The sequence below is a fragment of the Oncorhynchus mykiss genome, chromosome 28, assembly GCF_057628025.1.
Source record: "Oncorhynchus mykiss isolate SJ-2025 chromosome 28, ASM5762802v1, whole genome shotgun sequence".
NCBI classification, from domain to species: domain Eukaryota; kingdom Metazoa; phylum Chordata; class Actinopteri; order Salmoniformes; family Salmonidae; genus Oncorhynchus; species Oncorhynchus mykiss.
Window position 1 is genome coordinate 34,591,347 of NC_143049.1, and position 118,336 is coordinate 34,709,682.

Consider the following 118,336-nt stretch of genomic DNA (forward strand, 5'->3'; position numbering starts at 1 on the left):
GCTGGCCTGCTCTGCACACATAGCAGTAGACCTATAGGCTAGCTGGCCTGCACACAAATGTAAGCATAGAAATGTGCCCATTTGGGGATCTGATCGTTTTTATGATTGGTTTAACACACCACTAATGAGCTGTGGAGCTTCTCAAAGTAAATGTTTTCTTCACCTCAAAACAGCAGGAAAGGAAGTCTGTTTTCACATCCATTGAGAATTACAATAGTTCCTCAATGTCTTTGAAAAATCTTTCCAGCTCTCTCCCTTTTGAGAGCCACTCAGCGTGAAAGGGAAAAAAATGTCATGCTCTGATCCAGGGGAAACGTCATAAAATAGTGAAATCTTATTCCTTGATTACAAAGATGATCCTTGATCAAATAGCCTACAGTGGTGTCTGTCCCAAGCTCACTGGTACCGGAAACTGAGGGGCCAGAATATTTTAAAACTTGTTGCAAGTTGTCTAGTGCAAGCTTTGGCCAGACCCAAGGTAATAGTTGTTATAATGTTTCAAGTTCGTTGCAGACAGGCCACGCATAGCCAAAGTGATTTATAGAATATACATTTTTAATAAGGATATTTTCTCCCTAAGGGCTGCAATGTTTTATTTGTAGGCTTTATAGGCAATTTTTTACATACTTTGCAATGGCAATAGAAGTAACTTTTTAGGTTTGTATCATTTTCATTCAGATTTGGATACAATTTCTATTAACCACATGACAATGGTGTTGAAATACGAAGACGTTATTATAAATAAACCATAACTGGCACACAGATCGGTAGAAATGATAAGATAAATTGGCATTCCACATCAGAAAGGTTACCAACTCCTCGTGTAGCCTATCACCGGCAACTTCAGGAGAGTAACGCCATAATCTGCGAAAGCCAATAGGAGCGGGAGGAGGATGGTCGGGACAGGTTAAGTTTTTTTTCTCCTTCTGGTTCTTGATCTCTGGCTCCCTCGAGTCATTTGTATCATATTTCATCTAACAGTGTGCTTAAAGCATCAGACAAGCTCAATGCATATATATATTTGATTTTATTAAAACACATAGGGAGTGTCTATATAATAAAATACACATTTAAAATGTTTGGCCAATCAATTGTCAAAATAACAGACGACTTGTATTCGACCAAGATTTTTAGTCAGTCAGGGACAGCCTTAGATTGGATCACTTTCAACCAATCAGAAGACAGACTACTCCAAAGCGCAGAGATTGCCTACATGGGATTTTGATGCTAAACCCATCCTTTGTTTCTGAGAGGACACTGATTGGATAGTTTTTTCCCTCTCCATGTAGCTTCAATTGGCTCCAGTTTACATGTTTGATTCAATTGGAGCTGGATGTTAATTTGGGGGCCTTAGGCACCCCACCTGGAAAATAATGTAGGTAGCAGAAACACTGCAGCCATAGTTTTTTATGCTCACCATCAATGATGACAGTGTTAAGACTATAATGCACAGTCAAGGGTTTTGTTCTATAGAGGTGGTCATAAAATAGGCCTACATCCAGCTTTGTGGTGTGTACTAAGGTGTGTGTACTGAGGGTGTGTGTACCGAAGTGTGTGTAGCGAGGTGTGTGTAGCGAGGTGTGTGTAGCGAGTCTCAGATATAAAATCCTGTTTTGCTTTTTCCCCAAGAGAGATCTGTTGTGGGATTCTCTGGGATTCTTTGCCTCTAACCCATTTACAGGGGCTGAGTCACTCTGCCTCTAACCCTATTACAGGGGCTGAGTCACTGGCTTACTGGTGCTCTTTCATGCCGTCCCTAGGAGGGGTGCGTCACTTGAGTGGGTTGAGTCACTGATGTGATCTTCCTGTCTGGGTTGGCGCCCCCCCCCTTGGGTTGTGCAGTGGCAGAGATCTTTGTGGGCTATACTCAGCCTTGTCTCAGGATGGTAAGTTGGTGGTTGAAGATATCCATCTCGTGGTGTGGGGGCTGTGCTTTGGCAAAGTGGGTGGGGTTATATCCTTCCTGTTTGGCCCTGTCCGGGGGTATCATCGGATGGGGCCACAGTGTCTCCTGACCCCCATTTATGCTGCAGTAGTTTTTGTCGGGGGACTAGGGTCAGTTTGTTATATCTGGAGTACTTCTCCTGTCTTATCCGGTGTCCTGTGTGAATTTAAGTATGCTCCCTCTAATTCTCTCTTTCTCTCTTTCTTTCTCTCTCTTGGAGGACCTGAGCCCTAGGACCATGCCTCAGGACTACCGGGCATGATGACTCCTTGCTGTCCCCAGTCCACCTGGCCGTGCTGCTGCTCCAGTTTCAACTGTTCTGCCTGAGGCTATGGAATCCTGACCTGTTCACCGGATGTGGTACCTGTCCCAGACATGCTGTTTTCAACTCTCTAGAGACAGCAGGAGTGGTAGAGATACTCTTGGTGATCGGCTATGAAAAGCCAGCAGACATTTACTCCGGAGGTGCTGACTTGCTGCACCCTCGGCAACTACTGTGATTATTATTATTATTTGACCATGCTGGTCATTTATGAACATTTGAACATCTTGGCCATGTTCTGTTATAATCTCCCCCCGGCACAGCCAGAAGAGGACTGGCCACCCCTCATAGCCTGGTTCCTCTCTAGGTTTCTTCCTAGGTTTTGGCCTTTCTATGGAGTTTTTCCTAGCTTCTACACCTGCATTGCTTGCTGTTTGGGGTTTTAGGCTGGGTTTCTGTACAGCACTTTGAGACATCAGCTGATGTACGAAGGGCTATATAAATCAATTTGATTTGATTTGTTCAAGATGGCAGCCATCTGCAACCTACATCTTCAATACAGCATAACCTTAACTGAACCTGTGCTTCCTTTGGAACGTGCCAATCTTGTCCATTCAACCACATCTGCATCCACGTCAAAAACACAGTTAACATTCCCTCTAAAATCAATGACACTGCAGCAGTCCTGTGCTCTGCTGCCCACCCCCACCCAGATTTAGTTCTCATCTCCCCTCTTGGCTCCTTTCTCCTCTGTCCATCTCCTCCTCCTCCTCCTCCTCCTCTTCTGTTTCCTCCACCACCTCTTCCACCTCCTTGTCTTTTCTTCTCCCATCTTTCTGTTGTGATCAGCATCAGATTGAAGGCGGGGCCCGAACGTGTCCGAACCTATTCTGTAGGAAGGGTACTGGAGGTGCAGGCAGCGAACAAGAGAACGAGCACACACCTTGTGTGTGTGTGTGTGTGTGTGTGTGTGTGTGTTTCCGTTTGGGTGCCTGCCTGCCAGTGTACAATGGCTCTGGGTTTGTCTCAGCTGAGCTTTGATCACAAACCCCCCTAAAGGCATTGGAGGTCAGATACAACACATTAGGAGAGAGACATAAGATCTGACACTACTCTGTCTAATGTTATTAGACTACTACTTCCACTAACACGGTTACTAAAGCTACTACTACTGACACTTACACTAAAACTCTATGTGTATCAATATTTGTACTACCCCTACTATACTGCTGCTAGCCTGTTGCTAGGCTACTACGACTACTACTACTAATACTACCACCACTACTATACTGCTGCTAGCCTGTTTCTTGGCTACTACGACGTCAACTACTACTACCACCACCACCACTACTGCTGCTAGCCTGTTGCTAGGCTACTACGACGACGACTACCACCCCCACTACTATACTGCTGCTAGCCTGTTGCTAGGCTACTACGACGACAACTACCACCACCACCACCACTACTACTATACTGCTGCAAGCTAGTTGTTAGGTTACTACTACAACGACTACTACTAATACTACCACCACCACCACCACCACCACCAATACTATACTGCTGCTAGCTAGTTGCTAGGCTACTACTACTACTACCACCACCACCACCACCACCACCACCACTACTATACTGCTGCTAGCTAGTTGTTGGGTTCCTACTACGACGACTACTACTAATACCACCACCACCACCACCACCACTACTATACTGCTGCTTGCTAGTTGTTGGGTTCCTACTACGACGACTACTACTAATACTACCACCACCACCACCACTACTATACTGCTGCTAGCCTGTTGCTAGGCTACTACGATGACGACTACCACCACCACCATCACCACTACTATACTGCTGCCAACCTGTTGCTAGGCTACTACGACGACGACTACTTCTACCACCACTGCTATATTGCTGCTAGCCTATTGCTAGGCTACTACGACTACTACTAATACTACCACCACCACCACTATACTGCTGCTAGCCTGTTGCTAGGCTACTACGACGACGACCACCACCACCACCACCACCACTACTATACTGCTGCTAGCCTGTTGCTAGGCTACTATGATGACGATTACCACCACCACCACTACTACTATACTGCTGCTAGCCTGTTGCTAGGCTACTACGACGACGACTACCACCACCACCATCACCACTACTATACTGCTGCCAACCTGTTGCTAGGCTACTACGACTACTACTAATACTACCACCACCACCACCACTATACTGCTGCTAGCCTGTTGCTAGGCTACTACGACAACGACCACCACCACCACTACTATACTGCTGCTAACTAGTTGCTAGGCTACTACGACGACGACTACCACCACCACCATCACCACTACTATACTGCTGCTAGTTAGTTGCTAGGCTACTAAGACGACGACTACTACTAATACCACCACCACTACTACTACTACTACACTGCTGCTAGCTAGTTGCTAGGCTACTAAGACGACGACTACTACTAATACCACCACCACCACTACTACTATACTGCTGCTAGCTAGTTGTTAGGTTACTACTACGACGACTACTACTAATACTACCACCACCACCACCACCACTACTACTATACTGCTGCTAGCTAGTTGTTAGGTTACTACTACGACGACGACCACCACCACCACCACCACTACTACTATACTGCTGCTAGCTAGTTGTTAGGTTACTACTACGACTACTACTACCACCACCACCAATACTATACTGCTGCTAGCTAGTTGCTAGGCTACTACTACGACTACTACTAATACTACCACCACCACCAATACTATACTGCTGCTAGCTAGTTGCTAGGCTACTACTACGACGACTACTACTACTACTACTACTACTACCCCCACCACCACCACTACTACTGCTAGCTAGTTGTTAGGTTACTACTACGACGACTACTACCACCACCACCACTACAGCTAAAACTGCTGCTACTACTATTTTTGCTTCAATAGCCACTAGAAAATAGGCTATTAACTCCCCAAACTACTGTAATAAGGGGTGTTATTAAACATTTTGTCAGAACTAACTCTGAAGAAAAGGCCTTTGTTAATCACTACTTAGTTAATCACTACTTATCTCCATCTTGACAGTGTAGCCCGTGAGAATACCATTATGCAATTAATATAGTCACAGCTAGCCAACGTTGGGGCCCCTTATCGCTTTTCCTCTGTCGAGGCCTCCGTCGCCCTTTTGAGGAATGCATTAGCTTTAGCGTTTAAGTCCGGGGACAGGCAAGGCGAGACGCCTCCGTGCCATGGTTGGTGATGGGGCGAGGAGACGTGTGGGCGAACGGTGTGATTTCAGGCCCCGACTGATTTCCATCCCAGCAGAGCGATTGAGCTGAGTAACAGATCCATTCAGCCTTTAACCATTCTTTTCCAGCCCTCTGTGGGAGTCGGTGCCACTTAGCCAGCGTTCCAAATGGCACACTAGTTCCTACATAGTGCACTGCTTTTGACCAAGGCCAATAGGGCTCTGTAGGGAATAGGTTGCCATTTAGAAATGTTATTACTAGAATGGGAAAAGTCCTTCAGACCATGGCACTTTGGAGTGTGGAGCTCAGGTCATCTTTCATTCACCCAAGTGAGTATATGCTCCTAAAAAAACAATGAGGAGATGGGAGAGGCGGGATTTGCAGCGCGTCAAGCGTCACAAATAGAACCAAGCTCTATTTTAGCACCTGGCCACGCAGACGCTCGTTGACGCGTGCTAGCAGTGTGGGTGAAATGACTGAATAACATGCAGCTGTAAATGTATTTTGCTCACACGCAGGGAGGCTTTCGTAGCGATAAGGGAGTGCTTCTGATTCCAAAAGCAGTTATATTTGTAGAAGACAGTAAAAAAAAAAATACAAAAAAATCAACCAATCGCAAAACAAAATCAACCAATCGCAAAACAAAGACAGAACAGTGCAGCCAGTCAGAACATCCATCCCTGAGGTTGTTGCTGTGGATTAACAAGAATGTCAGTTGAGTCAAAAGAAACGGTCATTTCCACCGCAGTGGAGCATCAACGTGAGTCACTAGCAGTGAGCTCTGAGTGAGGAATGGCAAACAGAGTATTTGGTATGTGTGCAAACATCCCCCTTGTGTAGGACCAATCTGACATCCATTCTGGCTGACAGGACCAGCCTGCCTGTATCCCTGGGGTTTAGACTCGGGAGTCCAACAGGCAGTCGCTCTCTACAGCGACTCACCCAGGTCCGTCTGTCTTATCGATCCCAGTCTCTAGCCTTAACTTTGCTGCTCACCCAGCAGACTCCTTCACCCAGTTATCGTTGGAAAAACCTTGAGATATCACATACAACATTGGAAAAACTCTAGAAATAAAAAGGACTGTCTACAGTATCTCTATGGGGAAAACTAATCGGATTTTGATTTCTTAAACATTATAGGCTACAGCACTGTACGCTATAGTCCAGAGGCACACAACAGTTGGGAAAACATCTCTTATCGACTCTAGCTGTAGACCAGAGTGTAATGGAGTTGACTTGTCTACTGGGCCTTTTCCCCAGACTCTGTTCCCAAATATTTTATATAGTCGTGTCCCGTGTGGCTCAGTTGGTACAGCATTAGACTTGCAATGCCAGAGTTGTGGGTTTGATTCCCACAGTGGACCCACCATTGTAAGTCGCTCTGGATAAGAACGTCTGCTAAATTACTTAAATGTAAAACTGTTGTCTCTCTCTCTATGTCTCTCTCTCTCTCTGTCTCTCTCGACTTATCGTTCGGTAAATGTGTCTACTTTCTAGCTGTGCCTCCGAGGGGGATAAATGCCAGCAGCACTTATGGGAATAGGAATCACCAAGGTACATCTGCTACTGTTTCCCCATTGACTGGATAGTGGAATAATATCATTTCCACAACCTTCTGTCAACGCCGAGCTGACGTGACACGTAAACCTCGTGTCGATGTTTTGACAAATGGTTTCGCGCTGCAATAAGAACACAATAAAACAAGGCGGGAGGGCATTACCAACTCGTAGAAAATGAGTTGTGGTCTGATACAAACCGAGAAACAGCCTCTGTCAGCTACGGAACCTTCAACGGCGTCACCTCCGATTCTCAGGCGAAAAAGCCTAATAGACATCACAATTTAACAGGCAAATGACACAAAAAAACTCCCTTTCCTACCAACAATCGCTTGTTTTTAAGTTTTTGATTAGTATTTTTGATGAGTATTTGTGTACTTTAATAATACAAACAGTTGGCTGCTATAACATCTGCTAAACTGTGTTTGAATAAAGTTGGATTTGCTTTTTTTACAAGTGGATGAACAGTGAAAAGGACATCGAGAAAGCCACACTGTGCTAGTGTGTGTGTGTGTTGTTGTTGTGAGTGATGCCTGCCCCCAACACCCCTATTAATCCCGTCTCTCCTCTCTCTGAGCATTCACTAATCTGCCTTCAGTGTCTCACCACATGATGAGTTAAAAACTGGATTTGAGCTGTGGACTCTTAGTGGGAGGACACAGTGGACTCCTTAATGATCCCGTTAGGGGACTGACTGACTCTTAGTGGGAGGACACAGTGGACTCCTTAATGATCCCGTTAGGGGACTGACTGACTCTTAGTGGGAGGACACAGTGGACTCCTTAATGATCCCGTTAGGGGGACTGACTGACTCTTAGTGGGAGGACACAGTGGACTCCTTAATGATCCCGTTAGGGGGACTGACTGACTCTTAGTGGGAGGACACAGTGGACTCCTTAATGATCCCGTTGACTCTCTCGGACTGGAAGGACAGACAGACACAGTGCTGTGTGTAGGCCAGGAGTGAAAACACATACACACTCATGTATGCACGCACAAACACACACATACACGAGAATGTAGCCTACAAACTAGGGTTGGGCGATGTCAACCGTTGTCATATTGTGATTATGTACCCATAAAACATTGTCATATACCATGGTACTGCCCCCTATAGGCCAACCTAAAATACACACACACATTCAAAAGTTTGGGGTCACTTAGAAATGTCCTTGTTTTTGAAAGAACAGGAAACTTGTCCATTAAAATAACATAAAATTGATCAGAAATACAGTGTAGATATTGTTAATGCTGTAAATGACTATTGTAGCTGGAAATGGCTGATTTGTTTAATGGAATATCTACACAGGATATTGTGTTCCAATGGCACGGTGTGTTAGCTAATCCAAGTTTATAGTTTTAAAAGGCTAATTGATCATTAGAAAACCCTTTTGCAATTATGTTAGCACAGCTGAAAACTATTGTTCTGATAAAGACGCAATAAAAACAGACCTTCTTTAGACTAGTTGAGTATCTGGAGCATCAGCATTTGTGGGTTCGATTGCAGGCTCAAAATGGACAGAAACAAAGACCTTTCTTCTGAAACTCATCAGTCTATTCTTGTTCTGAGAAATGAAGGCTATTCCATGTGAGAAATTGCCAAAAAACTGAAGATCTCGTACAACGCTGTGTACTACTCCCTTCACAGAACAGCGCAAACTGTCTCTAACCAGAATAGAAAGAGGAGTGGAAGACCGCGGGTCATTTACAACATTAACAATGTCTATACTGTATTTCTGATCAATTTGATGTTAGTTTCATAGACCCCAAAAATTATTTTCTTTAAAAAACAAGGACATTTCTAAGTGACCCCAAACGTTTGAACGGTAGTGTACATGTGGCCAATAATACTAATTTGGCAAACATCCCTGGTTTATTGATGGCGCTGGCTGTGTGGGTTGGTGGCCTTATGGGTTATCCACCCAATGCATATGGAAGACAGGTACGTTTCTTAAAATTTCCGATACATTTAAACCTTCCTAACGGAAACCGTGAACCACTCACACACACACACACCACACACACACACACAATCGTACCACACCACAGAGAGAAGAATACTCTATAACCACAAGGTTACCTGAAAAAGAACAAAAATTACTCTGCAACTCTGTCACCTGACAAAGATACCACAGGGATTGAACATGTTGTCTGATATGTGTCTGAACAAGTCACTGGGGAGCATAACACAGTTGAATATTAGCGGTATATTGTTGTTTTTCTATAGCGCCAGATAATTGGATACGCCACCTGAACCATTAAATCAACCCACATCAACACCTGTCGCCCATCATGACTCTTGAAAGCTTTACATTTTCGCTTTCAGAAGACAACACTCCCAACGTGGGTTAACCTGAACCACTGAACCGAACACATTCACATCTGTTGTCTGTATCAGGACTCAGGAGAACCAATAGGTAGAGGAGGAAATGCCATTTTGGAAGCTTTACATGTTCAGAACCAACGTGGAACCAATCACATCAATGTCTGTTGTAGTTGATCATGACCACAGGAGGTTGGTGGCACCTTAATTAGGGAGGATGGGCTTGTGGTAATGGCTGGAGTGGGAACAAGTGGAATAGTATCAAATACATCAAACAAATTGTTTCCATGGTTTCCATGTGTTTGATGCCATTCCATTCGCTCCGTTCCAGCCATTATTATGAGCCGTCCTCCCCTCAGCAGCCTCCACTGATCATGACAGGACAGAAGGCAACACAGTGCTGCAGTGCTATCGTGGATAAATAAATACATTCTTTCTCTTCGTCCCCAGAACACAACGGGGAGCGAGCGCTGCACTGGGACACAGCAACACTGCTGCGCCAAAGTCATGGCTAACCTCTGACGCCAATCAAACAAACTGGTTCCCCCACCCAAAATAACATCCTGATATATAAGCGGACTGTGTTGGGGATTGGAGGAAGTGTTTTGACACAGAAGAAGACGACGACACCACATCCAATCAGAGATTTGGTCCCAAGTGGCACCCTAGTAGTGCACCCTATGTAGGATATAAAGTGTCATTTGGAATGCACACTTCGTATGAAGGAATAAACTAAATAAAAAATGTATTTAACCTTTATATAACAAGTCAGTTAAGAACATATTTTTATTTACAACGACAGCCTACGCCGTGGGGGGTCGTAAATGGAACGAGAGAGAGAGTGTTGTAAGCCCATGTCTGGATTCATTTTTAGCTACAATATAGAAATAGAGAAAATAGACTAGAATGTACTGTTGGGTTCTGAGAATAATGAAGTATTCATGTCACTGAGGGAGAGAGGGTAATGTATAACGTTTACATTATGTCAGGATATGTTATTGTTAGTCATCAGGGATCCTCTGGGAGGAGAAGAGACACAGTCTGGTACCAGTCACCATGACAGCCGTGAGTTGGGGAGGAGTGAGCACTTTGGTGTAGAGGTCAGGTCAGATGAAGTGAGGAAGAACAGATATCACTAAGGTTCTGTCTATCAACAGAGATGTATTGGCTGTTCAGATGTGTAGGAGGAGACTCGGCCTAGGAGAAAGTGTTAAATATCAGCGCTTGTGTGAAATGTCTTTGTCTAATGTATTGACCCTCTGGGAAGAATAGACTTGGTTTAAGCTTTCATAGTGTCCTTGAGTTTTTACTCTGAATATTAGAACCTAACAGAACATTAGACAAACTGTTGTTCTTGTCCATCCTTCATTCACACTTGTATTTTCTTATTTATGCTAGCACTGACTGTAATAATTGTGCTGTGGTTGATTTATCTAGCATAGATGAATGTACTGAGTTGTAAGTCACTCTGGATAAGACCGTCTGCTAAAGAACTAAAATGTATAATGTCTGTTCAGAGACAAACAACAGAACTCTTTGAACCTGACATGGACAGACGTTCTCTCCTGGTATAGCTATCAAAACACATCTTTATTTTAAAGGAGTAGACTGTTGTTGAAGGAGTATTAATAATGGATTTAATTTAGCAGACGCTTTTAACCAAAGCCACTTAGAGAGAGTCATGCATGCATTCATTTTTACGTAGGGGTGGTCCCGGGAATCGAACCCACTACACTAAAGCTGCAAGAATAGGCCTAGATCTATAAAATAAGATATCTGAATGACAACCAAATAAAAGGAGGAACGGCCAGTGAGATTTTAAAGGGAACTCTCCAAAAGATGAAATGGGAGAGATACACTTCGCATACCTAATGGCACCCTATTTCCCTTTAGAGTGGGCCTTGGGCAAACGTCATACACTATATAAAGGGAACAGTGTATCATTTGGGAAACAGACGGTATCATTTGTGAGATATTGCTATTAGAGGATATTAGAGGATTATGCCAAAGCACCATGTCAGGGTTGGTACCAATCTGACTCCGGAACACTAGGGAGGATTCCTGTGTAGGATCCACAGTGTGGTCAACTTGTAGACAAGAGAAGAAGAGTGTCTCTGCATTCTAAAATGGAATAACTAAGCTACGTAATAACAAGGAGAGTGTCACAATGGTGTTATGGTATTCTGTGTTGCATAGGAACTCAATTGATTAATGTTTTCATATTTAATACAATACATAATATACATAATTCATAAGCAGAAAAATAAGCTGAGTGTAAAATATGCCACTAAGTGTGTGTGTGTGTGTGTGTGTACATATGCCTGAATGTGTTAGATTATGCATGCGTGTCTGTGTGCTAGCGTCTTCGTCCGTGTGTGAAGGTGTGTGAGGGGGTCGGTCAATGGGGACTACAGGGCTGGGATGGTTGGAGGGATGGGATGGGATGGAGAGACAGTGGGGTGCTTAGGGAGGGCAGAGGGGAGGGGGATGGAGACCTACTGTAGAACAGCCACAGACTAGCATCAGTACCCCGCATCAGTACCCCGCATCAGTACCCCGCATCAGTACCCCGCATCAGTACCCCGCATCAGTACCCCGCATCAGTACCCCGCATCAGTACCCCGCATCAGTACCAAGCATCAGTACCAAGCATCAGTACCCAGCAGAGGTCGACCGATTATGATTTTTCAACGCCGATACCGATTATTGGAGGACAAAAAAAAACGATACTGATTAAATCGGCCAATTTCTTTTTTTAAATGTATTTGTAATAATGACAATTACAACAATACTGAATGAACACTTATTTTAACTTAATATAATACATCAATAAAAAACTATTTAGCCTCAAATAAATAATGAAACATGTTCAATTTGGTTTAAATAATGCAAAAACAAAGTGTTGGAGAAGTAAAAGTGCAATATGTGCCATGTAAGAAAGCTAACGTTTCAGTTCCTTGCTCAGAACATGAGAACATATGAAAGTTGGTGGTTCCTTCAAAACATTAGACTTCAATATTCCCAGGTAAGAGGTTTTAGGCTGTAGTTAATATAGTATTTATAGGACTATTTATATCTATACCATTTGTATTTCATATACCTTTGACTATTGGATGTGCTTATAGGCCCTATAGTATTGCCAGTGTAGCAGTATAGCTTCCGTCCCTCTCCTCGCTCCTACCTGGGCTTGAACCAGGAACACATCGACAACAGCCATCCTCGAAGCATCGTTACCCATGCACAGCAAGGGGAATAACTACTCCAAGTCTCAGAGCGAGTGACGTTTCAAACACTATTAGTGCGCACCCCGCTAACTAGCTAGCCATTTCACATCGGTTACACCAGCCATTAGGTTGATATGCTTGAAGTCATTAACAGCGCTGTGTTTGTGAAGAGCTGCTGGCAAAACGCACGAAAGTGCTGTTTGAATGAATGCTTACGAGCCTGCTGGTGCCTACCATCGCTCAGTCAGACTGCTCTATCAAATCATAGACTTAATTATAACATAATAACACACAGAAATACGAGCCTTTGGTCATTAATATGGTCGAATCCGGAAACTATTATTTAGACAACAAAACGTTTATTATTTCAGTGAAATACGGAACCGTTTGGTATTTTATCTAACGGGTGGCATCCCTAAGTCTAAATATTCTTGTTACATTGCACAACCTTCAATGTCATAATTACGTAACATTCTGGCAAATTAGTTCGCAACGGGCCAGGCTGCCCAAACTGTTGCATTTACCCTGATTCTGCGTGCAATGAACGCAAGAGAAATGACACAATTTCACCTGGTTAATATTGCCTGCTAACCTGGATTTATTTTAGCTAAATATGCAGGTTTAAAAATATATACTTCTGTCTATTGATTTTAAGAAAGGCATTGGTGTATATGGTTAGGTACAGTCGTCCAACTATTGTGCTTTTTTCACAAATGCGCTTTTGTTAAATCATCCCCCAGCGTTGCATCGATTATATGCAACGCAGGACACACTAGATAAACTAGTAATATCATCAACCATGTGTAGTGATAACTAGTGATTATGATTGATTGATTGTTTTATATAAGATAAGTTTAATGCTAGCTAGCAACTTGCCTTTGCATCTACTGCATTTGCGTAACAGGCAGGCTCCTCGTGGAGTGCAATGAGAGGCAGGTGGTTATTGCGTTGGACTAGTTAACTGTAAGGTTGCAAGATTGGTTCCCCCGAGCTGACAAGGTGAAAATCTGTCGTTCTGCCCCTGAACAGGCAGTTAACCCACTGTTCCTAGGCCGTCATTGAAAATAAGAATGTGTTCTTAACTGACTTGCATAGTTAAATAAAGATATTAAAAAAATATACATCTAGATATTTTTTTTTATCCGCAAAATCGGCGCCCAAAAATACAGATTTCCGATTGTTATGAAAACTTGAAATCGGCCCTAATTAAAATTGGCCATTCCGATTAATCGGTCGACCTCTAATACCCAGCATCAGTACCCAGCATCAGTACCCCGCATCAGCACCCGGCATCAGCACCCGGCATCAGCACCCGGCATCAGCACCCGGCATCAGCACCCGGCATCAGCACCCGGCATCAGCACCCGGCATCAGTACCCCGCATCAGCACCCAGCATCAGCACCCAGCATCAGTACCACTATTTTTTATTTAACGAGGCAAGTCAGTTAAGAACTAATTCTTCTTTACAATGACGGCCTACCAAAAGGCAAAGGCTTCCTGCAGGGACGGGGGTCTGGGATTAAAATAAAAAATATATATAAATATAGGAGAAAACACACAACACCACACTACATAAAGAGAGACCTAAGATAACAACATAGCATGGCAGAAACACATGACAACACAGCATGGTAGCAAATTAGCAACATAACATGACAACAACACAACATGGTAGCAGCACAAAACACACAGAAAACAGCACAAAGGGCAAGAAGGTAGAGACAACAATACATCAAGTGAAGCAGCCACAACTGTCAGTAAGAGTGTCCATGATTGAGTCTTTGAATGAAGAGATTGAGATTAAACTGTCCAGTCTGAGTGTTTGTTGAAGCTCGTTCCAGTCACTAGCTGCAGCGAACTGAAAAGAGGAGCGATCCAGGGATGTGTGTGCTTTGGGGAACTTTTAACAGAATGTGACTGGCAGAACGGGTGTTGTATGTGGAGATGTACTGAGGGAGATGCACTGTGTGACAGTGGTTTAAGATGAGCGGTCTAACTACACAAGAGAATGGCCATATTATTCAGACAATCAATGCCATATTCATGCAAGAGGAACGCAGAAGATTCCTTCAAAGGCTTCATACCGTTTGACTCAATCTACAAACACACACACTTTACACAGTATAAATGCACCTGTCAACACACACACACACACACACACACACACACACACACACACAGGTGTGCTGTACAATGTTGGAGTATGCTGTTTTTGCAGTGTGACAGAGTCACATATAGAGACACAGACACAGAGACACATATACAGTGCCTTGCGAAAGTATTCGGCCCCCTTGAACTTTGCAACCTTTTGCCACATTTCAGGCTTCAAACATAAAGATATAAAACTGTATTTTTTTGTGAAGAATCAACAACAAGTGGGACACAATCATGAAGTGGAACGACATTTATTGGATATTTAAAACTTTTTTAACAAATCAAAAACTGAAAAATTGGGCGTGCAAAATTATTCAGCCCCTTTACTTTCAGTGCAGCAAACTCTCTCCAGAAGTTCAGTGAGGATCTCTGAATGATCCAATGTTAACCTAAATGACTAATGATGATAAATACAATCCACCTGTGTGTAATCAAGTCTCCGAATAAATGCACCTGCACTGTGATAGTCTCAGAGGTCCGTTAAAAGCGCAGAGAGCATCATGAAGAACAAGGAACACACCAGGCAGGTCCGAGATACTGTTGTGAAGAAGTTTAAAGCCGGATTTAGATACAAAAAGATTTCCCAAGCTTTAAAACATTCCAAGGAGCACTGTGCAAGCGATAATATTGAAATGGAAGGAGTATCAGACCACTGTAAATCTACCAAGACCTGGCCGTCCCTCTAAACTTTCAGCTCATACAAGGAGAAGACTGATCAGAGATGCAGCCAAGAGGCCCATGATCACTCTGGATGAACTGCAGAGATCTACAGCTGAGGTGGGAGACTCTGTCCATAGGACAACAATCAGTCATATATTGCACAAATCTGGCCTTTATGGAAGAGTGGCAAGAAGAAAGCCATTTCTTAAAGATATCCATAAAAAGTGTTGTTTAAAGTTTGCCACAAGCCACCTGGGAGACACACAAAACATGTGGAAGAAGGTGCTCTGGTCAGATGAAACCAAAATTGAACTTTTTGGCAACAATGCAAAACGTTATGTTTGGCGTAAAAGCAACACAGCTGAACACACCATCCCCACTGTCAAACATGGTGGTGGCAGCATCATGGTTTGGGCCTGCTTTTCTTCAGCAGGGACAGGGAAGATGGTTAAAATTGATGGGAAGATGGATGGAGCCAAATACAAGACCATTCTGGAAGAAAACCTGATGGAGTCTGCAAAAGACCTGAAACTGGGACGGAGATTTGTCTTCCAACAAGACAATGATCCAAAACATAAAGCAAAATCTACAATGGAATGGTTCAAAAATAAACATATCCAGGTGTTAGAATGGCCAAGTCAAAGTCCAGACCTGAATCCAATCGAGAATCTGTGGAAAGAACTGAAAACTGCTGTTCACAAATGCTCTCCATCCAACCTCACTGAGCTCGAGCTGTTTAGCAAGGAGGAATGGGAAAAAATGTCAGTCTCTCGATGTGCAAAACTGATAGAGACATACCCCAAGCGACTTACAGCTGTAATCGCAGCAAAAGGTGGCGCTACAAAGTATTAACTTAAGGGGGCTGAATAATTTTTTACGCCCAATTTTTCAGTTTTTGATTTGTTAAAAAAGTTTGAAATATCCAATAAATGTCGTTCCACTTCATGATTGTGTCCCACTTGTTGTTGATTCTTCACAAAAAAATACAGTTTTATATCTTTATGTTTGAAGCCTGAAATGTGGCAAAAGGTTGCAAAGTTCAAGGGGGCCAAATACTTTCGCAAGGCACTGTATATATATTTTTCGATCATTATTCTACACGGTATTGTGAAGTGTGTACTGACCAGGACAGTAATTGTTCAGAAACCCAATACAGTAATTGTTTAACTAGAGAAACAACAGTAACAATCTCTTCAGACCAAATCACTGGGTTGTACTGGCTTTCTGAACCATCTAGATCCTCCCCATTCTCTCCTCCTGCACAACATCTGTTGGACACGTTCAAACTCCACTGTCACACAGTACATCTCCCTGTGTCTTGTCCTTCTGCATCACACTCCACCGTCACACAGTACATCTCTCTGTGTCTTGTCCTTCTGCATCACACTCCACCGTCACACAGTACATCTCCCTGTGTCTTGTCCTTCTGCATCACACTCCACCGTCACACAGTACATCTCCCTGTGTCTTGTCCTTCTGCATCACACTCCACCGTCACACAGTACATCTCCCTGTGTCTTGTCCTTCATCACATGATACAGTAAACTCTGCTTATGTTCAGCCTCAAAAACACTTTCTACATTCGAATAAACCTCAATAAACTGTGCACTATCTAACCAGTATAGTCCTTTGACATCTGTTCTTGCCTTCTCCGTCACACGATTGGAAACTAAGTTAATTATACAATAGCCTGTGGACATTTTCTCATTCCTCTTTAACATACAGTACTACTAGTACAAGAACTATCCAACTGATATATTAAAATCTAGCCTATATGAAAATGGGGGAAATTCTCCAATATGGCAAGGGTCTTGGCCCATTGACAGCAGGTCAACTGTGTGAGGAGAGGAGGATGCTGGCTGGCGACAATCTGGTTCAGAATAAGGCAATGCACCCGTAGTGTTGCAACCCTACCCTCATGCTGACAAATAAATAGTTGTTTGATCATGTGCAGAGTGTTCTTGCAGCTGAGGCACCCAGTGGGTTGAATGAACTTGGTTTGAGCTTTTTCTAGTCGTCCATTTGTTCAGAACCTAACAATGGCAGGTTGAAATAGTGCAATCATCAAATAGAAGTTGGCTCCTGCTAAAATCATTTTTTAGCAGCGTAACTGTTTAGCTTGCTGATATTTTTGGCCATTCCAAAAGCATTTCTACAGATGACATTTCCAACATGCAACCCACTTACTGAAAACTTAACATTCGGTTGGACAGCAGGGTTGCTTGGAGTCAATTACCTTTTTATTCAGTCAATCCAGAAAGTAAACAAAAAATAAAATTCTCCACATTTCTTCTCTGTGAGAAAAATATGGTTTACCTCCTGGATTGAAATGTAATTGGACCCACTAACCCTGTTGGACATTAATAACGAGCAAACAGGTCCAGCAGACCAATACCTTACATCTACAACATAACAAATGTCCCAGACAGTATCCTGGGGTGTGGAACAGTGACACATTAATCTTTTAGGGAGTCTGAGATCGATGCTCCAAATGACGTGCTTTCACAGTGAGGCCTGACGACTCATCCTGCTGGTGTCACTGTCAGAGACAAGGGGGCCAGGATGTCAAGGAGGCTAGGATGCCAAGGGGGCTAGGATGCCAAGGAGGCTAGGATGCCAAGGAGGCTAGGATGCCAAGGGGGCTAGGATGCCAAGGGGGCTAGGATGTTAAGGGGGCTAGGATGTCAAAGAGGCTAGGATGTCAGGGGCTAGGATGCCAAGAAGGCTAGGATGTCAAGGAGGCTAGGATGTCAGGGGCTAGGATGCCAAGAAGGCTAGGATGTCAAGGAGGCTAGGATGTCAAGGAGGCTAGGATGTCAAGGGGCTAGGATGTCAAGGAGGCTAGGATGTCAAGGGGCTAGGATGTGAAAGAGGCTAGGATGCCAAGGAGGCTAGGATGTCAGAGGCTAGGATAACAAGGGGCTAGGATAACAAGGGGCTAGGATGCCAAGGGGCTAGGATGCCAAAGAGGCTAGGATGTCAAGGGGCTAGGATGTCAAGGGGCTAGGATGCCAAGGGGCTAGGATGCCAAGGAGGCTAGGATGCCAAGGAGGCTAGGATAACAAGGGGCTAGGATGTCAAGGGGCTAAGATGCCAAGGGGCTAGGATGCCAAGGAGGCTAGGATGCCAAGGAGGCTAGGATAACAAGGGGCTAGGATGCCAAGGGGCTAGGATGCCAAGGGGCTAGGATGCCAAGGGGCTAGGATGTCAAGAGGCTAGGATGTCAAGGGGCTAGGATGTCAAAGGGGCTAGGATGCCAAGGGGCTAGGATGTCAAGGGGCTAGGATGCCAAGGAGGCTAGGATGCCAAGGGGCTAGGATGCCAAGGGGCTAGGATGTCAAGGGGCTAGGATGCCAAAGAGGCTAGGATGATAAGGGGCTAGGATGTCAAGGGGCTAGGATGCCAAGGGGCTAGGATGCCAAGGGGCTCAGGCTTTATCGCCATAATACATCTAAATGCTGTACGAAGTCGTTGTGGGTGTGTGAGAGAGAAAAATTGAGATTATGAGAGAGAAAGAGATCTATCTGCATTGTGTCCCGCCACCCACCAACCCCCCTTTACGCTACTGCTGCTCTCTGTTCATCATATATACATAGTCACTTTAACCATATCTACATGTACATACTACCTCGATCAGCCTGACTAACCGGTGTCTGTATGTAGCCTCGCTACTCTATATAGCCTCGCTACTGTATATAGCCTCGCTACTGTATATAGCCTCGCTACTTTTATAGCCTCGCTACTGTTAGTTTTCAGTGTCTTTTTACTGTTGTTTTTATTTCCTTACTTACCTATTATTCACCTAATACCTTTTTTGCACTATTGGTTAGAGCCTGTAAGTAAGCATTTCACTGTAAGGTCCACACCTGTTGTATTCGGTGCACGTGACAAATTAACTTTGATTTGATTTGAAAGAGAGAGAGAGAGAGAGAAAGTGTGTGTGTGGGCGTGTGTGTGGAGGTGTGTGTGGGGGTGTGTGTCTGTGGGGGGGGGTGCGAGGGGGTGTGCGTGGGGGTGTGTGTGTGAGTGTGTATGTGGGTATGTGTGTGGGGGTGTGTGTGTGAGTGTGTATGTGGGTGTGTGTGGAGGTGTGTGTGAGGGTGGGGGGGGGGTGTATGTGGGGGTGGGGGGTGTGTGGGGGTGGGGGTGTAGGCGGGGGGAGGTGTGTGGGGGGGGGGGGGGGGGGGGGCAGTGTGTGTTTGAGTGTACAGAGGGAGTTGCAGGAATTCCTCTTGAGCCACAATAAACCCAAAGAGACAAAAGATCAACGGTTTTCACTTCTGGCTCCAGTTTACCAACGTCTTTGTTTGTGCTGCTCCTGAAAACATAGGACACGGGCTGGGCCTTTCCACTGAAAACATAGGACACGGGCTGGGCCTCTCCACTGAAAACATAGGACACGGGCTGGGCCTCTCCACTGAAAACACAGGACACGGGCTGGGCCTCTCCACTGAAAACATAGGACACGGGCTGGGCCTCTCCACTGAAAACATAGGACACGGGCTGGGCCTCTCCACTGAAAACATAGGACACGGGCTGGGCCTCTCCACTGAAAACATAGGACACGGGCTGGGCCTCTCCACTGAAAACATAGGACACGGGCTGGGCCTCTCCACTGAAAACATAGGACACGGGCTGGGCCTCTCCACTGAAAACATAGGACACGGGCTGGGCCTCTCCACTGAAAACATAGGACACGGGCTGGGCCTCTCCACTGAAAACATAGGACACGGGCTGGGCCTCTCCACTGAAAACGTAGGACACGGGCTGGGCCTCTCCACTGAAAACGTAGGACACGGGCTGGAGATGAGTCTGGCAGCATTCTGGCTAACTATCAAAACTCTATCTATAGGCTTCTATACTGTATACTAGCTGTCAGCCGATTGCACTGTGTGGGTGGGAAGAAATGGGAAAGATGTGCTGTCCAATCATCTTTCACGCCTCCATCACAAATTCTGTCAATTCCCCTAACTCTATCCTCTTGGTGCCTATCCTCCTCGTGCCTATCCTCCTCGTGCCTATCCTCCTCGTGCCTATCCTCCTCGTGCCTATCCTCCTCGTGCCTATCCTCCTCGTGCCTATCCTCCTCGTGCCTATCCACCTGGTTCCTATACTCTTGGTTCCTATACTCTTGGTTCCTATCCTCTTGGTCTTTCAATCACTAGTGGGAAAGCTTTACTTGCAAGGCAGTAGCCACCCGGTTCAAAATAACTACCAAGAGATTCTGCCAGTCAAATAAAAAAGTTACTCTCTTTTAACATTATCTGACAAACGTTTCTGTGATGCAAAGACAGCGAACCACCATAATCTACCAAATATGCCATAGAGTCACTGTTACACTAGTCATGGTCTGTTTATCCAGCGTCAGGTGTGTTTGTAGGCTAAAAGCAATTGAAAACGGGAGACAAACTTTAAAAGATAACTTAAAAGACATTTTTGTTTTTCCACTTACCACAGTTTTCCTCGTCGCTGTTGTCTGAGCAGTCGTCATCGTCATCGCACCTCCATATGGTCGGTATACACCTTCTGTTATTGCACTGAAACTGGCCTTCCTCACACTCTTCTGCCTCTGTTCCTGCAATGTGTGTGTGTGTTTGGGTGGGCACACATTAATATGCATCCTCAAAAGGCACGCACTCCAACTGTCATTTGCAAATGAATGCCTACTTGATATTCAGCATATTCATTCAGTCAGTAAGTATTGACTGAGGATTCTGTTTATGAGCGTCACTTAGAGGCTGTTTTGTTAAAGGCAACTGGAGACACAATTGTAACGGACCGATTCTGTAGACCTAATTGATCATTATAGGCTACAATTTAATAAACCACATCGTTACAATGAGACAAAGATTAATGTTGCAAGCCTACTGCCCCACATCCCATGTTGCAATTATATGGATGCTGCCTCACATCCAAGGAGGAACACATGCCAAGTAGACGAACAAATTGTCCATAAATGTTCTCCTTTATTTTACATCGAAAATACAGTGTGTGCTATTTTCATTGAGCTTTCAGAAACAATGAGGGGTTGTCCCACATTGCTGTAGCGCTATCATCCGGAGGAGACCGCATCTGGACCCCTCTCTCTGTTTAGCGTATTACGGGTATAATGTTAACCGATTACCATCATTTTAGTGATCAAGGAAAATAGGACCAACCTTTTGAGCAGTGTTTTAGGACAAACAAATGAAAGATCAGTAGTTTCCTTATATCCGTCCACATTTCTGGAGGAGGTGATGGAGCTCATACACAAACAAAGCCTGTCCGAAAATCCGTTCTTCTAGCGATGCGACGGTGTTAGCCTACTTTACCGGCCGAAACCCCCCTTGCCTTGCCTCAGCCTCACTGGCAATTTGAATCGGTGACGACGGCGTGTATGGGCGGGGATTGTGCCAAGAAAATAAAGCTGTCTTTTTAATTAACGCGCCCCATTCTTTACTGCCGATGACGTGAATGTGTGTAGTCTACTGTAGTCTATACTTTTTACAATGTTCTACAGAAAGGTCAAAACACTGTCGGGAATTCCCAAAACTAAGAATTAACTTTTGCTCTTCACTCGTGATGGATAGGCATGAATGCATGAGGATGCATAGACCAACAACGCATATAATAACTTATTACAGTATCCGAGTCTATAGATGAAAACAATATATAACAAAGGTTTAAAATAACAACTCTGCAGTGGACCTTCAGGACAAAGCTCTTACCTGAACAGATTTAATTGTATTCGTTTTATAATGTTCCCCACTAATTAGGGTCCCCTGGAAACAAGGACCAAAACGAAGGTTTGTCCTATCACAATAATAAACAATAAACCATGTTTTATTAATTTAATATCTAATTGAAATTTTTCTGCAAAATAATTGTTTGTATCACATAAATATTGAAGAGAGAGCGACACACAGACACCGACACAGACACAGGCACACACAGACACACACACACGCGCACACACAGACAGACACACACACAGAGACAGACAGAGCAAGAGAGAGATACACTATCAATCAATCAAATGTATTTGTAAATCCCTTTTTACAGGGCTGTACAGAAACCCAGCCTAAAACCCCAAACAGCAAGCAATGCAGATGTAGAAGCACAGTGGCTAGGAAAAACTGCAGATGTAGAAGCACAGTGGCTAGGAAAAACTAGAAAGGCAGGAACCTAGGAAGAAACCTAGAGAGGAACCAGGCTCTCAGTGGTGGCCAGTCCTCTCCTGGCTGTGCCGGGTGGAGATTATAACAGTACATGGCAAAGAAGTTCAAACCTTCATAAATGACCAGCAGGGTCAAGTAATAATAATCACAGTGGTTGTAGAGGGTGCAACAGGTCAGCACCTCAGGAGTAAATGTCAGTTGGCTTTTCATAGCCAATCATTCAGAGTTATAGACAGCAGGTGTGGTAGAGAGAGAGAGTTGAAAACAGCAGGTCCGGGACAAGGTACCACGTCAGGTGAACAGGTCATGGTTCCATAGCCGCAGGCAGAACAGTTGAAACTGTAGCAGCAGCACGGCCAGGTGGACTAGGGACAGCAAGGAGTCATCAGGCCAGGTAGTCCTGAGGCATGGTCCTAGGGCTCAGGTCCCCCGACAGAAGAGAGAGAGAGCGAGAGCGAGAGCGAGAGAGAGAGAGAGAGAGAGAGAGAGAGAGAGAGAGAGAGAGAGAGAGAGAGAGCGAGAGAGAGAGAGAGAGAGAGAGAGAGAGAAAAAATTAGAGGGAGCATACTTAAAATTCACACAGGACAACAGATAAGACAGGAGAAATACTCCAGATATAACAGACTGATCCTAGCCCCTGACACATAAACCATTTCAGCATAAATACTGGAGGCTGAGACAGGAGGGGTTGGGAGACACTGTGGCCCCGTCCGACTATACCCCCGGACAGGGCCAACCAGGCAGGATATAACCCCACCCACTTTGCCAATGCATTGCCCCCACATCACTAGAGGGATATCTTCAACCCCCAACTTACCATCCTGAGACAAGGCCGAGTATAGCCCACAAAGACCTCCCCCACGGCACGAACCCGAGGGGGGCGCCAACCTGGGCAGGAAGATCACGTCAGAGACTCAACCCACTCAAGTGACGCACCCCTGCTAGGGACGGCATGGAAGAGCACCAGTAAGCCAGTGACTCAGCCCCTGTAATAGGGTTAGAGGCAGAGAATCCCAGTGGAGAGAGGGGAACCTGGCCAGAACACTTCTACCCAGCTGACTCTACAATCAGACAGAGACAGAGACACAGACAGACAGACAGACAGACAGACAGACAGACAGACAGACAGACAGACAGACAGACAGACAGACATTACTACTTCCCCCCCATTACCCACCATACAACTGTTTAAATGGTTGTGCTTAACACAGTGAGGTTTCTACACTGTGGTGAGGTGGGGGGTGGGGGGGGGGGGAGCACAACATTACTACTTCCCCCTCATTACCCACCATACAACTGTTTAACTGGTTGTGCTTAGTACAGTGAGGTTTCTGCACTGTGGTGAGGTGGGGGGGGGGGGGGGGGGGGGGGGGGGAGCACAACATTACTACTTCCCCCTCATTACCCACCATACAACTGTTTAACTGGTTGTGCTTAACACAGTGAGGTTTCTGCGGTGAGGGGAGGGGGGAGGCACAACAATGGGTATTTACAGTGACGACGATCTCCTCGCCAAAACAAACGGTGCCGTAAACCAAATCTAGGCCACGACCACTGCTGACAGCAAAAAAATCTGTCATTTAATGGAGATTTAAGCTGAAGTGGAACTTAATCCCACCACCACCACCCCCTCCTTCCAACACACACACACACACACACACACACACACACACACACACACACACACACGACAATAATATCCTTAGCCAATCAGAGCGTTGAACCAAAGAGTGAAACATGTTGTTATGCCTGTTATCATGGATGCATTGATGAGTGAAAAATACATTTTGGAGGCCATTGTTGTGCTCTGACGTGATCAAATACATTTTCAGGCATTACTGTCTATGTCTTGAGTGCTGTGCAAAGAAAAATACAATAACTGACTTTCAGCCCACTGTTTAAACCTCCTCTTGCCCCAGTGAGCAACACCATAAATTGGGGGCCTGAATGTCACTGATTATGGCTGTCTCATTCTCCACAGGGATAGGGGGCAAGAGGCATCTGTTCCCTTGCCAGATGAGAAATACTGAAGAACTGAACTAGACACCTCTTGAAAGTTACATGATCTTCAATGTAAGGATAAGTGAAAGGATATAATCACTCTCAGACAAAGATGATGTTACACTTGTTCTACCCGTCTCTCTGTTCTCATTTTGCAATTTCCCAGGATTTACAACAAGTGGCTTCCTCAGACGAGAGGCCGTGTCAGCGGCAGATCTACCCGATCCAGTCACAAACTGATCCTTCCCCCTGCTACCCGATCCAGTCCCAAACTGATCCTTCCCCCTACTACCCGATCCAGTCACAAACTGATCCTTCCCCCTACTACCCGATCCAGTCACAAACTGATCCTTCCCCCTACTACCCGATCCAGTCATAAACTGATCCTTCCACCTACTACCCGATCCAGTCACAAACTGATCCTTCCCCCTACTACCCGAGCCAGTCACAAACTGATCCTTCCCCCTACTACCCGATCCAGTCACAAACTGATCCTTCCCCCTACTATCCGATCCAGTCACAAACTGATCCTTCCCCCTACTACCCGATCCAGTCACAAACTGATCCTTCCCCCTACTACCCGATCCAGTCACAAACGGATCCTTCCCTCTACTACCCGATCCAGTCACAAACTGATCCTTCCCCCTACTACCCGATCCAGTCACAAACGGATCCTTCCCTCTACTACCCGATCCAGTCACAAACTGATCCTTCCCTCTACTACCTGATCCAGTCACAAACTGATCCTTCCCCCTACTACCCGATCCAGTCACAAACTGATCCTTCCCTCTACTACCCGATACAGTCACAAACTGATCCTTCCCTCTACTACCCGATACAGTCACAAACTGATCCTTCCCCCTACTACCCGATCCAGTCACAAACTGATCCTTCCTCCTACTACCCGATCCAGTCACAAACTGATCCTTCCCCCTACTACCCGATCCAGTCACAAACTGATCCTTCCCCCTACTACCCGATACAGTCACAAACTGATCCTTCCCCCTACTACCCGATCCAGTCACAAACTGATTCTTCCCCCTACTACCCGATCCAGTCACAAACTGATCCTTCCCCCTACTACCCGATCCAGTCACAAACTGATCCTTCCCCCTACTACCCGATCCAGTCACAAACTGATCCTTCCCCCTACTACCCGATCCAGTCACAAACTGATCCTTCCCCCTACTACCCGATCCAGTGACAAACTGATCCTTCCCCCTACTACCCGATCCAGTCACAAACTGATCCTTCCCCCTACTACCCGATCCAGTGACAAACTGATCCTTCCCCCTACTACCCGATCCAGTCACAAACTGATCCTTCCCCCTACTACCTGATCCAGTCACAAACTGATCCTTCCCCTTACTACCCGATCCAGTCACAAACTGATCCTTCCCCCTACTACCCGATCCAGTCACAAACTGATCCTTCCCCCTACTCGGACTGACAGGTACAACAACAGTCCTATGCCTTACTCTTGTGAGACTGCTTAATGCTGCTTAACAGTAACATTGTATACTACAGCCTATATATACTGTATATATGTTGTATTTACTTACATAGGCCTATGTAAGCTACAATTCAGCTTTTAGATGCAAATATGTACAATTCAAAATAAACCTTAAATAAATAAATATAATTGAAAATTCATAAATAAAGTACAAATAAAGAACAACAAAAACATCTCTCAGCTATAGGTATATTTGAATGCCTATGTAATAAGCATATGGGGACACCACCGACAATGTGAAAATATGCTAATATGTATACTAAAATATACATGTCATATTTCAGACTAGACCCAAGCCCAGTAAGCCCACAGCACAATGTTCTGAAATCACATGGAATCTTTAAGTGGCAGAAATGAATTGGATCAAATTTGAATCTCACCTGTTGACGATAACGCAGAAGGAATTTAGTTTTCAGCCAGTTTGCTGCCAGAGAGTGAATGAGGACTGAAGGAAAATGCATTTGACACACTGAGGATTAAGAGGCAAACTACAGTACATCTGTAACGTCTGCTTCCAGCTCACACCCTCAAACACACAGATCCCCTGAACGCAGCTCACTCTCCAGATCCCAATCACCTGAATTCTAATCACCTGTTCACACACCTGTAGGTCATTATCACACACGGTTTAGTTCAGTTCTTTGCACCCCATCATTGTGAGGTATTGTTTGTTTTGTGACACACGTCTTTCGGAGTGCTGTTTTTCCTGTGATTTACTCCTCCTGTGTATGACAGTTTCTGCCTGTCTCACTAACGACGTCTTTTGCCTATGTCCTGCCTGTACTTAATACTTATGTAAATGTGATATTTCAGTTTTTAATTTTAAATACATTTGCTAAAATTTCTAAAAACCTGTTTTTGCTTTGTCATTATGGGGTATTGTGTGTAGATAGATGAGGGAAAAAACTATTTAATACATTTTCAAAAAAAGTCTGTAACGTAACAAAATGTGGAAAAAGTCTTGGGGTCTGAATACTTTCCGAATGCACTGTATGTCTGTAGCTACACAGTATGTGATCACTGTGGTTTTCTGTGGTGACAAAGGCAAATCGCTAAAATGGATAGACCTGAACCAAATCACTGGACCTGAACCAAATCCCTGGTGTAACAGTATAATTTTAAACCGTCCCCTCGCCCATACCCGGGCGCGAACCAGGGACCTTCTGCACACATCAACAACTGACGCCTACGAAGCATCGTTACCCATCGCTCCACAAAAGCCGCGGCTCTTGCAGAGCAAGGGGAACAACTACTTCAAGGTCTCAGAGCAAGTGACGTCACTGATTGAAACGCTATTTAGCGCCCACGCTAACTAAGCTAGCCGTTTCACATCCGTTACACTCACCCCCCTTTTGACCTTCCTCCTTTTTCCGCAGCAACTAGTAATCCGGGTCAACAGCATCAATGTAACAGTACAAATTTAGACCGTCCCCTCGCCCATACCCGGGCGCGAACTAGGGACCTTCTGCACACATCAACAGTCACCCTCGAAGCATCGTTACCCATCGCTCCACAAAAGCCGCGGCTCTTGCAGAGCAAGGGGAACAACTACTTCAAGGTCTCAGAGCAAGTGACGTCACTAATTGAAACGCTATTTAGCGCCCACGCTAACTAAGCTAGCCGTTTCACATCCGTTACACTGGACATGAACCAAATCCCTGGACCTGAACCAAATCCCTGGACCTGAACTAAATCACTGGACCTGAACTAAATCACTGGACCTGAACCAAATCCCTGGACCTGAACTAAATCACTGGACCTGAACTAAATCACTGGACCTGAACCAAATCCCTGGACATGAACCAAATCCCTGGACATGAACCAAATCCCTGGACATGAACCAAATCCCTGGACATGAACCAAATCCCTGGACATGAACCAAATCCCTGGACATGAACCAAATCCCTGGACCTGAACCAAATCCCTGGACATGAACCAAATCCCTGGACATGAACCAAATCCCTGGACATGAACCAAATCCCTGGACATGAACCAAATCCCTGGACATGAACCAAATCCCTGGACATGAACCAAATCCCTGGACCTGAACCAAATCCCTGGACCTGAACTAAATCACTGGACCTGAACTAAATCACTGGACATGAACTAAATCACTGGACCTGAACCATATCCCTGGACATGAACCAAATCACTGGACCTGAACTAAATCACTGGACCTGAACCATATCCCTGGACCTGAACTAAATCACTGGACCTGAACCATATCCCTGGACCTGAACTAAATCCCTGGACCTGAACTAAATCACTGGACCTGAACCAAATCACTGGACATGAACCAAATCACTGGACCTGAACTAAATCACTGGACCTGAACCATATCCCTGGACCTGAACTAAATCACTGGACCTGAACCATATCCCTGGACCTGAACTAAATCACTGGACCTGAACCATATCCCTGGACATGAACTAAATCACTGGACCTGAACCATATCCCTGGACATGAACCAAATCCCTGGACATGAACCAAATCACTGGACATGAACCAAATCCCTGGACATGAACCAAATCCCTGGACATGAACCAAATCCCTGGACATGAACCAAAATAATGCAGTGTGTATTAATACATAATAACACTTTCCTGAACCAACACTTGACACCTCCCTCTTCTAGCTCTGACTTTGCGGATGGCTACTTTGAGGAAAAGTTACTTACTATGCCTGTGATATGCGGTTGTGCCACCTAGCTATCTTAAGATGAAAGCACTAACTAACTAACTGTAAGTCGCTCTGGATAAGAGCATCGGCTTAAAGACTCAAATGTCAAATGTGTAATGTTAATACCACTAAAACCCACTACCTATGAGCACAGCCTCTTACCTGCTAAAAAACCCTTTCAGACTTCAGTGGTGGAAAGTACTAAACTAAAAATACTTTAAAGTACTACTTAAATCGTTTTTTGGGGGTATCTGTACTTTACATTTGATATTTTTGCCAACGTTTACTTTTACTTCACTACATTCCTAAAGAAAATAATATACTTTTAACTCCATGCATTTTCCCCGATACCCAAAAGTACTTGTTACATTTTTGACAGGAAAATGGTCCAATTCACACACTTATAAAGAGAACATCTCTGGTCATCCCTGCTGCCTCTGATCTGGAGGACTCTCTAAACAGAGAACATCCCTAGTCATCCCTGCTGCCTCTGATCTGGAGGACTCTCTAAACAGAGAACATCCCTAGTCATCCCTGCTGCCTCTGATCTGGAGGACTCTCTAAACAGAGAACATCCCTAGTCATCCCTGCTGCCTCTGATCTGGAGGACTCTCTAAACAGAGAACATCCCTAGTCATCCCTGCTGCCTCTGATCTGGAGGACTCTCTAAACAGAGAACATCCCTAGTCATCCCTGCTGCCTCTGATCTGGAGGACTCTCTAAACAGAGAACATCCCTAGTCATCCCTGCTGCCTCTGATCTGGAGGACTCTCTAAACAGAGAACATCCCTAGTCATCCCTGCTGCCTCTGATCTGGAGGACTCTCTAAACAGAGAACATCCCTAGTCATCCCTGCTGCCTCTGATCTGGAGGACTCTCTAAACAGAGAACATCCCTAGTCATCCCTGCTGCCTCTGATCTGGAGGACTCTCTAAACAGAGAACATCCCTGGTCATCCCTGCTGCCTCTGATCTGGAAGACTCTCTAAACAGAGAACATCCCTGGTCATCCCTACTGCCTCTGATCTGGAGGACTCTCTAAACAGAGAACATCCCTGGTCATCCCTGCTGCCTCTGATCTGGAAGACTCTCTAAACAGAGAACATCCCTGGTCATCCCTGCTGCCTCTGATCTGGAGGACTCTCTAAACAGAGAACGTCCCTGGTCATCCCTGCTGCCTCTGATCTGGAGGACTCTCTAAACAGAGAACATCCCTGGTCATCCCTGCTGCCTCTGTTCTAAACGACTCAATAAACACACATGTTTTGTTTGTAAATTATGTCCGAGTGATGGAGTGTGCCAAAGGCTATCCGTCAATAAAAAGAAAAACAGTCTGGTTTGCTTATTATAAGGAAATTTGAAAGGGTTTATATTTTTACTTTAATACTTAAGTACATTTAAACCCAAATACTTTTAGACTTTTACTCAAGTAGTATTTTACTGGGAGACGTTCACTTTTACTTGAGTCATTTTCTATTAAGGATATCTTTACTTTTACTTCAGTACGACAATTGAGTACTTATTCCACCACTGTTTGAAATGACACATCTGTCTAGTGCCATACAGACACTCTGGGAGCGTCATGACTGGGGAGGCTAGAGCTATAACAACACTAGTCTCTTCCAATACCAGTCTCTTCACACAGCCTCTACCAATGTCTGTCTCTTCACACAGCCTATACCAATGTCTGTCTCTTCACACAGCCTCTACCAATGTCTGTCTCTTCACACAGCCTATACCAATGCCTGTCTCTTCACACAGCCTATACCAATAGCTGTCTCTTCCCACAAACTATACCAATGTCTGTCTCTTCACACAGCCTATACCAATGTCTGTCTCTTCCCACAAACTATACCAATGTCTGTCTCTTCACACAGCCTATACCAATGTCTGTCTCTTCACACAGCCTATACCAATGTCTGTCTCTTCCCACAAACTATACCAATGTATGTCTCTTCACACAGCCTATACCAATGTCTGTCTCTTCACACAGCCTCTACCAATGTCTGTCTCTTCACACAGCTTATACCAATGTCTGTCTCTTCCCACAGCCTCTACCAATGTCTGTCTCTTCACACAGCCTCTACCAATGTCTGTCTCTTCCCACAAACTATACCAATGCCTGTCTCTTCACACAGCCTATACCAATGTCTGTCTCTTCACACAGCCTATACCAATGTCTGTCTCTTCACACAGCCTATACCAATGTCTGTCTCTTCACACAGCCTCTACCAATGTCTGTCTCTTCACACAGCCTCTACCAATGTCTGTCTCTTCACACAGCCTATACCAATGCCTGTCTCTTCACACAGCCTATACCAATAGCTGTCTCTTCCCACAAACTATACCAATGTCTGTCTCTTCACACAGCCTATACCAATGTCTGTCTCTTCCCACAAACTATACCAATGTCTGTCTCTTCACACAGCCTATACCAATGTCTGTCTCTTCCCACAAACTATACCAATGTCTGTCTCTTCCCACAAACTATACCAATGTCTGTCTCTTCCCACAAACTATACCAATGTCTGTCTCTTCACACAGCCTATACCAATGTCTGTCTCTTCCCACAAACTATACCAATGTATGTCTCTTCACACAGCCTATACCAATGTCTGTCTCTTCACACAGCCTCTACCAATGTCTGTCTCTTCACACAGCTTATACCAATGTCTGTCTCTTCCCACAGCCTCTACCAATGTCTGTCTCTTCACACAGCCTCTACCAATGTCTGTCTCTTCCCACAAACTATACCAATGCCTGTCTCTTCACACAGCCTATACCAATGTCTGTCTCTTCACACAGCCTATACCAATGTCTGTCTCTTCACACAGCCTATACCAATGTCTGTCTCTTCACACAGCCTATACCAATGTCTGTCTCTTCCCACAAACTATACCAATGCCTGTCTCTTCCCACAAACTATACCAATGTCTGTCTCTTCACACAGCCTCTACCAATGTCTGTCTCTTCCCACAGCCTATACCAATGCCTGTCTCTTCCCACAGCCTATACCAATGTCTGTCTCTTCACACAGCCTATACCAATGTCTGTCTCTTCCCACAAACTATACCAATGTCTGTCTCTTCACACAGCCTCTACCAATGTCTGTCTCTTCCCACAGCCTATACCAATGCCTGTCTCTTCCCACAAACTATACCAATGCCTGTCTCTTCCAACAGCCTATACCAATGCCTCTTTTCCGACAGCCTATACCAATGCCTGTCTCTTCCCACAAACTATACCAATGCCTGTCTCTTCCAACAGCCTATACCAATGCCTCTTTTCCGACAGCCTATACCAATGCCTCTCTTCCGACAGCCTATACCAATGCCTCTCTTCCGACAGCCTATACCAATGCCTCTCTTCCAACAGCCTATACCAATGCCTCTCTTCCGACAGCCTATACCAATGCCTCTCTTCCGACAGCCTATACCAATGCCTCTCTTCCGACAGCCTATACCAATGCCTCTCTTCCAACAGCCTATGCCAATGCCTCTCTTCCAACAGCCTATACCAATGCTGGGAGAGTTGACGGTGGCGGGGCTGTCTCGGCTGAGTTGAAAACTGGTTGATCTGCATCTGTCAGTTTATATCCAGTCAATGATGTCATTTCCAGAAAACACCATGGACCCTGTTAGAATACTCTGAGATGCATCCTTCCTTCCTTCCTTCCTTTAAATTATCACTGTTCTGACATTGGATAACTGGTGAAAGCTACCGAATGTCACGGAAAGAATACTATTGGAACAGGACCCTGTGTACAGTAAGTATCCTGAACCTCATCATTCCCCTTTAACACAACTGTTGTTTTGAGTTTGGATGCACTGCAGTATTGTAATTATACTCCTGTGTTTTTACAGAACACTGTCATGTTGTATTGTCATGATTCAATAGCAGCAGCATCATTGCAACACAGTGCAGTATAATCTAGGTTTCTTCCTAGGTTCTGGCCTTTCTAGGGAGTTTTTCCCAGCCACCGTGCTTCTACACCTGCATTGCTTGCTGTTTGGGGTTTTAGGCTGGGTTTCTGTACAGCACTTTGAGATATCAGCTGATGTACGAAGGGCTATATAAATACATTTGATTTGATCTTACCATCAAGTCCACATGTAGACTTGAGCCCCGGTTGGCTATTCATGTAATGTATAAAGTATAGTGTTTTGCATGTACGCGCCACAGTCGCTGCTACCTTACAAGCACTGTTCTGTACTTTTCAATCACTCACACTTGGATACTATTCAGTGGTTTTGGGATTGTCTCACGCTGTCTCCGCCCAGAACCTCAGAGCCAGGAGGCTGGTGTACATCTGAACTGACTGATGTAGCGTGACACAGTGGTGCACTGTGCAGCCGAGCATAGACAGCCTAATGGCAGCTGAGTGACACCATCATAAATCACAACCTCTTCTCCCCCATCACCTTGGCAACACATACAACCAGACACTAGCAAGCATACACTTTATAAAGATTGACGTTTAATGTTGAAGACGCCTCATTATTAGGCAATTAGTAGTCTATTTTATGGTTGACAAATGGGATGTGTGGTGTAACTTTTCATGTCCTTAGTTTAAGAATGTTATACTCTGTGTGCTCAGATTTCTTTTTTAAATGTTATATAGTTTATATTTATTTCAAGAAAAATAGCCATTTCTGCTGGTATTTCAAATACAATTAAAACATGTATAAATTATTAATACATCTTACAAATAGTAGTGCTATTTACAGTATAGTGTTAAATATAGTGTTTTACATTTAATTACACATTGATAAGACATTGCGTGCAAAACCAGCATGCATGAGCCCATTCTGAAACTCTAAATTACATTTTGTATTTTTTTTTACAATTAATTGACGACGCTCCTGTGAACAACGTTTGTAAACTATTCCCACGCCCAAATAGATACAAGGTTTCACGTCACGTGGCACCGCCGCATTAAATTGTGTTGTTCCTGAGTGAAACCCCTCTTGACTGAAAGCTCATGATCGTGACAAGCATAGCTAGCAACACAATCAGTAGGAAAATTAAGCCATTTTTTTGGGAGGGGTTTAACGTTCGCTTTGACTTGCAGGCCTTCTTGATCGCCGGATAACTAGCTAGCTAAGTAGAATTAATCATGTCAAATGTTTACAAACCGCAAAAAAGTCCACGAAACCCAAAGTGTGCCAGATGCAGAAATCATGGATTCATTGTTCAACTCAAGGGACATTCGGGACAGTGTCAATTTCTTAAATGCAATTGTTGGAAATGTTCTCTGATTGCAGAGAGAACGAAAATAATGGCATTTCAAAGACGGATCAAGAAAACTAACAAAGAAGAATCAGCACTTAATTTGACTTGGTCAAGGCCTGGTGATACACCGGTTGATGGCACTTTGAGCGGCCGGGTGGAAAACGCACATCTGCCCGAAACATCTGGAGTGATGTTTCCTGGCCCCGGAACACGTACAGAGACAGTCATCAAGATGCCACCACAACGGGTTGAAGAGGCATACGGTAGGACCTATGCGGAGATGGAGGTCCCCGACAAGTCTGCCAAAGATGGCCATGGCCCATGGATCACTCATGAACCGCAGAGAAAGTCCACCCCTGGAGGTGGTGATCATGGCGGTGAAGACGGTGGTTACGGGGCGCCTTGGAGTGGGATTCAGGATGCGTCTTCAGCGATGAGTCGAAGTAAGTGGATCAATCTTTTGTTGAATAAATTCATTTAACATGCATGTGTTTTTTTTGTAGCGCTAGCTAACGTTACATTATTGAAAAACATAATAAATAACATTTAAAAAAAAACGATATATATTTTAATATTGTTGATAAACCTTGTTAACTGGGTAGCTAACATGGTTAGGTTGCTATTGAATTTCAGAGCTCTAATTTCGCGCCTTTTTATTCTCTTGTTGGGATGAGTTTCAGTGTTTGTGATTATGTAGCCTACACATAATGCTGTATGTACAAACTCGCATTTACATTTTTTCTTTCTTTCTTTACTTCGCATCCACAAAGGCGGCCCACATTTCCCCAGCGACTATGTTATAGCGGAGGTTGGCGGCCAGAGAGACATGTACTCTGGAGAAATGGTGGCCATGCAGTTCCCCTTTAAGTTCTTCTCAGGCTACCCGAATGGCTACGCAGCTTGCCCAGCCATTCTGGTGAACATGCCGCTGCCACCACCAGGGCCTTTCAAGGTCGGGAATGGTCCAATGGGTTTCCCTCACTTTCCAGCACCTGGCCCGATGCACTACCCTCCTGAGGCAGGTCCTATAAACGTAAGACCAAAAAGCATTAGAATTAAAAATATATATAATTAAGTAAATGTGCTGTCAAAATGGGCTTTACACTTTGAGGACATTACATTATACCTATGACATGACAGATTAATATATATTTTTTGCGATCCATACTATGCCATGACAGTGTATAGCTATTTTGGTGAAAATGAACCCTGACAAAATGGATGGAAGCCCGTTTGCTTGTATGTGAATGTGTATGGTTTGCACCCAGGGTGGCAGAGTGCCATTCTTTGCCCCTCGCCCCCCTGGCAGTGACATTCGTCCTGGAAGTTACCTGGAGGAGCTGGTTCTGAGGTCGCATCCGTCACCACAGCCTTCTCTACCTAAGGACAGAGAACATGGAACAAGTACGTGTGTTTTGTGGCTGTTGCCGGCAATCATACTGTGTTGGTGGATAATGTATAATGTCATAGAGACCACTTGCTCTGCCACTGAGGCCTCAATGCTGCAGAGGATGTAACAACTGATAATGTCAGAACAGTGGGACATTAAGAGACCGGTAGAAATTGTATTATATTTCTCACTTTCTTACAGATATTATTGGCATATATATATATAGTCAAACACAACCTTAGTTCATACCATCTACCTCTACATTCTCTGATGGCTCCTGAGTGGCGTAGCGGTCTAAAGCACTGCATCTCAGTGCTAGAGGCATCACTACAGACATTGGTTCAATTCCAGGCTTGGCCCAGCGTTGTCCGGGTTTGGACGGGGTAGCCCGTCATTGTAAATAAGAATGTGTTCTTAAACTGACTTGCCTATTTTAAATAAAAGTTAAATTAAATATATGCATTCTCTGACCACACTTGGTGTTAACTGAGGTAGACAACTCGATTGGCTCACAATGTCGCCCTGTCTTTCCTTTCTCCTACTACAGGTGGACATCCCCACAGCAACCAAGGGTCAGAGAGCAGCTCACTGGAAAATGCCTCCTCTTCCCAGAACACTGTGTGAGGGCGAAGGTCATGTGGTTAGCATCCTAACATCATATATCCACTTGAGAAAAATCACATTTACCCTTTCTGTTGTGCAATTATACAGCACCAAAGACTTAGCTAAGTCACCGTTGACATTTGTACCTTGTTACACCTTGCAGTTCATTATGCGCAGGAGTTTCAATTCTCATTGTACACACAATAACAACCATTGGATAAAAGAACAACACAACAATAATCTGCTATCATTTCTGGGGGGGGGGACATTTTTTTTACTTTTTACAAAAGCTATTTTTGTTTAATTATTTAATTAATAATTTTTAACAGTCATATTTATAGCAGTTTGTGATAGTCAAATATAATCTCATATTTGTAAAAAAAAAAAAAAAAGGACTTGCCTTGTCATTTCTTGTCTTTATCAGGAACAATGTTTTCTTACTCATCCAGTTAATTAGTCAGTTCAGTTGTATTATATTCACAGCCATGTTGCGGTTGTTCATGAAATAAAATATATAACAAAACATCTATGCTGTTGTCATTACGTGTTCCTAAACAACTGGTTTCATGGAAAAGGCCTGTGTGATTTGATGCCGTTTTCTTTAGTGTAAAGCACATATAAGAAGAAGTTCTCTCTGTAAAGCCTCTCTGGGTGCTTCGTGGGATTCAGGTGACTGTCAGACCAGTCAAACTCAACACGTCCAATTTATTTTGTATTACAGTGACTCTTGGACCAGGAGAAAATCTATATGGATTCAATGTTGAATGGCAAAAACAGGAACACAGTGTCATTGCTAATATCACATTTGTACATAAGGAATAGCTTATAGTTTTAAGATTGCGTTATAATTTTAGCCTGATCTTATTGCTCTCAGTATTTCTTAAATGTTGATCCAAATTCAGACAAGCATTACATTACACCAACCTTCACACGGGGAATGTTGAATATAAGTAAGTCACAAAAAAATTTATTGATTCATTATATTTTTTCCAGACATCAAACAGCTAGGGTGGATAGGCTAATTTACAACAGACATTATGCATACATGAATATTAATACAGTCTTGTGTCACAGATGAGTATTGGGAGTTTAAAAAACCCCACAGATCAATGGATTAATTTTGAGAATAAAATTGTTTTACAGTGTTACAGTAATGTGCAATGAAAAATGACTCTTGATGTTGATATTAAAATGATAAGTAGTACTTGGATATGATTTAAATGCCAAAGCCAATCGCATCTGGAGAAGGTTCAGTATTTGGCGCCATCCAATGGTCCAGCGTTGCGCGTCATTCTCCATGGTTGCTATGGCTATGCTCAGGCTTCACGTATCCTTGGTAACCAAACACACTAGAGGAACACGTCCGCTCTGCACAACATGATGCACAAAAACTTTTTTTTTTTTAGAAAGACAGATTCACATATCTAAACTTGATAACTAATATTAATTTCTTTGCAACGTTTCAACTACGGATCAAGTTAGTGTCAATGCCCGAGAGTGTGGTGTCTCTGTATTTCTAGACAGTTAGCTTGAATTGCAAACAGAACTTGTTCAGCTATAACGCTAACTGCTAACGTTATAGCAAGCTAATTTAGCCTGGCTGTATGTTTCCAATCCGTGACTGGTTAGCTAAATTTGTGTGCTTTGTTTTACAGACATTAGAACAGTTGGTTTTAATAACGGGTTACCGGATTGAACAATGGCTTCGGTTGTAGCCCAGTGTCACTACATCTTCGGTTTGCGGACAGGAGTAATAAATAATATTTGCTACTTCGATGAGCAGACGGTCATCTTCCCATGCGGAAACAACTGTGTACGCTACAACATTGACCAGAGATGGCAGAGGTTCATTCCAGGTAGTTGCTCCCAAATGATAAAAGTATACATTTTTAGCTAGTTATACTTATTTTCTCTTGCAGTGTACATATGAGAACACATAATTTTTCCAATGAACTTAGCTAGCTAACGAAACGTTAGCTAGCTAAGTTCATTGGAAAAATGATGTGTTCTCAATCAACTTGTCTGGTTAACCCTCCTGTTGTGTTCGTTTCATGTGAATTAATTCTGTATCAAATACTCAGATAAAACATTTTGTGTTATTTATCACAGACTACTTTGTGTCGAAGTTTAACAAGGATTCTCTCCTCACCAGTGTCATGATCAAGAGCCTCACGTTTTATTTATTTTTATTTCACCGGGTAGGCCAGTTGAGCCAAGATAAAGCAAAGCAGTGCGACACAAACAACAACACAGAGTTACACATAAACAAACGTACAGTCAGTAACACAATATAAAAAAAGTCTATATACAGTGTGTTCAAATGGCGTGAGGAGGTAAGGAAATAAATAGGCCATAGTAGCGAAGTAATTACAATTTAGCAAATGAACACATAGTAGCGAAGTAATTACAATTTAGCAAATGAACACGCAAGGCCTCAAAAAAGCTTTATATACCAGAGCCGAGAGAAAAGTTCTATACATTATTGAAACAATGTTGCGATTGTTTGTGAGAATGCTAACAGGTGTGGTTCCCGTGGGGGAAAGGTTCTATTAGGGAAAGGTCCCCGGTGGGGGTTGCCATGGTCCCCGTGGGGGTTGCCACGTTGCCGTGTGTGTGTGTGTGTGTGTGTGTGTGTGTGTGTTCAAACACACATCCATGTGGGGGTCTGGGAATCCATTTTATACACTGATTGTAGTCTCACCGATTCATTTCTAAAGACCGGTCACCGGGAACACCACAGGTGTACAAAAGTTAAATAAAACACCCAACATTTTATGAAAATCATCCAAATGAATTTTGTGTGTTTAGATGTCCAGTGTGGACAAAGTCATGGAACCTTATGACAATCAGATTAAATGAAGTACATTTTTTAGAGAGAGAACTGGAACACAGCAGGGGGGTTAAGTAAAGGTATACTTCATTAAATGAAAATGACAAAGACCAAAACCTCATGTACAACATTAGGTGTTTGTCCCAAATGGCATCCTATTCCCTATGTAGTGCACTACCCCTCCATTTTTCGTCATAGGCACAGAGAAAAGCCAGGGCATGCAGGCCCTGGCCATCAGCGCCAACCGCCGCTACCTGGCCGTGTCAGAGCGTGGTGAGAAGGGCACCATCACCGTGTACGACCTGCAGCACGAGCAGAGCCGGAAGAGGAAGGTGCTCAGTGGGGGAGAGGTCCCTGTGCTGGAATTTGTCTCCATGGCCTTCTCCCCCGACTCCAAGTACCTGATAGGGCAGGCAGGAGCCCCCGACTGGACCCTGTTCTACTGGATGTGGGAGAAGCAGAAGGTCATGGCCTCAGTGAAGACGACAGGGTCCACCAACCCCATCAACCAGGTGGGTGTGACAGATATAGGCAGACCAGAGGAGAGAAGAGGGGGGAGAAGTGGGCCTCTACTTCATGATGGTATTTTATCCTGGTGAAATTAAAACAAAAGAAAAGTGTGACATTTTGAGGTACAGTTGTGGATGTATATATCTTGTGGACGCGTACACACACTGACACACACACCTTGCTTGACTTGGGCAAGGAGCTCACCGGAGTATCAGCATCTCCGATTTACTACTGCTTGAGCTCCTGTTCCTCTCATAGAATATTAGCTCACAAGTGTCGTGGACCTCCTCCACATAAATAAACAGTGTCGGCACCTATTTCAGTCCAAGTCAAGCACAGAGCATAAAGTACTCAACCCCACACACTGAACAACTATATAGCAGCCTAGTGGTTAGAGCGTTGGGCCAGTAACTGAAAGGTTGCTAGATTGAATCCCCCGAGCTGACAAGGTAAAAAATCTGTCGTTCTGCTCCTGAACAAGGCAGTTAACCCACTGTTCCTAGGCCGTCATTGTAAATACGAATTTGTTCTTAACTGACTTGCCTAGTTAAATAAAGGTACAATAAATAAATAAAAAAGACCTATCATCATCGTCTTCATCACCCCCAGGTCAGCTTTAACCCGCAAGACAACACCCAGATCTGCGTGAGCGGCAATGGGGTCTTCAAGCTCTTCCGCTATGCTGAGGGCGCCCTGAAGCAGTCCAACTTCCTTAAGCTGGAGTCCCAGAACTTCCTGTCGCACACCTGGATGTCCGAGGAGCGTGTCATAGCGGGGACAGAGACGGGCAGGCTGCTGGTGTTCGAGTCAGGTGACCTGCGCTGGGAGATGAGCGTCACCACCAAGCCTGCCACACAGGAGGCAGACAGGTCAGACAGGATGACGGATCAATCAGTCGATCAATCAATCAAACATTTTCGTCCTTCTATCCTCCACAGTCTGCATTCCATTGACCTCTTTACCACATCTATTACAAAAAATACATGAGCCACATCAGTTAGCATCATTTGAATTTACATTCTACATTACCATGGCAATCCAGCATTATTTGATAGAACATTCTACATTACCATGGCAATCCAGCATCATTTGAATGAACATTCTACATTACCATGGCAATCCAGCATCAGTTGAATGAACATTCCAAAATACCATGGAAATTATTGCATCACAATAAGAGAAAGCCATTGCGAGTGTACCCATGAGTTTACTAGTCAAATTGCTTCCAAGCCCATTCTATTCATAACGTTTGACTATTCTGATTTATCAAAGTGTTATGCAATGACAACGTAGTTATTTTTTTTTTAAAGCACTAGCTGCTCACTAGCAGCTATTTATAATAATGTCCTTTTTTTTGTCATTTAGCAGACAACTTAGGGTTAAGTGCTTTGCTCAAAGGGACATCGACAGATTTTTTCACCTAGTCGGATCAGGGATTTGAACCAGCAACCTTTCTGTTACTGGCGCAACGCTAGGCTACCTGTCTGTAGGAATGCTTCCTGCAGGGGGAATCCTACCACACTTCCCCCATTGACAATTGGACTGTCTGATCCTAATCATTAACAGATTTAATTCTCAAATGGATAACAAATGATTGTCCTTTCACGGCACAGACAACTAGAGAGGAGAAAGCCAGAGGAGGTCAAGTCAGAGGGGGCAGCCCCATCCCGTATGCCCAGAATCACAGCCATCACGTCCTACTCTAAGGGCTTTGCCTGCTCTGCCGGCCCAGGGACCGTGTGTCTGTTTGAGAAGACAGAGGAGAAGGACAACTACAGAAAGACTAGGGAGATCAGGGTAATGTCAATGTTTGGAGAACATGATAACTTGACTTCATAATGAACAGAACAGGAGGTGGTGGTCTCATTCATTTGAAGTGTGTGTGTGTGTGTGTGTGTGTGTGTGTGTGTCAGATCCCGGCAGACCCGTGCAGCAACGAGCCGAGCCATGCGGAGCAGCAGGAGATGGTCACACTGTGTATCAGCCCGTCAGAGGAGACCCTGGTCACCAGTACAGACCGTGGTCAGCTCTACAGCATCACCCTGTCCTCTGCTGAGATGAGCAAGGTGAGCAGTGAAATAGTGAAAATATAGGCCTAAATGTATAGTACAGGGGAGCTGGAGACCCCTTTTGTTTTAGAAAATTAATCAGGAATCCAATTCATCAGGAACCCAACTCATAATCATAACTCGAGTGAGGTCAAAATATCATACAAGGAGTTTTACTATGACTTTGGCAGTGCATCGCCGGAAGAACCACGTCTCTGGGAAGGAACATTTTAAAGGACCTCCTCTTGGGATCAGAGAGAACATTTAGCAGTTTTCAGAATAATTTCCTGTAATTCTGCATATTTTGTTGTCATGGGGAAGAGAGAGAACTCTGCAGTTTTAAAGCTTAAATTACAGTACATTTATGTTTTACATTTTTTTAAAGCATTTAAGTAACTGTCCAGTGTTTACAGATTTCTGTGAAATATGACCTATAATTAATGACAATATGAGTGAAAGTTTTCTTTAAAAAAATTGTAAATAAGTATTTTAAAAAGCTACTTTTCTGTGTTGGAATGTTGTGGGTGTACTTCAACAACAGAATGGTGTGGGTGTACTTCAACAACAGAATGGTGTGGGTGTACTTCAACAACAGAATGGTGTGGGTGTACTTCAACAACAGAATGGTGTGGGTGTACTTCAACAACAGAATGGTGTGGGTGTACTTCAACAACTGAATGGTGTGGGTGTACTTCAACAACAGAATGGTGTGGGTGTACTTCAACAACAGAATGTTGTAGGTGTACTTCAACAACAGAATGGTGTGGGTGTACTTCAACAACAGAATGTTGTGGGTGTACTTCAACAACAGAATGGTGTGGGTGTACTTCAACAACAGAATGGTGTGGGTGTACTTCAACAACAGAATGGTGTGGGTGTACTTCAACAACAGAATGTTGTAGGTGTACTTCAACAACAGAATGGTGTGGGTGTACTTCAACAACAGAATGGTGTGGGTGTACTTCAACAACAGAATGGTGTGGGTGTACTTCAACAACAGAATGGTGTGGGTGTACTTCAACAACAGAATGTTGTGGGTGTACTTCAACAACAGAATGGTGTGGGTGTACTTCAACAACAGAATGGTGTGGGTGTACTTCAACAACAGAATGGTGTGGGTGTACTTCAACAACAGAATGGTGTGGGTGTACTTCAACAACAGAATGGTGTGGGTGTACTTCAACAACATAATGGTGTGGGTGTACTTCAACAACAGTATGGTGTGGGTGTACTTCAACAACAGAATGGTGTGGGTGTACTTCAACAACAGAATGTTGTGGGTGTACTTCAACAACAGAATGGTGTGGGTGTACTTCAACAACAGAATGGTGTGGGTGTACTTCAACAACAGAATGGTGTGGGTGTACTTCAACAACAGAATGGTGTGGGTGTACTTCAACAACAGAATGGTGTGGGTGTACTTCAACAACAGAATGGTGTGGGTGTACTTCAACAACAGAATGGTGTGGGTGTACTTCAACAACAGAATGGTGTTTGGGTATACCGGTCATAAAAAAATATTAATGTGAGTAGACTGCTGATTGGCCAGCTCAGCGAAGGCAGTATGAAATCCTAGCAAGCATTTTTTAAATGGTCTGTTTGAGATACAAGTTTGAGGGAAAGGAGGCTGGTGGGAGGAGCTATAGGAGGACAGGTTCATAGTAATGGCTGGAAGGAAATTAATGCAACAGTATCAAACATATGGAAACTCCGTTCCATTTATTCCATTCCAGCTATTATAATGAGCCCAACCTCCTAAAGCTCCTCCCCTCAAACAGACCTATTTTTTATTGTTTTATGTTGAGACCCCACTTTGAGAACCCCTGGTATATAATATAGACCATATGGATGTGTGCAAGGTGAACAGCTGCTATGGCATTCTATGCTAAATCATGCTGGGCTCGCAGTCAACAGGATTAGGTCCAGGTTAGATTAGGTCCAGGTTAGGTTAGGTCCAGGTTAGATTAGGTCCAGGTTAGATTAGGTCCAGGTTAGGTTAGGTCCAGGCTAGGTTAGGTCCAGGTTAGATTAGGTCCAGGTTAGATTAGGTCCAGGTTAGATTAGGTCCAGGTTAGGTTAGGTCAGGTCCAGGTTAGGTTAGGTCCAGGTTAGGTTAGGTCCAGGTTAGGTTAGGTCCAGGTTAGGTTAGGTCCAGGTTAGATTAGGTCCAGGTTCGATTAGATCCAGGTTAGGTCAGGTCCAGGTTAGGTCCAGGTTAGGTTAGGTCCAGGTTAGATTAGGTCCAGGTTAGGTCCAGGTTAGATTAGGTCCATGTTAGGTTAGGTCCAGGTTAGGTCCAGGTTAGGTTAGGTCCAGGTTAGATTAGGTCTAGGTTAGGTCAGGTCCAGGTTAGGTTAGGTCCAGGTTAGGTTGGATTAAGTCCAGGTTAGGTCCAGGTTAGATTAGGTCGAGGTTAGGTTAGGTCCAGGTTAGATTAGGTCCAGGTTTGGTTAGGTCCAGGTTAGATTAGGTCCAGGTTAGGTCCAGGTTAGATTAGGTCCAGGTTAGGTTAGGTCCAGATTAGGTCCAGGTTAGGTTAAGTCCAGGTTAGGTCAGGTCCAGGTTAGATTAGGTCCAGGTTAGGTCAGGTCCAGGTTAGGTTAGGTCCAGGTTAGGTCCAGGTTAGGTTAGGTCCAGGTTAGGTCCAGGTTAGGTCCAGGTTAGATTAGGTCCAGGTTAGGTTAAGTTCAGGTTAGGTCCAGGTTAGGTTAGGTCCAGGTTAGATTAGGTCTAGGTCAGGTCCAGGTTAGGTTAGGTCCAGGTTAGGTCCAGGTTAGATTAGATTAGGTCCAGGTTAGGTTAGGTCCAGGTTAGATTAGGTCCAGGTTTGGTTAGGTCCAGGTTAGGTTAGGTCCAGGTTAGGTTAGGTCCAGATTAGGTCCAGGTTAGGTTAGGTCCAGGTTAGGTTAGGTCCAGGTTAGGTTAGGTCCAGGTTAGATTAGGTCCAGGTTAGGTTAGGTCCAGGTTGATTAGGTCCAGGTTAGGTTAGGTCCAGATTAGGTCCAGGTTAGGTTAGGTTCAGTTTAGGTTAAGTCCAGGTTAGGTTAGGTCCAGGTTAGGTCCAGGTTAGGTTAGGTCCAGGTTAGATTAGGTCCAGGTTAGGTTAGGTCCAGATTAGGTCCAGGTTAGGTCAGGTCCAGGTTAGGTTAGGTCCAGGTTAGGTCCAGGTTCGGTTAGGTCCAGGTTAGGTCCAGGTTAGGTCCAGGTTAGATTAGGTCCAGGTCAGGTCCAGGTTAGGTTAGGTCCAGGTTAGGTCCAGGTTAGATTAGGTCTAGGTTAGGTCAGGTCCAGGTTAGGTTAGGTCCAGGTTAGATTAGGTCCAGGTTAGGTTAGGTCCAGGTTAGGTTAGGTCCAGGTTAGATTAGGTCCAGGTTAGGTCAGGTCCAGGTTAGATTAGGTCCAGGTTAGATTAGGTCCAGGTTAGGTTATGTCCAGATTAGGTCCAGGTTAGGTTAAGTCCAGGTTAGGTTAGGTTAGGGCCAGGTTAGGTTAGGTCCAGGTTAGATTAGGTCCAGGTTAGGTCAGGTCCAGGTTAGATTAGGTCCAGGTTAGGTGAGGTCCAGGTTAGGTCCAGGTTAGGTCCTGGTTAGGTTAAGTCCAGGTTAGGTTAGGTTAGGGCCAGGTTAGGTTAGGTCCAGGTTAGATTAGGTCCAGGTTAGGTCAGGTCCAGGTTAGATTAGGTCCAGGTTAGGTGAGGTCCAGGTTAGGTTAGGTTAGGGCCAGGTTAGGTTAGGTCCAGGTTAGATTAGGTCCAGGTTAGGTCCAGGTTAGATTAGATTAGGTCCAGGTTAGGTTAGGTCCAGGTTAGATTTGGTCCAGGTTTGGTTAGGTCCAGGTTAGGTTAAGTCCAGGTTAGGTTAGGTCCAGATTAGGTCCAGGTTAGGTTAGGTCCAGGTTAGGTTAGGTCCAGGTTAGGTTAGGTCCAGGTTGATTAGGTCCAGGTTAGGTTAGGTCCAGATTAGGTCCAGGTTAGGTTAGGTTCAGTTTAGGTTAAGTCCAGGTTAGGTTAGGTCCAGGTTAGGTCCAGGTTAGGTTAGGTCCAGGTTAGATTAGGTCCAGGTTAGGTTAGGTCCAGATTTGGTCCAGGTTAGGTCAGGTCCAGGTTAGGTTAGGTCCAGGTTAGGTCCAGGTTATGTTAGGTCCAGGTTAGATTAGGTCCAGGTTAGGTCCAGGTTAGGTCCAGGTTAGATGAGGTCCAGGTCAGGTCCAGGTTAGGTTAGGTCCAGGTTAGGTGCAGGTTAGATTAGGTCTAGGTTAGGTCAGGTCCAGGTTAGGTTAGGTCCAGGTTAGATTAGATTAGGTCCAGGTTAGATTAGGTCCAGGTTAGATTAGGTCCAGGTTAGGTCAGGCCCAGGTTAGATTAGGTCCAGGTTAGATTAGGTCCAGGTTAGGTTAGGTCCAGATTAGGTCCAGGTTAGGTTAAGTCCAGGTTAGGTTAGGTTAGGGCCAGGTTAGGTTAGGTCCAGGTTAGATTATGTCCAGGTTAGGTCAGGTCCAGGTTAGATTAGGTCCAGGTTAGGTGAGGTCCAGGTTAGGTCCAGGTTAGGTCCAGGTTAGGTTAAGTCCAGGTTAGGGCCAGGTTAGGTTAGGGCCAGGTTAGGTTAGGTCCAGGTTAGATTAGGTCCAGGTTAGGTCAGGTCCAGGTTAGATTAGGTCCAGGTTAGGTGAGGTCCAGGTTAGGTTAGGTTAGGGCCAGGTTAGGTTAGGTCCAGGTTAGATTTGGTCCAGGTTAGATTAGGTCCAGGTTAGGTCAGGTCCAGGTTAGATTAGGGCCAGGTTATGTTAGGTCCAGGTTAGATTAGGTCCAGGTTAGATTAGGTCCAGGTTAGATTAGGTCCAGGTTAGGTCCAGGTTAGATTAGGTCCAGGTTAGGTCAGGTCCAGGTTAGATTAGGGCCAGGTTATGTTAGGTCCAGGTTAGATTAGGTCCAGGTTAGATTAGGTCCAGGTTAGGTCCAAATGCTCCTTTTCTTTATTTTGTTCTTCTATCCTACCTACTGTCATTCCTTCCTTCCTTCCTTCCAATCCAGAGGAATATAGTTGAGAGCCTGAGATTGAGTGTGGATATGTGTAGGTGAGGTATATTGACCATATTGGTCTCCCTTTAGACAATCCTTTCACCCGTAATGGGCACTTGTACACTCATCTGCTTTCCATTTCAAATAATTGGATTGGTGCATGAAAGTAAGTTAACAAGTGCACACTTTGAGCAGAAGAGTAGAGAATTGGGACGTTGAAAGGCTTGTGTGTCTCTTGCACTAAGCTCAATTTCTCTGTGTTGTCCACCAGGGGGAGCAAGCCCACTTTGAGTTCCTGTCCCACTCGTTTCACTCCAACATCATCACAGGTCTGTCCATCTGCATCCGCAAGCCCCTTATCGCCACATGCTCCCTGGACCACTCCGTACGCATCTGGAACTTTGAGACCAAGTAAGAGATTATCTCTTTGCTTTTCAATGGGAAAAATTTAAATGGGAATTTTCAGTTCACTTCCTGAATTGACTGAATTGAAATGGAATCGACCCCAACTGTGTTATCCATCAGTGTACGTCTCTTGTCCCTAGATTATATATTTCAGCGGTTTTCATTCCATTCTATTCATACTGTAGGACAAAACCTGAGAATAGGGTGACCATATGTCCCAGATTTTGCGTGACAGTCCCGTGTTTTGGCCCATTGTTCTGCGTCCCGCAACCAAACAGTCATGTCCCGCATTTTATCAACAAATTAAAACACCAATAATTTACCAAAAAATATATACAGTACCAGTGAAAAGTTTGGACACTCCTACTCATTCAAAGGTTTTTCTTTATTCATACTATTTTCTACATTGTAGAATAATAGTGAAGAAATCAAAACTATGGAATAACACATACTGTATGGAATCATGTAGTAACCAAAAAAAATTTCAACAAATCAAAATATATTTGAGATTCTTCAAATAGCCACCCTTTGCCTTGATGACAGCTTTGTACACTCTTGGCATTCTCTCAACCAGCTTCACCTGGAATGCTTTTCCAACAGTCTTGAAGGAGTTCCCACATATGCTGAGCACTTGTTGGCTGCTTTTCCTTCACTCTGTGGTCCAACTCATCCCAAACCATCTCAATTGGGTTGAGGTTGGGTGATTGTGGAGGCCAGATCATCTGATGCAGCACTCTTTCACTCTCCTTCGTCAAATAGCTCTTACACAGCCTGGAGGTATGTTGGGTCATTGTCCTGTTGAAAAACAAATGATAGTCCCACTAAGTGCAAACCGGATGGGATGGCGTATCGCTGCAGAATGTTTAGGTAGACGTGCTGGTTAAGTATGCCTTGAATTTTAAATAAATCACTGACATTGTCAACAGTAAAGCACAATCACACCTCCTACATGCTTCACGGTGGAACCACACATGTGGAGATCATCCGTTCACCTACTCTACAAAAAAGAAAGAAAGACATGGTGGTTGGAACCGTAAAATTTCTAGTTTGGACTCATCAGACCAAAGGACAGATTTCCACCGGTCTAATGTCCATTGCTTGTGTTTCTTGGCCCAAGCAAGTCTCTTCTTATTGTTGTTGTCCTTAAGTAGTGTTTTCTTTTTTAGCAATTCGACCACAAAGGCCTGTTTCACACAGTCTCCTCTGAACAGTTGATGTTGGGATGTCTCTGTTACTTGAACTCGGTGAAGCATTTATTTGGGCTGCAATTTCTGAGACTGGTAACACTTATGAATTTATCCTCTGCAGCAGAGGTAACTCTGGGTCTTCCTTTCCTGTGGTGGTCCTCATGAGAGCCAGTTTCATCATACCGCTTGATGGTTTTTGAGACTGCACATGTTCCGTATTGACTGACCTCCAGGTCTTAAACTAATGATGGACTGTCGTTTCTCTTTGCTTATTTGAGCTGTTCTTGCCATAATATGGACTTGGTCTTTTACCAAATAGGGCTATCTTCTGTATACCACCCTTACCTTGTCACAACACAACTGATTAGCTGAAACGCATTGAGAAGGAAAGAAATTCCACAAATTAACTTTTAACAAGGCACACCTGTTAATTTAAATGGATTTCAGGTGACTACCTCATGAAGCTGGTTAAGAGAATGCCAAGAGTGTGCAAAGCTGTCATCAAGGAAAAGGGTGGCTACTTTGAAGAATCTAAAATCTAAAATATATTTTGATTTGTTTAACACTTTTTTGGTTACTACATGAATGTGTGATTTCATAGTGTTGATGTCTTCACTATTATTCTACAATGTAGAAAATAGTAAAAACAAAGAAAAACCCTTGAATGACTAGGTGTGTCCGAAATGTTGACTGTTACTGTAGGCTACACTCTGGTTGTCCCTTTTTTTGAGTATTTTAAATGTAGTTTACCCTTCTTGGGAAACCTACGCTCAATTCAAACTTTAGTGCAAATCTCCTATTGGCTCCAAAGCATGATTAACACCAAATAGATTTATATAAAAAAGTACTAATTTACTCCTCCTGGAGCATAGCCCATCAACAACAGGTTTCTACTAACGCTGTGTTCTACATGAGAGTCTTCTCCTCCTGTCTGTGTCAGTGTGCTGGAGCTGCATAAGGAGTTCCAGGAAGAGGCCTTCAGCGTGGCCCTGCACCCCTCTGGTCTCTTCATCCTGGTGGGCTTCTCCGACAAGCTGCGCCTCATGAACCTGCTCATCGACGATGTTAGGACCTTCAAGGAGTTCACTGTCAGGGGCTGCAGAGAGGTGGGGGAAGGGTTGGTGTTGGGGTGGGGTGGGGTGTGTGGTACTGTATGTGTGGGTTACAGGTACTCCATCTCAAAATAAACTTCACTATAGATACTGTCAGTTGAACTAAATGAATGAATATTGTATTGCGGTCAATGGAATAATAAACGAGGACTAGTTGCTTGTCTGTGTTTCTCCATTCCTAGTGTGTTTTCAGTCATGGGGGACACATGTTCGCTGCTGTCAACGGAAACCTCATCCACATCTACTCCTCCACTACATTTGACAACCTCTTAAATCTGAAGGGCCACAATGGAAAGGTGTGTTTTCCCTGAACAGGAAAATCTATGGTCCTATACTCATCAAACATGATTTTCCTCAGAGACTATGTATGAAACCCAGCTGACTGTCACTACTACATCTCCCTGCTGTCTGACTTGTTATTGTGTATAAATTATGTTTGTCAGGTGCGGGCCATCGTGTGGAGCACGGACGACAGTCGCCTGGTGTCGTGCGGGATGGACGGGGCCGTGTACGAGTGGAACACGCTGAACAGCAAGCGCGAGTCGGAGAGCGTTCTGAAGTCCTGCAGCTACACTGGCGTCACCATCTCGCCCGATGCCAAGACTATCTTCGCCGTGGGGACAGACTGTACCCTTAAGGAGATCCAAGACTGTCAGGTGGGATGGAGGTTATACCCTCAGCTAAGGATGGTTCCCTAGATAACAAGTCTACAAAACTTAGTTTAGGTAATTGTGTTTGTAAGTTGTAGTTTTGGGAGTAGAAAACTGCATTTAGATTGAATGTCTCATCCACAGAGATCCATTTCTATGATTTCATCGATGAGAAAATGTGCAGAATGTTGGCCCAGTTTCATCTTTCTCCCACTTCTGCCTCGCCACTGTGAGGAGAGGAAGCCCCTTCTCCCTCCTCTCCCTCTGCCTCGCCACTGTAAGGAGAGGAAGCCCCTTCTCTCACTTCTCCCTCTGCCTCGCCACTGTGAGGAGAGGAAGCTCCTTCTCCCTCTTCTCCCTCTGCCTTGCCACTGTGAGGAGAGGAAGCTCCTTCTCCCTCTTCTCCCTCTGCCTCGCCACTGTGAGGAGAAGAAGCCCCTTCTCCCACTTCTCCCTCTGCCTCTCCACTATGAGGAGAGGAAGCTCCTTCTCCCTCCTCTCCCTCTGCCTCGCCACTATGAGGAGAGGAAGCTCCTTCTCCCTCCTCTCCCTCTGCCTCGCCACTGTGAGGAGAAGAAGCCCCTTCTCCCTCCTCTCCCTCTGCCTCGCCACTGTGAGGAGAAGAAGCCCCTTCTCCCTCCTCTCCCTCTGCCTCGCCACTGTGAGGAGAAGAAGCCCCTAGTGTGAATGACATGGTGTACTAGCTTGATCCCAGATCTGTTTCTGCTGCCTTGCCAACTATGACCATAAGAGTTGGCGAAACAGCACAAACTGATCTGGGACCGGGCTTGTGCTTTCTACCAATGTGACAAACTGTTCTCAGATCCTTAGGGAGGTGGCAGCGGACGACGTGGCTTACACCACCATCGCTATGTCCCGGTCGGGACGGGTGCTCTTCGTAGGGACCTCCATCGGGACTGTCAGGGCCATCAAGTACCCTCTATCCACACAGAAAGACTGGATCGAGTACCAGGCCCACTCAGGGGCTGTCACCAAGGTGGGTGTGTGATGTTTCGCCCAATCCCAGAACATTTAATTGTGGCTTAACTGAAAGATCTATTTGTGTTGTCATGCCAACTCTTTTGATCATTGCCATGAAAATAACGACTACAGTAAAATTTGACCATAAAGCACCAACAGATCTAGGAATGTCCGAATCTTGCAGATCAATTGATGCTTGATCTATGATATCTCGGGCCAGGCTAGGACTTTTCTGCCATTTCAAGTGAAAGCAAATCAAATCAAGTTTTTTTGAGCGGTCGTTTAGCCCTCTCTCATTTCTGCTCCCATTTCTCCAGTGGATTTACCCCAGCATGTACAGGTAACTGCCAAAAATAATGGAAGCACTTCAGTAAATGAGGGATACATACTATATTGAAAGCAGGTGCTTCCACACAGGTGTAGTTCCTGAGTTAATTAAGCAGCGTACATCCCATCATGCTTAGGGTCATGTATAAAAATGTCCAGATGCCCATTATATTGAATGCCATGGCTAGGAGAAGAGATCTCATTGACTTTGAAAGAGGGGTGTCAAAGGAGCATAGGGGGTTTAAAGGGTGTGTCTCAGTCACCCAATTAAACACTTACGGGAGATTCTGGAGCGGCGTCTGAGACAGCGTTTTCCACCACCATCAATAAAACACCAAATGATGGAATTTCTTGTGGAACAATGGTGTCGCATCCATCCAATAGAGTTCCAGACACTTGTAGAATCTATGCCAGGGTGGATTGAAGCTGTTCTGACGGCTCCTGGTGGCCCAACACCTTAAGACACTATGTTGGTGTTTCCTTTATTTTGGTAGTTACTTGTGCATTGTACAATAAAGTCTACTGAATGAACAAATATAAATAATGATCACGTTGGTCTTGTTCAGTAAGGAGAAAGTGTTTCATAATGGAATGAAACAAGGAGGTACCACCTAGAACACTGAAATAAAAGGCGTTCTTATTATTACCCTGTCCCCACTCAGATGGTGATCACGTTTGACGACCAGTACCTGCTGACGGTGTCTGAGGACTGCTGCCTGCTCATCTGGAAGATCATAGACAAGGAGGGCCGCGGCCTGAAGAGAGACAAGGACATCACCTACGCTGAGGAGATCCTCATCACCAAGTCAGACCTGGAGGAGAAGGTACTGGCCATGACGGACTACGGAGAAAAAGAGGGCGACATACGGGAGAGAGAAAATACAGTTAAAACATGAGAGACTTGCATATCTTTTGATTTACTTCTGGTTTGCCCATTGCTACTAATGCTTTGAGTACCATGCCTCTAGTAAGTGCATGTAAATGGTTAACTGGATCGTAGTCTAGGTTGTTGTTCTTGATCATGCATTGCCTTCCTCTCTGTCCCCAAAAAAACTATACTCTCTTCTATTCTACTGTTCTATTCTACTCTCTTCTATTCCACTCTCTTCTATTCTACTGTTCTATTCTACTGTTCTATTCTACTGTTCTATTCTTCTGTTCTATTCTACTCTCTTCTATTCTACTGTTCTATTCTACTCGCTTCTATTCTACTGTTCTATTCTTCTGTTCTATTCTATTCTACTCTTCTATTCTACTCTCTTCTATTCTACTGTTCTATTCTACTGTTCTATTCTACTCTCTTCTATTCTACTCTCTTCTATTCTACCGGTACTCTCTTCTATTCTACTGTTCTATTCTACTGTTCTGTTCTATTCTACTGTTCTATTCTACTCTCTTCTATTCTACTGTTCTATTCTACTCTCTTCTATTCTACTGTTCTATTCTACTCTCTTCTATTCTACTGTTCTATTCTACTGTTCTATTCTACTGTTCTATTCTATTCTACTGTTCTATTCTACTGTTCTATTCTACTCTCTTCTATTCTACTGTTCTGTTCTATTCTACTCTGTTCTATTCTACTCTATTGTACTTTATTCTATTGTAACAGAACCAGATCATGATGGAGCTGAAGACCCGTGTGGAGGAGCTGAAGATGGAAAATGAGTACCAGCTGCGTCTGAAGGACATGAACTACAATGAGAAAATCAAGGACCTCTCAGAGAAGTTTGTCCAAGAGATCGAGTCCCTCAAGACCAAAAACCAGGTACAACCAGTGGTGATTTTATCATGTATTTTAGCATGCCCCTTGGTGAGGAAAAAAATAGATGTGGGATGCATGCCAGCAAAGCCACTACACAACATAACACTAAACAATACATGAATTGCACTATACCACTGCTACACCTGGCTATCAACGGAGCCTTGTCTGGCAGCGAAACAGTTCATTCAGCCTCATTTACTGCCTTTAACAAAACATCGCTGATATGGCTGACTTTCTTCAACAAATGTGGTTTCTCCTGACAATTGAGATGTACAAACTATGGCATAAGGGGACGACAAGTGGATAAGAGGAAATCCGTAATTTTGATTAAGACGTTAATGAGCGAGCTACGACGGACGTACTCAATATAACTATTTGTTCAGCACTTTTGAAATGTACAGCAACAGAATTCAGAACATGGGCCGTTCTTACAGTGTTCTTCCTGTACACCAAGTCAGAACCGTAGGATAAATAAAGTGGGTATACAAGCAAACAATAAAAGCTCTTACATAATTCGATGACTACATTTCTCTAAAACAAGTTATAGGCTACACGTGCACCACCAAGTCAGAACAGTAGGTGAAATTAAGAGGGATAAATAGACCAAATTATTAGGGTGAGGTACATGGGCTACTAACATCTTACTACACAACATCCCACTTAGTATTACTTTCTTAGCTACAGTATACATATCTCCCTGGCATATTACATCATTTATGCAGCAGCATACAGGACATTTTTGGACTCATGTTGATGTGCTCTGCTCACTTGAACAGGAAGGTGACGCGGTGGTCCTTCGTGGGCAAATTTTGTCATCAAAGTCTGGCATTCTCTGGATTTATGGTGCATTCAAGACAAACGGGAACTCTGAAAAATAAAAAAAAGGTTGAATCATGATGATGTCAGTGATCTTCAGGTCATAGCTCTTGAAAGATGCCTTAGTTCCCGATTTACAATTCCGAGTCGGATGAAAGTTAAAAACATATTTTCCCAGTCGTAGCTCGTTTTTACCTGAGTTCCCAGTTGTCTTGAACCCACTAAAGCCAGATTTTAAAGTTCCGAGTTTACAGTTTTGGGCGCAGGAAAAGAGACCCTAGGAAAAGAGACCCTTAATCTGTGACTTGGGACCACACAGCCACTCCACTGAATAGCAGGCTAATGATTTTTTTGCAATGCTTGCAGTTAGCCACTGATTCCTACCAAACCACTCATTGTTGAATTTCCGATTTCCAACTTGTTGTTTAATGTTTATGTCCAATGGCCGATGAGCACCGATACGTTTCATCTATAATTTCTCTTCATTATTTATTTTCAAAGACAAGAATTAAAAAAGATTTGCCAGTAGATTGTCAACTTGATTCATGATGATGACTACTTGCTAAGATTTTGAAAGTATGATGTTGACATGATCAGTCTAATCAAAACTACTGTACATATAACATGATTTGATGTAATTGTATCTTTGGCCAAACACCTTGAGCCTTCTTGGATTGGCACTTCTAATGTAACTCTATGGCAGCACCCAAGAGGCTAGAATTTTTTAAGTCTACACTTAGACTTGGCGGTGACATAGTGTCCCCATGAGTGACAGAACACTGAGCCAATCCAATCACAGTGCAACGCTTCGTATTTTCTGCTGGCTTGCCCCAACATTACAGAAAGCACTGAGCTAGCCTGAAACACCTGTATTTTGGAGCTACCTTACTCAAGAAAGAGACCATGTTTGTATGCAGCTTTACTAATGATATACGTATATATATACAGTGCCTACAAACCTGACTCAGTTACACCAGCTCTGTCAGGAGGAATGGGCCAAAATTTACCCAACTTATTGTGGGAAGCTTGTCGAAGCTAGAAACACAAGCATTTCGCTACACCCCCGCAGTAACATCTGTTAAACACATGTACAGTGCATTGCGAAAGTATTCGGCCCCCTTGAACTTTGCGACCTTTTGCCACATTTCAGGCTTCAAACATAAAGATATAAAACTGTATTTTTTTGTGAAGAATCAACAACAAGTGGGACACAATCACGCCCAATTTTTCAGTTTTTGATTTGTTAAAAAAGTTTGAAATATCCAATAAATGTCGTTCCACTTCATGATTGTGTCCCACTTGTTGTTGATTCTTCACAAAAAAAAACAGTTTTATATCTTTATGTTTGAAGCCTGAAATGTGGCAAAAGGTCGCAAAGTTCAAGGGGGCCGAATACTTTCGCAAGGCACTGTATATATATTTTTTTTACAATGTTTGTAAACTTATATGTGACACGTATTAATGCCAATTTATGATTTTCTTATAGGAAAGCAGATATCTTTTTTCCAATGAGTGAAGAAGCTAGACGAGCGCTTTGTGCCGACTACATCTCCTATAGTAAAGCAGATATTTGTTCTTCAAGTAGCCTGCTAAAAGCAGAATCACTCAACTATTGCTTACTTCTCACAAACAATCATTACTGTTTACTCTAATGCAGCACCTGGTATGGGACAAATGTGCAGATGTTTGTATGTCAACACTCAGTACATTTTCCTTTGAGAGAACCCTTCATTCAGGGTCGTGGTCCGTCTGTTGTGCTGATATAGACATGCATATTCACAGCCTAAATGTTTATATACATTATTCAGTTGCGGACCTGGCTTCAAATACTATTTGAAATCATTCCGAATCCTCTTATCTGGGCTTGACTGAGCTTCCCTGTTTCAACAGAACCACTAGAAAAACTTTTTTTTAAATGACAAGGCAGGCTAAAGCAAATGTTAATTGATGAAGAAAATTGAACCCAGGGCTGATCTGTTGTGTTGCAGGTCCTGAAAACGGAGAAAGAGAAGCAGGAAATGTCCCACCTGGAGGTCACGAGGGAGGTCGTGGAGAAACACTCCAGAGAGCAGCAGGATTTCGGTAAGAGAGAAATACATTTAAAAAAAAATCTACGTAACCACACGTGAATGCAATTTCTTAAGAATCAATAAAATATTCTGAAACCTTATGAGCTTAGCTGAATGTAACCTCTTAATACTTTACAACAGAACATTCAGATCAAGTTTTGTATTCAATAACCCTGCTGGGCCTCGTATTTTACTGCCACATTTGCACACTCATATACACACACACCCTTCAAGAGTCATGGGTTTGATTCCTGCATGGGCCACACCGTACGGTGTAAACTGTTTAAGGTAAAGGCATCTGTTAGAGGAACATTTTTTATATATTTTTTTTATTTAACTTGGAAAGTCAGTTAAGAAAAAGTTCTTATTTACAACGACAGCCTAGGAACAGTGGGTTATAACTGCCTTGTTCTCAGGGGGCAGAACGACAGTCTAGGAACAGTGGGTTATAACTGCCTTGTTCTCAGTGGGCACAACGACAGTCTAGGAACAGTGGGTTAACTGCCTTGTTCTCAGGGGGCACAACGACAGTCTAGGAACAGTGGGTTAACTGCCTTGTTCTCAGGGGGCAGAACGACAGATGTTTACCATGGCAGCTCGGGGGATTCGATCTAGCAATCTTTCGATTACTGGCCCAACGCTCTTAACACCTGCCGCCATGTCATCATCTTCGTCATTCCCCAGAGTCGACCAGTAACCAGAAGCTGATGCTGGAGTACGAGAAGTACCAGGAGCTGCAGCTCAAGTCGCAGCTCATGCAGGAGGGCTATGAGCGGCAGCTGCAGGCCATGGAGGACAGCAAGGGTCGCGCCCTGGAGGAGCTCACCCTCTTCTACGAAGCCAAGCTCCAGGAGAAGATGCTCATGCTGGGCCAGGTGAGGGAAGGGTACAGGGTAGGGACTGGGGGTCTGGGGGTGGGCGGATGGGGCTAGGATGTACACTGGAGGTGCTCACCCTCTTCTACGAAGCCAAGCTCCAGGAGAAGATGCTCATGCTGGGCCAGGTGAGGGAAGGGTACAGGGTAGGGACTGGGGGTCTGGGGGTGGGCGGATGGGGCTAGGATGTACACTGGAGGAGCTCACCCTCTTGTACGAGGCCAAGCTCCAGGAGAAGATGCTCATGCTGGGCCAGGTGAGGGAAGGGTACAGGGTAGGGACTGGGGGTCTGGGGGTGGGCAGATGGGGCTAGGATGTACACTGGAGGAGCTCACCCTCTTGTACGAGGCCAAGCTCCAGGAGAAGATGCTCATGCTGGGCCAGGTGAGGGAAGGGTACAGGGTAGGGACTGGGGGTCTGGGGGTGGGCAGATGGGGCTAGGATGTACCCTGGAGGAGCTCACCCTCTTGTACGAGGCCAAGCTCCAGGAGAAGATGCTCATGCTGGGCCAGGTGAGGGAAGGGTACAGGGTAGGGACTGGGGGTCTGGGGGTGGGCAGATGGGGCTAGGATGTACCCTGGAGGAGCTCACCCTCTTGTACGAGGCCAAGCTCCAGGAGAAGATGCTCATGCTGGGCCAGGTGAGGGAAGGGTACAGGGTAGGGACTGGGGGTCTGGGGGTGGGTGGATGGGGCTAGGATGTACCCTGGAGGAGCTCACCCTCTTGTACGAGGCCAAGCTCCATCACAAACTGTCATCAAAGATACTACTCTAGAAAAGAGGAAACTTGGGGCTTGGAATTCTTGCTCTGTCACATTCACGTTGTCATGCTGCGTCACGCGGTTGATGCTGTGGTTGTTTGGATATTTCAACTACGGTGGGTTAAAAGAACACACAACTGTAGGCTGTAGCGAATATAACACACCAAAGTCAAATCACACCTGCCAAACAGCTCTTGCTCGTGGCTTCTTGCATTTCTTAATGAGCAGGCGGAAAAGTTCTGATTGTGTGTGTGTGTGTGTGTGTCTGTGTCTGTGTCTGTGTGTGTGTCTGTGTCTGTGTCTGTGTCTGTGTCTCTCTCAGTGTCAGGACGAGTCCAGGCAGCAGATGAGGGAGTTTGAGGAGTCCAAGAAGCAGATGGAGGAGGACGGAGACCGGGAGATCCAGGACATCCGCATCAAGTACGAGAGGAAGCTACGGGTAGAGAAAGAGATCAACCTGCGCCTGAAGGGAGAGACGGGCGTCATGAGGAAAAAGGTGAATACAAAATTATCTTCACTCTTACGTTCCCCACTCGTATAATAACCCTAATCCACTCATCATGTAAAAACCAGAACACAATGACTTATTCATATCCAGTTCCTCAAATGTCTTTGAAACAATGGGTTAATAACTACATTCATTATTCCATGATACAATGCTTTTTTCTCTTCCACATACAGTATGCTATAGCTTCCACATACAGTATGCTATAGCTTCCACATACAGTATGCTATAGCTTCCACATACAATATGCTATAGCTTCCACATACAGTATGCTATAGCTTCCACATACAGTATGCTATAGCTTCCACATACAGTATGCTATAGCTTCCACATACAGTATGCTATAGCTTCCACATACAGTATGCTATAGCTTCCACATACAGTATGCTATAGCTTCCACATACAATATGCTATAGCTTCCACATACAGTATGCTATAGCTTCCACATACAGTATGCTATAGCTTCCACATACAATATGCTATAGCTTCCACATACAGTATGCTATAGCTTCCACATACAGTATGTTATAGCTTCCACATACAGTATGTTATAGCTTCCACATACAATATGCTATAGCTTCCACATACATAATGCTATAGCTTCCACATACAATATGCTATAGCTTCCACATACAGTATGTTATAGCTTCCACATACAGAATGCTATAGCTTCCACATACAGTATGCTATAGCTTCCACATACAGAATGCTATAGCTTCCACATACAATATGCTATAGCTTCCACATACAGTATGCTATAGCTTCCACATACAGTATGTTATAGCTTCCACATACAGTATGTTATAGCTTCCACATACAATATGCTATAGCTTCCACATACATAATGCTATAGCTTCCACATACAATATGCTATAGCTTCCACATACAGTATGTTATAGCTTCCACATACAGAATGCTATAGCTTCCACATACAGTATGCTATAGCTTCCACATACAGAATGCTATAGCTTCCACATACAATATGCTATAGCTTCCACATACATAATGCTATAGCTTCCACATACAATATGCTATAGCTTCCACATACAGTATGTTATAGCTTCCACATACAGAATGCTATAGCTTCCACATACAGTATGCTATAGCTTCCACATACAGAATGCTATAGCTTCCACATACAGTATGCTATAGCTTCCACATACAGAATGCTATAGCTTCCACATACAGAATGCTATAGCTTCCACATACAGTATGCTATAGCTTCCACATACAATATGCTATAGCTTCCACATACAGTATGCTATAGCTTCCACATACAGAATGCTATAGCTTCCACATACAGTATGTTATAGCTTCCACATACAATATGCTATAGCTTCCACATACAATATGCTATAGCTTCCACATACAGTATGCTATAGCTTCCACATACAGTATGCTATAGCTTCCACATACAGAATGCTATAGCTTCCACATACAGTATGCTATAGCTTCCACATACAATATGCTATAGCTTCCACATACAGTATGCTATAGCTTCCACATACAGTATGCTATAGCTTCCACATACAATATGCTATAGCTTCCACATACAGTATGTTATAGCTTCCACATACAGTATGCTATAGCTTCCACATACAATATGCTATAGCTTCCACATACAGTATGTTATAGCTTCCACATACAGTATGCTATAGCTTCCACATACAGTATGCTATAGCTTCCACATACAATATGCTATAGCTTCCACATACAGTATGTTATAGCTTCCACATACAGTATGCTATAGCTTCCACATACAATATGCTATAGCTTCCACATACAGTATGTTATAGCTTCCACATACAGTATGCTATAGTTTCCACATACAGTATGCTATAGTTTCCACATACAGTATGCTATAGCTTCCACATACAGTATGCTATAGCTTCCACATACAGTATGCTATAGTTTCCACATACAGTATGCTATAGTTTCCACATACAGTATGCTATAGCTTCCACATACAGTATGCTATAGTTTCCACATACAGTATGCTATAGCTTCCACATACAGTATGCTATAGTTTCCACATACAGTATGCTATAGTTTCCACATACAGTATGCTATAGCTTCCACATACAGTATGCTATAGTTTCCACATACAGTATGCTATAGTTTCCACATACAGTATGCTATAGTTTCCACATACAGTATGTTATAGTTTCCACATACAGTATGTTATAGCTTCCACATACAGTATGCTATAGCTTCCACATACAGTATGTTATAGCTTCCACATACAGTATGCAATAGTTTCCACATACAGTATGCTATAGCTTCCACATACAGTATGCTATAGCTTCCACATACAGTATGCTATAGCTTCCACATACAGTATGCTATAGCTTCCACATACAGAATGCTATAGCTTCCACATACAGTATGCTATAGCTTCCACATACAGTATGCTATAGCTTCCACATACAGAATGCTATAGCTTCCACATACAGTATGCTATAGCTTCCACATACAGTATGCTATAGCTTCCACATACAGTATGCTATAGCTTCCACATACAGTATGCTATAGCTTCCACATACATAATGCTATAGCTTCCACATACAGTATGCTATAGCTTCCACATACATAATGCTATAGCTTCCACATACAGTATGCTATAGCTTCCACATACAGTATGCTATAGCTTCCACATACAGTATGCTATAGCTTCCACATACAGTATGCTATAGCTTCCACATACATAATGCTATAGCTTCCACATACAGTATGCTATAGCTTCCACATACAGTATGCTATAGCTTCCACATACAGTATAGGCTGCTACAATATATTATATCTATGAAATATTTATTCTATAATCTATTTAATCTCCACTTCTCATTCATACCTTTTAAACATGTCTTCTCTCTCCGGTCCCCCTCTCTGTCTTCTCCCCTCTCTGTCTTCTCCCCTCTCTGTCTTCTCCCCTCTCTGTCTTCTTCTGTCTCTGTCTTCTCCCCTCTGTCTTCTCCACTCTCTGTCTTCTCCCCTCTCTGTCTTCTCCCCACTCTGTCTTCTCCCCTCTTTGTCTTCTCCCCTCTCTGTCTTCTCCCCTCTCTGTCTTCTCCCCTCTCTGTCTTCTCCCCTCTCTGTCTTCTCCCCTCTCTGTCTTCTCCCCTCTTTGTCTTCTCCCCTCTCTGTCTTCTCCCCTCTCTGTCTTCTCCCCTCTCTGTCTTCTCCCCTCTCTGTCGTCTCCCCTCTTTGTCTTCTCTCCTCTCCGTCTTCTCCCGTGACAGTTCAGCAGCCTGCAGAAGGATATAGACGACCGCAACGTGGAGATTGAGAAGCTGAGGGTGGAGCAGCAGAAGCTACGAGGGGTCATCAAGTCCCTGGAGAAGGACATCCTGGGCCTGAAGAAAGAGATCCAAGAGAGGGACGAGACCATCCAGGATAAGGTGTGTGGTGGGTGGCTGCAGGGGGATGGGGTGGGTACAGGTACTGGAGGAACCTAGGCTAGGGGAGGGTTGGAGACGCACATTGTGGGCCTGAAGAAGGAGATCCAGGAGAGGGACGAGACCATCCAGGATAAGGTGTGTGGTGGGTGGCTGCAGGGGGATGGGGTGGGTACAGGTACTGGAGGAACCTAGGCTAGGGGAGGGTTGGAGACGCACATTGTGGGCCTGAAGAAGGAGATCCAGGAGAGAGACGAGACCATCCAGGATAAGGTGGGTGGTGGGTGGCTGCAGGGGGATGGGGTGGGTACAGGTCCTGGAGGAACCTAGGCTAGGGGAGGGTTGGAGACGCACATTGTGGGCCTGAAGAAGGAGATCCAGGAGAGAGACGAGACCATCCAGGATAAGGCGTGTGGTGGGTGGCTGAAGGGGGATGGGGTGGGTACAGGTACTGGAGGAACCTAGGCTAGGGGAGGGTTGGAGACGCACATTGTGGGCCTGAAGAAGGAGATCCAGGAGAGAGACGAGACCATCCAAGTCAAAGTGGGGATGGACAGGGTCCTGTTCATTAGGCATCAAACAAGAGAAAAGGGACTGAGACGGAGAAAAAGAAATGTAACAAGAAATGTTGTTTTGTGTTCTTTAACAGCAACATGACCTACTGTAGGACACGTTCTGTATAAGGGGGCTATTGACCTCATATGTATTGGATCCACCTTCTAGCACTAGTTATTGGTAGGGAGACGAGACACTGATTATGTTAGCTTCTTCTTCTGGAACATCTTTCCTAGATACAACTGAATATGTAGTACATCATTCTTTCATAACCCAGTAAGGTCCTTAAAGGTACCTAAAGTGCAGAGTAGGGGGGGTGTAATCGCAGATAGAACCTTATGGCTCTGAAGTGTCAATCTGGGTTCAGCCATAAGGTTCTATCTGGGTTCAGTCATACGGTCTTATCTGGGTTCAGCCAAGCGGTCCTATCTGCGTTCAGCCATAAGGTCCTATCTGGGTTCAGCCAAAAGGTCCTCTCTGGGTTCAGCCATAAGGTCCTATCTGCGTTCAGCCATAAGGTCCTATCTGGGTTCAGCCAAAAGGTCCTATCTGGGTTCAGCCATAAGGTCCTATCTAGCACAGAATGTTACAATTATTTCACTTTCAATAGAAAAATACAGACATTTAATGATTAAATAAAGATAAATACCTTTCTTTCTAAACACATCATCCAAAATATTAATTCATGTTCATCACACATTTGTTAAAGCAATAGTTCCTTAAAATGACAAATACACTACACTGAGGGGACAAAACATTAAGGACACCTGCTCTTTCCGTGACATAGGCTGACCAGGTGAAAGCTATGATCAACTCAATATTGGGAATGTGTTCCTAATGTTTGATAAACTCAGTGTATATCTAATGGATAACTAGCAACATTGCTAAAGCTTAGCTCTGGATGACTAAACTGATATATTTTTCAAGTCTCTGACAACCAAAGTCAGTAAACTACTTGCTAGTTATCAATAAAATGTGGTAAGTTTGTAATTTTAGTGAAATACTCCTTCCATGGAGGTTTTCCTATTGATAAAGAACAAGACAAAAACAGCAATTCTTCTCCAAAGGGCCTAAAACATGATCTAAGGAACTCATATTTATTTGTTGTTTTACCTTAAAGAGCTTACATTATGTTATGGCCAGCCTTCTGAAAAAGTTGTGATAAAAAAATCTTAAGTCATTTAAAAAGAGGACCAGAACCTGGGGACTATATGGTTCTATCTTGCAGACTGTATAGTTCTGAGATAATGGGTATTGGGAACTGTTTTGTGACGTCTTCCTCTTTTCTGACTCAATTAGTATATTTTCTTACATACAGTTGTTTTGATTGACAACCCAGTGTTGTGTGATTGGATTGCAGATAGGACCTTCTAGCACCAAGTTAAAAGGTGAAAAGATGGTGGATCTTTCTGATTTGACGTGTTTCATCGTAAACAGTCTTTGTTTTTATCTGACATGTCTCACATGTGAAGAACAGCCTGAAGAGCAACTCTATGTGAAGAACTCATTTTGGACCAAAATGTCAGATCTACCACAGGTCACAAACGGATCACAGTAGCTATTAGTTCAACAGAGACATGTTTTGGGGTTATAAAAGAGGTAACAAAACTCCTCTCCTTTTTTGCAGGAGAAGAGAATCTACGACTTGAAGAAGAAGAACCAGGAGCTGGAGAAGTTCAAGTTTGTCCTGGACTACAAGATCAAAGAACTGAAGAAACAGATCGAGCCCAGAGAGAACGACATCAAGGAGATGAAGGAGCAGATTCAAGAGGTCAGAGACAGCTAGATCTGTTTTTAGATGGTCTCAGTGACCCCTCTCTCTCGCCTCTGTATCTCAGCTGGAAGAGCATGGCTCATGCAATGGCAAGATAGGGGCTTCATTTCCCAGGACCAGCAGTACGTAAAACGTATGCAGGCATGACTCAGTCTTTTTGGATAAAAGCGTCTGCTAAAGGGTGTATAATATTATATGATCATACAGGTGAGCAGCAGAAAAATCTGAAATACATACATTCTTATTGCTGATCAAAATGCTACTACTGACATTCATGTCATCATGTTTTTACCCACCTGAATCATCAGCATTGACCGCTACATTTTCTCACTCATTGCACATCTAACATGGGGAAAAAAAGCCCACAAAAAAATCCACAGTTTCATATAACTGATCACAATGCCATGACATACAGTACATTTGCCATGTTGCATTTACACACGAAAGCACTCAGAATCGCCTGTATTGACCCCTCTCTTACCCTGTATTGACCCCTCTCTTACCCTGTATTGACCCCTCTCTCTAGCCCTGTATTGATCCCTCTCTCTCGCCCTGTATTGACCCCTCTCTCTAGCCCTGTATTGACCCCTCTCTCTAGCCCTGTATTGACCCCTCTCTCTAGCCCTGCATTGACCCCTCTCTTACCCTGTATTGACCCCTCTCTCTCGCCGTGTATTGACCCCTCTCTCTTACCCTGTATTGACCCCTCTCTAGCCCTGTATTGACCCCTCTCTCTTGCCATGTATTGACCCCTCTCTCTAGCCCTGTATTGACCCCTCTCTCTAGCCCTGTATTGACCCCTCTCTCTAGCCCTGTATTGACCCCTCTCTTACCCTGTATTGACCCCTCTCTAGCCCTGTATTGACTCCTCTCTCTAGCCCTGCATTGACCCCTCTCTCTAGCCCTGTATTGACCCCTCTCTCTAGCCCTGTATTGACCCCTCTCTCTAGCCCTGTATTGACCCCTCTCTTACCCTGTATTGACCCCTCTCTAGCCCTGTATTGACTCCTCTCTCTAGCCCTGCATTGACCCCTCTCTAGCCCTGTATTGACCCCTCTCTCTAGCCCTGTATTGACCCCTCTCTTACCCTGTATTGACCCCTCTCTAGCCCTGTATTGACTCCTCTCTCTAGCCCTGCATTGACCCCTCTCTAGCCCTGTATTGACCCTCTCTCTGCCCTGTATTGACCCCCCTTTCGCTCTGTATTGACCCCTCTCTAGCCCTGTATTGACCCCTCTCTCTAGCCCTGCATTGACCCCTCTCTCTAGCCCTCCATTGACCCCTTCTCTTTGCCCTCCATTGACCCCTCTCTCTGCCTTCCATTGACCCCTCTCTCTGCCCTCCATTGACCCCTCTCTCTGCCCTCTATTGACCCCTCTCTCTGCCCTCCATTGACCCCTCTCTCTGCCCTCCATTGACCCCTCTCTCTGCCCTCCATTGACCCCTCTCTCTGCCCTCCATTGACCACTCTCTCTGCCCTCCATTGACCCCTCTCTCTGCCCTCCATTGACCCCTCTCTGTAGCCCTCCAGTCAACACATGAGGATGCATGTAAGATGTAGGTGGACATGAATATGATGCTGCAGCAAACTGCAATAGCCTACACTGTGAGCTCGTTGAGGTTGAGTACCTGGTGCTCTCTTCATTGCAGCATACCTGTAGGCTTTAAGTATAGTGTTACCTTCTCCGTTGGTAGATGGAGGGAGGGAGAGCCAGAGTAGATGGAGGGAGGGAGAGCCAGAGTAGATGGAGGGAGGGAGAGCCAGAGTAGATGGAGGGAGAGGGAGAACCAGAGTAGATGGAGGGAGAGGGAGAACCAGAGTAGATGGAGGGAGAGGGAGAGCCAGAGTAGATGGAGGGAGGGAGAGCCAGAGTAGATGGAGGGAGAGGGAGAACCAGAGTAGATGGAGGGAGAGGGAGAACCAGAGTAGATGGAGGGAGAGGGAGAGCCAGAGTAGATGGAGGGAGGGAGAGCCAGAGTAGATGGAGGGAGAGGGAGAGCCAGAGTAGATGGAGGGAGGGAGAGCCAGAGTAGATGGAGGGAGGGAGAGCCAGAGTAGATGGAGGGAGAGGGAGAGCCAGAGTAGATGGAGGGAGAGGGAGAGCCAGAGTAGATGGAGGGAGAGAGAGCCAGAGTAGATGGAGGGAGAGAGAGCCAGAGTAGATGGAGGGAGAGGGAGAGCCAGAGTAGATGGAGGGAGGGAGAGCCAGAGTAGATGGAGGGAGGGAGAGCCAGAGTAGATGGAGGGAGAGGGAGAGCCAGAGTAGATGGAGGGAGAGGGAGAACCAGAGTAGATGGAGGGAGAGGGAGAGCCAGAGTAGATGGAGGGAGAGCCAGAATAGATGGAGCGAGAGGGAGAGCCAGAGTAGATGGAGGGAGAGGGAGAGCCAGAGTAGATGGAGGGAGAGCCAGAATAGATGGAGTGAGAGGGAGAGCCAGAGTAGATGGAGGGAGAGGGAGAGCCAGAGTAGATGGAGGGAGAGGGAGAGCCAGAGTAGATGGAGGGAGAGGGAGAGCCAGAGTAGATGGAGGGAGAGCCAGAATAGATGGAGTGAGAGGGAGAGCCAGAGTAGATGGAGGGAGAGGGAGAGCCAGAGTAGATGGAGGGAGAGGGAGAGCCAGAGTAGATGGAGGGAGGGAGAGCCAGAGTAGATGGAGGGAGAGGGAGAGCCAGAGTAGATGGAGGGAGAGGGAGAGCCAGAGTAGATGGAGGGAGGGAGAGCCAGAGTAGATGGAGGGAGAGCCAGAGTAGATGGAGGGAGAGGGAGAGCCAGAGTAGATGGAGGGAGAGGGAGAGCCAGAGTAGATGGAGGGAGGGAGAGCCAGAGTAGATGGAGGGAGAGGGAGAGCCAGACTAGATGGAGAGAGAGGGAGAGCCAGAGTAGATGGAGGGAGAGGGAGAGCCAGAGTAGATGGAGGGAGAGCCAGAGTAGATGGAGGGAGGGAGAGCCAGAGTAGATGGAGGGAGAGGGAGAGCCAGAGTAGATGGAGGGAGGGAGAGCCAGAGTAGATGGAGGGAGAGGGAGAGCCAGAGTAGATGGAGGGAGAGGGAGAGCCAGAGTAGATGGAGGGAGAGGGAGAGCCAGAGTAGATGGAGGGAGGGAGAGCCAGAGTAGATGGAGGGAGAGGGAGAGCCAGAGTAGATGGAGTGAGGGAGAGCCAGAGTAGATGGAGGGAGAGGGAGAGTAGATGGAGGGAGGGAGAGCCAGAGTAGATGGAGGGAGAGCCAGAGTAGATGGAGGGAGGGAGAGCCAGAGTAGATGGAGGGAGGGAGAGCCAGAGTAGATGGAGGGAGAGGGAGAGCCAGAGTAGATGGAGGGAGAGGGAGAGCCAGAGTAGATGGAGGGAGGGAGAGCCAGAGTAGATGGAGTGAGAGGGAGAGCCAGAGTAGATGGAGGGATGGAGAGCCAGAGTAGATGGAGGGAGAGGGAGAGCCAGAGTAGATGGAGGGAGGGAGAGCCAGAGTAGATGGAGGGAGAGGGAGAGCCAGAGTAGATGGAGGGAGAGGGAGAACCAGAGTAGATGGAGGGAGAGCCAGAATAGATGGAGTGAGAGGGAGAGCCAGAGTAGATGGAGGGAGAGGGAGAGCCAGAGTAGATGGAGGGAGAGCCAGAATAGATGGAGGGAGAGGGAGAGCCAGAGTAGATGGAGGGAGAGGGAGAGCCAGAGTAGATGGAGGGAGAGCCAGAGTAGATGGAGGGAGGGAGAGCCAGAGTAGATGGAGGGAGCGGGAGAGCCAGAGTAGATGGAGGGAGAGGGAGAGCCAGAGTAGATGGAGGGAGAGGGAGAGCCAGAGTAGATGGAGGGAGAGGGAGAGCCAGAGTAGATGGAGGGAGGGAGAGCCAGAGTAGATGGAGGGAGAGGGAGAGCCAGAGTAGATGGAGGGAGGGAGAGCCAGAGTAGATGGAGGGAGAGGGAGAGCCAGAGTAGATGGAGGGAGAGGGAGAGCCAGAGTAGATGGAGGGAGAGGGAGAGCCAGAGTAGATGGAGGGAGAGGGAGAGCCAGAGTAGATGGAGGGAGGGAGAGCCAGAGTAGATGGAGGGAGGGAGAGCCAGAGTAGATGGAGGGAGGGAGAGCCAGAGTAGATGGAGGGAGGGAGAGCCAGAGTAGATGGAGGGAGAGGGAGAGCCAGAGTAGATGGAGGGAGGGAGAGGGAGAGCCAGAGTAGATGGAGGGAGGGAGAGGGAGAGCCAGAGTAGATGGAGGGAGAGGGAGAGCCAGAGTAGATGGAGGGAGGGAGAGGGAGAGCCAGAGTAGATGGAGGGAGAGGGAGAGCCAGAGTAGATGGAGGGAGGGAGAGGGAGAGCCAGAGTAGATGGAGGGAGAGCCAGAGTAGATGGAGGGAGGGAGAGCCAGAGTAGATGGAGGGGGAGGGAGAGCCAGAGTAGATGGAGGGAGAGGGAGAGCCAGAGTAGATGGAGTGAGGGAGAGCCAGAGTAGATGGAGGGAGGGAGAACCAGAGTAGATGGAGGGAGGGAGAGCCAGAGTAGATGGAGGGAGGGAGAGCCAGAGTAGATGGAGGGAGATGGAGAGCCAGAGTAGATGGAGGGAGAGGGAGAGCCAGAGTAGATGGAGGGAGAGCCAGAATAGATGGAGTGAGAGGGAGAACCAGAGTAGATGGAGGGAGAGGGAGAGCCAGAGTAGATGGAGTGAGGGAGAGCCAGAGTAGATGGAGGGAGAGGGAGAGCCAGAGTAGATGGAGGGAGAGCCAGAGTAGATGGAGGGAGAGCCAGAGTAGATGGAGGGAGAGGGAGAGCCAGAGTAGATGGAGGGAGGGAGAGCCAGAGTAGATGGAGGGAGGGAGTGCCAGAGTAGATGTTGGGAGAGAGAGCCGGAGTAGATGGAGGGAGAGGGAGAGCCAGAGTAGATGGAGGGAGGGAGAGCCAGAGTAGATGGAGGGAGAGAGAGCCGGAGTAGATGGAGGGAGAGGGAGAGTAGATGGAGGGAGGGAGAGCCAGAGTAGATGGAGGGAGGGAGAGCCAGAGTAGATGGAGGGAGAGAGAGCCGGAGTAGATGGAGGGAGAGGGAGAGTAGATGGAGGGAGGGAGAGCCAGAGTAGATGGAGGGAGGGAGAGCCAGAGTAGATGGAGGGAGAGGGAGAGTAGATGGAGGGAGAGGGAGAGCCAGAGTAGATGGAGGGAGGGAGAGCCAGAGTAGATGGAGGGAGAGGGAGAACCAGAGTAGATGGAGGGAGGGAGAGCCAGAGTAGATGTTGGGAGAGAGAGCCGGAGTAGATGGAGGGAGAGGGAGAGCCAGAGTAGATGGAGGGAGAGGGAGAGCCAGAGTAGATGGAGGGAGAGGGAGAGCCAGAGTAGATGGAGGGAGGGAGAGCCAGAGTAGATGGAGGGAGGGAGAGCCAGAGTAGATGGAGGGAGAGAGAGCCGGAGTAGATGGAGGGAGAGGGAGAGTAGATGGAGGGAGGGAGAGCCAGAGTAGATGGAGGGAGGGAGAGCCAGAGTAGATGGAGGGAGAGGGAGAGCCAGAGTAGATGGAGGGAGAGCCAGAGTAGATGGAGGGAGAGCCAGAGTAGATGGAGGGAGAGGGAGAGCCAGAGTAGATGGAGGGAGGGAGAGCCAGAGTAGATGGAGGGAGAGGGAGAGCCAGAGTAGATGGAGGGAGGGAGAGAGTAGATGGAGGGAGGGAGAGCCAGAGTAGATGGAGGGAGGGAGAGCCAGAGTAGATGGAGGGAGAGAGAGCCGCAGTAGATGGAGGGAGAGGGAGAGTAGATGGAGTGAGGGAGAGCCAGAGTAGATGGAGGGAGGGAGAGCCAGAGTAGATGGAGGGAGAGGGAGAGCCAGAGTAGATGGAGGGAGAGAGAGCCGGAGTAGATGGAGGGAGAGGGAGAGTAGATGGAGGGAGGGAGAGCCAGAGTAGATGGAGGGAGGGAGAGCCAGAGTAGATGGAGGGAGAGAGAGCCAGAGTAGATGGAGGCAGGGAGAGCCAGAGTAGATGGAGGGAGAGAGAGCCAGAGTAGATGGAGGGAGAGCCAGAGTAGATGGAGGGAGGGAGAGCCAGAGTAGATGGAGGGAGAGGGAGCCAGAGTAGATGGAAGGAGGGAGAGCCAGAGTAGATGGAGGGAGAGGGAGAGCCAGAGTAGATGGAGGGAGAGGGAGAGCATTGACCACTTCAGTTCTTCACTCAGTGTCACACATAAAACATTAGGAACACTTTCCTAATATGGAGTTGCACCCCCCTCCCCATTTGTCCTCAGAAAAGTCTCAATTCGTCAGGCCATAGACTCTACAAGGTGTCGAAAGTGTTCCACAGGGATGCTGGCTCATGTTGACTCCAATGTTTCCCACAGTTATCAAGTTGGCCCTGATGTCCTTTGGGTAGTGGACCATCTTAATACACACAGGAAACTGTTGAACTAACCCTACACTCATTAAAAACCCACTACCCTAAGGCTGTCTCAAGTCTAAAAATATATTATTTAACCTGTCTCCTCTCCTTCATCTACACTGACTGGAAGTGGATTTAACAAGTGATGTCAATAAGGGACCATAGTTTTCACCTGGTCAGTCTATGCCATGGAAAGAGGTGTTCCTAAATCATGTTTTGTATACTCAGTGTATGTATTGTAGCACTCATTGAGATTGACTGACTGGCCAATGGATGCTCTCTTTGTTAGATGGAGGGCGAGCTGGACCAGGTCCACAAGAGAAACACTCAGCTGGAGCTGAACATCACTGAGCTGAAACTCAAACTGAAAGCCACCGATAAGGAGATGCACAAGGAGACGCAGAGGGTGAGAGAGGCTGCAGGACGCCTGTCTGCTTTGCATGAGAATGGATGAGAATCAGAGAGGTTTTGGGGGGGACTATGGGCAGAGCGAGAGAAGGCTCATACTAAATATTTCACTTCACCTCATGAAAACACTGTACATAGTAGAGAATCTTAAAGACATGGAAAGGGACTACCTATTCTGGTCCCTATGTCATATGCACTTATACACAATGCATGTCTTTAACTGCTATGTACTGTATACTAACTATCATGAGGTTTAATGGAATATATAGTTAGAGCAGGGCGTCTCCGACAGGTAGATCGCCAGCTACCAGCCCACCGACGAGCAGCTCGCCAATGTCAAAGTACATTTGTTTTTTCATGTGTTCTGTAATTATTTAACATGTTCTTTACCTAGGCAAGTCAGTTAAAGAACAAATTCTTATTTACAATGACAGCCTACCCCCGGCAAACCCTAACCCGGACGGCGTTGGGACAATTGTGCACCGCCCAATGTGACTCCCAATCACGGACGGTTGTGATACAGCCTGGGATCGAATCAGGGTCTGTAGTGACACCTCTTGCACTGAGATGCAGTACCTTAGACCTCTGCGCCACTCGGGAACAATTACAAACTGTCATTAACACAAAACTCCCAGCTACTATCCAATCGAAGCCGCGTTGACATTGTCCCACTCTTGGTTAGACACGTAACACAATATCTGCCTATCAATTTACAGCAATATTGCCCGTCTGTCTGTGCTTGATGCGTGCATCAGGCCTTATGTAGCCAGTTAGTGATGCTAATGATAACCAGTGTCTTGTTTGTCGATAGAAAGGCTACAAAATCCTACTCAGCTAAATGTGCACTGCAAAGTAGGCTTACCTGACAGAAATAAATCATCATTATTTGTATAATTTGGATGGCAATTGATTTGCTAACTCTGCCATGACATGTGCTGCAGCAGTAGGCCTAACAGCAGAAACATCGCTAGACCGACACGTTCCTCTCTTGCTAGATGCGCAATTAAAGGGGAATTACACTCAAAATTCTAAATTCGATATTTTTTAGACCCAACAAATTGTCTTCTGATGTGATTTAAGCATTGACATGGACTCAGAACATCCATTTTCGTTTTTAGTTTTTTTTATTAACATTTTTAATATTGAGAGTAAAAACATTCCAAACCAGGACAAATAAAACAGATATTCAAAAAATACAAAAGATAGTTTTATGGGGCCTGTCATGCCAAATACTGTTTATTAACCATTATATTACCAGGTATATTGACAGACAATGCATACAGTTGAAGTCGTAAGTTTACAAACACTTATGTTGGAGTCATTAAAACTAGTTTACATACACTTAGGTTGGAGTCATTAAAACTAGTTTACATACACTTAGGTTGGAGTCATTAAAACTAGTTTACATACACTTATGTTGGAGTCATTAAAACTAGTTTACATACACTTAGGTTGGAGTCATTAAAACTAGTTTACATCCACTTAGGTTGGAGTCATTAAAACTAGTTTACATCCACTTATGTTGGAGTCATTAAAACTAGTTTTTCAACCACTCCACAAATTTCTTGTTAACAAACTATAGTTTTGGCAAGTTGGTTAGGACATCTACTTTCTGCATGACACAAGTCATTTTTCCAACAATTGTTTACAGACATTTCACTTAGAATTCACTGTATCACAATTCCAGTGGGTCAGAAGTTTACATACACTAAGTTGACTGTGCCTTCTAGAAAATTCTAGAAAATTATGTCATGGCTTTAGAAGCTTCTGATAGGCTAATTGACACCATTTGAGTTAATTAGAGGTATACCTGTGGATGTATTTCAAGGCATACCTTCAATCGCAGTGTCTCTTTGCTTGACATTATGGGAAAATCAAAAGAAATCACCCAAGACCTCAGAAAAAAATTGTGGACCTCCACAAGTCTGGTTCATCCTTGGGAGCAATTTCCAAATGCCTGAAGGTACAACATTCATCTGTACAAACAATAGTACTCAAGTATAAACACCATGGGACCACGCAGCCGTCATACCGCTCAGGAAGAAGATGCGTTCTGTCTCCTAGAAATGAACGTACTTTGGTGCGAAAAGTGCAAATCAATCCCAGAACAACAGAATCTGGGATGTGAACAGCATGTGAAGATGCTGGAGGAAAACAGGTACAAAATTATGTTTATCCATAGTAAAACGAGTCCTATATCGGCATAACCTGAAAGGCCGCTCAGCAAGGAAGAAGCCACTGCTCCAAAACCACCATAAAAAAATCCAGACTGCGGTTTGCAACTGCACATGGGGACAAAGATCGTACTTTTTGTAGAAATGTCCTCTGGTCTGATGAAACAAAATAGAACTGTTTGGCCATAATGACCATCGTTATGTTTGCTGGAAAAAAGGGGCTTGCAAGCCGAAGAACACCATCCCAACCGTGAAGCACGGGGGTGGCGGCATCATGTTGTGGGGATGCTTTGCTGCAGGAGGGACTGGTGCACTTCACAAAATAGATGGCATCATGAGGGAGGACAATTAAGTGGATATATTGAAGCAACATCTCAAGACATCAGTCAGGAAGTTAAAGCTTGCTCGCAAATGGGTCTTCCAAATGGACAATGACCCCAAGCATACTTCCAAAGTTGTGGCAAAATGGCTTAAGTACAAAGTCAAGGTATTGGAGTGGCCATCACTAAGCCATGACCTCAATCCTATTGAAAATGTGTGGGCAGAACTGAAAAAGTGTGTGCGAGCAAGGAGGCCTACAAACCTGACTCAGTTACACCAGCTCTGTCAGGAGGAATGGGCCAAAATTTACCCAACTTATTGTGGGAAGCTTGTCGAAGGCTACCCGAAACGTTTGGCATGACAGGCCCCATTCCCATCACTGGGAATGTGATGAAAGCTGAAATAAATAATTCTCTCTACTATTATTCTGACATTTCACATTCTTAAAATAAAGTGGTGATCCTAACTGACCTAACACGGGGAATTTGTACAAGGATTAAGTGTCAGGAATTGTGAAAAACTGAGTTTAAATGTATTTGGCTGAGGTGTATGTAAACTTCCGACTTCAACTGTATATTGTACACCAAGGTCCCGGGGAAGAGTTGCAGGGTAGGTAAGGAAATAATGTGCCTATTTGAAAGCATTAAAAAAAAATAGTAGCTCGCAAAGTTTCATATTTTTTTTTTTTTAAGTAGCTCTCATGCTGGAAAAGGTTGGAGACTGCTGAGTTCGAGTATATAGGCCTAGTTCAAAGACATAGCCCAATGTTTACATATTTTGCAATACTCATCTCATATGTATATACTTTATTCTATTCTACTGTATCTGAGTCTATGCCGCTCTGACATCGCTCGTCCAAATATTTATATATTCTTAATTCCATTCCTTTACTTTAGATTTATGTGTTGTTGTGAAATTGTTAGATATTATTTGTTAAATATTACTTATTACGGGGCGGCAGGGTAGCCTAGTGGTTAGAGCGTTGGACTAGTAACCGAAAGGTTGCAAGTTCATTTCCCTGACAAGGTACAAATCTGTCGTTCTGCCCCTGAACAGGCAGTTAACCCACTGTTCCTAGGCTGTCATTGAAAATAAGAATTTGTTCTTAACTGACTTGCCTAGTTAAATAAAGATAAAATGAACTTGCACTGTTGGAGCTAGAAACACAAGCATTTCACTACACCCCCGCAGTAACATCTGTTAAACACATGTATGTGACAATTAACATTTTGATTTGATGCTGTACATAAACAAAGTATATGAATATATCTGTCTGGTAATTCCAGAAACTGTCATGGTGTACTCTTGCTCTCTTCACCCAGGTGAGGGACGTGGAGGCCCTGGTACGCAGGTTCAAGACAGACCTCCATAACTGTGTAGGCTTCATCCAGGAGCCTAAGAGGTTAAAGGATAGTATCAGAGAGCTCTATGATCACTACGTCCAGCAGAGTGATGTGGTGAGATATCTCACACACACACACACACACACACTCAAGTGCTGCTCTGCATGCTGGCTCACAGACACACACCTAACACAGATTAGTTGGATGCATTTCTAAAATGTTCTTGATAAAGTACCACTTTAAGGGAATTAATTACCAGTTAGCATCCGGAATAAATATTCAGGAAACACAAATACACACATGCTAGTAAAATGAATATGTGTGTGTGTGTGTGTAATGTGTGTAATGTGTGTAATGTGTGTTGTGTGTAATGTGTGTTATGTGTGTTATGTGTGTAATGTGTGTAATGTGTGTGTAATGTGTGTAATTTGTAGAATGTGTGTGGTGTGTAATGTGTGGGTAATGTGTGTAATGTGTGTGTAGTGTGTGTAATGTGTGTAATGTGTGTAATGTGTGTGTGTAATGTGTGTGTGTAATGTGTGTAATGTGTGTGTTGAGGTGGACATAGTGGGTGTAATGTGTCTGTAATGTGTGTGTGTTATGTGTGTAATGTGTGTAATGTGTGTAATGTGTGTTATGTGTGTGTGTAATGTGTGTAATGTGTGTGTGTAATATGTGTGTAATGTGTGTAATGTGTGTAATGTGGGTGTGTAATGTGTGTGTTGAGGTGGACATAGTGTCTGTAATGTGTGTGTAATGTGTGTGTAATGTGTGTGTGTAATGTGGGTGTTTAATGTGGGTGTGTAATGTGTGTGTTGAGGTGGACATAGTGGGTGTAATGTGTGTAATGTGTGTGTAATGTGGGTGTAATGTGTGTGTTGTGTGTAATGTGTGTGTAATGTGTGGGTAATGTGTGTAATGTGTGTGTAATGTGTGTGTAATGTGTGTGTAATGTGTGTGTGTAATGTGTGTAATGTGTGTGTTGAGGTGGACATAGTGGGTGTGGACGCAGACATCCAGAGGGAGTACAGTCGTCAGAGGGAACACCTGGAGAGGAATGTGGCATCTCTGAAGAGGAAGCTGGCCAAAGACACAGAGGTCCACCGGACAGAAAACGTCAAGATCATGAAGGTGGGAGGGAGAGACGCTCGCTAACACCAACTGAAGCCCCGTGGGCAAAATGGGTTGAGAAAAGCCTGTGAAGACAATGCTTCAACGTGAAAAACCAAGGTTGTGTTCAGTAGGGCACACTGTAGCAAAACATTTTGTAACTGAAAATTTAAATCTGTTCTTATTGGATAAATTCAGGTTGTACCTACCCAGTTAAAAACGTTTCCCCCCTGCTGAACATGACTTTTCAACCAGAAAATGATGACCTACAACCCAATTTTGAGAGCTGGGAATTTACCTTCCATGATATATAGTGTGGTTTATTCACATTCCTTATTCCACTAATTAAATGATATTTCAAAATCCTAATTTCAGTTTAGCACTGATGTTCAGTTTCATGTCTCTTTTCCAGGAGAACGTGTCTCTGATAAAGGAGATCAATGATCTGAGGCGGGAGCTGCGTCTGGTGAGGACTCAGGTCCACGACAATAAGAGCCAATCAGGCATCAGCAAAAAGAAACTGAGCTCCTCAGACCTCACTGGTGACTGGACCCTCACACACAACAATATCTGATATTCACTATAACCCAGATAACAGTTTGACCTGAGAGTTGGATCTGTTTCTACTTGTTTTATCGGTTCATCCTGCGTTCACACGTTGACCTTTATTTGACCTTTTCGTTCTGTCTTCAATAATGGAATCCTTTTTGGAAAAAACATTCTGCAAACTTTGGTGCAAACGCTTAGCTAGTAAATTAGTCCCCTGTTCATCTTCAATAGTTTTGAACGCGTTCTTGTTTCTATGTAGTGATGGAACGACTTCCCATGCGTTCTAAAATGAAAATGTTTTATTAAGAAATTAACATTAATGCAAGAAAAAGCATGATATGACCCTCTTGACCACTCTGCATCACCGTAGTGTAACCTCTGACCTCTGTCCCCATAGCTCTGACCTCTGTATCCCTATAGCGCTGACCTCTGTATCCCATAGCACTGACCTCTGTATCCCCATAGCACTGACCTCTGTATCCCATAGCACTGACCTCTGACCTCTGTATCCCCATAGCGCTGACCTCTGTATCCCATAGCACTGACCTCTGACCTCTGTATCCCCATAGCGCTGACCTCTGTATCCCATAGCGCTGACCTCTGTATCCCCGTAGCGCTGACCTCTGTATCCCATAGCGCTGACCTCTGTATCCCCATAGCGCTGACCTCTGTATCCCCATAGCACTGACCTCTGTATCCCATAGCACTGACCTCTGACCTCTGTATCCCCATAGCGCTGACCTCTGTGGAGGGGAGGGGTTTAGTGGCGAGGCTGAATTTCGAGGAGGAAGCGGAGCGTATCATCCAGCTGCAGCGCGTGGAGATCCAGAGGCTGAAGATGCAGATGCAGGGCCAGAGCCACTCCCTAATACCCCCCTCTAGCAGCACCAAGCTGCCTGTACTCACCACTTGATCCTGGGGGAGGAGAGGAGGAGGAGGGTGGGGAGGGGTTGTGATGGTTACACGAGTTAAGAGTTATTGGTTAAAAGTTATTGTTTTTCTTTAAAATCATTTAGCAGAGTTTGATTGAGCTTGCCTGGCACAATAGAGTGAGTAGAACAGACCATAAACGTGCAAATCCAGCATTCCTGGTTGGCTCAATCAAACGCTGAGCGAAAATAAATACTGTTTGAACCCAGGTCTGATGAGGATCCTGAAGGAACTCCGTTTTAATGGAATGAACCTGACATTGGTGGACATGAGCAGTAGATTTGGTATATACCCAATGAACTACATACATGTAGAGACACATGTACTGATTATACCTGGAGGTAGTCGAGCTGAGGGCATCTAGCCTGGTCCCAGATCTGTTTGTGCTGATTTGCATGACAACGATCATAGGAGTTGGCTATGCAGCACAAACTGATCTGGGACCAAGCTAGAAGCCACCTGCAGAAACACAGGGCCACGGATTGATCAGGTGTCTGCCCACAATATCTATCACATAGTCACACTGAATGAAGCATTGAAAACACCATTTCAACAGTCAAATACGAGCAGAGTGTATTTATATTATATAGTCGGGCAATAAGAAGCTTTTTGTGTTATGTGTGATGTAAATAAAGATTTTAAAATTTTCCTGAAATATGTGTTTGGATGTATTACACGTCCTGTGGAGAGGTGGGTAGCCTAGTGGTTAGAGAGGTAGGTAGCCTAGTGGTTAGAGAGGTAGGTAGCCTAGTGGTTAGAGAGGTAGGTAGCCTAGTGGTTAGAGAGGTAGGTAGCCTAGTGGTTAGAGAGGTAGGTAGCCTAGTGGTTAGAGAGGTAGGTAGCCTAGTGGTTAGAGAGGTAGGTAGCCTAGTGGTTAGAGAGGTAGGTAGCCTAGTGGTTAGAGAGGTAGGTAGCCTAGTGGTTAGAGAGGTGGGTAGCCTAGTGGTTAGAGAGGTAGGTAGCCTAGTGGTTAGAGAGGTGGGTAGCCTAGTGGTTAGAGAGGTAGGTAGCCTAGTGGTTAGAGAGGTAGGTAGCCTAGTGGTTAGAGAGGTAGGTAGCTTAGTGGTTAGAGAGGTGGGTAGCCTAGTGGTTAGAGAGGTAGGTAGCCTAGTGGTTAGAGAGGTGGGTAGCCTAGTGGTTAGAGAGGTAGGTAGCCTAGTGGTTAGAGAGGTAGGTAGCCTAGTGGTTAGAGAGGTAGGTAGCCTAGTGGTTAGAGAGGTAGGTAGCCTAGTGGTTAGAGAGGTAGGTAGCCTAGTGGTTAGAGAGGTAGGTAGCCTAGTGGTTAGAGAGGTAGGTAGCCTAGTGGTTAGAGAGGTAGGTAGCCTAGTGGTTAGAGAGGTAGGTAGCCTAGTGGTTAGAGAGGTGGGTAGCCTAGTGGTTAGAGAAATAATAAGGAAATAATGTGCCTATTTGAAAGCATTAAAAAAAATAGTAGCTTGCAAAGTTTCATCATTTTTTTTTTTTAAGTAGCTCTCATGCTGGAAAAGGTTGGAGACTGCTGAGTTCGAGTATATAGGCCTAGTTCAAAGACATAGCCCAATGTTTACATATTTTGCAATACTCATCTCATATGTATATACTTTATTCTATTCTACTGTATCTGAGTCTATGCCGCTCTGACATCGCTCGTCCAAATATTTATATATTCTTAATTCCATTCCTTTACTTTAGATTTATGTGTTGTTGTGAAATTGTTAGATATTATTTGTTAAATATTACTTATTACGGGGCGGCAGGGTAGCCTAGTGGTTAGAGCGTTGGACTAGTAACCGAAAGGTTGCAAGTTCATTTCCCTGACAAGGTGCAAGTTCATTTCCCTGACAAGGTACAAATCTGTCGTTCTGCCCCTGAACAGGCAGTTAACCCACTGTTCCTAGGCTGTCATTGAAAATAAGAATTTGTTCTTAACTGACTTGCCTAGTTAAATAAAGATAAAATGAACTTGCACTGTTGGAGCTAGAAACACAAGCATTTCACTACACCCCCGCAGTAACATCTGTTAAACACATGTATGTGACAATTAACATTTTGATTTGATGCTGTACATAAACAAAGTATATGAATATATCTGTTTGGTAATTCCAGAAACTGTCATGGTGTACTCTTGCTCTCTTCACCCAGGTGAGGGACGTGGAGGCCCTGGTACGCAGGTTCAAGACAGACCTCCATAACTGTGTAGGCTTCATCCAGGAGCCTAAGAGGTTAAAGGATAGTATCAGAGAGCTCTATGATCACTACGTCCAGCAGAGTGATGTGGTGAGATATCTCACACACACACACACACACACACTCAAGTGCTGCTCTGCATGCTGGCTCACAGACACACACCTAACACAGATTAGCTGGATGCATTTCTAAAATGTTCTTGATAAAGTACCACTTTAAGGGAATTAATTACCAGTTAGCATCCGGAATAAATATTCAGGAAACACAAATACACACATGCTAGTAAAATGAATATGTGTGTGTGTGTGTGTAATGTGTGTAATGTGTGTAATGTGTGTTGTGTGTAATGTGTGTTATGTGTGTTATGTGTGTAATGTGTGTAATGTGTGTGTAATGTGTGTAATTTGTAGAATGTGTGTGGTGTGTAATGTGTGGGTAATGTGTGTTATGTGTGTAATGTGTGTAATGTGTGTGTAATGTGTGTAGTGTGTGTAATGTGTGTAATGTGTGTAATGTGTGTGTGTAATGTGTGTGTGTAATGTGTGTAATGTGTGTAATGTGTGTGTTGAGGTGGACATAGTGGGTGTAATGTGTCTGTAATGTGTGTGTGTTATGTGTGTAATGTGTGTAATGTGTGTAATGTGTGTAATGTGTGTTATGTGTGTGTGTAATGTGTGTAATGTGTGTGTGTAATATGTGTGTAATGTGTGTAATGTGTGTAATGTGGGTGTGTAATGTGTGTGTTGAGGTGGACATAGTGTCTGTAATGTGTGTGTAATGTGTGTGTAATGTGGGTGTGTAATGTGGGTGTTTAATGTGGGTGTGTAATGTGTGTGTTGAGGTGGACATAGTGGGTGTAATGTGTGTGTAATGTGTCTGTAATGTGTGTGTAATGTGTGTGTAATGTGTGTGTGTAATGTGTGTAATGTGTGTGTTGAGGTGGACATAGTGGGTGTGGACGCAGACATCCAGAGGGAGTACAGTCGTCAGAGGGAACACCTGGAGAGGAATGTGGCATCTCTGAAGAGGAAGCTGGCCAAAGACACAGAGGTCCACCGGACAGAAAACGTCAAGATCATGAAGGTGGGAGGGAGAGACGCTCGCTAACACCAACTGAAGCCCCGTGGGCAAAATGGGTTGAGAAAAGCCTGTGAAGACAATGCTTCAACGTGAAAAACCAAGGTTGTGTTCAGTAGGGCACACTGTAGCAAAACATTTTGTAACTGAAAATTTAAATCTGTTCTTATTGGATAAATTCAGGTTGTACCTACCCAGTTAAAAACGTTTCCCCCCTGCTGAACATGACTTTTCAACCAGAAAATGATGACCTACAACCCAATTTTGAGAGCTGGGAATTTACCTTCCATGATATATAGTGTGGTTTATTCACATTCCTTATTCCACTAATTAAATGATATTTCAAAATCCTAATTTCAGTTTAGCACTGATGTTCAGTTTCATGTCTCTTTTCCAGGAGAACGTGTCTCTGATAAAGGAGATCAATGATCTGAGGCGGGAGCTGCGTCTGGTGAGGACTCAGGTCCACGACAATAAGAGCCAATCAGGCATCAGCAAAAAGAAACTGAGCTCCTCAGACCTCACTGGTGACTGGACCCTCACACACAACAATATCTGATATTCACTATAACCCAGATAACAGTTTGACCTGAGAGTTGGATCTGTTTCTACTTGTTTTATCGGTTCATCCTGCGTTCACACGTTGACCTTTATTTGACCTTTTCGTTCTGTCTTCAATAATGGAATCCTTTTTGGAAAAAACATTCTGCAAACTTTGGTGCAAACGCTTAGCTAGTAAATTAGTCCCCTGTTCATCTTCAATAGTTTTGAACGCGTTCTTGTTTCTATGTAGTGATGGAACGACTTCCCATGCGTTCTAAAATGAAAATGTTTTATTAAGAAATTAACATTAATGCAAGAAAAAGCATGATATGACCCTCTTGACCACTCTGCATCACCGTAGTGTAACCTCTGACCTCTGTCCCCATAGCTCTGACCTCTGTATCCCTATAGCGCTGACCTCTGTATCCCATAGCACTGACCTCTGTATCCCCATAGCACTGACCTCTGTATCCCATAGCACTGACCTCTGACCTCTGTATCCCCATAGCGCTGACCTCTGTATCCCATAGCACTGACCTCTGACCTCTGTATCCCCATAGCGCTGACCTCTGTATCCCATAGCGCTGACCTCTGTATCCCCGTAGCGCTGACCTCTGTATCCCATAGCGCTGACCTCTGTATCCCCATAGCGCTGACCTCTGTATCCCCATAGCACTGACCTCTGTATCCCATAGCACTGACCTCTGACCTCTGTATCCCCATAGCGCTGACCTCTGTGGAGGGGAGGGGTTTAGTGGCGAGGCTGAATTTCGAGGAGGAAGCGGAGCGTATCATCCAGCTGCAGCGCGTGGAGATCCAGAGGCTGAAGATGCAGATGCAGGGCCAGAGCCACTCCCTAATACCCCCCTCTAGCAGCACCAAGCTGCCTGTACTCACCACTTGATCCTGGGGGAGGAGAGGAGGAGGAGGGTGGGGAGGGGTTGTGATGGTTACACGAGTTAAGAGTTATTGGTTAAAAGTTATTGTTTTTCTTTAAAATCATTTAGCAGAGTTTGATTGAGCTTGCCTGGCACAATAGAGTGAGTAGAACAGACCATAAACGTGCAAATCCAGCATTCCTGGTTGGCTCAATCAAACGCTGAGCGAAAATAAATACTGTTTGAACCCAGGTCTGATGAGGATCCTGAAGGAACTCCGTTTTAATGGAATGAACCTGACATTGGTGGACATGAGCAGTAGATTTGGTATATACCCAATGAACTACATACATGTAGAGACACATGTACTGATTATACCTGGAGGTAGTCGAGCTGAGGGCATCTAGCCTGGTCCCAGATCTGTTTGTGCTGATTTGCATGACAACGATCATAGGAGTTGGCTATGCAGCACAAACTGATCTGGGACCAAGCTAGAAGCCACCTGCAGAAACACAGGGCCACGGATTGATCAGGTGTCTGCCCACAATATCTATCACATAGTCACACTGAATGAAGCATTGAAAACACCATTTCAACAGTCAAATACGAGCAGAGTGTATTTATATTATATAGTCGGGCAATAAGAAGCTTTTTGTGTTATGTGTGATGTAAATAAAGATTTTAAAATTTTCCTGAAATATGTGTTTGGATGTATTACACGTCCTGTGGAGAGGTGGGTAGCCTAGTGGTTAGAGAGGTAGGTAGCCTAGTGGTTAGAGAGGTAGGTAGCCTAGTGGTTAGAGAGGTAGGTAGCCTAGTGGTTAGAGAGGTAGGTAGCCTAGTGGTTAGAGAGGTAGGTAGCCTAGTGGTTAGAGAGGTAGGTAGCCTAGTGGTTAGAGAGGTAGGTAGCCTAGTGGTTAGAGAGGTAGGTAGCCTAGTGGTTAGAGAGGTAGGTAGCCTAGTGGTTAGAGAGGTGGGTAGCCTAGTGGTTAGAGAGGTAGGTAGCCTAGTGGTTAGAGAGGTGGGTAGCCTAGTGGTTAGAGAGGTAGGTAGCCTAGTGGTTAGAGAGGTAGGTAGCCTAGTGGTTAGAGAGGTAGGTAGCCTAGTGGTTAGAGAGGTAGGTAGCTTAGTGGTTAGAGAGGTAGGTAGCTTAGTGGTTAGAGAGGTAGGTAGCCTAGTGGTTAGAGAGGTAGGTAGCCTAGTGGTTAGAGAGGTAGGTAGCCTAGTGGTTAGAGAGGTAGGTAGCCTAGTGGTTAGAGAGGTAGGTAGCTTAGTGGTTAGAGAGGTAGGTAGCCTAGTGGTTAGAGAGGTAGGTAGCCTAGTGGTTAGAGAGGTAGGTAGCCTAGTGGTTAGAGAGGTAGGTAGCCTAGTGGTTAGAGAGGTAGGTAGCCTAGTGGTTAGAGAGGTAGGTAGCCTAGTGGTTAGAGAGGTAGGTAGCCTAGTGGTTAGAGAGGTAGGTAGCCTAGTGGTTAGAGAGGTGGGTAGCCTAGTGGTTAGAGAGTTGGATTTGTTACCGCGAGGTTGCAAGATTGAATCCCCAAGCTGACAAAGTGAAAATCTGTTGTTCTGCCCCTGAACAAGGCAGTTAACCCACTGTTCCTAGGCCGTCATTGAAAATAAGAATTTGTTCTTAACTGACTTGCCTAGTTAAATAAAGGTTTAATAAATGTGTTGTGGAGTATGGGCACAGCAAGAGTTGCCTGTAGAGTAAAATCAAACTCAAATACGTATTCAGTATTCCACTGATAATGTAATGATTACAACACCTAGTTATTTTGGATACTTTCTTTCCCGAAGAACAAAACTTGAAATTTCAAGAAATATAAATTGCAACTTTTCTTCTAACCACTAAAAATATACACAAATAAATCAGGAAAGGGTATTTGTCGGTAGTATAAATAAATACGCTTCAATGTAAATTCATGTGACAGGTATGAAATGTGCTACACAAATGAATGTCTTATTATTAGTAGTAGTAGTAGTCGTATGTGTATACAGTCTGAAGTGAGTATAGAGAACATGATTACCAGTAATAACATATATGATTGTATTCATACATTTTTACAAAGTTAGAACCATAGAGGTCCTATTAACTTAATAGAGTGGCTATATACCCTCAACGTTCCGGAATGAGTTGAAAATGGCAGCCATCTTGGTCAGGGAGAAATCCAACCAGGTCTAATTGGAATGAATGGCAGTAGGCCGAGGTGGTGAATTTCCTGCTTTTACTTTTGCAGGAAAATAAAAGTATGGCATGTGTTTATATCAGAAAGTGTGTAATGGAATTATAATCAACCTAAAATATTATCATATTTATAAATATAATAGAGTTTATTCAAATGTTCTATATAAATAGCCTCTATGATATAAAAAGGCCATAAATGTAATATATATATATAGTACCAGTCAAAAGTTTGGACACACCTACTCATTCAAGGGTTTTTCTTTATTTTGACTATTTTCTACATTGTAGAATAATATGAAATAACACATATGGAATGATGTAGTAACCAAAAAAGTATGCTGAGCACTTGTTGGCTGCTTTTCCTTCACTCTGTGGTCCAACTCATCCCAAACCATCTCAATTCGGTTGAGGTCAGGTGATTGTGGAGGCCAGGTCATCTGACGCAGCACTCCATCACTCTCCTTCTTGGTCAAATAACCCTTACACAGCCTGGAGGTGTGTTGAGTCATTGTCCTATTGAAAAACAAATGATAGTCCCACTAAGCGTAAACCAGATGGGATGGAGTATCACTGCAAAATGATGATAGCCCTGCTGGTTAAGTGTGCCTTGAATTCCACATAAATCACAGAACAACAAACACCAACAAAACACCATCACACCTCCTCCACAATGCTTCATCGATGGGGCTGTAGTGGAGCAGATTGAGAGCTTCAAGTTCCTTTATGTCCACATCAATAAACTATCATGGTCAAAACACACCAAGACAGTCGTAAAGAGGGCACAACAAAGCCTATTCCCCCTCAGGAGACTGAACAAATTTAGCATGGGTCCTCAGATCCTCAAAAGGTTATACAGCTGCACCATTAAAGCATCCTGGTTGCATCACTGCCTGGTACGGCAACTGCTCAGCCTCCGACTGCAAGACACTGTAGTGCATACGGCCCAGTACATCACTGGGGCCATCCAGGACCTCTATACCAGGCGGTGTCAGAGGAAGGCCCTAAAAATTGTCAAAGGCTCCAGCCACCCTAGTCATAAACTGTTCTCTCTGCTACCGCACAGAAAGCGGTACCGGAGCGCCAAAGTCTAGGTCCAAAGTCTTAACAGCTTCTACACCCACCCCTCTTTTGCGCTGCTGCTACTCTCTAGTTATTATCTATTCATTGTCACTTTAGCTCTACCTACATGAACACATTACCTCGACTAACCTGCAATTTGACTTTACAGTCGTGGCCAAAAGTTTTGAGAATGACACAAATATGAATTTCCACAGAGTTTGCTGCTTCAGTGTCTTTAGATATTTTTTGTCAGATGTTACTATGGAATACTGAAGTATAATTACAAGCATTTCATAAGTGTCAAAGGCTTTTATTGACAATTACATGAAGTTGATGCAAAGAGTCAATATTTGTAGTGTTGACCCTTCTTTTTCAAGTCCTCTGCAATCTGCCCTGGCATGCTGTCAATTAACTTCTGGGCCACATCCTGACTGATGGCAGCCCATTCTTGCATAATCAATGCTTGGAGTTTGTCAGAATTTGTGGGGTTTTGTTTGTCCACCCGCCTCTTGAGGATTGACCACAACTTCTCAATGGGATTAAGGTCTGGGGAGTTTCCTGGCCATGGACCCAAAATATTGATGTTTTGTTCCCCGAGCTACTTAGTTATCACTTTTGCCTTATTTCAAAGTGCTCCATCATGCTGGAAAAGGCATTGTTCGTCACCAAGCTGTTCCTGGATGGTTGGGAGAAGTTGCTCTCGGAGGATGTGTTGGTACCATTCTTTATTCATGACTGTGTTCTTAGGCAAAATTGTGAGTGATCCCACTCCCTTGGCTGAGAAGCAACCCCACACATGAATGGTCTCAGGATGCTTTACTGTTGGCATGGCACAGGACTGATGGTAGCGCTCACCTTGTCTTCTGGATGCCCCAAACAATCGGAAAGGGTGATTCGTGAGAGAAAATGACTTTACCTCAGTCCTCAGCAGTCCAATCCCTGTACCTTTTGCAGAATATCAGTCTGTCCCTGATGTTTTTCCTGGAGGGAAGTGGCTTCTTTGTTGCCCTTCTTGACACCAGGCCATCCTCCAAAAGTCTTCGCCTCACTGTGCATTCAGATGCACTCACACCTGCTTGCTGCCTTTCCTGAGCAGCTCTGTACTGGTGGTGCCCCGATCCCGGCAACATGCTCTGCCTCCTAGTCTCAGCAGGGCTTGTTCTGAGCTGTCCTAATATGGACACCGTAAAACAGGATGTTATTTTGTGTGTATCGGATTAATATCACAATTTGTGTCTGTATAGACTGTGTATTCTGCTTTTTTAAATTAAATGCAGGGGAAAAAAGTGACACGATGTGCACAAACCTGAGAACTGTAAACAAGAAGGTTAATATTTTCTCCATGAGACTTTAGCCCCGTTTGTACCTGGTTCTAGAATGCGTCCTTGGTCCACATTCTGATTGTGCCTCCATATTCAGTCAGTTGTAGACACACTGTAATCTGATAGTGATAGAATCTTTCTGACCACCTCGGAAGGTAGTCAGGCACGCTTTAGTGCCTGGAAATCTTACAAGTGTAGACGGATCTGGACAGTTGAAACCATTTAGGGCTCTATTCAATCCGTATCGCGGAAATTCAGCATTACAGCGTGATTAACATTTAAAGGCAATGTTCCCGCGTTAGCAGAGACCGCGTTCACGGTAAACATTGTGTGCGACCTGTAACACTTCAGCGAATCATAATTATCCGCTTTCTAAAGTCATTAAGAGTTGGTACCATTGTGCCATCATTGACTCATGGCATCAATATGACTTAGTAAAAACATTTAGCTTATTTTGAAAGAACAGATGTAAAATAATTCACTATCAGGGATGGAGGGACCAGGACATCTGGTCACAGTGCGGACACATTGGACGGATAACAGACACATTACAATACCATGTGTGTAGACACATTTCTGAAAATGTGGGCATGATGAGAATGTGGACCAGATCAGGGCAAAGGAAGCATGTTAGCGCCAGGTGTAAAGAAGGATTTATTGTCGTATTTCTTCATCGGTGATGTTAAAGTGGCTAAGAATATTACTGAAGATTTAAAAAAAATAAAAATCTACAACAGCAACATTTCAATAACTGATTTACACAGCGCATTATCATAAAGTTATCAAATCAATATCGATGGTAACATACATCATTTTTAAGGACTATCAAAACAACATCACTTGTTGAGCATAGTGTTGAATGGATCTGGCATCTTCAACATTATTAACATTTTACATGATAGTGTCAAAAGGCTTTGTACAGTACCAGTCAGACACACCGACTCATTCCAGGGTTTTTCGTTATTTGGACTATGTTCTACATTGAAGAATAATAGTGCAGGCATCAAAACTATGAAATAACACATACGGAGATCATGTAGTAACCAAAAAACTATTAAATAAATCAAAATACATTTTATATTTGAGATTCTTCAAAGTAGCCACCCTTTGCCTTGATGACAGCTTTGCACACTCTTGGCATTCTCTCAACCAGCTTCATGAGGAATGCTTTTCAATGTAGAAAATAGTAAAAAAAATAAATAAAAGATAAACCCTTGAATGAGTAGGTGTGTCCAAACTTTTGACTGGTACTGTACATACAAAAAGAATCAAGGATATTTATTTTGCATTGCGGCCTTCAGAAAATAAAAATCATTGCATATCAAACAGTAACAACTCATCTTCAATGTGGCTCAGGCTCATTTAGTCCCCCGCTTGAAAAATGTCCCACTTTAAAGGAAACACTTTTAACTGTTAATGAAGCCTTCATAAACCCTTCTTAAAGGGGTTACTATGCCACATTTGGCAAATAATCAGATTGTATGACCTATTATATCATCATGGTTTTACAGTATTTGCTTACAAATGAATTGTAAATCACTATATGTAGTATTAAAAATGAAAAACTGTTTTGAGTGAGAAGTAGGCATTGGTATGCAGCCGAAAAATAAAGGAAATTCACATGAGCGCCACGATGCGTACTTCACCCATGTCATACCAAGGTTTCACAGCGCACAGCTTTGACCTACTACAGTAGCTATGTTGGTCTATTGTACTTCAAATCGTGTGTGTGCAGGTTGCTTAAGATTCAAACCTTCTCAAACAGCCTAATGTTATATTTTTGATGAATGTTCTATAAAGCCTGTAAAGTATACAATAATTATACAGTAAGTCGTTAAGTGGGACCATGATCTTTTCTCAGTATCTCTGTCATCTTTCAACATATGCTCACCTGACCTGGGTTCAAATAGTAATTGTTTTCTTTAAAATACTTTGAGTGTTTTATTGAGCCTGCCTGGAGTGCCTGTTGGGTGGGTTTTTTTCATTTTTGAGACGATTCATTTGGTTCAGCTGTGTCACACAAGCTCAATTAAGCACAGCTGAAATATTTGAAAGAAATCCAATATTATTTGAACCCAGGCCTGATCTGGACAGCGTTGGACTCTATGAAGTGAACCCACAACTGTCATCAAGTCAACTGTTAACTATTCCTTTCAACCAGTCCTGAATCACCTCAAATCAGGAGATCATCATCACTATCCTCTCCTTCCATCCCGTCATCCACGTGATTCTCCGCTCTCGCCCTCTCACTGGCCTGGATGTAATTATCCTCTATGAAGCCATCGTCGTCATCTGTATCCAACCCTCGATGGGTCCTATTGCCTTCACCCCCTCGGCCTACCATGCCGTGCCCAGGGAAGGTCACCTCGTCTGGGCCGTACTGGTTGGCTGTGTCCCCCTCGGGGAGCAGGGAGTGGCGGTTGCTGGCCAGGTAGCGGTGGAATAGACGGCACTTGAAGGCCACCACGAGGAACAGGGAGACAGTGAAGGCGGAGGCCAGTGCTGCAGCCAGGTAGGTGGAGCCTGCGGAGGAACCAGCCACGGTGGGGTGGACAGCTGTGGGGTGCAGGGGACAGGAGACTGGGGTAAATTCAGAGAACAACCAGAGAATGTTCCATTATCCACCACACAAGCTAAAACATACAGCGCCTTCAGGAAGGACCCCTTGACTTATTCCACATTTTGTTGTTACAAAGTGGGACTAAAATGGATTTAATTGTATATTTTTTGTCAACGATCTATACAAAATACGCTGTAATGTCAAAGTGGAAGAATAAAACATTTATATATATATATATATATATATATATATACAGTACCAGTCAAAAGTTTGGACACATCTACTCATTTATTCGAGCACCTACTTATTTATTTATTTTTTATTATTTTCTACATTGTAGAATAATAGTGAGGACATCAAAACTCTGAAATACCACATATGGAATCATGTAGTAACCAAAAAAGTGTTAAACAAATCAAAAGTATATTTGAGATTTTTCAAAATAGCCACCTTTTGGCCTCCCGGGTGGTGCAGTGGTTAAGGGCGCTGTACTGCAGCGCCAGCTGTGCCACCAGAGACTCTGGGTTCGCGCCCAGGCTCTGTCGTAACCGGCTGCGACCGGGAGGGTGACGCACAATTGGCCTAGCGTCGTCCGGGTTAGGGAGGGGATAAGGATAAGGATATCCTTGTCTCATCGCGCACCAGCGACTCCTGTGGCGGGCCGGGCACAGTGCGCGCTAACCAAGGTTGCCAGGTGCACAGTGTTTCCTCCGACACATTGGTGCGGCTGGCTTCCGGGTTGGATGCGCGCTGTGTTAAGAAGCAGTGCGGCTTGGTTGGGTTGTGTATCGGAGGATGCATGACTTTCAACCTTCGTCTCTCCCGAGCCCGTACGGGAGTTGTAGCGATGAGACAAGACAGTAGCTACTAAAAACAATTGGATACCACGAAATTGGGGAGAAAACGGGGTAAAATTCCAAATAAATATAATAAATAAATAGCCACCTTTTTCCTTTATGACAGCTTTGCACAATATTGGCATTCTCTCAACCAGCTTCATGAGGTAGTCACCTGGAATGCATTTCAATTAACAGGTGTGCCATGTTAAAAGTAATTTCCTTTTTAATGCGTCTGTTGTGTTGTGACAAGGTATGGGTGGTTTACAGAACATAGCCCTGTTTGGTAAAAGGGCTATGTTCGACCAGCTCAAATAAGCAAAGAGAAACGACAGTCCATCATTACATTAAGACATGAAGGTCAGTCAATACTGAAAAGAAAAAACCTGGAATGAGTAGGTGTGTCCAAACTTTTGACTGGTACTGACTGGTACTATATATGAATGAAAAGTAAAACACTAATATATCTTGATTAGATAAGTATTGAACCCTGAGTCAATACATGTTAGAATCATCTTTGGCAGGGATTACAGCTGTGAGTCTTTCTGGGTAAGGTTTTTGCTCACTTGGATTGCTCATTGTACAATATTTGCCTATTATTCTTTAAATAATTGTTCAAGCTCTGTCAAGTTGGTTGTTGAGACAGTCATTTTCAAGTCTTGCTATAGATTTTCAAGCCGATTTAAGTAAAAACTGTAACTTAGGTCACTCAGGAACATTCAATGTCGTCTTGGTAAGCAACTCCAGTGCATATTTGGCCTTGTGATTTAAGTTATTGTCCTGCTGAAAGGTGAATTTGTCTCCCAGTGTCTGTAGGAAAGCAGACTGAACCAGGTTCTCCTCTAGGATTTTGCCTGTGCTTAGCTCTATTTTATTTATTTTTATCCTAAAAAACGTCCTAGTCCTTGCCTATGACAAGCATACCCATAATATGATGCAGCCACCCCCATGCTTTGCCACATTTTTGGCATTTCTTTAGTGCCTTATTACAAACAGGATGCATGTTTTAGAATATTTTATTCTGTACAGGCTTCCTTCTTTTCACTATGTCAATTAGGTTTGTATTGTGGAGTAACTACAATGTTGTTGATCCCTCCTCAGTTTTCTCCTGTCACAGCCAATAAACTCTGTAACTGTTTTAAAGTCACCATTGACCTCATGGTGAAATCCCTGAGCGGTTTCCTTCCTCTCCGGCAACTGAGTTAGGAAGGACACCTGTATCTTTGTAGTGGACCCCCTTTTTTCCCCATCTGCCAATCAGTGCCCTTCTTTGCGAACCATTGGAAAACTTCCCTGGTCTTTGTAATTGAATCTGTGCTTGAAATTCACTGCTCGACTGAGGGACCTTATTGATATTTGTATTGTGGGGTATATGTTAAACACTGTTATTGCACACAGAGTGAGTCTATGCAACTTATTATGTGACTTGTATAAAATAAAATAAACATTTTTACTCCTGAGCTTATTTAGGCTTGTCATAACAAAATAATTGAATTGACTCAAGATATTTAAGCTTTTAATTGTTTTATTAATTTGAAAAGATTTCAAAAAATATCTAATTCCACTTTGACATTATTGAGTATTGTGTAGATCAGTGACACAACATCTAAATGTAATCCATTTTAAATTCAGGCTGTAGCACAACAGAATGTGGAAAAAGTCAAGGGGTGTGAATACTTTCTGAAGGCACTGTATGTTGAAGCAATGTATTGACAATTCACCAATGTGCTAGTGTGGATATATGCTAGTGTGGATATGTGCTAGTGTGGATATGTGCTAGTGTGGATATGTGCTAGTGTGGATATTGTGTGTGTGTTGTAATGTAAGCATGTTTATTGTAATTGAATGATTATGAAGAGTTACTGAACATTGTATGGTTATTTTCCACACTAATACTGTATGTAGCCTATAACAAAAACTATACGCTGTGCAAAATGATGTCATACTTCCGGGTCCTGTAACCTAATCTTTTGAATGGGCTTGATGTTTATATCATAACATTTGTGAAACACCATCACTTAAGATATGTATAAAATTACATTTGTGTTTGTGGATGAATTTATTTCTACCAGAGGCCTTTTTATAAAGTTTTGGTCCATTAAAGACCCTTTTAAAAAGCCTACAAAAGTTAAAAAGGCTACTTCTTGGAAGGATACTTCCTGTAAAATGCCACATCACTTTCATAGTGTATTGTGTCAAGGTATAAACTGAAACAGTGTTATTTTTTTGGCACTCAAAAAATGTAATTTGACACTGGATTGGTAGGACTCATATGTACAGTGCATTCAGAAAGTATTCAGACCCCTTGACTTTTTTTTATTCCCCTCATCAATCTACACACACTAACCCATAATGACAAAGGAACAACGGGTTTTTAGAATTTTTTAAAAATTGATTTTTTTTAAAAAGAAAATGTAAATATCACATTTACATAAGTATTCAGACCTTTTACTCTGTACTTTGTTGAAGCACCTTTGTCAGTGATTACAGCCACGAGTCTTCTTGGGTATGACTTTACAAGCTTGGCGCAACTATAGTTGAGGCGTTTCTCCCATTCTTCTCTGCAGATCCGCTCAAGCACTGTCAGGTTGGATGGGGAACGACACTGCACAGCTATTTTCGGGTCTCTCCAGAGATGTTCGATTGGGTTCAAGTACGGGCTCTGGCTGGGCCACTCAAGGACATTCAGAGACTTGTCCCGAAGCCTGTGTGGTGAGGGTTGTTGTCCTGTGGAACGGTGAACCATTGCCCCAGTCTGCGGTCCTGAGCGCTCTGGAGCAGGTTTTCATCAAGGATCTCTCTGTAATTTGCTCCGTTCATCTTTCCCTCGATCCTGACTAGTCTCCCAGTCACTGCTGCTGAAAAACATCCCCACACCATGATGGTGCAACCACCATGATTCACCGTAGAGATGGAGCCAGGTTTCCTCCAGATGAGACGCTTGGCATTTAGGCCAAAGAGTTCAATCTTGGTTTCATCAGACAAGATAATCTTGATTTTCATGGTCTGAGAGTCCTTTAGGGGCCTTTTGGCAAACTCCCAGTGGGCTGTCATGTGCCTTTTACTGAGGAGTGGTCCTTTGTTATGAGACTAGAAATTCATCTCAGGTGCATTCTGTTTCCACTGATCAGGCTTTAGATGTTTCTACAACTTGGAGTCCACCTGTGGTAAATTCAAATGATTGGACATGATTTGGAAAGGCACAAACCTGTCTATATAAGGTCCCACAGTTGACAGTGCATGTCAGAGCCAAAACCAAGCCATGAAGTCAAAGGAATTGTCCGTAGAGCTCCGAGACAGGATTGTGTCTAGGCACAGATCTGGGGAAGGGTACCAAAACATTTCTGCAGCATCGAAGGTCCCCAAGAACACAGTGGCCTCCATCATTCTTAAATGGAAGAAGTTTGGAACCACCAAGACTCTTCCTAGAGCTGGCCGCCCGGCCAAACCGAACAATCAGGGGAGAAGGGCCTTGGTCAGGGAGGTGACCAAGAACCCGATGGTCACTTTGACAGAGTTCCAGAGATGGGAGAACAACCAACAACCATGGGAGGACAACCATCTCTGCAGCACTCCGCCAATCAGGCCTTTATGTTAGAGTGGCCAGCCTATTTATCCAGTCATTATGGAGAATTGTGTGTAGATAGATGAGGAAATGGTTTTATTTCAACCATTTTAGAATAAGGCTGTAACGTAACTAAATGTGGAAATAGTCAATGGGTCTGAACACTTTTCCGAAGGCACTGCACTCTGTGAAGGTGTTACATTTAAATGTAATTTAGGTACACTAGTGAATGTGCTTTAATGATGACACAAATGAAATGTTTGCATTTTTCTGTTGACAGTGAATGACAAAAAAATGATAAAAAACGTACTGGTTGTCGAGGCAGGGTTATTATCATATTCCATCAGGAGTTTTCTTTTAAATGCTTGTGTCTCCCCCAGGACTGATCCAGGAGGATGTGCACCTGCAATAAGTGCCCCCACAAAACAAAAGGCCACGATGGCCCTGCAGCCCAGATGTTCCATGACTGTCCTGCAGAAACAGGAAGATTTGGGTGATATGATGAGCATGAAAGAATCCAATCATTCTACCTGTTCCTAATCCTTCCTGGAATATAACTGAAAAGGGTCCATCTTCTTTGGGGGGGGGGGGTCAGCTTTAATATTGCGAATAGATTGTCACTTCCATCAATGTAATTATCTGCATCATTTCCAATACCCCGTTTATTTTTGGGGTAAATATTTATATGTATATATACACAAACACCTATGTATAAACATGCCTACATATACACATACATTGATACAAATACACATACATACAGTTGAAGTCGGAAGTTTACATACACCTTACCCAAATGCATTTAAACTCAGTTTTCACAATTCCTGACATTTAATCCTAGTAAAAATTCCCTGTTTTAGGTCAGTTAGAATGTCAGAATAATAGTAGAGAGAACGAGTTATTTCAGCTTTTATTTCCTTCATCACATTCCCAGTGGGTCAGAAGTTTACATACACTCAATTAGTATTTGGTAGCATTGCCTTTCAATTGTTTAACTTGGGTCAAAATGTACGATCTTTGTCCCCATGTGCAGTTGTAAACTGTAGTCTGGCTCTTTTATGGCGGTTTTGGAGCAGTGGCTTATTCCTTGCTGAGCGGACTTTCAGGTCGATATAGGACTCGTTTTACATCTATTTGCCATTTATTTGTTACTGTGCTATTTCACAAAAGTTCTGAACATATTAAAAAATATATAAATATATACAGTGGGGAGAACAAGTATTTGATGACCTGCAAAATCAGCAGTATTTCCTACTTACAAAGCATGTAGAGGTCTGTAATTTTTATCATAGGTACACTTCAACTGTTCAACTTCAAATCCAGAAAATCACATTGTATGATTTTTAAGTAATTAATTACCATTTTATTCCATGACATAAGTATTTGATCACCTACCAACCAGTAAGAATTCCGGCTCTCACAGACCTGTTTGTTTTTCTTTAAGGAGCCCTCCTGTTCTCCACTCATTACCTGTATTAACTGCACCTGTTTGAACTCGTTACCTATATAAAAGACACCTGTCCACACACTCAATCAAACAGACTCCAACCTCTCCACAACGGCCAAGACCAGAGAGCTGTGTAAGGACATCAGGGGTAAAATTGTAGACCTGCACAAGGCTGGGATGGTCTACATGACAATAGGCAAGCAGCTTGGTGAGAAGGCAACAACTGTTGGTGCAATTATTAGAAAATGAAAGAAGTTCAAGATGACGGTCAATCACCCTCGGTCTGGGGCTCCATGCAAGATCTCACCTCGTGAGGCATCAATGATCACGAGGAAGGTGAGGGATCAGCCCAGAACTACACGGCAGGACCTGGTCAATGACCTGAAGAGAGCTGGGACCACAGTCTCAAAGAAAACCATTAGTAACCCACTACGCCGTCATGGATTAAAATCCTGCAGCGCACGCAAGGTCCCCCTGCACAAGCCAGCGCATGTCCAGGCCCGTCAGAAGTTTGCCAATGACCATCTGGATGATCCAGAGGAGGAATGGGAGCAGGTCATGTGGTCTGATGAGACAAAAATAGAGCTTTTTGGTCTAAACTCCAATCGCCGTGTTTGGAGGAAGAAGAAGGTTGAGTACAACCCCAAACACATCATCCCCAACCGTGAAGCATGGAGGTGGAAGCATCATTCTTTGGGGATGCTTTTCTGCAAAGGGGACAGGATGACTGCACCGTATTGAGGGGAGGATGGATGGGGCCATGTATCGCAAGATCTTGGCCAACAACCTCCTTCCCTCAGTAAGAGCATTGAAGATGGGTCGTGGCTGGGTCTTCCAGCATGACAACGACCCGAAACACACAGTCAGGGCAACTAAGGAGTGGCTCCGTAAGAAGCATCTCAAGGTCCTGGAGTGGCCTAGTCAGTCTCCAGACCTGAACCCAATAGAAAATCTTTGGAGGGAGCTGAAAGTCTGCATTGCCCAGCGACAGCCCCGAAACCTGAAGGATCTGGAGGTCTGTATGGAGGAGTGGGCCAAAATCCCTGCTGCAGTGTGTGCAAACCTGGTCAAGAACTACAGGAAACGTATGATCTCTGTAATTGCAAACAAAGGTTTCTGTACCAAATATTAAGTTCTGCTTTTCTGATGTATCAAATACTTATGTCATGCAATAAAATGTAAATTAATTACTTAAAAATCATAATGTGATTTTCTGGATTTTTGTTTTAGATTCCACAGTTGAAGTGTACCCATGATAAAAATGACAGACCTCTACATGCTTTGTAAGTAGGAAAACCTGCAAAATCGGCAGTGTATCAAATACTTGTTCTCCCCACTGTGTGTGTGTGTGTGTGTGTGTGTATATATATATATATATAAAAAATTATTTTTAAAAAGAGAAACTGTACCTCTTGATAAAACAAATTTAAAGTAATATACACTGCTTAAAAAAATAAAGGGATCACTTAAACAACACAATGTAACTAAGTCAATCACATTTCTGTGAAATCAAACTGTCCACTTAGGATGCAACACTGATTGACAATACATTTCACATGCTGTTGTGCAAATGGAATAGACAACAGGTGGAAATTATAGGCATTATAGACACTCCCAATAAAGGAGTGGTTCTGCAGGTGGTGACCACAGACCACTTCTCAGTTCCTATGCTTCCTGGCTGATGTTTTGGTCACTTTTGAATGCTGGCGGTGCTTTCACTCTAGTGGTAGCATGAGACGGAGTCTACAACCCACACAAGTGGCTCAGGTAGTGCAGCTCATCCAGGATGGCACATCAATGCGAGCTGTGGCAAGAAGGTTTGCTGTGTCTATCAGCGTAGTGTCCAGAGCATGGAGGCGCTACCAGGAGACAGGCCAGTACATCAGGAGATGTGGAGGAGGCCGTAGGAGGGCAACAACCCCGCAGCAGGACCGCTACCTCCGCATTTGTGCAAGGAGGAGCAGGAGGAGCACTGCCAGAGCCCTGCAAAATGACCTCCAGCAGGCCACAAATGTGCATGTGTCTGCTCAAACGGTCAGAAACAGACTCCGTGAGGGTGGTATGAGGGCCCAACGTCCACAGGTGGGGGTTGTGCTTACAGCCCAACACCGTGCAGGACGTTTGGCATTTGCCAGAGAACACCAAGATTGGCAAATTCGCCACTGGCGCCCTGTGCTCTTCACAGATGAAAGCAGGTTCACACTGAGCACATGTGACAGAGTCTGGAGACGCCGTGGAGAACGTTCTGCTGCCTGCAACATCCTCCAGCATGACTGGTTTGGCGGTGGGTCAGTCATGGTGTGGGGTGGCATTTCTTTGGGGGGGCCGCACAGCCCTCCATGTGCTCGCCAGAGGTAGCCTGACTGCCATTAGGTACCGAGATGAGATCCTCAGAGATCCTCAGACCCCTTGTAAGAACATCTGCTGGTGCGGTTGGCCCTGGGTTCCTCCTAATGCAAGACAATGCTAGACCTCATGTGGCTTGAGTGTGTCAGCAGTTTCTGCAAGAGGAAGGCATTGATGCTATGGACTGGCACGCCCGTTCCCCAGACTTGAATCCAATTGAGCACATCTGGGACATCATGTCTCGCTCCATCCACCAACGCCACGTTGCACCACAGACTGTCCAGGAGTTGGCGGATGCTTTAGTCCAGGTCTGGGAGGAGATCCCTCAGGAGACCATCCGCTACCTCATCAGGAGCATGCCCAGGCGTTGTAGGGAGGTCATACAGGCACGTGGAGGCCACACACACTACTGAGCCTCATTTTGACTTGTTTTAAGGACATTACATCAAAGTTGGATCAGCCTGTAGTGTAGTTTTACACTTTAATTTTGAGTGTGACTCCAATGGTTGATAAATTTGATTTCCATTGATCATTTTTGTGTGATTTTGTTGTCAGCACATTCAACTATGAAAAGAAAAAAGTATTTAATAAGAATATTTCATTCATTCAGATCTAGGATGTGTTATTTTAGTGTTCCCTTTATTTCTTTGAGCAGTGTATATATTCAACACAGTTGACACAACCACTAGGGTGGTGCCACTTCAACCACCTCTCGTGATTCCCCCATAACGTGCACTTTTCTATGTCTATGAAAAACACCCTGTTGTCACATGACCACCACATGCCTTTAACTGACATTACTCAACAACATTCTGTAGTCCGCTCTTCATATTGATTTTGGCAAATGACTTGTACATACCTGACAGACAATGACGTTGATAGACTTAATATCTTCGAGATGTTTTCTCGGCAGGTGTTTTTGTCCTCTTGTTTAGCCGACTGCAAGGAGACTTGTTGTGCTAAAGGTTGAAGGAAATGTCATTGTCGTAGCCTTAAAGAGACAGTTAATAAGTCACTTTATAACTGAGTTTGGTTTGTCATTCATTTCTTCCTATCGCTGTCACTTAATTTAGTCAGCTGTGTAAGACTCAAGTTTGTAATTAGGTAATTAGGTTAGCAATGGATGAAATATATTAGGTGGGAAGAGTAGTATTTTCCTTGAAAATCACTTTCAGGTTGAAGCGCTATCTGTTAAACCTTCAATTCAAGGCTTGAATCAGCACACAAGGAATTATTGAGTTTATTTTCAGTGTGCTTACTTTGCCCCGTTGTTGGTCATTTGAGAATAATGACTTCATCAATTGTACATTTGTGGCTTGAATTTGAGGAACATTCCATTTGTTTACGTCACAAATTCAACAGCAGTTCAGTGTTATAACCAGAAGGTGGCAGTACACTTACATGTGACATTGCCGGTGTCCAAGTAGACCTACACCCGTGCTTCACAAACTTTTTTGGCCCACGACCGCATTTTGATATCTGAAAATTCTTCCAATCCCAACCATGTGGAGAAAAAAAATGTGTAATTAACAGCCAATGTTTACCTTTTTATTTGCTGCAATCAATTGAAAAACATTCTAACAGTATTTCTGATTGTCTTTATCAGGTAAGACCCAAGTGCAGACTGTGTCAAGTAACAATGTTTATTGCAACAACAGGGGCAAGCAAATGACAGGTCAAGACAGGCAGGGGCCGATAATACAGAGTAGTGGGGCAAAGGTACAGGACGGCAGGCAGGCCCAGGGTCAGGTCAGGCAGAGGTCGGTACTCCAGAGTAGGGGCAAAGGCACAGGACGGCAGGCAGGCCCAGGGTCAGGTCAGGCAGAGGTCGGTACTCCAGAGTAGGGGCAAAGGCACAGGACGGCAGGCAGGCCCAGGGTCAGGTCAGGCAGAGGTCGGTACTCCAGAGTAGGGGCAAAGGCACAGGACGGCAGGCAGGCCCAGGGTCAGGTCAGGCAGAGGTCGGTACTCCAGAGTAGGGGCAAAGGACAGGACGGCAGGCAGGCCCAGGGTCAGGTCAGGCAGAGGTCGGTACTCCAGAGTAGGGGCAAAGGACAGGACGGCAGGCAGGCCCAGGGTCAGGTCAGGCAGAGGTCGGTACTCCAGAGTAGGGGCAAAGGCACAGGACGGCAGGCAGGCTCAGGGTCAGGTCAGGCAGAGGTCGGTAGTCCAGAGTAGGGGCAAAGGACAGGACGGCAGGCAGGCCCAAGGTCAGGTCAGGCAAGGGTCAAAACCAGGAGGAAAAGGAGAGACTGCGGAAAAGCAGGCGCTGAGACAAACCACTGGTTGACTTGAACAAACAAGACGAACTGGCACAGACAGACAGGAAACATAGGTATAAATACCCAGGGGATAAGTGGGGAAGATGGATGACACCTGGAGGGGGGTGGAGACAAGCACAAGGACAGGTGAAACAGATCAGGGCGTGACAGTCGTCGCAACTCACCATAACATACAGTCCTTTAATGTGGGGAGATGGGTGTGTACTGCATGATGCATCCAAGCGTCTCAAAGTCAGGGGGCGTGGTCGAAAGTGTGCACCTCATCTCTGCTGTCACATCCAACCTAGATCACTATTTGGTTTTAATGCAGACGAGAACACTGAATCCAGCTTCATACAAATATGAGCTGGGAAAAGGTACCATGAGTTTTATGATGCTTTCAAGTCAACTGGGAACTCGTAAAAATACGAGGTCAAATCATGACGTCATGGATCCTCAGATCGAAAAGTTGGAGCTCTAGAAAGAGGTCCGAGTTCCAGAGTTTGAATTCCTAGTTGGATGACCGTTCAAACGATTTTTCCCAGTCGAAGCTCGTATTTTTCTAAGTTCCCAGTTGTCTTGAACGCACTGAGGTCGGAAGTCTGAGATGTCCGTGTTCTCAGTTGTTTTGAACGTGGCATTAATGCTCAGAGGAAGATGACAGGGTATTTATTTAAAACTCCAACGTAGTGACACGTTAATGTATTCGGTCACATGACAGCTTGACCAGCTGTCAAACAGAGTGGGAAGTAGGTCCCAAAGTGCTCTTCCAAGTGTTGTAGGTGAGCAGTCATCACTAGTGTGGGACACTTACTGATGCTGTTTTCTGCTAGAAACATGCACAGCCAAGGGAAGGGGGCATAGTTTCTGACTCCACTGGATTTGGTCACTCATCTGTATGCTTGCGTTCAGTTTGTTCAGTTTCCCAAATATGTCTGTTACATAAGCAAGGATGCACTTTTTCTTTTCATTACACAGAAAGTCAACCAAGTCCGTTTTATTTTTTTACATCCATTGTGAATGACAACAGTTCCTCTCTCAATGCGAAAAATCTTTCCAACACTCCCCCTCTATAACTACCAACTACCAGTGGGGGTCGGGGACGTTTAATATGAGGGAGGATATTGGATGACTGTCATTCATATTTAATTCATCCAGCTCAATGTAACATCGATAGGTTTAGGCTACCACATGATACTCAAATTCTCCCCATTCCTATCATGAGGTTGCTTACGGCTTAGCCGATGAATGAAAGTTTACAACGTACAACGTAAACAGGTCGAGAGAAAAATGTGAGTCATCAAGGTGGCAGACAGTGACACTGTTACGGTGAGTGAATGAGGACCCAAAAGCGAACTAACTTAAACAGAGCTTCTTTAATAACCAAACTGTGGTAGGCTCAGATAGACCGGCAAATTCCGACAGGACAGGACAAGGTTACAGCAAACATGACGATAGTCTGGCTCAGGCATGAAACACAACAAACAAGAATCCGACAAGGACAGGAACAAAAACAGAGAGAGATATAGGGACCTAATCAGAGGGAAAAAGGGAACAGGTGGGAAACGGGGTGAATGGGTAGTTAGGAGGAGACAAGGAACAGCTGGGGGAAAGCGGGGGAGAAAAGGTAACCTAATAACGACCAGCAGAGGGAGACAGGGTGAAGGGAAAGGACAGAGACAAGACACAACATGACAGTACATGACAGTACCCCCCCACTCACCGAGCGCCTCCTGGCGCACTCGAGGAGGAAACCTGGCGGCAACGGAGGAAATCCTCGATCAGCGCACGGTCCAGCACGTCCCGAGAGGGAACCCAACTCCTCTCCTCAGGACCGTACCCCTCCCAATCTACGAGGTACTGGTGACCACGGCCCCGAGGACGCATGTCCAAAATTCTACGGACCCTGTAGATGGGTGCGCCCTCGACAAGGATGGGGGGGGGGGGGAAGACGAGCGGGGGCGCGAAGGACGGGCTTGATGCAGGAGACATGGAAGACCGGGTGGACGCGACGAAGGTATCGCGGAAGAAGAAGTCGAACTGCGACAGGATTAATGACCCGAGAAATACGGAACGGACCAATGAACCGCGGGGTCAACTTGCGAGAAGCCGTCTTAAGGGGAAGGTTCTGAGTGGAGAGCCAAACTCTCTGACCGCGACAATATCTAGGACTCTTAGTTCTACGCTTATTAGCAGCCCTCACAGTCTGCGTCCTATAACGGCAAAGTGCAGACCTGACCCTCTTCCAGGTGCGCTCGCAACGTTGGACAAAAGCCTGAGCGGAGGGGACGCTGGACTCGGCGAACTGAGATGAGAACAGCGGAGGCTGGTACCCGAGGCTACTCTGAAAAGGAGATAGCCCGGTCGCAGACGAAGGAAGCGAGTTGTGGGCGTATTCTGCCCAGGGGAGCTGTTCTGACCAAGACGCAGGGTTACGAAAAGAAAGACTGCGTAAGATGCGACCAATAGTCTGATTGGCCCGTTCTGCTTGACCGTTAGACTGGGGGTGAAAGCCGGAAGAGAGACTGACGGAAGCCCCAATCAAACGGCAAAACTCCCTCCAAAATTGAGACGTGAATTGCGGACCTCTGTCCGAAACGACGTCCGACGGAAGGCCATGAATTCTGAAAACATTCTCGATGATGATTTGTGCCGTCTCTTTAGCAGAAGGAAGCTTAGCAAGGGGAATGAAATGAGCCGCCTTAGAGAACCTATCGACAACCGTAAGAATAACAGTCTTCCCCGCTGACGAAGGCAGTCCGGTGACAAAATCTAAGGCGATGTGAGACCACGGTCGAGAGGGAATAGGAAGCGGCCTGAGACGGCCGGCAGGAGGAGAGTTACCGGACTTAGTCTGCGCGCAGACCGAACAAGCAGCCACGAAACGACGCGTGTCATGCTCCCGGGTGGGCCACCAAAAACGCTGGCGAATGGAAGCAAGCGTACCCCGAACGCCAGGGTGGCCGGCTAACTTGGCAGAGTGAGCCCACTGAAGAACGGCCAGACGAGTAGGAACGGGAACGAAAAGAAGGTTCCTAGGACAAGCGCGCGGCGACGGAGTGTGAGTGAGCGCTTGTTTTACCTGCCTCTCAATTCCCCAGACAGTCAACCCGACAACACGCCCCTCAGGGAGAATCCCCTCGGGGTCAGTGGAGGCTACTGAAGAACTGAAGAGACGAGACAAAGCATCAGGCTTGGTGTTCTTAGAGCCCGGACGATAAGAAATCACGAACTCGAAACGAGCGAAAAACAGCGCCCAACGCGCCTGACGCGCATTAAGTCGTTTGGCAGAACGGATGTACTCAAGGTTCCTATGGTCAGTCCAAACGACAAAAGGAACGGTCGCCCCCTCCAACCACTGTCGCCATTCGCCTAGGGCTAACCGGATGGCGAGCAGTTCGCGGTTACCCACATCATAGTTACGTTCCGACGGCGACAGGCGATGAGAAAAATACGCGCATGGGTGGACCTTGTCGTCAGAGAGGGAGCGCTGAGAAAGAATGGCTCCCACGCCCACCTCTGACGCGTCAACCTCGACAACGAACTGTCTAGAGACGTCAGGTGTAACAAGGATAGGAGCGGATGTAAAACGATTCTTGAGGAGATCAAAAGCTCCCTGGGCGGAAACGGACCACTTAAAGCACGTCTTGACAGAAGTAAGGGCTGTGAGAGGAGCTGCCACCTGACCGAAATTACGGATGAAACGACGATAGAAGTTCGCGAAGCCGAGAAAGCGCTGCAGCTCGACGCGTGACTTAGGGACGGGCCAATCAATGACAGCTTGGACCTTAGCGGGATCCATCTTAATGCCTTCAGCGGAAATAACAGAACCGAGAAATGTGACGGAGGAGGCATGAAAAGTGCACTTCTCAGCCTTCACAAAAAGACAATTCTCTAAAAGGCGCTGGAGGACACGTCGAACGTGCTGAACATGAATCTGGAGTGACGGTGAAAAAATCAGGATATCGTCAAGGTAAACGAAAACAAAGATGTTCAGCATGTCTCTCAGGACATCATTGACTAATGCCTGAAAGACAGCTGGAGCGTTAGCGAGGCCGAAAGGAAGAACCCGGTATTCAAAGTGCCCTAACGGAGTGTTAAACGCCGTCTTCCACTCGTCCCCCTCCCTGATGCGCACGAGATGGTAAGCGTTACGAAGGTCCAACTTAGTGAAAAACCTGGCTCCCTGCAGGATCTCGAAGGCTGAAGACATAAGAGGAAGCGGATAACGATTCTTCACTGTTATGTCATTCAGCCCTCGATAATCTATGCAGGGGCGCAGAGACCCGTCCTTCTTCTTGACAAAAAAAACCCCCGCTCCGGCGGGAGAGGAGGAGGGGACTATGGTACCGGCGTCAAGAGCTACAGACAAATAATCTTCGAGAGCCTTACGTTCGGGAGCCGACAGAGAGTATAGTCTACCCCGGGGGGGGGGGGGTTCCCGGAAGGAGATCAATACTACAATCATACGACCGGTGTGGAGGAAGAGAGGTGGCCCTGGACCGACTGAACACCGTGCGCAGATCGTGATATTCCTCCGGCACCCCTGTCAAATCACCAGGCTCCTCCTGTGAAGAAGAGACAGAGGAAACAGGAGGGATAGCAGACATTAAACATTTCACATGACAAGAGACGTTCCAGGAGAGGATAGAATTACTAGACCAATTAATGGAAGGATTATGACAAACTAGCCAGGGATGGCCCAAAACAACAGGTGTAAAAGGTGAACGAAAAATTAAAAAAGAAATGGTTTCACTATGATTACCAGAAACAGTGAGGGTTAAAGGTAGCGTCTCACGCTGAATCCTGGGGAGAGGACTACCATCCAGGGCGAACAAGGCCGTGGGCTCCTTTAACTGTCTGAGAGGAATGTCATGTTCCCGAGCCCAGGTCTCGTCCATAAAACAGCCCTCCGCCCCAGAGTCTATTAAGGCACTGCAGGAAGCTGACGAACCGGTCCAGCGTAGATGGACCGACAAGGTAGTGCAGGATCTTGAAGGAGAGACAGGAGTAGTAGCGCTCACCAGTAGCCCTCCGCTTACTGACGAGCTCTGGCCTTTTACTGGACATGAAGTGACAAAATGACCAGCGGAACCGCAATAGAGACAGAGGCGGTTGGTGATTCTCCGTTCCCTCTCCTTAGTCGAGATGCGGATACCTCCCAGCTGCATGGGCTCAGCACCCGAGCCGGCAGAGGAAGATGGTAGTGATGCGGAGAGGGGGGCGACGGAGAGCGCGAGCTCCTTTCCACGAGCTCGGTGACGAAGATCAACCCGTCGCTCAATGCGAATAGCGAGTTCAATCAAGGAATCCACGCTGGAAGGAACCTCCCGGGAGAGAATCTCATCCTTTACCTCTGCGCGGAGACCCTCCAGAAGACGAGCGAGCAAGGCCGGCTCGTTCCAGCCACTGGAGACAGCAAGAGTGCGAAACTCAATAGAGTAGTCTGTTATGGATCGATTGCCTTGACATAGGGAAGACAGGGCCCTGGAAGCCTCCTCCCCAAAAACAGATCGATCAAAAACCCGTATCATCTCCTCCTTAAAGTCCTGATACTGGTTAGTACACTCAGCCCTTGCCTCCCAGATTGCCGTGCCCCACTCACGAGCCCGTCCAATAAGGAGAGATATGACGTAGGCGACACGAGCAGTGCTCCTGGAGTAAGTGTTGGGCTGGAGAGAAAACACAATATCACACTGGGTGAGGAACGAGCGGCATTCAGTGGGCTCCCCAGAGTAACACGGCGGGTTATTGATTCTGGGCTCCGGAGATTCGAAAGCCCTGGAAGTGGCCGGTGGATCGAGGCGGAGATGGTGAACCTGTTCTGTGAGGTTGGAGACTTGGGTGGCCAGGGTCTCAACGGCATGTCGAGCAGCAGACACTTCCTGCTCGTGTCTGCCTAGCATCGCTCCCTGGATCCCGACGGCTGAGTGGAGAGGATCCGAAGTCGCTGGGTCCATTCTTGGTCGGATTCTTCTGTTACGGTGAGTGAATGAGGACCCAAAAGCGAACTAACTTAAACAGAGCTTCTTTAATAACCAAACTGTGGTAGGCTCAGATAGACCGGCAAATTCCGACAGGACAGGACAAGGTTACAGCAAACATGACGATAGTCTGGCTCAGGCATGAAACACAACAAACAAGAATCCGACAAGGACAGGAACAAAAACAGAGAGAGATATAGGGACCTAATCAGAGGGAAAAAGGGAACAGGTGGGAAACGGGGTGAATGGGTAGTTAGGAGGAGACAAGGAACAGCTGGGGGAAAGCGGGGGAGAAAAGGTAACCTAATAACGACCAGCAGAGGGAGACAGGGTGAAGGGAAAGGACAGAGACAAGACACAACATGACAGTACATGACAGACACATTCAATTTCACATTGCACACTCTTGCCTGCATCTAGCTGATCTAGGGTGTAATCATTAGTCCAACAGTTGCAAACAAGAGTTTCTATTGGACAAATTAATGTATGTTTATCCCCGTTTCGTTCTGTTTGCTTCCTTTTAAGAAACGTTTTTTTTAAACAGAATCGGTGGAATGAATACACCCTTGATCACACGCAGTTCTCTTTCATAGCAGCCACATACAAACAGCATTATCACTTTGCTCATTGTGGAATTCTTTCTCCCATCTACGCACTCTCCTACTCTCACATTTTCCCTCGCTTGTAGACTTCAGTGCACAACACATCAGCTAACTTTCCAAGCTAAACCTTCATATCATGACCGCTAACCACTACACAGAGCCTACATTAAAGATAATATGGTGACAAACGTCATAGCTAGTCAATATTGCTACTAGAACTAATGCATTAGTAAACCCGCTACAATCATGCAGTAGAGTGTACAGTCAGCATCAGTTTAACAGTTACACCTGCCCCGATGGCAATGAATTAATAAAACCAAAAGCTTACCTTGACTTGGAAGAGTCACGGAAAGTAGCTGTACTCCAGCTACACCATGGTGCTACCCTACAGTGCTGTTGAAGCTACTGCAGACCTTCTTTGGAAAACAGTGTGTTTTAATCAATTATTTGGTGCCGTGAATATATTTAGTATATTTTTATCTAAAAATATATATATATTTTTTAAAGTTTCACTGTTTTTATGGAATTCACTGAGGAGGAGGGTCTTCCCCTTCCTCTTCTGAAGAGCCTCTACTGATCTCCACATAGTGTAGTGAACAGGCATACGCGCAGTGAATGTGGTTTGATGTAGTTTACAATCTAAGTTACCTGTTGCAGTATATTTCAGAGTTCTGTGCTCAGCTCTTTTGCCGCCAGTTGCTCTCGATGTATCATACAATGCATCCATATGGCAGAGGGAGACACATTCATAACTAGAGTACAGAGGCCTGCCTGCCGTCCCGCCATAGATGGAGCCCCATCTGTGCAAAAACCCACCATTCAATCTCATGGAATCTGTTTTCCGTCAATATAGCCACGCAGCACACAGGACCGAGTTTGAGAAACCCTGCCATAGAGGACTCTTCTTTGTATCTGTCCCATTATGGCGTCTGTCTGTCCGGTCTGGAAGCAAGCTTTTTGACTTGATTCGGTACTGCAGTTTAACATGTTTTTGGATTACGTGATGATGTCGTTTTTGCTCGCGCTGCTCTCTGTGCTAGTTCGCATGTGAGTGTGGCCAAATAAACCGGATGCAACCTGGATGTAGCCGGTCCACGAATCGCCGTATGCGAACGTGAGTAGATTACTTTGAAAACAATGGTCGGCCATCTTGGACACAATTTCTAGTTCTTTCATAGTTCAGTGCAATGAGCTTGAGGCCATCATTGAGGCCCATCATTGAGGCCCATCATTGAGGCATTTTCCATTTTAAAGTTGTCAATTTTCTTCTTCTACTACTTCTATGAGTTAGTAAACAAAACTGAAATCGTTCACACTGCCACCTAGAGTGTGTTGTTTGAACCGGTTGGCGATTTACTGCCACCTGCAGTTATGGAATGTTTGCTCAAGAGTAGAATTCATTGGCTGATCCCTCCTGATGACCTGGATGGAATTCTGTCATCCTTCTTTAACCCATAGGAAGTCCCACCCAATTGACTACTTCAAAATTGTGAAATTCCTCAATGGTGCTGCCCATGCTAAAACAGGCTTTTGGACACTAGAGTCATTCTCTAGTGTCCTACACCTTTTCCCATGTATGTCAATTAACTCTCCACATCAGAGAGAGAAACGTCAGACACCAGAGGCATCATGACTATTTAGGATATAAGATATACTTTTCTACACAGAGATAAACACATTGTCTCGGTGTTAATGGAAGAAAATGAACCAAAAGGAAACACGAGTAGGTTTGTTTGTAATGAAGAAGTAGACAATTGAATTAAGAACTTGTTACAATACATCCTCTCTATTATGCCCAGTTGACTTGTTCCTACTTCCTGCTTGTCTTCAGAGTTAATGTGTCAGGGGCAATGACGTGGCAAAATGTAAAAAGCACACGATGCAGCCAGCCTGAAAAGTCAATGCTATCTATTGATCACACTGTGAGGTAATTGAGAGATTTATGTCTGAAAAGCTTTGGTAGAACCTTAATTATTGGGGAGAACGGGCTCGTGATAATGACTGGAATGGAATCAGTGGAATGGTATCAAATACATCAAACACGTGGTTTCCAGGTGACTGATGCCATTCCATTTGCTCCATTCCAGACATTATTATGAACTGTCCTCCCCTCAGCAGCCTCCACTGTTTCGCATGGTTATATACGGTGTATTAGAAGGCCTCTCAATGTATTTATTAAAACATGTCCATTTCCTGGTCAGCCTATTTGACCCATGGCAGCCATCTTGACACTGGACTGTGAGGTTAACATGCTTCACCACACTTAACATCGTATAGTGCTGGAGTTCAAAGAGAGCTTTAACCATTAGAAAAAAACATAAAGGGAGGAATTTAGTTTAGGGTGGTGGACTGGACTGTGATTTATGATTACATGTTGTCATAACGGAAAAGACTTGCCCGTACCCAGCAAGATCACAAGATCTTCGATCTTAAAAAACAGATAGATATGAATTATCTCAGAATGAACAAACCCTGCGAGTGTGTGAACAGACCAGAGAGAGAAGAGAGAGCTGGCTTCTGTCCATGTTTGAAGAGTTGGTTCAGCAAAGTCAAACATTACTGGTCTTTACAACACTAAACAAAAATAGAAAGGCAACATGCAACAATTTCAAAGATTTTACTGAGTTACAGTTCATATAAGGACATCAGTCAGTTGAAATAAATAAATGAGGCCCTAATCTATGAATTTAAAATGACTATATGCATCTGTTGGTCACAAATACCTTTTAAAAAAAGTCAGTCAGTATCTGGTGTGATCACCATTTGCCTCATGTAGCACGATACATCTCCTTCACATAGAGTTGATCAGACTGTTGATTGTGGCCTGTGGAATGTTGTCCCACTCCTCTTCAATGGCTGTGTGAAGTAACTGGATATTGGCGGGACCTGAAACATGCTGTCGAACACATCGATCCAGGGCATCCCAAACATGCTCAATGTCTGAGAATGCAGGCCATGGATAAACTGGGACATTTTCAGCTTCCAGGAATTGTGTACAGATCCTTGCGACATGAGGACGTGCATTATCATGCTGAAACATGAGATGATGGCGGCGGATGAATGGCACCACAATGGACCTCAGGATCTTGTCACGGTATCTCTGTGCATTCAAATTGCCATCGATGAAATGCAATTGTGTTCGTTGTCCGTAGCTTATGCCTGCCCATACCATAACCCCACCACCACCAGGGGGCACTCTGTTCACAACTTTGACATCAGCAAACCATTCGCCCACACGACTTCATACACGTGGTCTGTGGTTGTGAGGCTAGTTGGGCGTACTGCTAAATTCTATAAAACAACACAATTATCTGGCAACAGCTCTGGTGGACATTCCTGCAGTCAGCAAGCCAATTGCACGCTCCCTCAAAACTTGAGACATCTGTGGCATTTTAGAGTGACCTTTTATTGTCCCCAGCACAAGGTGCACCACTGTAATGATTATGCTTATGAATCCGCTTCTTGATATGCCACAACTGTCAGGTGGCTGGATTATACTGGCAAAGGAGAAATGCTCACAAACAGGGATGGAAATGAATTTGTTCGCAACATTTTAGAGAAATATCTGGTATATTTTATTTCTGCTCAAGAAACAGGGGAGCAACACTGTAAGTGTTGCGTTTATATTTTTGTTCAGTGTAGATGTAAAAATATTATATTTTACCCTGTTATCTCCAAATGGAATAGAGTCACGAATGCAGGAATTCAGGACTGTGAGTATCACACTTTCCAGGTACACACTTTCTCTCTTATCCTTATCCACCACTCTCATTCTCTTTCTCTCTCTCTCTCTCTCTCTCTCTCTCTCTCTCTCTCTGTCTCTGTCTCTGTCTCTGTCTCTCTCTCTCTCTCTCTCTCTCTCTCTCTCTCTCTCTCTCTCTCTCTCTCTCTCTCTCTCTCTCTCTCTCTCTCTCTCTCTCTCTCTCTCTCTCTCTCTCTCTCTCTCTCTCTCTCTCTCTCTCTCTCTCTCTCTCTCTCTCTCTCTCTCTCTCTCACTGTAAGTCTATTACCACCTTTCATGCTGACTCTGAACACAAAATAATGAATTCCTTTTTTTGTCGTAGTTCATTCTCTCTTGTCCTTTCAAATCAAATGTTACCTTGAGACAAAGCAGGCCAAGCTGACCCTGAAGAACGTGTTGAGGCGGATCCGTCACTAATTAGATTCTACTTTGCATGAATGCTGTGTAACATGCTTTCTAACAAACATAAGAATATAGTCACTTCAATAACCACTCATTCCATCGCTTACTTTCGAGAGAAAATATTGGATGAAAGAGACTCATTATGTCAAGTTGACTCTGAAAAATGTATAGAGGCGGATCCGACACACTAGGTCGATTCTACTTTGTTTGAATGAAGTTCTGTGACATTGAATCAGACATTTACATGAGGGCATGAGTGCTGAAGGTAACACGCTCAAATCCTGGGTCTAGAAGACAGGAATGGAACTCATGGTTCCACGTGCTTGTTATATATATGCTTGTTTTACATGCTTGTTATGCATGCCTTTTATACATGCTTGTTATACACGCTTGTTCTACATGCTTGTTATGTGTAACCTTTATTTAACTTGGCAAGTCAGTTAAGAACAAATTCCTATTTACAATGATGGCCTACACCGGCCAAACCCGGATGATGCTGGGCCAATTGTGGACTGCCTTATGGGACTTCCAATCACGGCCGGTTGTGATACAGCCTGGATTTGAACCAGGGTGTCTGTAGTGACGCCTCTAGCACTGAGATGCAGTTTTACATGCTTGTTATACATGCTTGTTTTACATGCTTGTTATACATGCTTGTTTTACATGCTTGCTATACATGCTGCCAAGTCTTCTTTCCCTCATTCCATGTTGTTTTTTTCTTATTTTATGAGAAATCCTTTTTTCCCTCATCTTCTCAGTTAAACGACTCTTGGAAGCTCTTGACAGCTGTTCCAATGATTTAACCCGTTTCCCACTGTTGTCTTCTAATCATCTAATTCACTACCAGTCATCAACAGTACTTCAGAATCTCCTTTATTCGTCAAAGTGTTATTAAAAAAAAAAAATTGCAATGTTTGTAACTTATTTTTTAACCTATTTTGTACATAATGTTGCTACTACTGTCTCTTTAGCCAAAAATAACTTCTGGACATCAGAACAGTGATTACTCACCCCAAACTGGTAGAAGCTTTTTCCTTTAATGAGTCTGACGAGCCCGACGTGAAGGATATACTGCTTACCTGGGAACAAGCCCAAATCAACATCATTTGCGTGAAGAGAAGACAGAGAAAAAGGGGACCGTTATACTGTTCACAAATGCCATGTTTAAACATCATGGAACCATTTTACAGATCATATTTGCAACTCTTCTATAGCAGGGGTGTCCAACCCTTTTTAGCATGAGGGCTACTTAACAAAATATAGCTTCTAAAGCTTCTATGTCCTCCACACTGTTCCCATGAAACGTCTTCCTTTTTATCCCGTTGTCTGGCAACAGGTGGCGTCACTTCTAGTCGCTAGACCCGGTTTGTCTCGAATAGTGTGGAACTGTTGAAACACAATGCTCCAGCCCCAGTGTGAAGGGTTTTCTCCAGCCCCAGTGTGAAGGGTTTTCTCCAGCCCCAGTGTGAAGGGTTTTCTCCAGCCCCAGTGTGAAGGGTTTTCTCCAGCCCCAGTGTGAAGGGTTTTCTCCAGCCCCAGTGTGAAGGGTTTTCTACATCCCCAGTGTGAAGGGTTTTCTCCAGCCCCAGTGTGAAGGGTTTTCTCCAGCCCCAGTGTGAAGGGTTTTCTACATCCCCAGTGTGAAGGGTTTTCTCCAGCCCCAGTGTGAAGGGTTTTCTCCAGCCCCAGTGTGAAGGGTTTTCTCCATCCCCAGTGTGAAGGGTTTTCTCCATCCCCAGTGTGAAGGGTTTTCTCCAGCCCCAGTGTGAAGGGTTTTCTCCAGCCCCAGTGTGAAGGGTTTTCTCCAGCCCCAGTGTGAAGGGTTTTCTCCATCCCCAGTGTGAAGGGTTTTCTCCAGCCCCAGTGTGAAGGGTTTTCTCCAGCCCCAGTGTGAAGGGTTTTCTACATCCCCAGTGTGAAGGGTTTTCTCCAGCCCCAGTGTGAAGGGTTTCTCCAGCCCCAGTGTGAAGGGTTTTCTCCATCCCCAGTGTGAAGGGTTTTCTCCATCCCCAGTGTGAAGGGTTTTCTCCATCCCCAGTGTGAAGGGTTTTTCTCCAGCCCCAGTGTGAAGGGTTTTCTCCATCCCCAGTGTGAAGGGTTTTCTACATCCCCAGTGTGAAGGGTTTTCTCCAGCCCCAGTGTGAAGGGTTTTCTCCAGCCCCAGTGTGAAGGGTTTTCTCCATCCCCAGTGTGAAGGGTTTTCTCCATCCCCAGTGTGAAGGGTTTTCTCCATCCCCAGTGTGAAGGGTTTTCTCCAGCCCCAGTGTGAAGGGTTTTCTCCATCCCCAGTGTGAAGGGTTTTCTACATCCCCAGTGTGAAGGGTTTTCTACATCCCCAGTGTGAAGGGTTTTCTCCATCCCCAGTGTGAAGGGTTTTCTCCAGCCCCAGTGTGAAGGGTTTTCTCCAGCCCCAGTGTGAAGGGTTTTCTCCAGCCCCAGTGTGAAGGGTTTTCTCCATCCCCAGTGTGAAGGGTTTTCTCCATCCCCAGTGTGAAGGGTTTTCTACATCCCCAGTGTGAAGGGTTTTCTCCAGCCCCAGTGTGAAGGGTTTTCTACATCCCCAGTGTGAAGGGTTTTCTCCATCCCCAGTGTGAAGGGTTTTCTCCAGCCCCAGTGTGAAGGGTTTTCTCCATCCCCAGTGTGAAGGGTTTTCTACATCCCCAGTGTGAAGGGTTTTCTCCAGCCCCAGTGTGAAGGGTTTTCTCCAGCCCCAGTGTGAAGGGTTTTCTCCATCCCCAGTGTGAAGGGTTTTCTCCAGCCCCAGTGTGAAGGGTTTTCTCCATCCCCAGTGTGAAGGGTTTTCTACATCCCCAGTGTGAAGGGTTTTCTACATCCCCAGTGTGAAGGGTTTTCTCCATCCCCAGTGTGAAGGGTTTTCTCCATCCCCAGTGTGAAGGGTTTTCTCCATCCCCAGTGTGAAGGGTTTTCTACATCCCCAGTGTGAAGGGTTTTCTACATCCCCAGTGTGAAGGGTTTTCTACATCCCCAGTGTGAAGGGTTTTCTACATCCCCAGTGTGAAGGGTTTTCTCCAGCCCCAGTGTGAAGGGTTTTCTCCATCCCCAGTGTGAAGGGTTTTCTCCAGCCCCAGTGTGAAGGGTTTTCTCCAGCCCCAGTGTGAAGGGTTTTCTCCAGCCCCAGTGTGAAGGGTTTTCTACATCCCCAGTGTGAAGGGTTTGTTAAGATGTTCTTTCTCTCTATTTAGAATAATATATAGGACAGAGAGAACTTTCTACAGAACAAGACTATGTCAATAACTCCGTTTTTGACTAAAAAGAAGATACAGTAGAATCTTATCATTCAAAGCTCTCGGAATGGTGCAATAGACATAATTAGACAATCTCTCTCTGAGGTTGTTGTCTATGCATCTCTGAATATATTTCTCTAATGACTTCCCTGTCACACTAAGTGCAAAGTATAATTGTGAGCTGTTTAAAATGCACTATTGTTCTGGCAGTGTTTTTTCTTAGGGTGAATCCTTTTAGCAGGGTTGGCGGTGTCCACAGAGATAGGTTAGAGAGGTGTCCAAAGACAGCCAACTAACTAAGACTGGCTCAACCGTTGTCTTTCTAGAGTAGTGTGAACACTTATTACGATGAAATTATTAAAACGGGTCAGCAGTCTAATATTGGACAAAATGCTCCTCTCAGCAGGCCTGGCATATGAGTTATCTTAATAATAACACTATAAGACACAACTAGTAACAATGGTAGGACATTGTGTTATCTGAAGGTTTCTGAGAATCAATAGGAGCTCACTTTGTACCAGAATAATAAAGACAAACAATTTCTTCATGCAATCAAAATGTAATTACACTATTTAAAATATTTACAAACATAATGAGAATGATCAGAGAAAAGGGGTTGCGAACAAGGTGATAGACAAGATGTAGAGAATATTGAAACATTGAAGTAATGTTAACCTCATTCTGTTGTGGCCTCTTTGTTCTTCAGGCTGCATGGACGAGTACAAAAGGAAGGGGTGGCCTCTAGTCCTGACTGGTCTTTTGAGCTTGTTCCTCTAGTCTGAGTCAGGGTTCCTTGTGGTGGTCCTTTTTTGACTTGTTTACACTGTGCTCCGATGGTCTTCTCCTTCCTTCCTTGAAGAAGGTTAGCTTCTTGTACCGTCCAGGCTACACTAACTCCTTAAGGTCTTATGTCTTCTGAGACTGTACTTGGGTACTCAATGTACTTGGGTCCCTCGTCACAACTGTTGTATTGAAGCAGCTATGTTCCCCCCTGCGTACTTAAAGCCGAAAATTGTACTTTCCATAACTTCTCCAGTTCTTGTCCTGTGGTCGGCTGCTGAGGATGGAGGTTCTTAAACTTAATTCGCTGTAAACAGAGCAGAAGGTCCAGAAGCTAAGAGACTGAGAGAGGGGAGCAGTGCTTTTCTAGTCCTGCTGGGTCATGTGGTTTTACACCTAGGTATCAAGAAAGAGCCATTTCTTTTCCCCCCCTTTTTCTCCCCAATTTTGTGGTATCCAATTGTTTTTAGTAGCTACTATCTTGTCTCATCGCTACAACTCCCGTACGGGCTCGGGAGAGAAGAAGGTTGAAAGTCATGCGTCCTCCGATACACAACCCAACCAAGCCGCACTGCTTCTTAACACAGCGCTCATCCAACCCGGAAGCCAGCCACATGTGTCGGAGGAAACACCGTGCACCTGGCAACCTTGGTTAGCGCTCACTGCGCCCGGCCCGCCACAGGAGTCGCTGGTGCGCGATGAGACAAGGACACCCCTACCGACCAAGCCCTCCCTAACCCGGACGACGCTAGGCCAATTGTGCGTCACCCCACGGACCTCCAGGTAGCGGCCGGTTACAACAGAGCCTGGGAACCCAGGGTCTCTGGTGGCACAGCTGGCGCTGCAGTACAGCGCCCTTAACCACTGCGCCACCCGGGAGGCCCGAAAGAGCCATTTTTATGGTCCAATGAGAGGATTTGATTATCTGGCCCGGGTTCCCCGGTGGGGAGAGTTTGCACCACAAGAAAAATGCATTCGTTTTGGAACCGGGCAGCAATGAAGTGACAAATCTATGAGTTAGTACATTATTATAGGGTAAGCTCTATAAGTGGTAATAGGAGCTGATCCATTGTCAGTATTCTGAAATAATTATAATGTTAAGGGATTTGAATGGAGAAAGTTGATCCGAGAGCAGCACTGCCTCTCTTTCTATCCTATCAGTATCGACACATTCTCCAACAATGCACTTTGTAAAAGTTTTCTTCCGTTTGGTGTTTTTGGAAATGGCCGTTGTAGGAACGACACATCATTAAAACACTCGTAAGACTAAGTTTCATAGCTATCGAGACATTTAAAAATATATATTTCTGCTCTACTAATGTCCTACTCCATATGTATGGAGTAGAGAAAAACAGGCCTGATTAGGATCATCGGATGATGAAAAGTATGGAAATGAAACCTGCTTTACATTTCAGATGAAACATGTTGAAGAAATAGAAATAGTGCTCAACACATTATCAGTGATGCAGGAGGTGAATTAAAACGGAGATACTTGAACAAACCATGATAATTACCAAGTACCTTTTCAAATGTTTTTTCCAAGCTTTTTCCAACCGGTAAACCACTTAGCTTGATTTGCATGCGGCAAGTGCTATTTTCTGCCCCTGTCAAATGGTGTACGTGGGTACATGTGGGTAGGCTATAAAGGAGAGGAGAATACATCCTGTCTCGTGTCGAGGCTGAAACGTTGACCGTGCAAGGGGTCCGAAGCACTTAGTGTCTCGTTAATGTATCTATCATAATGAGTAAGTATGTAAAAGAGCGGGGGTGAGGGGCAAGGAACATGGAAATCACCCTTCCGTGCAATTAGTACCTTCCCACTGGGCACACATTGGTTGAATCAAATCAAATTTGATTTGTCACATGCGCCAAATACATCCGGCGTAGTAGACCTTACTACGTCAATGAAATGACGTTTAACCAATGCGGAAAAGACGTTGAATTTACGTCTGTGCCCAGTGGGTTATAATTGTGGCACTCGATTATAAAATCACTTTAACAAGATGTAATTCGTATCAGACTGCATGGGATCACAGTGGGCAAAGACATCGTACGAATTCAACATCCTGTTGGAATTCATATTTGTTGTTGTCAACAAACGTGACATTCCATCTGAAATCATCCAAGGCTCAAAACCCTTTGTTTTTTAAAACTTTAGGTTGAAACGTCATAAAATGTCATAATGCTCTATGAAATGCATCCAAAAGGCTCTGTTAATATGTGTGTACCAGGCCATATAACATAAAACATAGTCACAGGAAGGTGCTTTGAGTAAAGTGTTAACTGTGGTTTACTCAAGATGAATCCATACTGTTGATAATGAGATTAACTTGTTTGGCCTTCACCAGTGATCAATCACTTCACACAAGTGGCCATCTTTGTGTTGGAATAGATACATCTTCACTGAGTTGTACTTCTCTAAGACTTTGTATTGAACCAGAGAGAAAAACAAAGGATGTCCTGTCTTGTCCAACCCCCTTTTCACAGAGACAGATATCTAGATTTTCTCTGGGTCATCCTATAATTTGTCATTATTATTAGTGACTCGGTGCTTTACCAGACAGGCCAGGGGAAATGGAGCTTAACAGACAGGTTAAAGCTTCACAGTAGTGGTTTCTTTGCAGCAATTTGACCATGAAGGCCTGATTCACGCAGTCTCCTCTGAACAGTTAATGTTGACATGTGTCTGTTATTTGAACTCTGTGAAGCATTTATTTGGGTTGCAATCCGAGGTGCAGTTAATTGCCGATTTCTGAGGCTGGTAACTCTGATGAACGTATCCTCTGCAGCAGAGGTAACTCTGGGTCTTCCTTTCCTGGGACGGTCCTCATGAGAGACAGTTAACTCTAAGGAACTTATCCTCTGCAGCAGAGGTAACTCTGGGTCTTCATTTCCTGTGGCGGTCCTCGTGAGAGCCAGTTTCATCAGGGGGCTTGATAGTTTTTGCGACTTGAGGAAACTTTCTGCCTAGGCTGCGTATAGGCTACTTGTAGTAGGCCTATAAAACAGATAAGGACTTGTCCTTAGTGTGTGGGTCGCTGAGGTGGGTGTCTAAGGTACAGAGTTGGGCACTGCTCCATCACGATAAGACAGTACATAAATAAACTATATTTATAATCTATTATAAAATGTATATATCTCATATCTGCACAAAATGTAAAGTTCTCTCTGTCACAACTCACAGACACATGGGCTCTGGCCGTTTTCCTTTTTCACTCAACTCCACACTTTTCCAAAACACAAAAACACACACCCCACCTTCCATCACAATACACCTATACTCACATACTGTGCCTTCTATATCCTCTGCTGTGTTTTCATCTCTACCATGTTGATTCCTACCTCATTTCAGGCTTTTAAATACTTTTGTGTTCCAGTTCCTTATTTTTGAAGATGTATTATTTAAATAATGATGTATAAATACCATGACTAGAAAGTTGAATACTAATTATTTTACAACTTTGTTGAATGGTATAGTGTATTTGTAGTTGGTTTCATTATCAATTGTTGTATTTTATTGTTTTTCTGTTTTTATTTTATTACAATCCCTACCATGGATAGTGTATTGGGTGTTCCATTATTACAACCCCTACCATGGATAGTGTATTGGGTGTTCCATTATTACAACCCCTACCATGGATAGTGTATTGGGTGTTCCATTATTACAACCCCTACCATGGATAGTGTATTGGGTGTTCCATTATTACAACCCCTACCATGGATAGTGTATTGGGTGTTCCATTATTACAATCCCTACCATGGATAGTGTATTGGGTGTTCCATTATTACAACCCCTACCATGGATAGTGTATTGGGTGTTCCATTATTACAACCCCTACCATGGATAGTGTATTGGGTGTTCCATTATTACAACCCCTAAAAATGGATACTATTGGGTGTTCCATTATTACAATCCCTACCATGGATAGTGTATTGGGTGTTCCATTATTCCATCCCTACCATGGATAGTGTATTGGGTGTTTCATTATTACAATCCCTACCATGGTAACTATTGGGTGTTCCATTATTACAATCCCTACCATGGATAGTATTGGGTGTTCCATTATTCCATCCCTACCATGGATAGTAGGGTGTTCCATTATTCCAACCCTACCATGGATAGTGTACTGGGTGTTCCATTATTCTATCTCTACCATGGATAGTATTGGGTGTTCCATTATCAAACCCTACCATGGGCAGTATTGAGTGTTCCATTATTCAAACCCTACCATTGATAGTATTGGGTGTTCCATTATTCCATCCCTACCATGGATAGTATTGGGTGTTCCATTATTCCAACCCTACCATGGATAGTGTACTGGGTGTTCCATTATTCTATCTCTACCATGGATAGTATTGGGTGTTCCATTATCAAACCCTACCATGGATAGTATTGGGTGTTCCATTATTCCAACCCTACCATGGATAGTATTGGGTGTTCCATTATTCCATCTCTACCATGGATAGTATTGGGTGTTCCATTATTCAAACCCTACCATGGATAGTATTGGGTGTTCCATTATTCAGTCCCTACCATGGATAGTATTGGGTGTTCCATTATTCCAACCATACCATGGATACTATTGGGTGTTCCATTATTCCAACCCTTCCATGGATAG

The 118,336-nt window shown here is 44.6% G+C and overlaps 5 protein-coding genes across 6 annotated transcripts in view; 3 read left to right on the forward strand and 2 right to left on the reverse strand.

Moving 5' to 3' along the window:
- Positions 1–21,749, reverse strand: part of LOC110508229 (low-density lipoprotein receptor-related protein 8-like) — a 174,640-nt gene extending 152,891 nt beyond the window's left edge. The window contains exons 1-2 of the mRNA XM_090225168.1: positions 21,546–21,749; positions 20,840–20,962 (exon numbers count right to left, since the gene is read on the reverse strand). Of these exons, the coding sequence (XP_090081294.1) occupies positions 20,840–20,962; positions 21,546–21,609 (187 nt within the window). The 5' untranslated portion in view covers positions 21,610–21,749. The remainder of the gene's footprint in view (positions 1–20,839; positions 20,963–21,545) is intronic.
- An 11,950-nt stretch (positions 21,750–33,699) lies between these two features.
- On the forward strand, positions 33,700–36,484 carry LOC110508288 (uncharacterized). Its single transcript, XM_036966707.2, has 4 exons — positions 33,700–34,411; positions 34,739–35,001; positions 35,237–35,372; positions 35,906–36,484. Exons 1-4 carry the CDS (start codon positions 33,853–33,855, stop codon positions 35,980–35,982), a joined length of 1,035 nt encoding a protein of 344 aa, XP_036822602.2. The 5' UTR covers positions 33,700–33,852; the 3' UTR covers positions 35,983–36,484.
- Positions 36,485–37,269: 785 nt separating this feature from the next.
- LOC110509042 (cilia- and flagella-associated protein 57) lies at positions 37,270–77,372 on the forward strand. Its single transcript, XM_036966689.2, has 22 exons — positions 37,270–37,817; positions 38,990–39,303; positions 39,911–40,170; positions 40,915–41,098; positions 41,215–41,367; positions 46,638–46,777; positions 48,899–49,064; positions 49,253–49,366; positions 49,514–49,726; positions 50,544–50,717; positions 51,691–51,852; positions 52,638–52,793; positions 55,595–55,688; positions 56,360–56,550; positions 57,633–57,806; positions 61,055–61,213; positions 63,393–63,536; positions 70,172–70,288; positions 74,108–74,242; positions 75,116–75,259; positions 75,651–75,780; positions 76,522–77,372. Exons 1-22 carry the CDS (start codon positions 37,661–37,663, stop codon positions 76,698–76,700), a joined length of 3,660 nt encoding a protein of 1,219 aa, XP_036822584.2. The 5' UTR covers positions 37,270–37,660; the 3' UTR covers positions 76,701–77,372.
- Positions 77,373–78,192: 820 nt separating this feature from the next.
- Positions 78,193–82,079, forward strand: LOC149970840 (cilia- and flagella-associated protein 57-like). Its single transcript, XM_090225638.1, has 5 exons — positions 78,193–78,204; positions 78,839–78,973; positions 79,823–79,966; positions 80,358–80,487; positions 81,229–82,079. The coding sequence occupies exons 1-5, from the start codon at positions 78,193–78,195 to the stop codon at positions 81,405–81,407; spliced, it is 600 nt and encodes a 199-aa protein (XP_090081764.1). The 3' UTR covers positions 81,408–82,079.
- Positions 82,080–86,582: 4,503 nt separating this feature from the next.
- LOC149970841 (uncharacterized) lies at positions 86,583–100,278 on the reverse strand. Of its 2 annotated transcripts, XM_090225170.1 has the most exons (4): positions 98,103–100,278; positions 97,561–97,660; positions 93,219–93,379; positions 86,583–88,503 (listed from the first exon to the last, which is right to left on the reverse strand). In XM_090225170.1, exons 3-4 carry the CDS (start codon positions 93,370–93,372, stop codon positions 88,121–88,123), a joined length of 537 nt encoding a protein of 178 aa, XP_090081296.1. In that variant the 5' UTR covers positions 93,373–93,379; positions 97,561–97,660; positions 98,103–100,278; the 3' UTR covers positions 86,583–88,120. The 2 variants fall into 2 exon arrangements, with proteins under 2 accessions (XP_090081296.1, XP_090081295.1); XM_090225169.1 differs by lacking the exon at positions 98,103–100,278 and having other exon boundaries at positions 97,561–97,710.
- Positions 100,279–118,336: the final 18,058 nt, after the last annotated feature.

Bases quoted from the DNA above. Each gene is read 5' to 3' on its own strand.
- LOC110508288 (XM_036966707.2), top strand. From the start codon at position 33,853: ATGTCAAATGTTTACAAACCGCAAAAAAGTCCACGAAACCCAAAGTGT. The intron at 34,412-34,738 runs GTAAGTGGATCA...GCATCCACAAAG, and splicing joins GTCTTCAGCGATGAGTCGAA to GCGGCCCACATTTCCCCAGC. The intron at 35,373-35,905 runs GTACGTGTGTTT...CTCCTACTACAG, and splicing joins GGACAGAGAACATGGAACAA to GTGGACATCCCCACAGCAAC.
- LOC110509042 (XM_036966689.2), top strand. From the start codon at position 37,661: ATGGCTTCGGTTGTAGCCCAGTGTCACTACATCTTCGGTTTGCGGACA. The intron at 39,304-39,910 runs GTGGGTGTGACA...CATCACCCCCAG, and splicing joins CCACCAACCCCATCAACCAG to GTCAGCTTTAACCCGCAAGA. The intron at 41,368-46,637 runs GTGAGCAGTGAA...GTTGTCCACCAG, and splicing joins CCTCTGCTGAGATGAGCAAG to GGGGAGCAAGCCCACTTTGA.
- LOC149970840 (XM_090225638.1), top strand. The intron at 78,974-79,822 runs GTGAGATATCTC...GTGTGTGTTGAG, and splicing joins ACGTCCAGCAGAGTGATGTG to GTGGACATAGTGGGTGTGGA. The intron at 79,967-80,357 runs GTGGGAGGGAGA...TCTCTTTTCCAG, and splicing joins AAAACGTCAAGATCATGAAG to GAGAACGTGTCTCTGATAAA.
- LOC149970841 (XM_090225170.1), bottom strand. From the start codon at position 93,372: ATGGAACATCTGGGCTGCAGGGCCATCGTGGCCTTTTGTTTTGTGGGG. The intron at 88,504-93,218 runs GTACGTTTTTTA...TGCACCCCACAG, and splicing joins TAACCCTGCCTCGACAACCA to CTGTCCACCCCACCGTGGCT.